Source organism: Schistocerca americana, chromosome 2 (assembly GCF_021461395.2).
Source record: "Schistocerca americana isolate TAMUIC-IGC-003095 chromosome 2, iqSchAmer2.1, whole genome shotgun sequence".
Taxonomy (NCBI): domain Eukaryota; kingdom Metazoa; phylum Arthropoda; class Insecta; order Orthoptera; family Acrididae; genus Schistocerca; species Schistocerca americana.
Window position 1 is genome coordinate 505,647,765 of NC_060120.1, and position 144,179 is coordinate 505,791,943.

Below are 144,179 nucleotides of genomic sequence, written 5' to 3' on the forward strand. Positions count from 1 at the left end.
TACAGTAGCGCACATCGCTGATAATGTTACAGTACATATTCAAAAATTGTGTTTGTATTTAATTCACAATTATGAAAATATTATAGATGTCGATATTGTGTATTTGAATGTCCAAATTTGTGACTTGAATGAAATTTTGCCACCCATATAAAATAGCGGGAGAACTTAAATGAGGAGGTAAATTAAAGTTAAGCAGAATACTGATACAGTTGCAACTGAATTCGGAAGGATGGAAATTGATATGCCCCTACGACCATCATAATTTAGATGTCCAATATTTTGTCTACATCGGTTAAGGCAATTCAGCGATGGCTCCTTTAAACATGTCACCACCAATTTGTGACCACTGTCTCACGTTATACTCCGTCATGAATGACGTCGTCGACGGAAAAGCTGACCGCTCGTCTTCCCTTTTTTCCCCGTCCCTGAGTTGACACAACGTCAAATCATACTAGTCTGAGTCGTAGAGATTCACATACCATCCGCCAGTGCATCCTGCTTTGTCTTTTACGTGTTTATTTCCACACTGCAGTTATTTGTATGTCTGGTTTGTTGGTTGTAAGGGGGAATAGAAAACAGTTAAGCCAACTGTCGGCCTGGCAGATTGCTGACCAGTTCTCGTTAGCTGGCGTTATAGATTTTTGGGTTATACGACGCGCTGTACTTCTGGAAAGGATACGACAATAAACATGTTTACTACTTTTTGAAGAACTTTATTCAGCACAGACAGTGTCTCTATTAACTGATCTGAAATACTTGCTTTGTTTTGTCATAATCTGAGTTTTTATTTGCTGACCTGAGATTTCCTCAGTAGGAACTTTGTTTATTGGTTGCAACATGTACAAATGGATCTGATACCGCACTCAATAAATCAGTTAAGTTACTTCTGAGTCTAGGGAACGTTGCAATGCGTAGCAGCACAATTCATGGTGTTTGTCTTCAGCACAATCATGCTTTTACTGTCTGTAGAGCTTGTCCCAGAAATCCATTCTTTCCTTGTGCAGGTCTTTCTCGACACTCAGTCCATCCTTTGTGATGTTCAAGTAGTAGCGATTGTCTTTCTTGAATGGAGTCCATGTCACAGGTAGCATGGGATCATCAGGATCTGGTGTTGGATTCCTGTAAAATTATAATCATAAATGTTACAACACAGAGACAAACAATATGCATTTGAATAAAGCAAGATGGCGTGACATTAACGAATTCGTAAACAGAAAGGGTAGATATCTGGCAAGAAAAGGTGGTGACCTTCATTATTTGACCAGAAAACTGTTTACGGGTATACTAGGTTCAATCCTAAAAGTCTCCGCTGCGTCACTTGCAAAGAGAGCCGATGAGCTTCATGGTTATCCGCCATTTTGACGGATGCGTTAACCTCTCTGGTGCCCTCTCTGTAACTATTCTCTGAGTTTGAGGACACGGGTTGGATGGCGACTGCTAATTCCTATGCAGCGCATATGTCCCTCATCTAAGTAGGAATGGGTTCCTGACACCACACATTCAAATCAGCGGCAATCTATTGGTATCCAATGCGGACGTGACGTCATGTCTATTCGCAAATTACTAGTCTGACAGTTTATAAGTGGAAACATTGTCTGCGGTGTTGAAAATCCGTTCTAGATGTTGTTGACCTACGAAACAAGAATTCTCGTATTACTTCCGAAATGCTATGAGCCACGCGTCTTGTATCGATTATCATCCCACGTTTAGTCTGAGATACCTAGCGATGTGCTTTTATGGTCACTACCCATTTGTCTGGAACAGATCACTGACATAGCATGTCTACACTCGCACCATACACTGGATCCAACTCCCACAATTGGTTGTCATACGCAGCACATCTTCTATCTGGTCCACCTATCCCGTGACTTCTGTCCACACAGTTTAAAAGGAATGGAAATGAAGCGTCATAGCGACGTGCAGTTTGGAGTTCAGTATCCGCCACAACCTCCAGAATAAGGGCTCTGTTTCTCACTGAGGAAACCTCGTCCAGTTTCGCTCTGAGCACAATGGGACTTAACTTCTGAGGTCATCAGTCCCCTAGAACTTAGAACTACTCAAACCTAACTAGCCTAAGGACACCACACACATCCATGCCCGAGACAGGATTCGAACCTGCGACCGTAGCCTGGAACCGCTGGGCCACACCAGCCGGCTTCGTTCAGTTTCCGAGATATTGTATTTTGAGTCAAGGGTAGTACAAGTTAGATCTTAATAATTTCTGATCCAAAGGGGCAACAATGCAGCGTCAAATTTTTCATGAAAAAGGGGAAAGTTTTACGGTAACATTGGAACATTTACAACAATTTTTTCGAAATTATACCAAAGGTTTAAGAAATTATTTCCTGATTCAAAATTGAGTATGGATCAGTTAAAGTTGCTTCTCAAATCGGAAGGCTTTCGAGTAATTACGCTCACATAAAATATACGCTTCGCGCTAGCCATGATTTAATTGTCAGTGGAATTGAAATATATTACTTCGATTCATTAGAATTTGCCCGTAACGGGGAAAATGCAAGATACATTTGTTAACAGTAAAGATTCTTTCTTGTTTGGTAAAGCAAAAGTTAAGTCGCCTGGCATTTATGGGTGTGGGACCGAGAAGCTCAGGTTCAGCCGCCTGACTGGAAAGGTTTTTCCTATTCTCCGCGGCTGCTGATACATTTTGTTCGCGAACTGTGAGAACTGTGTATGTAAGTGTGTCTTTTAGGCGTTGATGACTGCAGTGGTGTGAATGTGTAGTGCACTGTCGTGTTCGTGATGATGGGAGGAGCTAGTAGGTGGAACCTGGTGCCAGCACAAAGTCTACTCCTCTCGAATGGTACCAAATGGCCTGCCAAGTTTAACGCCCCCATCCGACGTACAGATCACCAACAGTGTTGCGTGCCCTCACTTCACAATACACTGTGGAGAAGTTTGGAGTTTAATACAGGACACTGGCGATCAGGAAAACCACGCCACCACCACGTTTGTCCCAACAGCGCGGTGCGTATCAGGATGGTGCTGGCCACGCCCGGCGGGGCGCAACTGCAACCATCCGACGACAACCGGTGTATCCGCCTCGGCACGGCCTTTGACATATTGTATGGTGATTGAAGAGTAGAGGCAACATTTCCTGTTGTCTCTCTCTTTGTGTGTGTGACTGTGTGTGTGTGTGTGTGTGCGTGTGTGTTTGTTCAGTATTAGTAAGGACACTTGTCCTTACGTATGTCTGTTAGCAAAACAACAATAAAAAAATACAAAATTATTGTCAATATTTCCACTCGAAACATTGTGGCGTCTAATATTACAGGAAGGCAGAAAGGCTCTAATGCACATCTCAGGCAGGCAGTACGACAGTTCAGCTGGAAAATGGCACACTCACGTTTTGGATCGGTACCACGCTGGGTATCGGACACTTCTCATCACTATCGAGACTAATATGAAGGCTGAACAGAACCGGGTAAGGCTCCTCCAACATATTACGTAGTTATGCAAAGTGGCAAAGTGTTCGTCTTAGCCGGCCGCGGTGGTCTAGCGGTTCTAGGCGCTCAGTCCGGAGCCGCGCGACTGCTACGGTCGCAGGTTCGAATCCTGCCTCGGGCATGGATGTGTGTGATGTCCTTAGGTTAGTTAGGTTTAGGTAGTTCTAAGTTCTAGGGAACTGATGACCACAGATGTTAAGTCCCACAGTGCTCAGAGCCATTTTTTTTTTGTTCGTCTTTGAAGAAAATAAGTCACCGCCAAGAAGTTGAAATCATCACAAGGAAATGCAGTCAGGCACCAGTAGCCAGGCGAGACACAAGCAGCAACAGAGAAGTAACCGATTTCGTGACTTTTACTTCCTAGCCAGGAGTGAATTTTATAAAATCATCTGTGTGCTCTAATAGTTTAGTTTATTGAGTTTCTGCGTGTTTATTGAATATCTAATAGCCACAGTTCTCGCGTTTTTGTTTGTGTCGGAAAGTAAACCGATTTTGTGACATACTACCAGATCCTAATTAGACGCGAATTACTTAATTTCACCTGTGTGCTTAGGTAGTTAGGTTTTTGAATCTCTGCATATTAATCTAAGCTATTAGACACAGTTCCTGCCTTTTCTTCAGGGCCTATAGTACAGTAGCACGTGCCGATAGTCCGTTTATCTGCATAGTTTAGTTTTCCTTTAGTATGGACAGTATCTGCGATTGTTGTGTGCTGATGCGAGCCGGGTTGGTGACACTTTGTTCTAAGCTTCAGGCTGTGATGACTTCGGTTACACAGCTTGAAGCTGCAGTGGATGTGCGCCACTACTGTGGACCGGCCGTGGGGATCCAACGGACGTCCAGGACGTCCTAATTCCCCGATCGGTCCACACCGGTGGCCAGTCCAGTTACTGCTCGCACAGAGGTTGAGTCCTGTGGTCGAGTGGGAGGTCGCCACGGGGCTTAGCAGGTGGCGAAAGACTTGCCGGGCGGCCGCACGTAAGGTCTCCCGGGTTTGTCTGACAAACAGGTTCCAGGTGCTGTCTGTGCTTGGCACTGCTACTGAGCCAGATTCTGTCGCCTGTCCCAGAGGAAACCTATCAGCATGCTAGATCCGGACCAAAACAGAGTGTGGGATTATTGATAGTTGGGAGCTCCAGCGTTAGGCACGTTATGGGGCCCCTTAGGGACTTGACTGACAAGAAGGAAAAGGAAACCAATGTGCACTCCGTGTGTATACCGCGTGGAGTCATTCCAGATGTGGAAAGGGTCCTTCCGAATGCCATGAAGAGCATAGGGTGCAGCCAACTGCAGGTGGTTACTCACGTCGGTACCAATGATGTGTGTCACTTTGGATCAGAAGAGATCCTCTCTGGTTTCGAGCGACTAACAGAAGTGGTAAAATCTGCCAGTCTTGCTTGCATGATGAAATCAGAGCTGACCACTTGCAGCATAGTCGACAGGACTGACTACGGACCTCTAGTACAAAGCCGAGTGGAGGGTCTGAATCACAGGTTCTGACGGTTTTGCGACCATTTAGGCTGCAGATTCCTCGACTTGTGTCAAAGGGTGGTTGAGTTTCGGGTTCCGCTGAATAGGTCAGATGTTCACCATACGCAGGAGGAGGCTATACGGGTATCAGGGGCTGAGTGGCGTGGACTGGGTGTTTTTTAGGTTAGATTAGCTTCAGTCACAAAGGCTGCAGGCCGAACACAGGAAGAACGTAGACACAGGAACCATCGGTATAACATTTGCAAATTGTCGTAGCAGTGTTGGGAAAGTACCAGAGCTCAAAGCGCAAGTAGAAAACAATGATGCTCAAATCGTTATAGGCACTGAAAGCTGAATAAAGCCGGAGATAAAATCAGCCAAAATTTTTGCGAAGAACCTAACAGCGATCGGAATGGATAGGCTAAACACGGTTGGTGCTGGCGTATTTGTTGCTGTTAGAAGTAGTTCATATTGTCGCGAAAATGAAGTAGATAGTTCCTGTGAGTTAGTATGGGCAGAGGTCATTGTTAGCAACGAGAATATAATAATTCGATCCTTTTACCGACCTCTCAATTCGGATTATACAGTTGTTGAAAGGTTCAAAGAATACTTGAATTTGATTTCAAACACGTACCAGACTCACACGTTTATAGTTGGTAGTGACTTTAATTTACTCTCGATATGTTGGCGAAAATACATGTTTAAGTCCGAAGGTATGCTTAAAACATCATCCGAAATTGTGCTAAACTAATTCTCCGAATATTATTTCGAGCAGAAAGTTCATGAGCCCACGAGAATAGTAAACGATTGTGAAAACACACTTGACCTTTTAGCAAAAAATAATATTGAATTAATAACGAGCATCAAAACGGATTTACGGATTAATGAACACAGGGTTGTCGTAGCGAGACTGAATAGTGTAACCCCCAAATCCTCCAAAAATAATCGAAAAAGAAACCTATTCAAAAAGCCGATAAAAATTCACTTGACGCATTCCTGAGAGACAATCTCCACTGATTCCAAATTAATAATATAAGTGTAGACCAGATGAGGCTTGAATTCAAAGAAATAGTATTGGTAGCAATTGAGAGATTTATACCAAATAAATTAACAAAAGACGGAGCTGTTCCTCCTTGGTACACAAAACGGATCAGAACACTGTTCCAGAGACTAAGAAATAAACATTACAAACAGACGCAAAATCCCCAAGACTGGCGATCTTTTACAGAAACTCGAAATTAAACGCGGACTTCAATGCGAGATACTTATAAGAGTTTCCACAACGAAAATTTGTCTCGAAACGTGGCAGAAAATCCAAAGAGATTCTGGTCATATGCGAAGTATGTTTGCGGCAAGAAACAATCAATGCCTTGTCTGCGTGATAGCAATGGAGATCCTGTCGAAGACAGTGCTGCCAAAGTAGAGTGACTAAACACAGCCTACCGAAATGCCTTCATAAAATAAGATGAAGTACATATTCCAGAATTCGAATTGAGAACAGCTGCCAACATGTGTAACGTAGAAGCGAATGTCCTCGGTGTGGTGAAGCAACTTACATCACATAATAAAGGAAAGTCTTCTGATCTAGACCGCATACCAATTAGGTTCCTTTCAAAGTATGCAGATGCATTAGCTCCATACTTAAAAATCATATACAATCGTTCGCTCGACGAAAGATCCGTACCCAAAGATACTGGAAAGTTGCACAGGTCACACCAGTATTGAAGGAAGGTAGTAGGAATTATCCACTTAATTACAGGCCCATTTCATTAAAGTCGATATGCAGCACGATTTTCTAACATACACTCCTGGAAATGGAAAAAAGAACACATTGACACCGGTGTGTCAGACCCACCATACTTGCTCCGGACACTGCGAGAGGGCTGTACAAGCAATGATCACACGCACGGCACAGCGGACACACCAGGAACCGCGTCGTTGGCCGTCGAATGGCGCTAGCTGCGCAGCATTTGTGCACCGCCGCCGTCAGTGTCAGCCAGTTTGCCGTGGCATACGGAGCTCCATCGCAGTCTTTAACACTGGTAGCATGCCGCGACAGCGTGGACGTGAACCGTATGTGCAGTTGACGGACTTTGAGCGAGGGCGTATAGTGGGCATGCGGGAGGCCGGGTGGACGTACCGCCGAATTGCTCAACACATGGGGCGTGAGGTCTCCACAGTACATCGATGTTGTCGCCAGTGGTCAGCGGAAGGTGCACGTGCCCGTCGACCTGGGACCGGACCGCAGCGACGCACGGATGCACGCCAAGACCGTAGGATCCTACGCAGTGCCGTAGGGGACCGCACCGCCACTTCCCAGCAAATTAGGGACACTGTTGCTCCTGGGGTATCGGCGAGGACCATTCGCAACCGTCTCCATGAAGCTGGGCTACGGTCCCGCACACCGTTAGGCCGTCTTCCGCTCACGCCCCAACATCGTGCAGCCCGCCTCCAGTGGTGTCGCGACAGGCATGAATGGAGGGACGAATGCAGACGTGTCGTCTTCAGCGATGAGAGTCGCTTCTGCCTTGGTGCCAATGATGGTCGTATGCGTGTTTGGCGCCGTGCAGGTGAGCGCCACAATCAGGACTGCATACGACCGAGGCACACAGGGCCAACACCCGGCATCATGGTGTGGGGAGCGATCTCCTACACTGGCCGTATACCACTGGTGATCGTCGAGGGGACACTGAATAGTGCACGGTACATCCAAACCGTCATCGAACCCATCGTTCTACCATTCCCAGACCGGCAAGGGAACTTGCTGTTCCAACAGGACAATGCACGTCCGCATGTATCCCGTGCCACCCAACGTGCTCTAGAAGGTGTAAGTCAACTACCCTGGCCAGCAAGATCTCCGGATCTGTCCCCCATTGAGCATGTTTGGGACTGGATGAAGCGTCGTCTCACGCGGTCTGCACGTCCAGCACGAACGCTGGTCCAACTGAGGCGCCAGGTGGAAATGGCATGGCAAGCCGTTCCACAGGACTACATCCAGCATCCCTACGATCGTCTCCATGGGAGAATAGCAGCCTGCATTGCTGCGAAAGGTGGATATACATTGTACTAGTGCCGACATTGTGCATGCTCTGTTGCCTGTGTCTATGTGCCTGTGGTTCTGTCAGTGTGATCATGTGATGTATCTGACCCCAGGAATGTGTCAATAAAGTTTCCCCTTCCTGGGACAATGAATTCACGGTGTTCTTATTTCAATTTTCAGGAGTGTATATTGTCTTCGAACATTATGAATTACCACAAAGATATTGGTCTAGCCGGCCGGAGTGGCCTAGAGGTTCTACGCGCTACAGTCTGGAACCGTGCGACCACTACGGTCGCAGGTTCGAATCCTGCCTCGAGCACGGATATGGATATATGTGATGTCTTTAGGTTAGTTAGGTTTAAGTTGTTCTACGTTCTAGGGGACTGATGACCTCAGATGTTAAGTCTCATAGTGCTCAGAGCCATTTGAACCATTTGAAAGCGGTCTATTGACACACAGTCAACATGAAATTAGGATGCATCGTTTTTGTGAAACAAAACTAGCTCTTAATTCGCATGAAGTTTTGAATGCTATTGACAAGGGATTTCAGACCGATTACGTGTACAGGGTGGTCCATTGATAGAGACCGGGGTAAATATCTCACGAAATAAGCGTCAAACGAAAAAGCTACAACGAACGAAACTCGTCTGGCTTGAAGGGGGAGACCGGATGGCGCTATTGTTGGCCCGCTAGATCGCGCTGCCATAGATCAAACAGATATTAACAGTTTTTTTTAATAGGAAACACCATTTTTCATTACTTATTCGTGTAGTACGTAAAGAAATATGACTGTTTTAGTTGGACCACTTTTTTCGCTTTGTGATAGATGGCGCTGTAATAGTCATAAACGTATAAGGACTCGGTATCACGTAACATTTCGCCAGTGCGGACAGTATTTGCTTCGTGATACATTACACGTTTTAAACTGGACAGTTTATCAATTGCAGAAAAGGTCGGTATCGTGTTGATGTATGGCTATTGTGATCAAAATGCCCAACGGGCGTGTCCTATGTATGCTGCTCGGTATCCTGGACGACATCAGCCAAGTGTCTGGACCATTCGCCGGATAGTTACGTTATTTCAGGAAACAAGAAGTGTTCAGCCACATGTGAAACGTCAACCACGGCCTGCAACAAATGATGATGCCGAAGTAGAAAGAAGGATCCTTTATTGTATGATTATATGATAGCGGAACAAACACTGGTAGCAGTTACTTCTGTAAAATATCTGGGAGTATGCGTGCGGAACGATTTGAAGTGGAATGATCATATAAAATTAATTGTTGGTAAGGCCGGTACCAGGTTGAGATTCATTGGGAGAGTGCTTAGAAAATGTAGTTCATCAACAAAGGAGGTGGCTTACAAAACACTCGTTCGACCTATACTTGAGTATTGCTCATCAGTGTGGGACCCGTACCAGATCGGTCTGACGGAGGAGATAGAGAAGATCCAAAGAAGAGCGGCACGTTTCGTAACAGGGTTATTTGGTAACCGTGATAGCGTTACGGAGATGTTTAACAAACAAGTGGCAGACTCTGCAAGAGAGGCGCTCTGTATCGCGGTGTAGCTTGCTCGCCAGGTTTCGAGAGGGTGCGTTTCTGGATGAGGTATCGAATATATTGCTTCCCCCTACTTATACCTCCCAAGGAGATCACGAATGTAAAATTAGAGAGATTAGGGCGTGCACGGAGGCTTTCAAACAGTCGTTCTTCAGCCGAACCATACGCGACTGGAACAGGAAAGGGGGGTAATGACAGTGGCACGTAAAGTGCCCTCCGCCACACACCGTTGGGTGGCTTGCGGAGTATAAATGTAGATGTAGATGTAGATGTAGTAGGTGTTTTAGCTGCTGTCGCGGCTAATCGGCACATCAGTAGCAGACAAATTACGCGAGAATCGGTATTCTCAAAAACGTCGGTGTTGAGAATGCTACAACAACATCGATTGCACACCTAGCATATTTCTATGCAACAGGAATTGCATGGCGACGACTTTGAACGTCGTGTACGGTTCTGTCACTGGGCACAAGAGAAAGAGATTTTTTGCACGCGTTCTATTTAGCGACGAAGCGTCATTCACCAACAGCGGTAACGTAAACCGGCAAAATATGCACTATTGGGCAACGGAAAATCCACGATGGCTGCGACAAGTGGAACATCAGCGACGTTGGCGGGTTACTGTCTTGTGCGGCACTATGGGAGGGAGGATAATTTTCCCCCATTGTATCGATGGTAATCTAAATGGTGCAATGTATGCTGATTTCCTACGTAATGTACTACCGATATTACTACAAGATGTTTCACTGCATGACAGAATGGCGATGTACTTCCAACATGATGGATGTCCGGCACATTGCTCGCGTGCGGTTGAAGCGGTATTGAATAGCATATTTCATGACAAGTGGATTGGTCGTCGAAGCACCATATCATTGACCGCACGTTCACTGGATCTGACGTCCCCCTTTCTGTGGGGAAAGATGAAGGATATTTGCTATCGTGATCCACCGACAACGCCTGACAACATGCGTCATCGCATTGTCAATGCGTGTGCGAACATTACGGAAGGCGAACTACTCGCTGTCGAGAGGAATGTCGTTACACGTACTGCCAAATGCATTTGGTTGACGGACATCATTTTGAGCATTTATTGCATTAATGTGGTATTTACAGGTAATCACGCTGTAACAGCATGCGTTCTCAGAAATGATAAGTTCACAAAGGTACATGTACCACATTGGAACAATCGAAATAAAATGACAAACGTATCTAAGTTACGTATTTTAATTTAATAAACATACCTGTTCATCTAAAATTGTGAGCCATATGTTTGTGACTATTGAAGAGCCATCTATCACAAAGCGAAAAAAGTGGTCCAACTAAAACATTCATATTTCTTTACGTACTACACGAATGTGTAATAAAAAATGGGTGTTCCTATTTAAAAAAACGCAGTTGATATCCGTTTGACCTATGGCAGTACCATCTAACGGGTCAACCACAGCGCCATTTGGTTTTCCCCCTTCACGCTAGGCAAGTTTCGTTCCTTGTAGTTTTTTAGTTTGACACTTATTTCGTGAGATATTTGACCCGGTCACGATCAATGGACCACCCTGTATATGGATTTCCTGAAGGCTTTTGACACTGTACGACACAAGCGCCATGTAGCGAAATTGTATGCTTATGGTATATCGTCTGAGTTATGTGACTGGATTTTTGATTTCCTGTCAGAGAAAAAAATGACTCTGAGTGCTATGGGAATTAACATCTGAGGTTAACAGTTCCTAGAATCTTGAACTACTTAAACCTAACTAACCAAAGGACATACACACATCCATGCCCGAGGCAGCGGCCGGACCTGTCAGAGAGGTCACATTTCGTAGTAATTGCCGGTAAGTCACTGAGTGAAACAGAAGTGATTTCTGGCGTTCCCCAAGGTAGTGTTAGATCTATAGGCCCTTTGCTGTTCCTTATCTATATAAACGATATCGGAGACAATCTGAGCAGTGGTCTTAGGATGTTTGCAAATGACGCAGTCGTGTATCGACTAATAAAGTAACCAGAAGATCAAAACAAATTGCAAAACGATTTAGAAAGATATCTGAATGGAGCGAAGATTGGCAATAGACCCTAAATAATGGAAAGTTTTAGGTCATCCACATGAGTGCTAAAAGGGGAATTTGTTATACTTTGGTTGCACCATAAATCAGTCAAATACATAGGAATTACAACTACGAACAACTTAAATTGGAAGGAATAAACAGAAAATGTTGTGGGGAAGGCTAACAAAAGACTGTATTTTATTGGCAGGACACTTAGGAAATTAACAGATCTACTAAGGAGACTGCCTACACTACGCTTATCCGTCCTCTTTTAGAATACTGCTGTGTGATGTGGAATCCTTACGAGATATGACTGACGGAGTACATCGAAAACGTTCAAAAAAGAACAGGATGTTTTGTATTATCGCGAAAAATGGGAGAGAGTGTCACTGAAATGATACATGATTTGGACTGGACAATATTAAAAGAATGGCGTTTTTCCTTGCGACAGAATCATCTCAAGGAAATTCTAATCACCAACTTTCTCCTCCGAATGCTAAAACATTTTGTTGACACCAAACTACATAGAGAGAAACGATCACCACGATAAAATAAGAGAAATCAGAGCTCACGCGGAATGATATATGTGTTCGTTCTTTCCGCGCGCTATACGAGAATTGAATAATAGAGAGTTGTGTAGGTGGTTCGATGAAACAAGCACTTAATTGTGTTTTGCAGAGTATCCATGGGAGACGTAGATGTAGACGTAGACTGAGTTACACCCAACTGTGATTGCTTTTTGGAACAGGTAAAATGTGCAGTGCTTCCTCGCAGAAAATGTACAAGAAAAGGGAGCCATCAGCGACTGGCACAGACTGGAGCAAATGCGTCGTGACTGTTCAGTGGACGACATGCAGCGAGTGATCTCAGCACGTTTGTATTGCTCTATAGTGTATACAGTCCTTTTTGTAACACGATATCTCGACTGCGTACCTTGCCGTAACTCTTAGGTGATAGCTGTAGAATGGGCGTCTTCGCTATAACTATTTATACCCTTTTTATACTTCTATCGCTCCTGGTCCCTTCCCTCACAACGTGGTCGCACTTCGCGTCGGATGGAATGGTAGAGGACGCGATAGACTTATGACGGGCTCAAACTCTGGTCCATCAATGCTTGCACCGCCACAGTTGACGCGAAAGCTGATCAAGGCCAAGGTTGGGTTTTCAGTTCGCTGAGGGTTGGGTCCCACTTTACGCCGAGAGTGAAGCCACTGTCTTAGTGTCTCATTTCCTAACCTAATTCATTCAGCATTGCATTCGGCTACATTCCATTATCATTGTTTTACTTCTCTTGATGTACATCTTATAATCTCTTTTGAAGACGCTAACCACTATGATCAGCTACTATTCCAAGCCCTTCACTGTCGCTGACAGAACTGCATTGTCATCGACAAACCTCAAAACGTTAATTTCTTGCTCTGAATAAATCCTTCTGCACATTTCTCCTTTCTTTCCTCTACTGATTGCTCAGTGCACGGATTAAGTAACATCGAGAATAGGCTACAATACTGTCCCACTCTCTAATCAACAGCGGTTTCCCTTTCACATCCATCAAATCATAACCGCATTCTGGTTTTTGTTAAAGTTTTGAACGATCTGTCGTTCCCAGTGTTTTAGTCCTGTTACCTTCAGTACTTCAGAGCCCATTCCAGAACATATTGTCAAAAAGTTTCTCTTCGTCTATAAATGGTATGAAGGTAGGTTTCCCTAGTTGACATTATCTTCTAGGATGAATGGCCCTACATTTCTCCCGAACACAAACAGATGTTCCCTGAGGTTGGCTTCTACCAGTTTTTCAATTTTATATAATTGAATTGTGTCAGTATTTTGAACCATGCCTTATGAGACTGATAGTTCAGCAATAGTCGTACCTTCCTGCACCTGCTTTCTTTGGATTCGCAATTTTAACATAATTTTTGAAGTGTGAGAGTATTTCCTCTGTTTCATCTAGCTTGGATACCGGGTGGAGTAGTTTTACCATGGCAGACTTTCCGAAGGGCATCAGTGGTTCTGAGGGAAGTTCGTCTGCTGCAGAAGCTTTGTTTCGAGTTAGGGCTTGTAGCACTCTGTCAGATTCCTCTTGCAGTATCACATTTCCCATCCCATACCACTTTCCTCTTCCCTGTCTATAATGTTGGCTCCAAGTTCCTTTCTCTTGCATGGTATCTCTATATGTTATTTCCACCTTTCAGCGTAGCATGATTTTTCCTCTGGTTTCGTGAGATTCTCGTTTCTCTAAGGCTTCTCTAATTTCCCTTTAGGGGCATCTGTCTTTCTACTATAGACTTACACTTGTCCTCCAACCATTCCTGCCTAACCATTTCACTCCTATAGCAATCCGCTGTTTTTGGAACGTATGTGTTCTCTTTTGGCTGCTTATTTTGCTGCATTTTCGTCTTTTCTTCTTTCATCAGTTCGGTACTCACTGTTGTATCCAAGGGATTATGCTAGTTCTTGTACGTTTACTTATTTTCCTGCCTTCACTATCTCATCTCTGAAAGCTACGCATTCATCTTCTGCTGTCTTCCTTCCCCTTGTTTCAGTCATTCGTTGCCTACTGTTCCCTTTGACTCTCAGAACAATCTCTGGTTCCTTAGAGTTATCCAGGTCCCATCTCCTTAATTTGGTACTTTTTGGTACTTTTTTCGACCTTAATCTTCAGTTCATCATAATCCTCTTTTTCCTTGCCTTATGCCGTACCGTCAGGGGTTTGGTATATAGATCTAGGTTTGACGATGGTAGTAGAGGGGAAGTTCGGATTCACTTTCACAACTTCGGTTGTCCGTCGCACCCTTGGCGTTAGTTACGGTGGCGACCGCTCTCTGACGTATATGTGTACTCAGGCTTCTCATTGCCGTTGGCGTGGTAGTCTGTTGAGCGGACTGGCTGGCCGTCCACGACCTTTTTTGGGCTGGTCACTTATATGGTCCCGTTTACCCGGTGTGGTTCTGCTTGACTCAAAGTAACTTGTTATGCCTCACCGGCATGGCAACTCACATGCTACTTGATAAATTTGTAGGATATTTTGCATAACTGGCACGATATTCTCGTATTCAATCAAGCGCCTTAAGGTGGGATTCACATCCGGAAACCTGGGCCACGTGTACCACTTTACCGAAATAAAGGATTTTTCAAATAAAAGCGGAGTGAATTTGTGCATCGTATTTTTCATGATGAATAAATCCGCTCCACTTGTATCTGACAGCAGTCGTGGACATCCCACAGCGGGTGTAACGTTATAATATTTAGCGGGCAAGTCTAGGTGTGATTGAATACAGTAATGTTTGTCAAACCAGGAACTTGGGTGTTCAGGCCTTTGTACATGGCTGCTGTCAACCTGCAAGACGGGAGTGTCCGTATCGTCTTCATCATGAAGATGTAGAAGAATGGACACCACCTTGTCACCGATAGTGTTAAAATAAATAACCTGGCTCAAGTTCACGAAATTAACTCTCACTAGCATCACAGAATCATCCCCAACCTAAACGCAGCCCTCCACCCACTGCGGAATAAACACTCCGTCGAGCTTTCTGTGCATTCATCACCTTAAATCATCTGAAATGGGGCCAAATCTCAACTCTTTGGACCACTCAGCACGCTTCCAGCTGGCTATCATGCAGTGCCGCTGGAAGCACTGGTCATTTGCGAGGAACCTGAATCCAAGTTTTCCCACGCAGTCTCTTTCGCAATGATCGTTCGAAAACTGGTTGATTTGGGGCTGCGTTCACTGATAGCAGCAATTCCTTTCGGGTTTCAAACCGAGAATCAGTAGTAAGACGTAACACATGTCTCCGGTCTAGGTTCGTTAGGATTTTTATACACCCACTGCTCTTACGGCATGTTACATGGCTATACTTAGTTCGAAGGTGATTTGATAAGTCTGATAAAAAAGTTTGTTTCGTAAACATTTTTCCTTACTTCTCGACATAGTTTCTTTCGAGGGGTATACGGTTGTTACAGCGATGCTCCAGCTTTTCCATCCAACAGGAAAAATACGTTCTGTCAAACTCTGAAAATAATAGTTGACTGCAAAAATACTCGTTGACTGCAACTATCACTTCCTGATGTGATGAAAATACACTCCTGGAAATTGAAATAAGAACACCGTGAATTCATTGTCCCAGGAAGGGGAAACTTTATTGACACATTCCTGGGGTCAGATACATCACATGACCACACTGACAGAACCACAGGCACATAGACACAGGCAACAGAGCATGCACAATGTCGGCACTAGTACAGTGTATAACCACCTTTCGCAGCAATGCAGGCTGCTATTCTCCCATGGAGACGATCGTAGAGATGCTGGATGTAGTCCTGTGGAACGGCTTGCCATGCCATTTCCACCTGGCGCCTCAGTTGGACCAGCGTTCGTGAGACGACGCTTTATCCAGTCCCAAACATGCTCAATGGGGGACAGATCCGGAGATCTTGTTGGCCAGGGTAGTTGACTTACACCTTCTAGGGCACGTTGGGTGGCACGGGATACATGCGGACGTGCATTGTCCTGTTGGAACAGCAAGTTCCCTTGCCGGTCTAGGAATGGTAGAACGATGGGTTCGATGACGGTTTGGATGTACCGTGCACTATTCAGTGTCCCCTCGACGATCACCAGTGGTGTACGGCCAGTGTAGGAGATCGCTGCCCACACCATGATGCCGGGTGTTGGCCCTGTGTACCTCGGTCGTATGCAGTCCTGATTGTGGCGCTCACCTGCACGGCGCCAAACACGCATACGACCATCATTGGCACCAAGGCAGAAGCGACTCTCATCGCTGAAGACGACACGTCTCCATTCGTCCCTCCATTCACGCCTGTCGCGACACCACTGGAGGCGGGCTGCACGATGTTGGGGCGTGAGCGGAAGACGGCCTAACGGTGTGCGGGACCGTAGCCCAGCTTCATGGAGACGGTTGCGAATGGTCCTCGCCGATACCCCAGGAGCAACAGTGTCCCTAATTTGCTGGGAAGTGGCGGTGCGGTCCCCTACGGCACTGCGTAGGATCCTACGGTCTTGGCGTGCATCCGTGCGTCGCTGCGGTCCGGTCCCAGGTCGACGGGCACGTGCACCTTCCGCCGACCACTGGCGACAACATCGATGTACTGTGGAGACCTCACGCCCCACGTGTTGAGCAATTCGGCGGTACGTCCACCCGGCCTCCCGCATGCCCACTATACGCCCTCGCTCAAAGTCCGTCAACTGCACATACGGTTCACGTCCACGCTGTCGCGGCATGCTACCAGTGTTAAAGACTGCGATGGAGCTCCGTATGCCACGGCAAACTGGCTGACACTGACGGCGGCGGTGCACAAATGCTGCGCAGCTAGCGCCATTCGACGGCCAACACCGCGGTTCCTGGTGTGTCCGCTGTGCCGTGCGTGTGATCATTGCTTGTACAGCCCTCTCGCAGTGTCCGGAGCAAGTATGGTGGGTCTGACACACCGGTGTCAATGTGTTCTTTTTTTCCATTTCCAGGAGTGTATGTTCCCAATAAGCCAAAGTTTCAAGATAGGGAACGAGAAGAAGTTGCTTGGCGCTCTAGTGAATAGGGTGGATGAGGAACCAATTTAATGCCCATTTCAGGCACTTCCGCCACTATTATCACTGATGTATAGGATGGTGATTTATCCTGGAAAAAGAGCAAATTTTTGTGTGCCCATCTAGGTCTTCTTTGAGGCAAAGCAAGTTTCAGTAGATCAAAAAATGAAGAACAGAGTTTAGAAAGGTTTCTGTATATTTCCATGTATTCTAGAGAATTATTCCCTGGAAATCCAAACAACTAAAAGAAACCAGTGGTAGACACCTAAACACTCTACTAGCAGACAAAAAATGATCCTTGCTTTCTTCAGTGAACTTCTTTGACTCCTGTTTGGAAACTGGCGAGTAATTATGGAGGTTCTAGGCGCTCAGTCCGGAGCCGCACGACTGCTACGGTCGCAGGTTCGAATCCTGCCTCGGGCATGGATGTGTGTGATGTCCTTAGGTTAGTTAGGTTTAAGTAGTTCTGTTCTAGGGGCTGATGACCATAGATGTTAAGTCCTATAGTGCTCAGAGCCATTTGAAGTAATGATGGATCTATGTATCATCAGCAGTTACAAACTGACGCAAAAAGTCTTGTGGACTGTGATTAAACATCGCCAGATATTCTGCTGAATTGTTGTGTGAGATGCGCTTTTGATCGATTGTTAGCAATCGCGGCACCCCACCACGCACACATCTTCTTCATTGCCAATCCTCTTTGCAGGATATTATGCATTCTCTCAGTACCGATGCCTACAGCCTCAGCAATCACACGGATTTTTATTCGGCGATCTTGCGTTATCTTATCGTTGACTTTGTCAACCGTTTACATTTCGGTGATCACAACTGGAGAGAAGGACCGTGCTTCGTGTTCAGTGCTTTTCCGACCACTTTTAAATTTGTTGATTGAAAAGTAAATGGTCTTTAGTGATGTTGCAGACTCTGAAATTCATCCAGTTCTTTTGTAGTTGTACAGCAGATCACACCCTCAAACGAAAATGTTTAACAACAGCACGAAATTTGGTTTTTTCCATTTTCAATCGCAGGCGACCCACTGACCAATAAGAAACAACTATGCTCTGAATGCTGTTGAAATTCTTTATACGATCCTTGGAATAATTAAGTTTACAACCCCGGAGGCGCAACGAAAGTGATCCATTATTTCATGGAAATTTAGCAGACTTGTCCTACCTAGCTATTACGATAGACGGTGCAAGGTGGTACACCAACAAATCGGCCAACTTTATTCGCTGTATAGTCATGGAAAGTCTAGGCTATATGGCCTCTGTAAGTTAGTCACATCATCACGTCGACCGATCTCACTGCTCTGATCCCATACAACTGACTAGCACGTACACCGCGATACACTGCCCTGACTTACACCTGTACTGGATGGTCACATGACCGAACATAAACAATTCTGCTCCAAAAAGTACCAGCGTGTACTGTTAAGGGGATTACAAGTGTTTTGTACGACGAGTTTACGTACCTTTGTTATTACGTATTTCAGTTCTTATGTTGACAAGTGTGTTTTTATTTTATTTCAGAACTAAATACTTTGTCATTGTGTAAGTCGAGTTGATGAAGAATAGCCACATCTACAGTATAGAACGACAGAGATATATTATCGCAAGTTATAGTATTATTCAGCTACAGTACTTACCCCTTAGCGGCGAAGTTCGTCCACATACGGGTCATACGCGCTATTACTTTTCCTTCCACCGTTTCTGGTCCTTTGGGTACGTCTTTATACATTTCTCCCGAGAACAAGTAGCCGACGTCATCGCCATGAGAGGCTCCTATAAATATAATCAATTATCACTGCAGGGTCTGTTAGATAATATACTATTTATTTTCTTTAAAAGTGGTTCAACATAAAATCATACAATTACGTCTGTAACTTTTTATAAAGATGATCAAAAAGTTTCCCTTTAGGGCACTCCTGCAGCGTGTATGCATCATAGCGCCACTTCATTTCGGATATATAAGCACTGGAAAATATGCGGGAGATTACTTTGACATTCGTGACTTTGCGACGTGTGAGAGATAAATGTGAAAACGTGAATTATGATGACATTCTAGAATGAAATTTCCTCTCTGCAGCGGATTGTGCGCTGAAATGAAAATTCCTGGCAGATTAAAACTGTGTTCCGGATCGAGACTCGAACTCGGGAGTTTTGCCTTTCGCGGGCAAGTGCTCTACCAACTGAGCTACCCAAGTACGACTCACGAACCGTCCTCACAGCTATAATTTCGACATTATTAACAAGTGCGTCCTAACGGGATCAACGGGCTATTATTCTTTTCTTGGCTGCCGGGGGACAAACACCGTTAGGTATGCACTGGAGAATGAAGAATGGAGGCAGCATGGCTGTCGAGAACCAACGTTATGGAATGGTGCTCCATGTTCAGTGCTGGACGCGATTTGACATAAGATGTCGGTCGATCTGGAAGCCAGCCTTCTCCAATACACTCGACACTCGAGCGCCCGTCTTTCAGTCTTGATACCCCATCACATGATCATAAAGCCTTCGGTCCCTTATAAGGGGCCTTGAATGCCTGTCGGAGGCGGACGTGCAGCAGGCAGTTATGGACTTCTTAGCGCAGGAGGACACGTTGTTTTACCAAACGGATATCTTGAACCTGGTGCATCGGTTGGAAAATTGGATCATGGTCATGGCAAATTTTCCTGTTCAGCATACCGATTCTGGAGTGCACGGCATTCTATCGGGAACCTTCTGATCGCCTCTTATACTTCGATCAAGTATGGGACTTCGATATTCTGTAATTTGTGCTAGAAAAATGTTAGGAGATTTTCATGTCCAGAATTATTTGTTTACCTGCAATGTCTTCTTTAGTTAAGATCTTCTTGGACATGTTGAGATCGGTGACGACGTCGAAGTGATAGAAATACACCGGCTGTGCTCCGGCGACTGCAGACTGCACCCGTGCCGCCACAAGGGCAGGGTAATAGAAGACGATGTCACCGCGCAGCTGTAACAAGAGAAAGGTCTTAAGACTTAGATTCATCAACCTCATTCGTAAGCTCTAGTACAGCTGCCAGAATTTTGGAGGATTATATGTTCATTCTGTAGTCCTGGCTAAAAACGATACTTTATTCATTATCAACATATTCGAAAGGAAGTGTGGCATTCTTTCATTTAGGCTAAACCAAAGAAAACAGTGGCGCGGAAGAGGGTCGTGAGGCGTTACTACGCAGTGGTGGCAGTGAAAGTGCCGAGCCCCCACGTATCGTGTCCCACGCAATGAAACGTTCTTTGAATTTTAGTGAAACGTTGAAACACTATTTTGTGTGCTATGAAACACAAAAACATCGTCACATAAGAAATACAGAAATATCTTTTTAGAGACTTTCGACAGAGGTCTCCGTGATCGGAGGTATACGCACCAATAATCGTACAAAAAATAAATTAGGAGCTAGTGTTCGTTGAATATAAAGAATATGATTGATATAAACAATTCATAAGCTGCAATCTGCTTGTTATTTATGTTACAGAGGAAGAGAGAGAACGTACTCTCATTGCCAGTTGCACTACTTACCCTGGCCACGAAGAGCCGATGTGTAGAGAAATGGCAACTGAGGTACTGATTAACGCTGAAGTGAATTTCAGGTTGCCTGATGGCGTAGATAATTTCTTGATGAACACCTCAGTAGGCAGGTAAGAGTAAGAAAAATGGACATCCCTAAAAAGGAGATACCAGACGTTGGACAGGAAGCTATGGAACTAGAAGGTAACTGTGAAGAAGCCATGGATAACCGAAGAATTGCTTTCATTGTGTAAAAATATTCATGAAAACGAAGTAAAACTGCAATACAAGTCACTTAGGAAGGAAATTAATTGGCTGCATCAAAAGTGTAAAAAATGGAAAGTTATCTGGTCGCCGGAAGGACAGATTCAGGTTATAGAAGAGTCAAAGCAGTCATCGGTGAAATTAAAGGCCTGGTCGTCAACTTTAAGAGATATTAGGAATCCAGTTGTGAAACACACAGGCGACACAGGGCAGGTGGAAACAGTACACTGAGACGCTCTGCGAGGGGAGGAAGTGTCTGATGACAAAAGAAGAAGTTGGCGTCGATAAGGAGGTCGTATTTGATCCCTCAGAAGCGTTTAATAGAGCTTAAGAAGATTTGCGAACAAATAAGGCAGAAGGAATAGAAAATCTGCCTTTGGAATTCTTAAGTCATTGCTGGAAGTGCCATCTAAATGACTTTTGAGAAAAATATTGTCCACGCCATCCGGAAGACAGCATGGGGAGAGTGCGAGAACTATAGCACAATCGGTTCAACAACTCATGCATCCTGGATACTGACTCTCTCTCTCTCTCTCTCTCTCTCTCTCTCTCTCTATATATATATATATATATATATATATATATATATATATATATATATATATAAGCCAGGTTTTCGGAAAGGTCAATGTCCTATACATATCTGACATTGCGTTTGAATACGACTTTAAAACAATCAAAACACGTTCATAATATCTGTCGACATAAAATATCGCTTGACAATGTAAATGCTCATATATATATATATATATATATATATATATATATATATATATATATATATATATACCTGATGATGGTGTATTGAAGCACCGAAACTGGTAGCCATATAATAAATGACGTCACAAGGACGGCTGTAGGTGTTGCATCTCATTTCATAATTGTCAAAGCTCTCTAGTACCTTTACCTTCCTTAAAACAAGGCTTTTCCTCATACATCGGATCCATCCATAGTTTCCTTTTTCATTCATATATATGTAAAATAAAACCAAGGATCTGTTATACGAGTAAAAGTCCGGTTTTAGGAAAGGTCGAGGTCCTAGATACACCTGACATTGCGTTTGTATACGACCTTAAAACAATCAAAACACGTTCATAATATCTGTCGATATGAAATGTCGCTTGACAACGTAAAATTATGCAGGACGGTCTAAATTCTGAGGATCTGTTGTATGAGGAACAGCCTGGTTTTAGGAAAGGTAAAGGTACTAGAAATATCTGACGTTTATGAAATAAAATGCATCACCTACAGCCGTCCTTGCGATGCCATATCCCTGAGAATTTAGACCGTCGCGCATCATTTCACATTCTCAAGCGACATTGTGCGTCGACAGATATTATGAACGTGTTTTGATTGTTTTAAAGTCGTATTCAATTGCAGTGTCAGATACGTATAGGACCTTTTGACCTTCCTAAAACCGGGATTTATATATATATATACCTTCCTTCCTCCCAAATCATCACCGTCTACCTTCCTTCCTCCCAAATCATCACCGTCTAGATCTTTCATACAATTAAGTTCAGGTAATATCTGGATTAGACTATCATCATACCATAATTTTTTATAATGAGCTACTTGCCCCTACTGTCCTATATTATTACCACATACTTACGATCCTTTCTTTGTCTGTTGAGTGATTTCATCACTTTATAGGTGGTAGTTGTTATGCCATGTAGATCGTGCTCAATATTACTAATAAAGCGCTCCCATAATTCTGAGTGTGGTTTCAGAGTTGTGTATTTTGCGTTATATCGTAACAATACTTCGAGAATGTGCTACATTTAATCACGCAAAAATTAGTAATAATTTATTTAGGAAGAAAAATATTCACAAATTTACCTGTTCATCAAGAGGATATAGATCTATTATAAATTCTATAATAATAAATGAGGGATCTCCTGGACATATTGTAGCCACTAAAGTTTGTCGAGGAAAGGGTATTGAATTGGATCACTTCTTATTGGCGTCAACAATTTACATCTGTGCAAAGTGAAGGAAACCAGAGAAACCATTTGAGGATCGACTTGAAGCTCAAGCTTTTATTGTGTACTATTTATAAGATAGCAGCATAGGGGATCCCCACCGAATTACTTTATAATTTTCCATGGCATCCATGATAATATAAGTTGGAATTTACTGGAAGTAACAATAGAAGGACGATATTGCAGGGCAGAGTGGAACATGCAAAGCATATTTTGGGTTTAGTACTTCAGGAAAGATGAAGAGACAGGACATACAGAAAAGCTTCAAAATCAGTAGGAGGTTGTTTAATTAAAAGGAAATTACGAGGTCACTTCAAAAAGCAAGTTGCATTTTGCTAAAGGAGATCAAGTAACTTTCACAGAGATACATCACAACATTGTCTCAAAGTAGCTGTAACCGACGGTCGGAACCTTCTCACGGAGCCATTCGAGAAACGCTGTGTTAACGTCCTCATCGTTTGAAAATTGCGTCCGTTGCGAATCAGCAACTCGATTTGACTACCTGGTCGTTAACGTATTTGGTCGATCTCGATGGCCAACCTTGGCGATAAGCGTCATCCATGTCTTTGCGGACTTCGTCAGATTGTTGGCGCCATTTCTTTATGCCTGTGCGTGACACTATATTTGGTCCATATACCGCCAGAATTGTACGGCGAATCGGTGTTCAATTCCGACGTTATGCTGCGCATAGTTCACACTTACAACTGCTGCACCCATACTGTGATGCACTTGTTATCCATACTACAGTAGTACTGTGGCTTCTTGCAGCAAACTCAAAGCTTGTACTCACTCCTAACACTGTGCCATTCTTGTTGCTAAAGGTATTAGTTTGGAATGACATGTGTAACTTCTCTCATAAAGAAAGACAAACGTAACATATTTAAAACTGTAACCATATTTATTCGGCGAAGGAACTGTGCATTTGGAATGTAGAGAAGTCTTTAGTTACAAAGTCTCTGAGCGGAAGTAAAGAACAAACAATAAAATAGATATAATTGATGACGATCTTCCAATAAATATGAAGAGCTTTTCACAAAACGCGTTCTTCGGTGCTTCTCTGTTCCCTATACACTGTTGCATGCTCATTGACTTCATCCAGATGACAAACCAAGGTGAAAGTCTATCAGACATCCTTGAGCCAAGCTATGGTTGTATATTATAGAAGTTACATAATGAATTTGTAAGGTGAAATGTTAAAATTTCATTACAGATCTTTTTAAGAATCTGTGAAACTTAAATGATGATTAGATACGCTATTATTTTAAATGTTCCAAAATTAAAAAAAAAAAGACGTCAGAAGTGGTAACTCATTCATTTCATTTGTACTAGCTAAACACCTAATGTTGTATTTCTGTATTTGTGTTATCGCAAATATAACGGGGGGCCTCAGTAGTAATGGCGCTTTCAACAAACACTTACTTTCTGTTTTTTTTTTTTTTTCTCAGAAACCGCAGAAATTTTTCAGAGTGTGGCTGTGTACAAAAATAAGTTGATCCTTACACAGAAGAACACAGCAATCAGCCATGTTAAGCAATGCTAATTGTTTACACAAGTAGCGCCGTTAACAGTTGTGAATCGACAATTTGTCTGCAGGTAGCAGTTAACTTTATTTTAAAATTGCTGTTGTTAGTAGCTGCAAGAAACAGGCAACTAACATAAACATAAAAAAATGTAACGAAGGTAAACATATGTGTTATAAACCGGTAACGGTGATATTTATGTAAATACGAGTATATTTCGTGGTTCCAGAATGAGATAGCGTGGTTTTTGTTACCTTCTTTCGAAGAATCAGCTTGTAACAACTTTCTTATTGTCGCTTAGATCATCAGTTTCCTGGTTTGATACTTTGAACGTTCTCAATGAAGTGTATGTTTTCTAATTTGCCTCATTATTTTTTCGCTTATGCGGTGAGCAGCATAATTCTGTGGCTTCAGAATACGTTCTCAATCTGTAGGGTACAAATTAGCCATGTACAAACACAGAGAAATTGTTTTTTCATTCTCCTGGTAGATGTCATATTTGGTGTATAAAACGTGTTCGCTTCCACTGTTTCATTATGTTAAGCTCCGAGGCCACATTACAGTTTTGTGTTATTTCTTTCAAAAACATTTTGCTACAAACAAAATGTTGCTTATTTTCTCAAAAATTCCCTGCGAGATATTGAGTGTGTTTGGCTGCAGGAAAATTATACATACATTTATACACAGAGCTGTCTAAGGAAAGAAGAAATTAATTATACTAACTACGTTGGACTTACATCAGCATACATTTCGATGGTTGAATCTTCCAGAGGTTGATTTTCAAAGTAGAACCTCTTAATGTCTCGAGCAACGATGATGCGTTCCTCCCTCTTAACAGGAATGTCAGTTGGCAACAGCCTCTGGAAGTTTGTGTTGAGCTCCCGCATAGTTCCCTTGTTCTCCGTCAGTTCTGGTGGAAGCAGTTAAACATTCTCATGCAGTGGACTTTACAAATGACAGCAATGAAGTAATCTTTCACAGAGGGAGACAGGAAATGTATTTGGGAAAGGTTCGGAGTGATGGGACGATTACAGCTTGATTACATCGGTCACAGATAGAGCTCCGAAATCATGTATTTAATAGTAAGATATATTCAAGAGCAAACGTAGACTAGGATAACAACTCAGTGATAAAACAGTCAATGAAGCTGGACTACTAACATACTGGGAGACAATTATTGAACTATGTGAAAGAAAACGTATGTTAGTTACAACCTACTGAGTGCACACACTTTATTCAACATGTAAACGTCACTACAGATATTCGGATTTAGGTTATGACATGTTCGATATGCCTGCCATCATTGGCGATGATGAAGCGCAGGCGAATAGTGAAATTCTGCGTGACCTGCTGATATATCGGAACATCGATGCTGTCCATGACTTTCTGAGTGGCTATTTTCAGCTCAGAAATTGTTTTTGTGTTATTGCTGTACACCTTTTCTTTAATAGAGCCTCAGAGAAAGGAGTCGCATGTGTTCAGGTCCGGAGATTATGGCGGCCAATCGAAGGCAATGCCAGTAGCCTCTAGGTGCCCCAGAGCCAGAATGCGGTACCAAAATGCTTCTCCAAGACATAAAGCACTCTCCTGCTTCGGTGGAGTCGAGCTCCGTCTTGCACGGACCTCATCTTGTCGAAATCTGGATTACTTTGGTTAATGGGAATAATACCATATTCCAAAACCTTCACGTACAATTCGGTTCTGACCGTGCCATCATGGAAGATCGCACCGATTGTTGCGTGATTAGACATTGCACACCATACAGTCAACCGTTGAGAGTGAAGAGACTTCTCGATAGTGAAATGAGCATTCACAGTCCCCCAAACGCACCAATTTTGCTTACTGAGGAACCCATCCAAATGACAGCAAGAAGTCGCGTGCGCGTGAGCACACTAATTCCCATCATGCCTTGCTTCCGCGGCCACGCAGTTTGAGTGCCCTGACGCAAGCTGTTAAAAGGTTTTTATGTTAGATACATCAATACTTGTCACCCTATAGGTACAAGAAAGGTAATTGCTAAGAACTGCTTCAACTTGTCAACAACAGAAGGTTCAAATGGCTCTGGTTCAAATGGCTCTGAGCGCTATGGGACTTAACATCTGTGGTTATCAGTCCCCTAGAACTTAAAACTACTTAAACCTAACTAACCTAAGGACATCACACACATCCATGCCCGAGGCAGGATTCGAACCTGCGACCGTAGCAGTCGCGCGGTTCCGGACCGAGCGCCTTAACCGCGAGACCACTGCGGCCGGCTAACAGAAGGAAGTAAAAAGATTACTTTGTGAAAGAGACGTACATATAAAAATAATCGACTTAGGAATGAAATAAATATGGTGTGCGGGATAGCCCAGGTGAAATTACTGTGGAAAAATGTGATGAAATCGAAAAAAAAAGAAGTGGTTTTCGGTCGATCTGACTTAGAATAAGAAAAAGTCAAAACAATTTTCTTTGAAATTAAATGGAGGACGGCAACATAGTGAGTGCCACTGGAATTCCACTGTTAAAAGCAGAGGTGAGAGCAAATAGGTTCAATGAGAACATTGAAGTCCCCTGCAAGAGGGAGCACTTGTTTGGTTACGTGACTGAAGAATAAATGTGAGTCTAAATGGAAGACATCCTTGGGGGAGGGGGGGGGCAGGGTTCAGTATTAGAGATTAACAGAGCTTTAACTGAATTGCGATCAGGTAAGGATGTCTTCCTTCCGAATGTCAACGGGGATAAGTGGCAACCAAACTACGATTCAAATTGATGTATAGAATTTACGAATGCGCTGATATACCATGGACATTTGGAATAATGTCGTCTATGCAAACCCGAATATAGGCAGGGCAGAACAGTATGTGATTTATCGTACGTCAGCTTACTGCCTTATGAATCCAAGTTCGTGACAAGAATAACACACAGTATGAAAAAGAAATTGTAAGAGCTGTTAAATGAATATAGTTTTGGCTTTCAGAAAGGTAAAGCCACCAGAGACGCCTTTCTGACTTTGCTCTTGATAATGGAAAAAAGGCTCAAGAAAACTCAAGACCCGTTCATATAAATTGTCGATCTATAGAAAAAATATAAGACCGTGCAATATATTCGAAATTATGAGAAAAATAGGTTTAAGCTATAAGGAAGGGCTAGCAATGTAGAATACGTACAAGAAACAAGAGGGAAGACTAAGAACGAAGTGCTCCGCATTTAAAGGTTGTAAGACAGGATTGCAGTCTTTCTCTCCTAAAGTTCAATATATTTACAGAACAAGCAATGATGGAAATAACAGGAAGGTTGAAGAGTGGCGTTAAAACTCAGTTTGAATGGATATAAATGATTCAGCATCAACTTTGCTATCCTCCGGATGACCAAGCACAATTAGAAAATATTTTGAATGGACTGAACAGCTTAATCACTACAGACTACTGATTACGAGTAAACCTAAGAAAGACGAAAGCCAATAGAAGGTTTTTAGTATCAAACATACATCTTAATTTGAATAAGGACATTCTGAGAATGTAGTAAGTATTTGCAGTACAGAATTGTATTGTAGTGAACATCAGAGAAGAAATCTGTAGCATTTCAGATGTGGTGCAATGGAAGAACGTTCAAAATTAGGTGGGCTGTTAAAGAATGAGAAGTTTTTTCTGTGAAAAGGCGAAGGTAGGCGAAGGGAAGGATGATAACACATGTTTTGAGACACCGGCTAAATAACTTCCAAGCTAATAGTGGGATCTGTATAGAGCATAAACTTCAGAGAAGGACATACTGGATTAGAGCTAATAAACAATAGGGTGTAAGTGTTACTGTGAGATGAAGACACCGTCACAGGAGAGCAATTAGTGGTGGTCCGTGCCAATCAGATCAGAAGAAGGATTTTTCAAAGAATTAAAACACTGACCCAGTAATAACATAGTTATTTCTGATTCGGCTTCATTATTGTTAAAATCAGCTATAATTTTCTTACAATGCACTTGTGTTACATGTTGGTAGCATTTCATATTGTCTCTAAACCGAACACTACAATGTACGAAAACTAAACAAGGGATTATCACATCTAAGCAGTTAGCTAAAGACTCTACAGAAGTAAATTAACTGTGAGTGTAACATGAATTAGCAGGATTACGTCACTCTGGTGTATATTATTCACTACTGCTTTCATTGCCTATGGTCCACTTCCATGTGCTTTAAGCAATAAGATTGACTATAAACGATACAAGTAAGAGAGATCGGAAACGGATTTCACTAAAAAGATTTGTGATCCTTAGTTACGCTGATATTCGGAATCTACGTGGGTAGAAGAGTAATTAAGTGCCAGAAGAAACTTCCGTCCACTTGCTGACTAGGTAAGGCATTTTCCCAGATGCAACTGGTGGAAAGGTAAAAGTAGTTCAGTCAGTGACTCGAAAATGTGTAGCGCTCACTGTCATCAGCATCTCAAACATTTCGGGGAAACAATGGACAAACCAGTATTGTGTTTGTAGATCTTATTTCAGTTCGCAAATTGTTTTGTTGTTTTATCTCAGTATAAGTTAATAAAGAGTATCCACTAGTGAGTTCTGGTTCTCCTAGTGGAAAATGGTCAATGCTTTGGTAGGGAATATATATCTCTGAAAATTCAACTTTCTGCAGGAAGAATGTACCACCCGTCGCTAAGAAAATCTTTCCTGAAACAAATACGCAATATATGGACTTTTTTTTAACACTTCATTAAAAATGTCATCATTGAAATTGGTAGACATCAACGTGGACCTAATGCGACGAGAAAAAGGTGAATGTTGAGAGAGCTCCCTCATGAATGAAAATGTAAAGTGTGTGAGACAGCTCACTTAATGGTGCACAGCTGAGGAGTAAAAAATATTTCAAAGAGATTTTGAACATATGACTAACCTATCAATCGTAATGATTGTATTTTTTAAACAAAATTATTTTACGATCGAGTAAACAAAATGACGTGATAAAACTATTGACCTTTTGGCAGAGTGACCCTTCAGGCTGCTGATTCATAAGGAAGGAAGTTTTATGAGAGAATAACTGGGTGGCACTCAGAGCAGAGATTTATTGAAATAGAGACCGGCCGCTAAGGGCTGTGGGCTGTAAAATTTTAGTGTAACCAGGAGGCTGTTAACGAAGAGTAATAAGTAGTTCAGTTCCTACTTATGTTCTTGGAAACTCCTAAAAAATCTCCAACTCCAGTAGCATTACTCGTTGCCGACATGATTGCAAAATGTGTTGTTCGTGGTATAAAATTGAAAAGACACGTCTTTTTTCCGAAGAGATAAGAGGACTGTATCATCCTGGAATATTGGAAACTACTCTAAGCGGTGTTGTTAAAACCAGAAAACCGATCAGTGTTGGTGAATTTACCATATAGCAAAAATTAATTTTAAAACATACTTCTCATATTCAGCTACACAGAAAGATAATATATCGAGAAGGTACTGTACCAGTGACTGGCATAAAACCAGCTTCTCTGAGTACATTGTACGCAAATATTCATTGTGAACGCACTCAATTTTACAGTGGATAGTAGTTGTCACAGAAGATAATTCACGTAGTAAGAAAACTAACATCAGAGTTTACTAGTTGTTTCACTAACAGTTACTTGAAATTTACTTTTTAAATTTGAGTACAAACAAGCTTATACCCGTACACTGCATCAAACCACTAACACTATGTGTACGCATAAATTATTTATTAAATATGATCAGAAGCATTACGAGATTCTTCGCAGACGTTGCTGTTGTCTGCAGTAAGGTAAGTAAATGCAGGAAAACTTGGACAAAATTTACACTTGATGTACCGAATGGTAATCCTCATCAAATGTGTATGTACGCAAAGTAAACCCTATGACGAAGTGAAAGAAATCGATAGCATTTGATTGAGAGGTTAAGAGTGAACGACTTGAACACCTCATATAGTGTAAGTATTTAGACGCAGTTATAGGAAGTGTTGACATTTGAAGGGGTACATTACATACCAGTTTGAGAAAAACATTTTAATGAAAGGCGATATGTTTTTTCCAAAAAAAGATCTGCTGTTAGAAATAATCGCGCAAAGTCTGTATTACGGAGGTGACTGAAGATCCAGATTTAGTGGAATTATTCTGCAAAAAAGCAACTGATGTGTAAATTTAATTCCTCTAAATACGCCAAGACTACCAATTGTACTGCTCCAGCATTCTTTATCAATAGGAATGACAACAGGCTGTAATCTTTATATGAGGAAAGGTTGTACAAGCGAGAAGCTGTTCTGCGTACGGCATCACGGAGGACGTAACCTTGTGCCGAGACTCTGAGAATAGCAAACGTTACGGATGGCATCCGTCATCGTCATACGAGACCTGCACGTGTATGAGTGTATGTTGTGAAGCCAGATACTCAACCTCACGATCTCTGGTTCCCAAAGCCGGTAATTTGGACAGCAACTGTTACATTTCTGATGCGTTAAAGTCAGTGGTTGTGCTCTATCTTCAAGGTCTCCGTAACGTCACATTTGAACATGATAACGCAAGAGGGAATGTCAACCATCCTCTAGCTCGATAAAATGATGTTCGACTGTTGCCTTGCCAGCACTTTCTTGAGATCTCTCACTCACTGAAAACATTTCGTCTTGGGCTGCCGAGACATCGTTAAGCCACAATCGACAATCACTACAATTGATCGACTGTAGAATAGAGAGGAAAAAATATAGAACGACATAGGCACCTATTTGTACTAAGTTTTGCGTCCTTTATGTCCACAGATCACGTACCAGTTTAATCTTATCCTCCTGCCACACTGTGTCTGTAAAATAAGTAAAATACTTCTTTTCTTTCCCGTGCTGCTAAGTATAATGAGCAGCAGTGTAAAACATAATTACGACAAACGGAAACGTTTCGGCGATCCTTGTTAGGGGTTGTTACCACCTGTACATTTTTCCATGCACTTGTTGGCAATCACTGTTAAAACGAATTTCGAAAAATTACGAAATTTGCATGGTAAAAGAAGTCAATAATACCTTCCATAACTGGATGGAAGTGAAACATGGACCATAAATAGTTTGGACAAGAAGAGAATAGAGGCTTTCGAAATGTGGAGCTACAGAATAATGCTGAAGATTAGATGGGTAGATCACATAACTAATGAGGAAATACTGAACAGAATTGGGGAGAAGAGAACTTTGTGGCACAACTTGACTAGAAGAAGGGATCGGTTGGTACGACATATTCTGAGGTATCAAGGGATCACCAATTTAGTATTGGAGGGCAGCGTGGTGGGTAAAAATCATAGAGGAAGACCAAGAGATGAGTACATTAAGCAGATTTAGAAGGATGTAGTTTGCAGTAGGTACTGAGAGATTAAGCAGCTTGCACAGGATAGGGTAGCATGGAGAGCTGCATCAAACCAGTCTCTGGACAGAAGCCCACAACAGTAACAACGTAATGAATATTAGACATTAGGGAGAATACTGACAATGTCTACGGTATCAGTAAGAAGATTCAAATACCAAAGACTGATTTATATACAAATGAAAGGTTCAGTTTTCGAATAGTATAAAGATAAATCTACAGTGCTTTTTCCTTCCGGAACATGTCGTTCTTCACCTCCTAAATTAGAGTCTATGTGTTCAGGAGGTATGTCGGAGGCGCCGTTTATACCTACCTCCAATGAACATTATTCCTTCACGAGAACAGACACCTAAGATGGTGGGCACTTTGTTGAACATGCCACTCTTCAAGATTTCTATAGGACTCCGTGTGATGATTGCGTCCTTCACGCTGTCCGGTTCTATGGTTGGCGCAAAAGGTACCAGCGACTGCATTCTCTGCTTTTCCTGATCGACAGAGACAGTCCACAGTATTGCAGAACACAAACTTGTATTGTTTCATTCGTAATAACGCCTCGTGAACGTTGCACACGTTTACCCCACCTCTTTGGTCAGGCAGTTTAGTGCATTCTCGACGAGCTTCTGCGCTGGTTGGCCTCTCATGAAGGCCAGTAGTTCCTCTGAACTGTCTCCCGTGAAGCCGAGGGACTGTGCCAGGCGAAACGTCCTGTCCTTAACAGGAGCCGACACCAGCTCCAAAGACGCCACGCCGCTTTGACAGATAACCTTGTGGAACAAACCTGCAGAAAGAGCATAAGTGAAACAAAAAATCACGTTACTGTGCAACTATTCATTAAAGTATGTTTAAAGTTCGAGTGACATTCTCGTGAAAGTTATATCAGGATCAGTTGACTGTATGAAAGGGACTCCTGAGGCTGTTCATTTACCGTCGCTTGCAAGTAAGCCATGAAATATAGCAGTGCACGCAGCTGAGTCGGTAGGGCGTTTGCTAGTGAAATACAATGGTTTCTGGTTCGAGTCCCAGTCAGTCACGTAGTTGTAATCGGTCCGGTTGTTTCGGACACACCCCGTTACAGAATGGACATTTATTCTCCAAGATAAGTTCTGTTAGTCACTTTGAATACGAAAGATAACAATGTAGCAGATTTAAAGTTTTGATACCTGACATGGAGAGTTTTAGTAGAGAGTACTGCTGTACTCGTGGGAGAGCTCTTACACGTAGACAATTCTGTGAGCTGAATACAAGATCACCTCAGCCTCCAAACCTGCAGTTCCAAGCGTGACAAAATTGACCTGCACTTATGAGTTGTGGCACATGTTCCAACGAGTCCTTTTCAGAGTATGCACACATTAAGAATGACTCGACGCGTATCGTCAAGTTTGCCAACGGATGGCTCCAGCTATATCTGCCATCGTCTTTGATTCATACAAGACTCAAAATTGCTTTGAGTTGACTTCATTGCCACTTTTAGCTGTAGGAAGTTATTCGCAGTCAGACTGAATATAGCGTGTTTACCGAGTACGGATGACCCAGACTATCTGTACCACGATTACTAATGACTTTATACCGCAGTGGTACAGGAAGCGTAGATAAGCGTCAGATAGTTAGTAAAACTCCTTGAAGAATCCATATGCCATCGCATATGAAGATAAGCACTCATGTGCATATTATGAATCGGCTGTACGTGAGATGATTTCAGATTTTGGCTGCTGGGAATAACATGAAAAATCTGTTAAGTTTCATGAAGGTTCTTGTTTTAAAATCAAATTCTTGCAGAGAGAGTTAAAAGAAGACAGCTTCTGTGATATATAAAGGCAACTGATTTGGATGAAGATGCTTTCTGTATGTACCAAATGGAGCGTGTACGACCTCAATTATTGCTGTGTCCTAATTAACGTCTGGGGAATGAGACATACACCGGTATAGGTAACTTCAGAAGAAACCGTTTAATTTAAAAGTTCCTCGATGTTTAATAAACACGAGTGAAAATGGGAAAGAACTGCTGCATTAGGATACTGAGACAGACTTATTGTTGTAGGAATTGACAGGCATATCGGATGTTTGCTTTCTTCACTGTCGAGAGATGTACGGCGACCCCAGGTCTGGGTTGCTTGCTGAACCTGTTCAGCAAGCAACAGGTTCATTCTAAAAATATAGCTGCGTTTCGGAAAATTGATTGATAGAAACATGATAACCTCTGTATCATCTGACTTTCTACCATACGTACACGTGTTATGTCCTCCCAGAGAACTCATCACTCTATTGTGAGTAGTTGCTTGGCACACAGGGGGCATCTGCCCCTGTAGTACTCCTCCCTTTTAAACGCTGCATATCTATTCTTCCACTATTCTTTCTCCCATCGCTTGGGGACCATGTCTTGCTCAAAATCGGGAACCGAAACTTATGAAAATATCAGAAGGCTTAGCTGAGTTTCATTTTTGTCTCTCTCACCTTTCTTGTTCCTACTTTTCCTGTTCTTCCTCCGCTTCGGTGTATGAGGTCTCCCTTTTTGTCATCCTTCCTCCTTGTGCGTACATGAAGGTCGACTCACACGTTTGACGCGTAAAACCCGACAAGGTAATGCGTAACTCCCAGCAGCCGAGTTGAGTGGTAGGACACGTCAGTTTTCTGCCATTGCCTAAATAACCATTTACATAATAAATTACTCAACAGACACTTCTGAACTCGGCTTTTCCTGTAAAATTATTGTCGTAATCTCTGTAATCTTGCCAGTCAACTTATCATACAATTTAATACTTTGATAGATGGCGCTTTTTGAGTCTTATTGTTGTTTCATAAACGTGATTTCAGTCTAGATCTTCATCCATGAGCTATTTTTTTATGGCCGGCCGGAGTGGCCGAGCGGTTCTAGGCGCTACAGTCTGGAACCGCGCGACAGCTACGGTCGCAGGTTCGAATCCTGCCTCGGGCATGGATGTGTATGATGTCTTTAGGTTAGTTAGGTTTAAGTAGTTCTAAGTTCTAGGGGACTGATGACCTCAGAAGTTAAGTCCCTTAGTGCTCAGAGCCATTTGAACCATTTTTTTTATTTTTTATATGCATTACGGATTGGTAAATATACTCACATGGTAGGGCCTATGTCTAAAAATCCCAATCTTTTAAGCATATCTTTATGATGAACGCAATTAGTATTTTTCATGTTTTATGCTCCTTCCTGTTTTTCGAGAAGTGTCTACATGTTTTGGGCATTTGTCATCCATGATGAAGTTACGTTGCCACGAACTCGGTGTGCATACGAGTATTACTTACTTGAAAGACACTGACTTTACTGATGACAATATAATCAGGACTTTACATGTTAATGAAATTGTTTTTGCATATATTTCCACGTACACCTAACTTCAACTGACAATCAATATTCATTCCTAGCAAATTTGTTACCCAGTTTATAATGGTGTCATTTTCTCTCTAGAAACTGATATCCATGATAATCTTTTGTTTTGTTGAAAGTCACTTTACTACTCATTACCCTTCAGTAAAATTCCTTGAGACGTTTATCTGCTTTATCGGCATGGAGTTTCCTTATTTTTCAATGACTGTATTGTTGCTGTCATATTCAAAGACATGTTTTCCTCCGTGATAAACTACTGGGAAAGTTACTGGTCTTGAGATAAGCTCACTTATTGGTTACAAACTTTCCACGGATGATAGGTACTCTCCCTGTAAGATTGTGTGGGAAATAATTATTCTATAACTCCTGCCGGGAGACAGCATATACAAGCCTAGCACTATTTGCTGCAGAAAAGGGTAACACGGCAAGAAGACAGCGTTTGATTTACAGTCAGTAACTCATTAGTTGTGAGCTGAAAAACAGTTTATGAGGTACTTGGAGCTATTGAGTTCTGAGTCTCGTTCGGACTGGACTCGTAGATGTAGGAGGTCCGCCATGGGCCTTTTTGGGTATAGGTCATACTTGTAAGTATGGAAAATTATTTTATTTCTATACGGAAAGTTTCCATGTAGCTTTCAGCAGGTGAGTGTTATAGCTTACAAAAGAATGACGAAGTAGTGGAGTTTAGCGTCCCATCGACAATGAGGTCATTAGAGACGTAACACAAGTTCATGTTAGGGAAAGTTGTGGAAGGAAATCCCGTTTCGCGCTTTCAAAGGAATCACCCCACATATCCCTTAAACGACTTACGGAAAAGATGTAAAGCATCTGGATGGTCGGATGATGATCTGAACTGTTGTCCTCCCGAATACGCGTCTGATATGCTAACCTCACCGCCACACCGTTCGGTGTTCAAAAAATAAATAAATAAATAAATAAAAATTAAAAAAATGGCTCTGAGCCTATGGGACTTAACATCTGAGGGCATCAGTCCCCTAGAACTTAGAACTACTTAAACCTAACTAACCTAAGGACATCACACACATCCATGCCCGAGGCAGGATTTGAACCTGCGACCGCAGCGGTCGCGCGGTTCCAGACTGAAGCGCTTAGAACCGCTCGGCCACCCCGGCCGGCCGTTCATTGTTGCAGCTAGGTGAGTCCTCACGTAATGGGTAGGCAGTACCTATATTAAATTGCGGAGATATTAACTGGAGCTAGTTTTGTCTAAAGAGACGCAACTAGGCAAAAAGAATAAACTTTCTTTCCGTGGAAATGTGAAGTATTCTGATTTTCCTGTTTTGTCTTCGTGGAGATTTCTGTGGAAGTTAGGTACATCTTCGATGTGGTACCTTGACTTTCAGCGATTCACGTTTTCATATCAAGTGATCAGCCCACTTTCTCTTAAGGGAGCTAGATTCCTGCTACGATTATGTCACTAGTTGTAAGAGTGGCAAGATATTCATACTTGTCTCAGGGCTCAAACAGAGCTGGCAATCTTTATAAGACAATATTACAGATTTCAGAATTGAGCTCTATGTGTAGAAATTGATTTTTGTAGCTAATCAGTGGTGAAATATGTTGGGTGATTGAATAATCGGGCCTTGTAACATTCACCAATACAGCCTTATGTATGATTACATGATGATAGCATCCTCTTGCGTAAAATATTCCAAAGGTAAATTCGTCCCATATTCCGATCTCCGGGCGGGGATTACTAAGAGGGACATCGTTATCAGGAGAAAGAAAATGGCGTTCTACGGATATCACATCCCTTAATCGGGCAGGTAGGTTAGAAAATTTAAAAATGGAAATGGATAGGTTAAAGTTAGATATAGTGGGAATTAGTGAAGTTCGGCGGCAGGAGGAGCAAGACTGCTGGTCAGCTGAATACAGGGTTACAAGTACAAAATGCAATAGGGGTAATGCAGCAGTAGTTATAACAATGAATAAAAAATAGAGGACCGGATAAGTTACTACTAACAGTAAAGTGACACTAATTTAGCTAAGACAGACACGAAGCCCACACCTATCGCAGTGATACAAGTTTGGGTGCCAATTGGTGAAGAGATTGGAGAAATGTATGATGCAATAAAAGAAATTACTGAGATAGTTTAGGGATACGAAAATTTAATAGTAATGACGGACAGGAGTTCGATAGTTGGAAGAGGAAGAGAAGGAGAATTAGTAGGTGAATAAGGACGGGGAGCAAAGAATGAAAGAGGAAGCCGCCTGGTAGAATTTTGCACAGAGCATAACTTTATCACCGCTAACACTTGGTTTAAGAATCTTTAAATAAGATTGTATGTGTCGAAGAGGCCTGGAGACAATCGAAGATTTCAGGTAGATTATACAAGGGCATACATGGATTTAGGAACCGGGTATTAAATTGTAAGACATTTCCAGGGGCAGATGTGGACTCCGACCACAATCCGGAGTAGCTACAACAATGAACTGTAGATGAAAACTGAAGACAGTACGAAAAGGTAAGAATTTAAGGAAAGGGGACCTAGATAAACTGAAAGAACCAGAGGCTGCAGAGAGTTTCCGAAGGAGCGTTTGGGAACAATTGACAAGAACGGGAGAAAGAAATACAGTAGAAGAAGAATGGGTAGCTTTGTGGGATGAAGTAGTGAAGGTAGCAGAGGATCAAGTAGATATAACGACGAGCGCTAGTAAAAATCCTTGGGTAATAAAAATGGCTCTGAGCACTATGCGACTTAACTTCTGAGGTCATCAGTCGCCTAGAACTTAGAATTAAACCTAACTAACCTAAGAACATCACACATATCCATGCCCGAGACAGGATTCGAACCTGCGACCGGAGCGGTCGCTGGGCTCCAGACTGTAGCGCCTAGAACCGCACAGTCACTGCGGCCGGCCCTTCTTTGGTAACAGATATTGAATTTAATTGCTGAAAGGAGAAAATATAAAAATGCAGTAAATGAAACAGGCGAAAAGAAATACAAACGTCGAAAAAATAACAGCGATAGGAAGTGCAAAATGGCTACACAAGGATGGTTAGAGGAGAAACGTAAGGATGTAGAAGCATATATCACTAGGGGTAAGATAGATATAGCCTACAGGAAAATAAAAGAGGTTGGGAGGAAAAAGAACCACCTGTATGAATCTCAAGAGCTCAGATGGAAAACTAGTCCTAAGCAAAGAAGGGAAAGCAGTAAGGTGGAAGGAGGATGTAGAGGCTCTATACAAGAGCGTCACAACTCAGAGAAATGTTATAGGAAGTGGAAGAGGACGTAGATGATCATTAAATGGGGGATACGTTATTGCTTGAAGAATTTGACAGAGCTTTGAAAGACCTGTCAAAAAAAGGCACCTTGAATGGAGAAATTAGAACTACTGACACTTGGGAGAGACAGCAATGATAAAACTCTGCCAACTGACGAGCAAGATGTGTGTCACAGGCGAAATACCCTAGGTCTTCAAGCAGAAAATAATAATTCAAATCCCAATGAAAGCAGATGTCGACAGGTCTGAAAATTACCTATCAGTTTAATAATTCATGGCTGCAAAATTCTAACACGAATTCTTTACAGACAAATGGAAAAGCTGGTAGAAGCTGACCACGTGGAAGATCAGTTTGGATTCCGTAGAAATGTTGGAACGCGCGAAGATATACTAAGGAAAGGCAAATCTACGTATCTAGCATTTGTAGACTTAGAGAAAGCTTTGGACAATGCTGACTGGAATACTCTCAAATTCCAGTTGCGACAGGGTAAAATGGAGGGAACGAATGGCTATTTACAGTTTCTACAGAAACCAGATGCCTGTTATAAGAGTCGACGGGCTTGAGAGGGAAGTAGGGATGAGAAGGGAGTAAGATATGGTTGTAGCCTGTTCTCAATGTTATTCAATCTGTATATTGAGCAAGCAGTAAAGGAAAAAGAGAATAAATGGAGCAGGAATAAAAATCCACGGAGGAGAAATAAAAACTTTGCGGTTTGCCGAAGACATTGTAATTCGGTCAGAGACAGCAAATGACCTGGAAGAGCTGTTGAACGGAATGGACAGTATCTTGAAAGCAGGATATAAAATGAACACCAACAAAAACAAAACGAGGATAACGGAATGTAGTCGAATTAAATCATATGATGCTGAAGGAATTAGATTAGGAAAAGAGACACTTAAAGTAGTAGATAAGTTTTGCTGCTTGGGAAGAAAAAGCCGATGAGTTCGATGTGGAGAGGATATAAAATGTTGACTGGAAATAGCAAGGAAAGCGTTTCTGAAGAAGACAAATTAGTTAACATCGAGTATAGATTTAAGTGCCAGGAAGTCTTTTCTGACAGTGTTTGTATGGAGTGTAGTCATGTATGGATATGAAACATGGACGATAAATAGTTTATACAAGAAGAGAATAGAAGTTTTCGAAATGTGGTGCTGTAGAAGAATGCTGAAGATTACATTGGTAGATCACGTAACTAATGAGGAAGTACTGAATAGAACTGGGGAGAAGAGGAATTTGTTTCAGAACCTGACTAAAAGAGGGAATTGGTTGGTAGGACACATCAAGGGATCACCATTTTGGTACTGTAGGGAAGCGCGGGGGGTAAATATCGTAGAGTGAGACCAAGACATGAGTACAGTGATTGAGTGATTGCAGTAGTTACTCTGAGATGAAGAAGTCAGCTTAGGATAGAATAGCCTGGAGAACTGTATCAAACGAGTCTCTGAAATGAAGACCACAACAAACGAAAATATGTGGTACGGGCTATCTCGCCGGCAATAAATGTTTGGTGCGATCCTGAGTTTGACAGTAAAGCTTAACCTGGTTGGCCGTACTGAGATTCGAACCACCACCCAACAGAGTAGCAGTCCAGTGTCTTACTACTGCACCGCCACGCACGTTGCTAAGCACCTGAGTCTTCGCAGTGCACCATATGACGAGGGAATATGTATTAAGCAAATTTCCAAGAACCCAAATATCAAAAAATGACCATTTATGTTAGGAAAGCATAAAGCTATAGCGACGAACCTTTAGCTGCAGGAGAGATTTGTAACAAATGACAGCACATCCCGCCAGCGCTCTCGCCAAATATTGTGACGTTCTGTGGGTCTCCGCCAAAGTTGGCTATGTTACTCTTGACCCATTTTAGGGCCATCACTTGATCTTTGAGACCAGCATTCCCTGGGATGACCTCATCTCCAGTTGATAAGAAACCTGCAAGACGAACAGGTGACATAGGTGTCCATAGCTAAGACAACAGTCGTACTAAACCTTATGGGACGTGCATAGTTGAACGCAGTGGCCTCACCTAGTACTCCCACGCGGTAATTGAGCGTCACCAGCACAACATCGTGTTCCAGCAGGTGTTCAGGTCCGTAAAAATAGGTGTTTCCAGAGCCCAACTGAAACCCACCTCCATGAATCCACACCATCACTGGGATCAGCTTGGTATTGGCTCCTGTCGGAAGCTGAAAGACAAAAAAATGCGAAATACGTCAACTGAAGAGAGTGTGACACATTTAATACGTAAAACGCAACTCTGCATTCTAAAAACGAGTGAAAATAACTATTGGAAATAATTGAAAAAGTCTGCTTGGTTGCTTAAAAAGACTCGCTGCTCCTCTTTGATTATGTTTGTTAAATGTCACGACATGTTTCAGGTTACACACACCATCTAATGAACTATCTCAGAAAAAGATATAATATGTTACTCTACAAATTTCACGGAAACGTAGATTTCTTATAAAAGTCAGTTCTAAATTAACAATAGTCAAGAACAATGTGCTTCTTGGTACAGATACTCTCCCTTATTTCACAATAATACGAAACAATCTGCCCTCCTTAGAACTTTTTCGTTGTGTTCCGACAATCCTATCAGATGTGGATAGCACACTACACAGCGGTACTCCATAACAGGGCGAACGAGCGAAGTGTAAGCAGTTCTTTAATAGATGTGTTACAGTTTGATTTCGTAAATGTTCTACGTTGTTTGCTTTCCCCCATTATTGAATATATTGCAATGTCCCAAGTCTAACGGTCTTTATTTAATAATGAATTATTGGTGTTTGTTAATGGATATACAATGCGTAATGTTTTTCTTACGGAAATTTACTGCATAATCTGTTGTTGAGCAAATGGTGTGCTTAATCAGTTTTACTCTAATCCAAAGAAAAATTAAAGAACTTCATCTGGAAAACCAGTATGTAATGCCTATAATGAAATCAATCGTTCTGAAATTTACTCAGTCTCGTGAGCACCGAGTTCTGTGACCCTACTCAATAAAATGATAAAATTTCCTATGCAAATAAAGTATGAATTACATTTTTCTTGGCTTCTGAGTTGCAACGAATGTAATCTCGATATTCTGTTCTCTCTACAGTACGCATACAATACATTCAATCTTAGCTCAGAGAAGTGCTATGCCGGCCGTAAAATAGCTTCATATAAATAATGCAAGTAGATTAGTTAATAAATAATGAATAACCTTGCAAGTGAACAGTGATGATTTTGGATATTGGTTCAGTGCTGTCCAGTGCAGCCCGCAGTGAAGCTGTTACAAACATTAGTACTTTTCTGGTCCTAGCACATTAAATTTTTTCTGACTCTGACTGAAAAATAATTTCTTTTAAAAAATATTCATTGGATTTATGTCATCACGACATGGAAGAGTAAGGGGTACTATGCTAACACCAAATGATTCAGTTAGAAACTTGTATTCAAAATAAAGTTTCTCCTTCACAAAAACTGGTATAAAACATTTTGTGCTAACTTCAAAATCAGTGAACTTCTCAACTGTTCTACAGTTTCCCTTACTGACGTAGTTAACGATGCTTGGATTATTACATGACAAAAGGTCTGACATCGTTTGACAAAATAGATCCCTAAATTTAACTTCCTTGTACCAGGTTTACAAAATACAGAAAAACATTACAATTCGGGTATACCTAATCAACCTACACATTAAATCTGATGGAAGGTACTTGGTTCTTACATTCAAGGATCAGTAGTGTAAAATTAGTAAAAGCCACATTGTGTTGCTGCATACTTAAAACTAAATATACAATATTTCATTACATTACAAAACTGTATTATGCTGCGTCCATAGGCCAATAGCTAAATTCTTACACCTAGCTCATAGCTTAAAGTGTTACATCCTACCTTTAACACAGTGCAACAGCAACTACTACTGCACTCGGCGCGCCCCTACTTACAATCGATTCAGCCCTCAGGCAACATCTTTGGTTTTGTGGTGTCAAAGATACAATCACTTCTACATGTGATAACCATTTCATGTTATTTCTCATGAAATATATTATATAATCTGGTTCCACATGCAAGTGGACCCATCACATAACCTTCCAGTTGCGTTTGTTAAATTTACCATACGGTTTGGATGTGAAAGGGACACCAAATTTAGGGAACCGTACCGACATCCCCCACAAAATAATCCAATAAATATTCCGAAAATCTAAATAAGGTACAGTCGAGAAGAGGTTTGAGCTACGCTCTTCCCGACGTGAGACCACAGAATTAACCAGAGTGCTAACGTGGCAACCCGAGATAGAGCAGTGCTTCAGTGAGATGAGAGAGTAAAGCCTCTCTAGGCATATTTCTTCAGTAGTGTTAACATCTCTTCTTAGCGCCGCGTACGTAGTCAAATTTAAATTTGCTCTCTGCGGGCCTTGAATGGCTCGGCAACGAACATTCCTGTGATGTTCGAATACAATATTAATGACATAACCCGACTCAGCGACGTTGATCAAGTCTCATGGCATAATGTTTCGAAACGACGTGAAATGGGACGAGCACGTAAGGTCAGTTACATGGAAAGCGAATGCAGACTTCGTGGAGTTCTGGCGAAGTGTAGCGCACTTACACAGTGGATACGTCATAGAGAATTGCTTTGAGATCCTGAGTGTTCAAAAAAGGTTCAAATGGCTCTGAGCACTATTGAACTTAACATCTGAGGTCATCAAGAACTACTTAAACCTAATGAACCTAAGGACATCACACACATCCATGCCTGAGGCAGAATCCGAACCTGCGACCGTAGCGGTCGCGTGGTTCCAGACAGAAGCACCTAGAACTGCTCGGCCACTCCGGGCCGGCAATCCTGAGTGTTGATCGAGTTTTTTGAATCACCAGCAGGCCAGATCAAAGGAACACGTCTCCATCCGGGTATTTGTTACCAATCGTTACGATCAGTTTATGTAAAGAAAGCAACTTAGCGCCTTTAGTTGACATTTCCTACTCAGCTGTTATAGGTATTAAGATTTGCATGTACTTCATGTACCAGAACACTTGGAACCCCAGACATTTTATAGCTATTAATACCAGTTTTTATGTGTGTAGGAAGGCTACTTGGAGCCTGTGGTTTATATCTGATGTACGGTTATTTTAGTTATTAAGATGTGCATGTGTTCCAAAGAGAAGGCCACCTGGAGCCATTCAATTCTTGATTTTACTGTTAGGTTTTCTTAATTAACTGAGAAACAGCATTCTAATTTTCATAACATGTTATGAGGAGTTTGTGTAAGAACTTACTTCAAATGGCTGTCAGAGCCATTAACTTTAAAATTGCACTACAATTTAATTAGCTATGTACTCATGCATTCTCTATAATGGATACTTGTAGCCAACCTATTAACTTCTGTTAATATGTATACCTCACATAATAGGCACATGCCACCATAGGATGAGTATTTCTTATTACCTTCTTAAATATTTTGTTAGGATGTTTACTATGTAAAATGAGCTTGTAGCCATTTTGCTATTGTTCTAATATGCTATATGCATTATGATAGGTATATGGCCACTGCAGATTATGAAGAATTATCCATTAAGAAGCCTGGAGATACTGACAGGTTTCAGATAGCTTACATAAAGGTAAGACAGAGATTTAGGAACCATGTCTTAAATTGTAAGACATTTCCAGGGGCAGATGTGGACTTTGACCACAATCTATTGATTATGAACTGTAGATTAAAACTGAAGAAACTCCAAAAACGTGGGAATTTAAGGAGATGGGAACAGGATAAACTGACTAAACCGGAGGTTGTACAGAGTTTCAGGGAGAGCATAAGGGAACAATTGACAGGAATGGGAGAAGAAATACAGCAGAAGAAGAATGGGTAGCTTTGAGAGATGAAGTAGTGAAGGCAGCAGAGGATCTAGTAGGTAAAAAGACGAGGACTAGTAGAAATCCTTGGGTAACAGAAGAAGTATTGAATTTAATTGATGATGGGAGAAAATATAAAAATACGGTAAACGAAGCAGGCAAAAAGGAATACAAACGTCTCAAAAATGAGATTGAAAGGAAGTGCAAAATGGCTAGGCATGGATGGTCAGAGAACAAATGTAAGGATATAGAGGCTTTTCTCACTAGGGGTAAGATAGACACTGCCTACAGGAAAATTAAAGAGACCTTTGGAGAAAAGAGAACGACTTATATGAATATCAAGAGCTCAGATGGGAACCCAATTATAAGCAAAGAAGAGAAAGCAGAAAGGTGGAAGGAGTATATAGAGGGTCTATACAAGGGCAGTGTACTTGAGGACAATATTATGGAAATTGAAGAGGATGTAGATGAAGGTGAAATGGGAGATACGATACATGCTTGAAGAGTTTGACAGAGCACTGAAAAACGTAATTCGAAACAACACCCCGGAAGTAGAGAACATTCCATTAGAACTACTGACGGCCTTGGGAGAGCCAATCCTGACAAAACTCTTACCATCTGGTAAGCAAGATGTATGAGACAGGCGAAATAACCTCAGACTTCAAGAAGAATATAATAATTCCAATCTCAGATAAAGATTTGAAAATTACCGAACAATCAGTTTAATAAGTCACGGATGCAAAATACTAACGCGAATTCTTTACAGATGAATGGAAAAACTGGTAGACGCCGACCTCTGGAAAGATCAGTTTGGGTTCCGTAGAAATATTGGATCACGTGAGGCAATACTGACCCTACGACTTATCTTAGAAGCTAGATTAAGGAAAGGCAAACCTACATTACTAGCATTTGTAGACTTAGAGAAAGCTTTTGACAATGTTGACTGGAATACTCTCTTTCAAATTCTGAAGTTGGCAGGGGTAAAATACAGGGAGCGAAAGGCTATTTACAAACCAGATGGCAGTTATAAGAATCAAGGGGCACAAAAGGGAAGCAGTGGTTGGGAAGGGAGTGAGACAGGGTTGTAGCCGCCCCCCCCCCATTGTTATTCAATCTGTATATTGATTCAGCATTGAAGGAAAGAAAAGAAAAATTCGGAGTAGGTATTAAAATCGATGGAGAAGAAATAAAATGTATGCACGGAATGGACAGTGTCATGAAAGGAGGCTATAAGATGAACATCAACAAAAGCAAAACGAGGATAATGGAATATAGTCGAATTATGTCGGGTAATGCTGAGGGAATTAGATTAGGAAATGAGACACTTAGAGTAGTAAAGGAGTTTTGCTATCGGGTGATGCTGAGGGAATTAGATTAGGAAATGAGACACTTAAAGTAGTAAAGGAGTTTTGCTATCTGAGGAACAAAATAACTGAACATGGTCAAAGTAGAGAGGATATCAAATGTAGACTAGCAATGGCCAGGAAAGCGTTTCTGAAGAAGAGAAATTTGTTAACATCGAGTATAGGTTTAAGTGTCAGGAAGTCGTTTCTGAAAGTATTTGTATGGAGTGTAGCCATGTATGGAAGTGAAACATGGACGATAAATAGTTTGGACAAGAAGAGAATAGAAGCTTTCGAAAAGTGGTGCTACAGAAGAATGCTGAAGATTAAATAGGTAGATCATATAACTAATGAGGAGGTATTGAATAGGATTACGGAGAAGAGAAGTTTGTTGCACAACTTGAGTAGAAGAAGGGATCTGTTGGTAGGACATGTTCTGAGGCATCAAGGGATCACCAATATAGTATTGGAGGGCAGCGTGGAGGGTAAAAATCGTAGAGGGAGACCAAGAGATGAATACACTAAACAGATTCAGAATGATGCAGGTTGCAGTAGGTACTGGGAGATGGAGTAGCTTACACAGGATAGAGTAGCATGGAGAGCTGCATCAAACCAGTCTCAGGACTGAAGATCACAATAACAACATCCATTACCAATCATATTGTCTTGCCTTGTTTGCTTCAATCGTTATGTCTTGTTTGTTTAGCATGTATGCTAGTACTGATATACTCACAGACAGACTGATGCCACATTTCCTGAGAATTGTCGTACTTTAAGGCAGACTGCTGCCACACTTCTCATTATACTGTATAGAATTGACATGTCATAATATACTTCACTGCAGCTTAGTTTAGTCCATAGTTTTATTAGGATATTATGTCTTTACTGTTCTCTGTTACAACGTTTACTAGAAGTTGGCATGTTGCAACACTAGTGTATGCTGATTTAGAACTTACATAGACATTTTGCTACATTTAATAGGATATGTTCCACTACCTTACCTGTATCACTGCTTCCTTCCTTACATAAATGCTGATCTTAGTAGCTATAAAATATTACACACAGCATATTTGTGGCTCAAAGTGGCCAAGTTTTATAAAGAAATAATTGCTGACCTTAATAAGTAAAAAGTGACAAAAGTAAGGCTCACCATAGCCCTGTTCTTATATGAAATAAATGCTGATCGCAATTGCTAATGTAACAGAAAACATCTGTCTGGCTCAAGGCGGACTAGTTTACATAGCTGAAAAATCATTTGCTTTAAAAATATTCATTGGACTTAAATAAATGCGATGTGGATGAGGATGAGGTTCTGATAAGGGGATATGCAAATACCGAATGGTTCAGGAAGAAACTTGACTTCAAAATCAAGTTTCTCCTTCACAAAATCTAATATGAAACATTTTACATTAACTTCAAAATCAGTGAACTTCTCAACTGTTTTACAATTCTCACTTACTGACGCAGTTAACAATACTTGGATCGTTACATGACAAAAGGTCTGACATCGTTTGACAAAATAGATTCCAAAATTTAACTTCCATGTATCAGATTTACAAAATACACAAAACATTACAATTCGGGTATACCTAAGCAACGTAAACATTAAATCTGATGGAAGATACTTGAGTGTTACATTCAAGGGTCAGTAGTGTAAAATCAGCAAAAACCACATTCCATTGCAGCATTCTTAAAACTAAATATTCAAAATTTCACTAACCTACAAAACCGTATGATGCTGCGTCCATAGGCCACCAGCTAAATTCTCACAGCTAGCCACTAGCTTAAAGTCTTACATCTTACCTTTAACAGAGTGCTGCAGCAACAATTACTGCGCTCCGCGCGGCCCTGCTTACAATCGATTTTGCAACTCAGGCAACATCTTTGGTTCTGTGGTGTCAAATATACAATCTCTTCTTCATGTGATAACTATTTCATGTCATTTTTTATGAACTATATTACAAAATTCCACTCCACGTACAAGTGGACCCCTCACGATGTGATCGTTTCAGTTAAAACAATAACCCCCAAGTATTTAGTTGGGTTTACAGCCTTTAGTGTTGTGTGATTTATCGTGTAACTGAAATTTAGCGAATTCCTTCTATTGGTCATGTTGATTACTTCATGCTTCTCATTATTTAGAGACAATTGCTAGTTTTTTCACCATAAAGATATCTTCTCTCAATCATTTTGCAATTAATTTTAATCATCTGATGATGTTATATGATGGTAAACGACAGTAGCATCTGCAAACAATCTAAGAGGGCTGCTCAGATTGTCTCCTAAATTGTTAATGTCAGAATGTCTGCTAAATAATTTTTGTAGATCAGGAACAGTGGGCCTATAACATTTCCTTGGGGAAAGCTAGATACTGCTTCTGTTTTACTCGATGACGTTCCGTCAGTTATTACGAATTGTGACAATTCTGACAGGAAATAATGAATCAAATCACACAACTGAGACGATACTCCACAGTGGCCTAATCTGATTAAAAGTCACTCGTGAGTAACGGTGTCAAAAGCCTTCTGGAAACATAAAAATATGGAATCAGTTTGACATCCCCTGTCGATAGCACATTACTTTGCGAGAATAAAGAGCTAGTTATGCTTCAAAGGTGAGATGATTGCCAAAAAGAAAGATGTTCTTCAAAAAATCATTTTCTTGTAGATGATTCATATTGATACAAAATATTATTGCAAGTCGACCTTACCAATAATTACATTCACGGTGGTTGCATGCCTCTACAAGGATTTTCAGTCTGACTTAGAGACTGCGTAAGTTTTACTTGTTGTTGTTGTTGTGGTGGTGGTCTTGAATCCTGAGACTGGTTTGATGCAGCTCTCCATGCTACTCTATCCTGTGCAAGCTTCTTCATCTCCCAGTACCTACTGCAGCCTACATCATTCGGAATCTGCTTAGTATATTCATCTCTTGGTCTCCCTCCACGATTTTTACCCTCCACGCTGCCCTCCAGTACTTAATTGGTGGTCCCTTGATGCCTCAGAACATGTCCTACCAACCGATCCCTTCTTCTAGTCAAGTTGTGCCACAAAATCCTCTTCTCCCCAATTCTATTCAATACCTCCTCGTTAGTTTTGTGATCTACCCGTCTAATCTTCAGCATTCTTCTGTAGCACCACATATCGAAAGATTCTTATTCTCTTCCTGTCTAAACTATTTATCGTCCATGTTTCACTTCCATACATGGCTACACTCCATACTAATACTTTCAGAAACGACTTCCTGACACTTAAATCAATACTGGATGTAAACGAATTTCTCTTCTTCAGAAATGCTTTCCTTGCCATTGCCAGTCTACATATTATATCCTCTCTACTTCGATCATCATCAGTTATTTTGCTCCCCAAATAGCAAAACTCGTTTACTACTTTAAGTGTCTCGTTTCCTAATCTAAATCCCTCAGCATCACCCGAGTTACTTCGAGTACATTCCATTATCCTCGTTTTGCTTTTGTTGATGTTCATCTTATACCCTCCGTTCATGACACTGTCCATTCAGTTCAACTGCTCTTCCAAGTCCTTTGCTGTCTCTCACAGAATTACAATGTCATCGGCGAACCTCAAAGTTTCTATATCTTCTAAATGGATTTTAATACCTACTCCGAACTTTTCTTTTGTTTCCTTTACTGCTTGCTCAATATACAGAATGAATAGCATCGGGAGAAGCTACAACCCCGTCTCACTCCCTTCCCAATCACTGCTTCCCTTTCATGTCCCTCGACTCTAATAACTGCCATTTTTTCTGTAAAAATTCTAAATAGCCTTTCGCTCCCTGTATTTTATCCATGCCAACTTCAGAATTTGAAGGAGAGTATTCCAGTCAACATTGTCAAAAGCTTTCTCTAAGTCTACAAATCCTAGAAAAGTGGGTTTTCCTTTCCCTAATCTTTCTTCTAAGATACGTCGTAGGGTCAGTATTGCCTCACGTGTTCCTACATTTCTACGGAATCCAAACTGATCTTCCCCGAGTTCGGCTTCTACCAAATTTTCCATTCGTCTGTAAAGAATTCGCGTTGGTATTTTGCAGCTGTGTCTTATTAAGCTGATAGTTCGTTAATTTTCACATCTGTCAACATCTGCTTTCTTCGCGATTGGAATTATTATATCTTCTTGAAGCCTGAGGGTATTTCGCCTGTCTCATACACCTTGCTCACGAGGTGGTAGAGTTTTGTCAGGACTGGCTCTCCCAAGGCCGTCAGTAGTTCTAATGGAATGTTCTCTACTCCCGGGCCTTGTTTCGACTTAGGTCTTTCAGTGCTGTGTCAAACTCTTCACGCAGTATCATATCTTCCATTTTATCTTCATCTACATCCTCTTCTATAACATTGCCCTCAAGTACATCGCCCTAGTATAGACCCTCTGTATACTCCTTCCATCTTTCTGATTTCCATTCTTTGCTTAGAACTGGGTTCCCATCTGAGCTCTTGATATTCGTATAAGTCGTTCTCTTTTCTCCAAAGGTCTCTTTAATTTTCCTGTAGGCAGTATCTGTCTTACCCCTAGTGAGATGAGCCTCTACATCCTTACATTTGTCCTCTAGCCATACCTGCTTAGCCATTTTGCACTTCCTGTCGATCTCATTTTTGAGACGTTTGTATTCCTTTTTGCCTGCTTCGTTTACCGCTTTTTTATATTTTCTCCTTTCATCTATTAAAATCAATACTTCTTCTGTTACCCAAGGATTTCTACTAGCCCTCGTCCTTTTACCTACTAGATTGCTGCCTTCACTGCTTCATCCCTCAAAGCTACCCAATCTTCTTCTACTGTACTTCTTTCACCCTTTCTTGTCACTTATTCCCTTATGCTCTCCCTGAAACTCTGTATAACCTCTGGTATAGTCAGTACCATCTCCTTAAATTCCCACCATTTTTCAGTTTCTTCAGTTTTAATCTACAGCCCACAACCAATAGATTGTGGTCAGAGTCCACATCTGTCCCTGGATATGTCTTACAATTTAAAATCTGGTTCCAAAATCTCTGTCTCACCATTATATAATCTATCTAATACCTTCTAGTATCTCCAGGATTTTTCCATGTATACAACTTTCTTTCATGATTCTTGAACCACATGTTAACTATGATTAAGTTATGCTCTGTGCAAAATTCTACCAGGCGTCTTCCTCTTTCATTTCTTAGCCCCAATCCATATTCACCTACTACGTTTCCTTCTCTCCCTTTTCCTACTCTCGAATTCCAGTCACCCATGACTATTAAAGTTTCTTCTCCCTTCACTACCTGAATAATTTCTTTTATCTCATCATACAGTTCAACAATTTCTTCATCATCTGCAGAGCTAGTTGGCAAATAAACTTGTACTACTGTAGTAGGCGTGGGCTTCGTGTCTATCTTGGCCACAATAATGCGTTCACTAAGCTGTTGGTAGTAGCTTACCCGCACTCCTATTTTTCTATTCATTATTAAACCTACTCCTGCATTACCCCTATTTGATTTTGTATTTATAACCCTGTATTCACGTGACTAAAAGTCTTGTTCCTCCTGCAATGAACTTCACTAATTCCCACTATACCTAACTTTAACCTATCCATTTCCCTTTTTAAATTTTCTAACCTACCTGCCCGATTAAGTGATCTGACATTCAACGCTCCGATCCGTAGAACGCCAGTTTTCTTTCTCCTGATAACGACGTCCTCTTGAGTAGTCCCCGCCCGGAGATCCGAATGGGGGACTATTTTACCTCCGGAATATTTTACCCAAGAGGACGCCATCATCGTTTAATCATACAGTAAAGCTGCACTCCCTTGCGAGAAATTACGGCCGTAGTTTCCCCTTGCTTTCAGCCATTCGCAGTACCACAACAGCAAAGCCGTTTTGGTTAGTGTTACAGGGCCAGATCAGTCAATCATCCAGACTGTTGCCCCTGCAACTACTGAATAGGCTGCTGCCCCTCTTCAGGAACCACATGTTTGTCTCGCCTCTCAACAGATACCCCTCCATTGTGGTTGCACCTACGGTACGGCTATCTGTATCATTGAGGCACGCAAGCCTCCCCACCAACGTCAAGGTCCATGGTTCATGGGGGGGAGGAAGTTTTACTTATCTTTGCAAAATTAATGCAGCTGTAAGCCTTGCACGCAATGAGGAGCGAGAGATTGAAGAACTGAGGAACAATTAGGATCAGGTATCCGCTGATAACCATTTCATGTCATTTTTCATGAAATATATTATATAATCTGGTTCCACATACAAGTGGACCCATCACATAACCTTCCAATGGTGTTTGTTAAATTTACCATACGGTTTGGATGTGAAATGGACACCAAATGGAGAGAAAATTATTTACATCTGTATTTACAATTTGACTAATAAGTATTATATAATCATCACAATATAATCCTAAAGACAGTATAAATGTTCGTGCTGTTGAGCAAACTGGTGCTCTGGTGCATAAGCAGCAAATTTAAAGTCTGGTCGTTTCATATACAAAATATTCTATCTTCATTTTGCTAGTTGATGCATAACATTAGTGTAACTAAGAATAAAGTATATCCCTAGATGTCAAGAAAATAATGGAAATATGGTAAATGCTTAACAACTTGACCAGAAGAAGGGATCGCTTGGTAAGACATGTTCTGAGGCATCAAGGGATCACCAATTTAGTACTGGAGGGCAGCGTAGAGGGTAAAAATCGTAGAGGGAGACCAAGAGATGAATACACTAAGCAGATTCCGAATGATGTAGGCTGCAGTAGGTACTGGGAGATGAAGCAGCTTGTATAGGATAGAGTAGCATGGAGAGCTGCATCAAACCAGTCTCAGGACTGAAGACCAGAACAACAACATCATCCGCTGCGTATCAGTGCTAGTTCCGATAGCCGTCTATAGTTACAGATACTGATAGATCCTATAACGCGGGCCTTTAGAGTTCTCATGAGTGCTACTTTACATAAGCAACCTTCGATGATTAATGGCGGTTACAGCAAAAACTAAAACTATCGCTTTAGCGAGAATCTCGCTCACTATTTTCAGGGACCATTATGTGGAAGCTGGGCAACGCTGATGATTACCGTGATTACTTTGCAATGATGTACTCAGAGACTCATCTGGACAGGCTATTAGCGAAAATTACTGTTTAGTGACAGTACCAGATTATACCTTGGCACCAGTGGTAGCCATCTTACAGCTTGATGACGACCGGCAGAAAGGTATCACCGATGTATAGCGCAACTGCATAAAGGAACAGCTCGGGAATACTGGACTATACATCTGTTGTAAGCCGCCACGGTGTTTGTAACATACAGCATGTGCATGTGTGGTTGCTTAATGTTGTCAGCGCATTAGAATTCTCACCCTTACAAATGTTCAAGGTGACCCTGCGCCGTGCGTAGCGGCCACGCGCCCTGAGGCGCCATGTCACGAATTGAGCGGCCCCTCCCGCCGGAGGTTCGAGTCGTTTCTCGGGTATGAGTGTGTGTGTTGTTCTAAGTTACTTTAAGTAGTGTGTAAGTCTAGAGACCGATGGCCTCAGCAGTTTGGTCGCTTAGGAATTCACACACATGACCCTGCTACTGACAGCTATACCTAGGGATTTCCATGAAAAGAGCTATCATGACATCACCAATCACTGCTATTAGAAGAAATCACAATGTAAATACAGTAAATTATTTTATTTAGAGTACAAGAAAATTATAAGGCGCACTATGTCACACTCTGCCCTACATACACTACTGGCCATTAAAATTGCTACACCAAGAAGTAATGAAGATGATAAACGAGTACTCATTGGTCAAATATATTATACTAGAACTGCCATGTGATTACATTTTCACGCAATTTGGGAGCAGTACCCAGTACCCAGAACAACCACCTCTGGCCATAATAACGGCATTGATACGCCTTGGCATTGAGTCAAACACAGATTGGACGGCGTGTACATGTACAGCTACCCATGCAGCTTCAACCCGATACCACAGTTCCTCAAGAGTAATGCCTGGCGTATTGTGACGAGACAGTTGCTAGGCCACTATTGACCAGACGTATTCAACTGGGGAGAGATCTGGAGAATGTGATGGCCAGTGCAGCAGTCGAACATTTTCTGTATCCAGAAAGGCCCGTACAGGACCTACAACATGCGGTCGTGCATTATCCTGCTGAAATGTAGGGTTTCACAGGGATTGAATGAAGGGCACAGCCACGGGTCGTAACACATCTGAATTGTAACGTCCACTTTTCAAAGTGGCGTCAATGGGAACAAGAGGTGGCCAAGACGTGTAACCAATGGCACCCCAAACCATCACGCCGGGTGGTACGCCAGTATGGCGATGGCGAGCACATGCTTCCAATGTGCGTTCACCGCGATGTCGCTAAACACGGATGCGACCATCATGATGCTGTAAACAGAACCTTGATTCATCCAAAAAAAATGACGTTTTGCCTATCGTGCACCCAGGTTCGTCGTTGAGTACACCATCGCAGCCGCTCCTATCTGTGATGCAGCGTCAAGGGTAACCGCAGCCACGGTCTCCGAGCTGATAGTCCATGCTGCTGTAAACGTCATCGAACTGTTCGTGTAGATGGTTGTTGTGTTGCAAACGTCCCCATCTGTTGACTCAGTTATCGAGACGTGGCTGCACGATCCATTACAGCCTTGCGGATAAGATGCCTGTCATCTCAACTGCTAGTGATACGAGGCCGTTGGGATCCAGCACGGCGTTCCGTATTACCCTCCTGAACCCACCGATTCCATATTCTGCTAACAGTCATTGGATCTCGACCAGCGCGAGCAGAAATATCGCGATACGATAAAGCGCAATCGCGATAGGCTACAATCCGACCTTTATCAAAGTCGGAAACGTGATGGTACGCATTTCTCATCTTTACACGAGGCATCACAACAACGTTTCACCAGGCAACGCCAGTCAACTGCTGTTTGTGTATCAGAAATCGGTTGGAATCTTTACTCATGTCAACACGTCGTAGTTGTCGCCATCGGCACCAACCTTGTGTGAATACTCTGAAAAGCTAATCATTTGCATATCACAGCATCTTCTTCCTGTCGGTTAAATTTCCCGTCTGTAGCAAGTCATCTTCGTGGTGTAGCAATTTTAATGGCCAGTAGTGTACTAACAATTTCTGTAGTACTTCAAGTCTGGGTGTTAATTACAGCTGAGTTCTGACACAAAGGGCAATGTGGGCAACATGTTCCTCAGATGCCGCTGTCGGCTAAAGAGGGGGCGGGAAGAGGCTTGTTGTCTTCTGCTAGGGCGGAAATTTACTACTCTGAGAGAGAGCACAGCAAAGAGGCGGCTTTTTAGGATGCTGGAGGGTACCCCTCTCGTGGACAGAGCATGAGAGAGGTCCCTCTTTGGGGGACAGAAAACATTTCACAATAGCGTACCTGGACAAGGAGTGTCAGGGGTGGAGCAATGCCAACGAACGTAGACGCCACATGTCCAGGAGGGAGCGGGCTATGGTTGGAGGGACCAGCCGAGGAAACAATCCTGTTGGGATCAGTCGAAGACAGCTCACTCCGGAGATCGATCTACAGACTTCGCTGGCAATAGCCACAGTGGAGAATCTGGGATTGGAGACGATTTTAAGTCATTCCTTTGTGGCAAAGTTGTTATTCTGTTTATTTAGATGTCAGTTTTTGGTGTGGCAAGTTGATAAAAAAATGTATTCCTTTGCCATCTTTTACAAGAGACTGAATACTATTTTGTGGTCAGCATGAAAGCGATGGAGATGATACTGACCGCAATTTCCATGAGTACACTGTTCTTGTACTCGCAGAAAGACTTACTCAGTGGTAATCAGGAACTATGATTATAAATAAGTGTTTTGATTTCTAACTGATTCACATATACAGTAAAAGTTCACATGCACAAGCATGTATAATAATAATAATAATAATAATAATAATGTCTCTATCTTAAACAGCACTATGAGCAGTTCAGAGGCCACTTCTACAGTAAGTTCTAATTGAAATGGTCTCTCGCCCTGACTTATAAGGATCAAAGTTAAATGCTCGCCACAGAAAATAGCCTCATTGCCTGCCACGCGGTATTGTTAACATTGCGGGTGGCACACAAACAGTTACTTCGGCGAAATCTAAGCGATCCAGGACGGTACACAGTACTACCTATTAGTATCGAAAAACATGCGCTTGGCAGCAAATCGGCTGTGACGTTATCCGAGGCAGCACGTAAGCCAGTGTTTCACGCGGAGAGGTTGATAGCTGGGTGCGAAGTTAATGTGTATTGCATCTCCGGCCGTATTTGTAAATGGGCGCAGTGAATGACCGAACGGAACATTTGCCGTCATCCGCTCTTTGGCGAGGTAGCAGCATCTAAGAAACCGGTTTCTCGGACACATTATTTAATTACTCGGCCATGAATTACTAATAGTAATCTACAAATGAATGGAGTTTAGTTTGTTTTAATTACAGAAAAAGTTTTAACTCGACTGCATTTAAACTTCGCCGGCTAGAATGTTTAGAACGGAAACGGCAGTAGAACACAACCTCTGAACTACATCTTTAAGAGACCTTGTATTGATTGTTCCTCTGAACTACATCTTCAAGAGACCTTGTATTGATTGTTATTTACATTAAAGTCTTGAAACTTGTTCTAGCTTTACTATTTAATGTATTTAATGAAGTGTTCAATCAGAACTTTCTCTCATTAATATAAATGATGTTTAATCTATTATGAATATGGACGTTCTTATTCCAGATTTAGTTTCAGTAAATTACTTGAAAACTATTAGAGGTAGCTTAATGGAGATCAGATAGTTATTGTTTTTATATCAAACTAAAGCTTCGTACGAATTTTCACGTTTTTGAGTCATACTTAGCACCTAAAATTTTTCTTGTAAACACCGACTTAGACCAAAATATTGTTCCGATCAAGTTGAGACTCGCGACAGTTAGTTAACTGTGACATTCTGAACAATTTTTGACTTTAGCGTCACATGTTTTTTACCGAAAACATTATATTTAGTGAAGCATAATCGTCTGATGATCCTGAGATTTAACAGTTTTAACATTTGTATACTGAAGCATAAGTTGACAATGTTTGTAAAGGCTGCTTTAATTTTTAGTTTCAGTTTCACTCTTAGATTATGACGGAATACTCGTATGCTACGCATAGGTGTGTTACGATGACGTGGCACTAGTATCAGTGAACTGGGGTAAGTCCCGGTACACTCACTCGCCTCTGTAACTCTCAAATGATACAGCGCTTGTTTCGCCACATATTCCTTAGCCCTCTGTGAAGTCTGGCACATTGAAGTGCTTCTTTACGGGAGAATACTTGAGTCGAATCACTGTCCCTGGCTTGTGGGCAAAAAAGATCTTGTGTTCTGGCTTGTACTGAAGTGACTTCAGCCCTAGGAGTTTCCAAATGGTGTGCTGCGTCCACAGTGTAGGCAGAGAAATTCAGGTACGCACAGTAGCCAATCCCCAGCGGGATTACAGGTGATATGTGCACTCCGATTCGGCGGATAGAGAAGCACTCACAGTAAATGCATTATATTCCAATTGTTTGTTCACTGAGAATTTTCTGAAAGTGCCGCCCCCTCTTTAGCCGACAGCGGCATCTGAGGAACATGTTGCCCACATTGCCCTTTGTGTCAGAACTCAGCTGTAATTAACACCCAGACTTGAAGTACTACAGAAATTGTTAGTACACTACTGGCCACTAAAATTGCTACACCACGAAGATGACGTGCTACAGACGCGAAATTTAACCGACAGGAAGAAGATGCTGTGATATGCAAATGATTAGTTTTTCAGAGCATTCACACAAGGATGGTGCCGGAGTCGCTACCTACAACGTACTGACATGGGGTAAGTTTCCAACCGATTTCTCATACACAAACAGCAGTTGACCGGCGCTGCCTGGTAAAACGTTGTTGTGATGCCTCGTGTAAGGAGGAAAAATGCATACCATCACGTTTCCGACTTTGATAATGGTCGGATTGTAGCCTATTGCGATTACAGTTTATCGTAACGCGACATTGTTGCTCGCGTTGGTCGAGATACTATGACTGTAAGCAGAATAAGGAATCGGTGGGTTCTGAAGGGTAATATGGAACGCCGTGCTGGATCCCAACGGCCTCGTATCACTAGCAGTCGAGATGACAGACATCTTATCCGCGTGGCTGTAACGGATCGTGCAACCACGTCTTGATCCCTGAGTCAACAGATGGGGACGTTTGCAAGACAACAACCGCCTGCGCGAACAGTTCCACGACGTTTGCAGCAGCATGGACTATCAGTTCGGAGACCATGGCTGCGGTTACCCTTGACGCTGCATCACAGACAGTAGCGCCTGCGATGGTGTACTCAACGACGAACCTGGGTGCACGAATGGCAAAACGTCATTTTTTCGCATGAATCCAGGGTCTGTTTACAGCATCGTGATGGTCGCATCCATGTTTAGCGACATCGCGGTGAACGCACATTGGAAGCGTGTATTCGTCATCGCCATACTGGCGTATCACTCGGCGTGATGGTATGGGGTGCCATTGGTTACCCTTCATTCGGTCCCTGCGAAACCCTACATTTCAGCAGGATAACGCACGACCGCACATTGCAGGTACTGTACGGGCCTTCCTGGATACAGAAAATGTTCGACTGCTGCCCTGGCCAGCACATTCACCAGATCTCTCCGCAATTCAAAATGTCTGGTCAATGGTGGCCGAGAAACTGGCTAGTCACAATACGCCAGTCACTACTCTTGATGAACTGTGGCATCGTGTTGAAGCTGCATGGGCAGCTGTACCTGTACACGCCATCCAAGCTGTGTTTGACTCAATGCCCAGGTGTATCAAGGCCGTTATTACGTCCAGAGGTGGATATTCTGGGTGCTGATTTCACCGGATCTATGTACCCAAATTGGGTGAAAATGTAATCACATGACAGTTCTAGTACAATGTATTTGTCCAATGAATACTTGTTTATCATCTGCATTTCTTCTTGGTGTAGCAATTTTAATGGCCAGTAGTGTATGTAGTGATAGCCGGCACCTGTCAATGAAGGGAGTAATAATCAGATAGTACATTGTAAACATTGATCTAGTACAAATATGAATATAAATCAAAGGTGTTCATGTGCTTGGTTACCAGAACGAGATAACGTCAAATTTCTGGTGTTGATCTGTAACCAAAGGCTAAGACAAGAGGAGAGGATCAAAATCGACATTAAATTTTCTTAAGAGATTTTTAATGAATCGCAGTCTGTCATCTGTTGTTGTTGTTGTGGTCTTCAGTCCTGAGACTGGCTTGATGCTGCTCTCCATGCTACCCTATCCTACGCAAGCTTCTTCATCTCCCAGTACTTACTGCAACCCATATTCTTCTGAATCTGCTTAGTGAGTTTATCTCTTGGTCCCCCCTCCCCCCCCCCCCCTATGATTTTTACGCTCCACGCTGCCCTCCAATGCTAAAATTGTTATCCCTTGATGCCTCAGAAAAAAATGGTTCAAATGGCTCTGAGCACGATGGGACTCAACTGCTGAGGTCATTAGTCCCCTAGAACTTAGAACTAGTTAAACCTAACTAACCTAAGGACATCACACACATCCATGCCCGAGGCAGGATTCGAACCTGTGACCGTAGCGGTCTCGCGGTTCCAGACTGCAGCGCCAGAACCGCGCGGCCACTTCGGCCGGCTGATGCCTCAGAACATGTCCTACTATAGCCGGTCCCTTCTTTTGTCAAGTTGTGCCACATACTCCTCCCCAATTCAATTCAATACCTCCTCGTTAGTTTTGTGATCTACCCATCGAATCTTCAGCATTCTTCTGTAGCACCACATTTCGAAAGCTTCCATTGTCATCTTGTCCAAACTATTTGTCGTCCATGTTTCACTTCCATACATGGCTACACTCCATACAAATACTTTCAGAAACGACTTCCTGACACTTAAATCTATACTCGATGATAACAAATTTCTCCTCTTCAGAAACGCTTTCCTTGCCATTGCCAGTCTACATTTTATATCTTCTCTACTTCGACCATGATCAGTTATTTTGCTCCCCAAATAGCAAAACTCGTTTACTACTTTAAGTGCCTCATTTCCTAATCTAATTCCCTCAGCGTCACCCGACTTAATTCGACTACATTCCATTATCCACGTTTTGCTTTTGTTGATGTTCATCTTATATCCTCCATTCAAGACACTGTCCATTCCGTTCAACTGCTCTTCCACGTCCTTTGCTGTCTCTGATAGAATTACAATGTCATCGGCGAACCTCAAAGTTTTTATTTCTTCTCCATGGATTTTAATACCTACTCCGAATTTTGCTTTTGTTTCCTCGGGGAGGGGCTACAACACTGTCTCACTCCCTTCCCAACCACTGCTTCCCTTTCATGCCCCTCGATTCTTATAACTGCAATATGGTTTCTGTACAAATTGTAAATAGCCTTTCGCTTTCTCTGAGTCTACAAATGCTAGAAACGTAGGTTTGCCGTTTCTTAATCTAGCTTTTAAAATAAGTCGTAAGGTCAGTTTTGCCTTCTACGGAATCCAAACTGATCTTCCCCGACGTCGGCTTCTACTAGTTTTTCCATTAGTCTGTAAAGAATTCGCGTTAGTATTTTGCAGCTGTGTCTTATTAAACTGATAGTTCGGTAATTTTCACACCTGTCAACACCTGCTTTCTTTGGGATTGGAGTTATTATATTCTTCTTGAAGTCTGAGGGTATTTCGCCTATCTCATACACCTAGCTCACGAGATGGTAGAGTTTTGTCACGACTGGCCCTCCCAAGGCCATCAGTAGTTCTAATGGAATGTTCTCTACTCCCATGGCCTTGTTTCGACTCAGGTCTTTCAGTGCTCCATCAAAATCTTCACGCAGTATCGTTACTCCCATTTCATCTTCATCTACATCCTCTTCCATTTTCATAATATTATCCTGAAGTACATCGCCCTTGTACAGACCCTCTATATGCTCCTTCAACCTTTTTGCTTTCCCTTCTTTGGTTAGAACTGGGTTCCCATCTGAGGTATTGATATTCATACAAGTGGTTGTCTTTTCTCCAAAGGTCTCTCTAATTTTCCTGTAGGCAGTATCTATCTTACGCCTAGTGAGATAAGTCTCTACATCCTTACATTTGTCCTCTAGCCATCCCTGCTTAGCCATTTTGCACTTCCTGTCGATCTCATTTTTGAGACGTTTGTATACCTTTTTGCCTGCTTCATTTACCACATTCCTATATTTTCTCCTTTCGTCAATTAAGTTCAATATTTCTTCTGTTACCCAAGGAGTTCTACTAGCCCTTGTCTTCTTACCTCTTTGATCCTCTGCTGCCTTCACTGCTGTTGGTAGTAGCTTACCCGCACTCTTATGTTTCTATTCATTATTAAACCTACTCCTGCATTACCCCTATTTGATTTTGTATTTATAACCCTGTATTCACGTGACTAAAAGTCTTGTTCCTCCTGCCACCGAACTTCACTAATTCCCACTATATCTAACTTTAACCTATCCATTTCCCTTTCTAAATTTTCTAATCTACCTGCTCGGTTAAGGGATCTGACATTCCACGATCCGATCCGTAGAACACCAGTTTTCGTTTTCCTAATAACGACGTCCTCTTGAGTAGCCCCCGCCCGGAGATCCGAATGGGGGACTAATTTACCCCCGGAATGTTTTACCCAAGAGGACGCCATCATCATTTATCCATACAGTAAAGCTGCATGCCCTCGGGAAAAATTACGGGCGTAGTTTCCTCTTGCTTTCATCCGTTCGCAGTACCAGCACAGCAAGGCCGTTTTGGTTAATGTTGCAAGGCCAGGTCAGTCAATCATCCAGACTGTTGCCCCTGCAACAACTGAAAAGGCAGCTGCCCCTCTTCTGTTATCTACTCTCTCTTATTGGGTCAGTTTTCATTAGGTTGGTATGAACGGTTATTACCAGATATTTTTCGACATCCTTATTCCACTTATGCGGGCTGCAACTCTATGCCACTAGAGGTTTCTGAATGTAGCGTGTGGGATGGCAGTGTGTAATGTAAATATGTCACTGTGTGGGAATTGTACTTAGGCTAAAATAAAAAGTAAAAACAAGTTGAAACAATTTTTAAGCCTGTCTCCTCTTTGCAGGCAGCCATACCGAACATACACATCTCATTTCAGTGTAATTCTGATGGCACCACATTCTAGTCTTATTGTTATTGCATGTTTTTTATTTAACACAGTTTTGTTTTTAAATATGATTACAGATTCTTGTATTGGGGAGGAAAATGTACTAAGTCTGTGCAGCTATGTTGGCTGCTGTACCAGAGAGTGCAGTGGTTATCGTATCTGCCTACTCAGCAGCAGGATTAAGTTCAATTCCTCGATCTGATACAAATTTTAATTCATTGCATTGGTCTGTATTAAGTTTCTTAATTTGTTGTTATCATGTCAGTATTTCCGTGTACACTGATGTTTTACTCCTATTCATCTTTCTCCCTGCCCTCTCCTCTCCCTATTTTTAGTTGCACGTACTGTATTGTTTTGGCATATTTTCTGAGCAATGTTCGTTTTTGTAGATTTCTACATTTTACTTCTGTTACTGTGGTTCATCACATGTATGACCATTCTTTCACGTCTACCGTTCTGATGTGTTCAGTGCTATGATATCATCTCTGTAGGATAGCAAATTTATCCCTCTTCATTGATGTTTCCCCCATCCCTTTTTGCCTCTCCTCTATCCCTACTTTTAATTACCTATACTGTATTGTTTTAGCAATATTATGTGAGCAACGTCAGTTCTGATACGTTTTTACATTTTATTTGTGTGGTTATGATTCATCATACGTTTAGCATTCTGTTACATCTTTCTTGTACTTTACGTAACATTTTACTTGCATGTTCATCCAGTGCGCTATATCACCACTAGCACCACTTGTTGGACCCTTCGTCAACTTAGGAGTTATGGCTTGTGCAGTCAGCTATGCTATGGAACACGTCATATTCACGCGACACCAAACTTCCAGGGTGAAGTTCTTCTCCCTGATTTGGTGTCTGTTTTCCACGCACTCTTCGTTGTATTTTCTTCGTTGTCTTTTAGCTACATTTACTGTGCTACTGCTGATTTTGTAACATTTTCCAGATATCCTGAAAATGAGTGCATTCTAAACGCCCCAATAACGCAGTTTCGTTACATCTAGTGACAATTGTACACAAATCAAAAAAAAGTTTTTCGTCACTTCGGTTCCGAGAATTCCGGAACCTATACAGAAAATTGGAAAAGAGATAAACATAAACATCACTTCCACCCTTTTGACTGCTCATGAAAACCACACTTTGCACGTTGTACCACCACACAGCGAGACCTTCAGAGGTGGTGCTCGAGGTTGCTGTACACACAGGTTCCTCTAATACCCAGTAGCATGTCCTCTCGCATTGATGCATGCCTGGTTTCGTCGTAGCATACTATCCACTAGTTCATCAAGGCACTTTTGGGCTAGACTGTCCCACTCCTCAACGGCTATTCGGTGTATATCCCTCGGAGTGCTTGGTGGGTCACGTCGCACATAAACAGCCTTTTCAGCCTACCTCATGCACGATCCATAGTGTTCATGTCTGGAGAACATGCTGGCCACTCTAGTCGAGCGATGTCGTTACACTGATGGAAGTCGTTCACAAGAAGTTCATGATGGGGGCGCGAATTGTCGTCCATGAAGACGAATGTCTCGCCAATATGCTGCCGATGTAGCTGCACTATCGCTCATAGGATGGCATTCACGTATTGTACAGCGACGTACGTCAGACTTACATAATGCCACCCCAAAACAGCAGGGAACCTCCACCTTGCTGCACTCGCTGGCGTTCAGCCTGACCGTGTTGCCTCCAGACACGTCTCCGACGATTGTCTGGTTGAAGGAATATGCGACACTCATCGGAGAAGAGCACGTGACGCCAACTCTAAGCGGTCCATTCGGCATGTTGTTGGACCCATCCGTACCGCGGTGCATGGTGCTGTGTTTGCATAGGTGGACGTCGCCATGGACGTCGGGAGTGAAGTTGCCCATCATGAGGCTGTGGCAGCACGACAAGCGTTAATCAACATGGTGGCGTTGCTGCCAGGGTTCCTCCAAGCCAAAATCCATAGGTAGGGGTCATCCACTGCAGTAGTAGCATTTGCGCGGCCTGAGTGAGGCATGTCATCGACAGTTTCTGTCTCTCTGTATCTCCACCATGTCCGAACAACATCGCTTTTGTTCATTCGGAGACGCCTGAACACTTGCCTTGTTGAGAGCCCTCCCTGGCACAAAGTAACACCGCGGAAGCGATCGAACCGCGGTATTGAACATCTAGGCATGGTTGAACTACAGACAACACGAGCCGCATACCTCCTTCCTGGTGGAATGACTGGAACTGATCGGCTGTCGGTCCTCCTCCGTCTAACAGGCGCTGCTCATGCATGGTTGCTTACATCTTTGGGAGGGTCTGTGACATCTCTGAACAGTCAAAGCGACTGTGTCTGTGATACAACATCCACAGTCAACGTCTATCTTCAGGAGTTCTGGGAACCGGGTGATTTTACCCTGCGTCTACATAATCGCTGTTCAACATTTAAAATTTGATAAAACTGGCGAATACCTCTTGCGTGATTATATGTCACATCTGGAATTAAGGAACCCCTTCGAGAATATCTCTTTGATAGTGATGAATCGGTGCAAGTAGAGTAGAGGTTGTGGTTTCGTGAAACGAAATCGAAAGTTATACAATGACGCTATCAACATATTGATCTATCGTTGGGAGAAATCTTTGCCGCCACGGTGACTGTGTTGAGGAATAAGTATGCACACATGAAGAGTAAAGATGTAGAAAATTGATATAAAGTTGGTTTTATTTAAAACGCTTTAAGAGTTTCCTCAATAGGGAGAAGTCTTCCGAAGTAAGAGTGATTTCAGGTGTGCCGCAGGGGAGTGTCATGGGACCGTTGCTATTCACAATATACATAAATGACCTTGTGGATGACATCGGAAGTTCACTGAGGCTTTTTGTAGATGATGCTGTGGTGTATCGAGAGGTTGTAACAATGGAAAATTGTACTGAAATGCAGGAGGGTCTGCAGGGAATGGCAATTGAATCTCAATGTAGACAAGTGCAATGTGCTGCGAATACATAGAAATATAGATCCCTTATCATTTAGCTACAAAATAGCAGGTCAGCAACTGGAAGCAGTTAATTCCATAAATTATCTGGGAGTACGCATTAGGAGTGATTTAAAATGGAATGATCATATAAAGTTGATCGTCCGTAAAGCAGATGCCAGACTGAGATTCATTGGAAGAATCCTAAGGAAATGCAATCCGAAAACAAAGGAATCTGGTTACAGTACGCTTGTTCGTCCACTGCCTGAAAACTGCTCAGCGGTGTGGGATCCGTACCAGATAGGGTTGACAGAAGAGATAGAGAAGATCCAACGGAGAGCAGCGCGCTTCTTTAAAAGATCATTTAGTAATCGCGAAAGCGTTACGGAGATGATAGATAAACTCCAGTGGAAGACTCTGCAGGAGAGACGCTCAGTAGCTCGGTATGGGCTTTTGTTAAAGTTTCGAGAACGTACCTTCACCGAGGAGTCAAGCAGTATATTGCTCCCTCCTACGTATATCTCGCGAAGAGACCATGAGGATAAAATCAGAGAGATTAGAGCCCACACAGAAGCATACCGACAGTCCTTCTTTCCACGAACAATACGAGACTGGAATAGAAGGGAGAACCGATAGAGGTACTCAGGGTACCCTCCGCCACACACAGTCAGGTGGCTTGCGGAGTATGGATGTAGATGTAAAATGTTCAGAGTCAATTTTTTTCATTACACTCTCGTAGTTTTCCATTTAGTATTTTGCTTTATTCATTGTATATATTATAAACGTCATTAAATTCAAATATTACAAGCCAATTATCTGAAGAAAAATGTCTAAATGCATATTTATGTGTTTCAGCTTTAAGAGAACATGCTTCGATATTGAACAGTCGGAGAGTAGGGTCGGTGACGATGGGACTATGTTGGCTAACGTGACAGCATCACTGGTGCATTGGGTGCGTATGAAAGGGCATGAATACAACATCAACATGTGAACCGTATCAATGTCAAAAGCAGAATGACAATTATTAGTTTTGAGTATATTGCCAACTACGATCAGTGCTTTTATTCTTGGATCAACTAGGAGAGTTTATGCGTGTCTACTGGACCCAAATCGATGGATCGCTGGTGGAAAAATACATTTGCACGGTATTGGATTTGAACATTATGAGGACTATGACTTGATGTGAATGACTGTGTCACATCGTTCAATGGACAGAAGCTCCTTCCCAAGGGCCACGGTGTAGGGCATTCTATAAATAAGTACATACTCTACTGTCAATATTTCAGTACCGCGTCTGTCTAACCGCGCACACTCAGGAACCGCAATACCTCGAGGTCAAGCTCCCGATGACAACTGCGACAATAAGGGAGTCTCTACCTGAATCGGATTTGAAGGTATTATTTTCAATTCAGAATCGGCGGCACACTATCAACTCTATTGGTATTATATACACTGTACAAAATGGGCTAGTTTTACGAATTGCCTCCTGTTGCTGTGTCGAAGTATGAAATTAGGCTCAAGGGGGACATAACTTTCCTCTGTAGTGGTGCTTTCCCGTAATGCGTCACTCTCGGGTTCAGCAACGCTTTAAACAGCAGGTGTCGACACGTGCGAAAATAAGGCCATCGCTGAAAGGTTGGTGTGAGGTAAAAGATGTAGATATTTTTTCAACACCGTGCCTAGCACTCTGTGCGAATTTGATTCCATTTGAATATTCGTTGATCTCACTATGCAAAGTATTGCAAGTAAATTAGCAATTTCCAACGGGTTCAAAAGCAGAAGAATGCTGTTCTAGAGACGTGCCAGCAGCTCGTTTACAAAGTAGCATGAAGTATCATGACGACACACACTGCTTTATTGAACAGCACATTTGGTTAAGTAAGTCTTTTAGAATTACTTTACTGGTGAAAAGTTATTGGCTACCTCTATGCTAATAAAGAAAGGAGATACTGATCTACCTGAGTACATCACATTTCATTAATTTTGTCAAAATGAACTGAAAGCAAATACTGGGTGATATGTTATATCATATGTGAACTGTTATAGCTAAGAATGCAGGGACAAGCATAAGAAATTTTAATGAATAATAAAAATTATGTGACCTTACCTTAGGTGTGTACACATTTAGATACAGGCAGTCCTCATCTCCTTTGTACTGATTAGTGAAAAATGAGTCGATTTGAGGTGCCACGTTAGGTTCTATTGTGGCATTTCGTATCCCACTCCATTTTTCTGGTGGTTCTGGAGACTAGAAGATAAGAAGACGTAAAATTTTTGTACCATCAATTCGTAATTTTAATCGCACAAATTATTATTTTTGCTATACACATTCTTGTCGTAACTGTTGGTGGCGCGATTCGATGCGAATAACAGCAAGTTACTTGTTTCAGGCTGAAAACGTATGAGAACTTCCTTGTTTTAGTAAATGATCTGCGTTACGGGGCCAAACCATTAATTTACAATCATCGGTTTACTACCATCCCTAAAATACGTAGGAGTAAATACAAGCGTATCAAAAGATGATTCCCATTTTCTAATTAGTGAGTGGTAATGTACTGTAAATTGTGACAACTGTCGATTCTTCCAAGGATTTTCATATTATAACCAAATTTAATCAACACTTGTATGAGATTTTGTGAACACTAGATGTGAACCAACAATATGCTTTTCATTAAGGCAGACGTATTTTGAATTTGCAATGGAGAGAGGCAAGTAGAGTTGTCGTCTATAGTGTTTCTGCACTTTTTTTTAAATTCTGGAACATTCAGGGATGATATACAGCGAGCAAAAGATTGTTTGTAAGTCGTACAAAAAGTATACTGCATTCCTTAGAACCCAAGAACAAAAAAGATACACAGGAATTTAGAAGAGAGAGAAACAGAATAATAGCCTATACTTCGTGTCATTCAATTTGAACACCCGGCAAGGAAACCAAGGATAAATTTGGACAGTCGTTCAGTTTAGGATGAAGAAATAAAAAGCCTCTACCGATGACAAGGTAACTCATTAACAGAATATATATATATATATATATATATATATATATATATATATATATATATATATATATATATATATATATAGTACTTGATAGCAGTCGATAGTATCTTGAGTACAGGTAGTAAAGTAAACATAAATAGAAGATAATCTCGGGTAATGGGGTGCCGTTGAATTATGTCCGGTGTTGCTAAGGATATTATACTAGGAAATGAGTAGCTGAACGTAGTGGAAGGGTCTACAACACCGACAGAAGAATATCCCAATACATAAACATAATTAATATAGAGTAATGATATTTTGGGAATACACTTATCTATGTAACATTTAAGTCACTCCCATTGCAAGAGCACAAGTTAACGCGAGCACGAGATAAGGCAACGCAAATGCGAAATGCTGGTACGTTAATAACCCCCAGATTGTTGAATGCAAACATGCAAATGTGCATGCATTGTATTGTAAATGTGCCGCTTATTAGTTTGTGGGATGGAGTTGTACTTGGTAGATCAGTACAGGAGCGGCTTTGCTGTTTGTGGATGACTTGAGTTGTCCTCCGATGATGTTCGATATGGTGATTGAGCAGACCAAGACAACAAGTCGACACAATGTACAGTATGTTGGGTTGCAACAGCGATATGTGGACGAGCTTTATCCTGTCGGAAAAGAGACCCTGGAATGCTGTTCGTGAGTGTGAGCAGAACAGGTCGAATCATCGCACTGACGTACAACTTTGCGTGGGATAGCCGTGAGTGTGCTCCTGCTGTCATGCGAAATCGCACCGCAGACCATAACTCCAGGTTTCAGGCCTTCAACTGGCCCCCTCCTATACTGGCATCGAGGCAGAACTAGGTCTGCATGTCCTTCATGCTCCTTCCATCATGGGTCCTTTGGTGGCACCCTGACAAGCATGGACAGAAGGTTAGGACATACGAGACATCAAGGAATGTCCGTGGTACTAGAGAGAGCTGTAGAGGGCAGAATTCTAGAAGATAAAAATTGGAATAAATTTCCGGAATAACTGAGGACGGTGGGTGTACTTTCTTTCTCAGGTGGCACGGGAGAGGACGTGTTGGAAGATCACATAAATTCAGAGGACTGGTCACTTAAAAGTGAAATACACTAATTAGCTTTGTCAGACTACTTGATCATAGTAGATGAAGTTGTTAAGGGACCTCACCTTGAACCTGAGGGCGCCGACAGGCGGCAGTGCATACGGGATGGCCTGGAATGCGGTGTAGGGCCGGCCAGAGGGCGTCTTGGCCTTGCGGCCCCTGAGCGTGCCCTGCGGGATGGTCACCGTCACCGCGCCTCCCACTCGTGCCATGTCTGCCGGCCGTCTGACCCGGTGGTCAGCCAGCCGCGCATGGTGTGTTTGAGATAGCGGGACACCGCTCCGTTATCAGTGAGATATCAGTTCCTCGAAGGTTTCCACTGAAACTGAATGGTATGCACGCCACTCGCTTGCTCTCATAGTACCCTTCCAATTCAGCTTCCCTAAATCCGACGCTGTAGATCATTTTGTGACATTAATCCAAATACCGAATGACGCGTTCATTGATGAATTAAAATAGTGAGTTTCCCCAAATAAAAGGCCTTGTTCATGTGCGTTATAAGTATGTGATACGCCACTGGCCATCAAACGTGCAAGATTAACCAACACCAGTTTGGCTTAAACTGTACTATATGGCTGGATGGGCGGCCGGAGTGGCCCAGCCGTTCTAGGCGCTACAGTCTGGAACCGCGCTGCCGCTACGGTCGCAGGCTCGAATCCTGCCTCGGGTATGGATGTGTGTGATGTCCTTAGGTTAGTTAGGTTAAGTAGTTCTGTGTTCTAGGGGACTGATGACGTCAGAAGTTAAGTCCCATAGTGCTCAGAGCTATTTGAACCACATTTTATGGCTGGATGTGCTAGTGCTGAGCATTTCAACGCGACACTACGGAGCAGGTAGGAATGATTCCATCTAGATTAAAAACTGTAAATATTACACAGCGCGTTTCACGTTCAGGAATCGCAGTTCAATGCTTTTTTTATGTGAAGGTAGTGTTGTGTAAGATGGAGAGATGCCTGCAACCATTTATCGGATTAGACACCCGCACAATCGTGTGCCATCAACAATTCATACAGAATTGATGGATGCAGGAAGACCACACTCCACGCTATGCATTATCTTAGCCACTCCATGCGACTAGCGCCAGAGACGCCAGATATACCGTTCGCTCTGCCTTGCAGTATCGTAAAGCCACGGCACATATGGAGATGGACGAAAATATGGAAACACCAAAAGCACAACACATTTCCAAGCCTAATACAGTGTAGGAAATTGTTTGGTACTCAAAACAGATGCTAATGGAATCTTTTACCATTTCTCTTGCAAAATAGTGGCATTTAAGGTAGAATTATGGAGGCTGATAGTGATCACGTACGCTTCTCTCTAACACACAAAGGCTCAATAATAGTGAGAACTGGTGGTAGAGAAGGTAAGACAGGTTATCGTCGCGCACACGAAAACAGTTCTGGAAGATGCGAAATGTGTGAACAGTCCCAGGTGATGCGAGCTGTGTAGTCACATCATCTTCGACAGTAATGCGACCTTGCAGAGTAATGACGGGGCTCGTGGCTGGCTACATCACCACCGAATCTTCGCCTCTTTCACTGTCGGGATGTAATCTCGTCCGCAAGTTGTAAGCCCTGTGGTACAAGACTTGCCCGACAAAATTCTCCATTGCCCGCATCTCGTGGTCGTGCGGTAGCGTTCTCGCTTCCCACGCCCGGGTTCCCGGGTTCGATTCCCGGCGGGGTCAGGGATTTTCTCTGCCTCGTGATGGCTGGGTGTTGTGTGCTGTCCTTAGGTTAGTTAGGTTTAAGTAGTTCTAAGTTCTAGGGGACTGATGACCATAGATGTTAAGTCCCATAGTGCTCAGAGCCATTTTTGAAAATTCTCCATAGTCCAGGCCTGATGCCTTGGGGTCCACGTTTTCTGTTACAGGCATCTGCATCACTAGTGAGTGATTTTCGAATGCCTCCTTGCCCTGCCACACTATGATTGTAACAGAGGTTGAAAATACTGCATGCCCATCACCAGACGTTAAAACTATTTTCTCTGACACTCCTTGCTACGCGCTCGCTGGTGATACACCGCGTCCTGTACCCACCCATCGCAGCGCTCAGGGTCACAGCACAAAGTCATACTATCTGATGATGGACATGAAAGAGGCCGAAACCGGTCGTGTTTTAACTACTGAAAAATAAAATTAACCTTACATTTTAATTGGTATTTTCGACCTCTGCTATAATTTTCAATTGCGGATGTTCCTCCGGCAGGATTGTTTGGTCTGTGCTTCCTTTTTTTCTGGAATATCACGTTCGCCACAATCGCTTGCACATATTTTTATTAATTACCAGTTTCGACAGATCTGTCCTGTCATCAAAACATATTAACGCAAGTTCATGATCTTCAAAAGTTTGCACGTAACGTAGTCATATTGCGCCGTTTTACAAGAAAAAGTAGCAAGGAACATCAGCATGTCAGATATATGTTGTTGTTGTTGTGGTCTTCAGTCCTGAGACTGGTTTCATGCAGCTCTCTATGCTACTCTATCCTGTGCAATCTTCTTCACTTCCAAGAACCTACTGCAACCTACATCCTCCTGAATCTGCTTAGTATATTGATCTCTTGGTCTCCCTCTACGATTTTTACCCTCCACGCTGCCCTCAAATGCTAAATTTGTGATCCCTTGATGCCTCAGAACATGTCCTACCAACCGGTCCCTTCTTCTAGTCAAGTTGTGCCACAAACTCCTCCCCAGTCCTGTTCAATACCTCCTCATTAGTTATGTGATCTACCCATCTAATCTTCAGCATTCTTCTGTAGCACCACATTTCGGAAACTTCTACTCTATTACTGTCCAAACTATTTATCGTCCATGTTTTACTTCCATGTTTCCACTCCATGTCAGACATAAACTACCACAAACAAAAAACATACATCATGCTGTGATGATGTGCTAGCGCACCAGAAGGGCACCATTTTCATTATAGAATGACGTAAGATCGCTATATGACCTGTAATTTTGTAAAGATCATGAACTTATGTAAATGTGCCACAAGACCCGATGACGACAGCACAGCTCTATGGAAACCGGTAATCAATGACATAGATCTGCAAGCTCTCTTGGTGAACCTGATATTTCGAATTAATATAACAATTCTGATTCAGTTCTGCAGCTGTAGTCTTTATATTTCCTCACGACGATCTTCAGTGTCCGTCTATCGCCATCAATCAAGACACACTTTACACTTTCGTCAGTGTTCTGACTAAGCGAACGATGTCTTTCTGCTTTCCCTGCATGCAGTATAAACCTCCAACACGGTGCCTGTACAAACACCATGCACTCCGGCTCACTCGGCTATGGTAGCACCCGCCATAGAAGCCGCAGCAATATCCCCACTATGAAAGTCATTTAGGTCCGACATAATGCACTGAGTGTTCTGCCCACGACTGACACCTGCCACATACTGAGGGCACTGTATAGGTGCCGTTCGTGATCAACTACAATAGTGCAATCTGAGGGCTTGGTTTGCATCTGCATTTATGTTTAAGCAAGTATTTCTCGGAGTCTCCCATGTTTTTGTCCAACCACTGTACCTTGATCCTGTAAATCAACGTGTTTGGAGGAAGGCAAGTATCAACGTGGGCACGATAACGGCATTGCTGCAGCACGGTCTATCAGAACGGTGGCTATTATCGCGAATTCCGTTGACTTGGCAACAGAGAGGCTCATTAATTGTGGTGCACCGTACAATAGCTCGCAAAGGAATGGAAGCCAATGTTTCCCCTGTTACCACGGCCAGCACTTTCTCCAGATTTCTCGCGGAAAAAGATTTTGTTATTGTAATGGGTAGCAGAGAGACTAGCGCGTCACCACTCGCCAGGCATCATAACTGATTAGAAGAACTGAAGCAGCGTGAAGAGACGTATCTGTCGTATCTGGCATCCAGGCTCGAATTATAGCCCAGCCGGGTGACAGCGTAAGATGCTTTAATGTCCAAATGGTTCAAATGGCTCTGAGCACTATGGGACTTTATTTCTGAGGTCATCAGTCCCATATAACTTAGAACAACTTAAACCCAACTAACCTAAGGACATCACACACATCCATGCCTGAGGCAGGATTGGAACCTGCGACCGTATCGGTCGCGCGGCTCCAGACTGTAACGCTTAGAACCACTCGGCCACCCCGGCCGGCTTTAATGTCCAAGCGATGTAGGTCGCCGCTTGTGGCGCCAAGCTGGGAGGGGCGGCAGGCGCAACCAAGTGCCAGATACGTGTACGTAGTGTATCACAATTAGTAGCGAGAGCTTGTAACAACAATTTTTGACCTATTTTGTATCCGTATCGATATTTCTATGTCAGTTTGTAGGATTGCTTACGTATAATGCTGTATCTGTCATGGAAATTCTTTGACAATGTATACACGTTTTAGTTATGTGAATTTTTGAGCGATATTGGTTAAATTGCGCTTCTGAATTTAAATAACTAATGAAATGGTTGTTATGTAATGTACTATAAATGACTTGATCCTCGATTAGGGAACGTAGGGTTAAATGTAAAAGATGTGGGGAAGCCCCGCAGCTACGGCAGTAGCCTGGCGGAGTGGAAAAGGTGTGGTTGGCGCGCAAATGGCAACTCGTCCTCTGTGACGAGTAGGGAGCCTGGGCTGAGTAGTGCTCACCTCACTAGCAGCAGTGGATGACAGTGACTCAAATTCCTGGAGTTTTGAGGCTAGAACAGCTTAAGGGTGGTATTTATAGGACTCGGATGCTGAATTTGGTGATAGCATTATCATGGCATGATTTTTGGCCCTATACAAATATTATTTCGACGCCAAGAAGATCAGTAACAGGGCGAGGCCAACAGTACTGCCATGACTGCATCGCCGCCAGGTTAACAGCCACAGCAGTGCCACCAGCCTTCCACCCAATTATTTTGTATTTGACACTGTGTAAATGGGTCAGTTATTTGTGAAATTTGCTTTATTTTAATGATAACCATAGTGGTGCTAAAAACTCTATCTTACACCCGTTATTATCCCAAATCACAAACCTGGATAGGATTACTGTCCTAGTGAATTTAATTTCAAGGGTTCTAATTTATTATGAGAAAGTGGCTGAACTTGAATTTAACGTAGTGTTGTCATTTGCACAGACAATTATAACTTTGAATTGGTGAAAAGATTACTTGTGAGAGCACATTTGTTATTTAAAGAGTTATAGTTGGTTGTGCCTTACTGAACTAATAATTAATAAGAATACTTACCTTTTCTCATGCATACTGGTGCGATTTCGTTAATGAGCATGGTTCTTCAAACCATGATCGTTTAAGGGTCCTCATGTAACAGCAATGGAAAGGCTCTTTCATAGACAGCGTAGTTAGGTTTGCATTCTGTTTAGTTGCTTCAAACCGAGTTTAAGAAAGAACTGATCATTGTGTTATATTTTCTTATGCAAGTTCATTAATGCACTGGAATAGAGACTCTGTATTAGGCAATGAAAGTATAGATTTTGAGCATTAGTAGACGCTCTGATTTATATTCAGTATTGCTACTAGTTTCATGTGTGTCGATATTTGATTTTATAAACCATTGCACCCAGTACATTTAAGGTATGAGTTGTTGAGAGGCATATGTTGCTGTTTACTCTCTCGTTGGCCATTGGTTTGTCTGACTTACTAGTTAGTAACACATTTATCTGTAACGTTATGTTACTGTGTTGTCGTGTGAACAGGTATAAGGAGACAGTTTAGAGTGTGTGTCAAGGAAGGATAGGTTAGCCCTCGTACTGTCTTCTGCTTTATCATTTTGTTTGACACAAGAATGCCTAATTAGGCTGGCGACCTGTTTTAATATGTAATGTTACAACTTGCTTTTGTGCTGGGAGAACGTCTGTCCCTGACCCACCGTTTACTCTTGTTTATACTCTGCTGGAGTATTTCGGGAACGATTTCCGTTTTGATTTTCCTACTTCCATGAGGTTACCTCACAGTCACAACTACTTAACATCGATTCCCGCTCAAGGTGGTCTGTGGCACCGTTACAAGCTGTACGATGGAAAAGGGGGGCGGTGGAGGAGGTAGGAGTTCCCGAGTAATAACTCATTCTCGAAACATCCCCCAGGCTGTGGCTAAGCCATGTTTCTGCAATATCCTTTCTTCCAGGAGTACTAGTCCTGCAAATTTCGCAGAAGAACTTCTGTGAAGTTTTAAAAATAGATGAGGTACTGTCGTAAGTATTGCTGTGAGGACAGGTCGCGAGTCGTGCCAGGTTCAGTAGGTAGAGTACTTGCCCGTCAAGGGCAGATTATGTCCCGCGTTCGAGTTTCTGTATGGCACACAGTTTGTACCTTCGAGGAGCATTCATATCAGCGCACACTCCGCTGTAGAGTGAATTATTCTTTCTGGAAATTGTAAGTCGTTTGCATTTTCGTACCGGCCCTGGTTAGAGCTATTATCGCTGCTAGAGATTCCCATCTACATTCTAAATTTTCTCCATGCATAGACCCAAATCACCTGCACGTTTAATCGTATATTCGTTTTGTTACACTGTGTATGCAGAATAACAAAAATTACGTCGTATGCTACCATAAACGTTACTACAATTTTAATGGCCAGTGGTCCATTAACGTTGTGCATAAGTCTTACAATTTACTTCAGGAATGTGTGTGCAGACGATCATTTTTGTAAATGCCATCTACCGCAGAGAGTGTCTCAAATTATGGGATACAGATTCCACCATTTATGAAAAACATTGTTTCACCATCTTTGTGCCATCATCAGCGGATTTACTTTATTGAAAAACTGTAAAGTGAACATATTTTAGGTAGTAGCTGACAAAACGAGGCCTAAAGACAGTTTCTGTTTATTTTTGTTCTTACCTCGATTTTACGTTAAAAGGTTTTGCAAGATCATCTGTATGGTGTCCTGCACTGATTGCTTGTCATCTGGAAACCAAACTATGTGAGTGTGAATTTTATCAGCGAGTTAACAAATCCCTTGACTTTTTAAAAATAGTGGTTTTACTGTGGCAAAAAGTTTTGAGTGCATATTTTTGGTCATTACTAACGTTTTGTTGTGACTGATCTTACTTCTTTCTCGTTCTGTACACAATATTAAATGTACTTTGTATAATTTTGTTTTAACAAACGTCTTTTCACTTCATAATACGTGGTGGAAACGGTGTTGTTGCGTGTACAATCCACGTCGGTCTTCACTTGTTCCCAAATAAGTTTTATTAATTTTAGCTGCAAAAAAAAAAAAAAAAAAAAAAAAAAGAAAAGAAAATGGCTCCGAGCACTATGGGACTTAACATCTGAGGTCATCAGTCCCCTAGAACTTAGAACTACTTAAACCTAACTAACCTAAGGACATCACACACATCCATGCTCGAGGCAGGATTTGAACCTGCGGTCGCAGCGGTCGCGCGGTTCCAGACTGAAGCGCCTAGAACCGCTAGGCCACTAGTGGCCGGCAATTTTAGCTGCAGATACGGAAAAAAATACAAGAGGTGCAAGCTCAAAATGTTAATACAAGATCTCAATTCGGTTTTGTCAAGCAATATAAAACTCCGCAACTATCTTGCTCTTCGCCCCTGTTGGTGGTTTTTGTTAAAAGTAAGATACTCGGCTCTGAGGACTTTCCTTGTGATGAAGTATTTTACTGTTTGGAAGTCGACGTCTTCAAAAGAAGGAAAGACCACAAAAACAACTATGATTCAAATAAAAGAACACGTAGTTGAAGTATAGATCCAGTTTTATACATTAAATAAGCTTGAAAACATTGTTCCCAGAAGTTTAACTCGGACGTTCGACAAAGATGTTTGAAACGTCAAACATGATGTATCAGCTTCACGGAGCACAATCACCGACACTTCCGAGTATGATTACTAATGATTTTATGACGCTGATAACAATTTATCCTGTGGTTTCACCAGAAACTGGGAATAAGAAATGAGAGACTAGCTGAACCACGCTCTGTGAGGTACTTGGTCGTGGCAGGACGCTCACTCTTCACGCGTTGAACTGCATGATGTTGATATTCATTCACGTAGGGATTTATCGCATGCAACAACGCAAGAACATCAAAGCCAGAGTTCGTCGCAGAAAGACAAAAAAGTACCTGTATATGCGCCCACCTAAGGATTTAGAATCCCGGGAAAATGAATATTTCTTTCTCGGCAATGTTACAGATTAGTTCAGACACTTGTTTATCACTAAATAGTGTCGTATCTGTAAGTTAATAGGGGAATCACCCGAGAAGATGAAGGTCCTCCGATGAGCTAAAGTCTAGTGAATACGGGCTGTGGGAAATGTTCCTTGCTGTAGTGTATTAGACACTTGGCTGGCCAACTCAGACAATCAGTATCTCCATAAAGAGGCCCTCGCTTGAAAAATTGTGCCGGCGAAGCATGAATGCTGGACGATCAGAAAACCTTTCCAGTGGGCTGTGAATGGAACAGTATTGCGACACGGCAGCCAGCAATGCATCCTTGTGTGTGAACATCGCTGGTCACATCTCTTCATCGTCGCAACTCGCCACAAAGGAGTTGGCAGCAACGCATCGTAAATTTGGAACACGCTGCAGTAACTTCGGGCCAATAGCTCGCTTGGAAATGATCGTCCCACAATCGGTTTGCTAAAACTAATTGGGGGAGAGAGTTTGATTGTTAATTCGCCAACCTGCTATCAAGTTTCACTTTTTGTCGCTGTATCTTGCCATATATCTGATGATTCAGTTGCTGCGAAGTAATTAGGTATAGCGTCGGGATTGACTAAGACCCATGATTAACTGATCGGCGCTGTCATGGCAAAACAAGATTCGTCTTTAACAGTAATGACCGGCTGTCTCTTTTCTTCTCGGGCAGGTAACGGTCGGACATATCTGGGAAGAGCTATGATTTCGTTCAGAGTCACAGCGATTGAAGTGCTATTCACCATTACAGCAATGTATCTAAATAGAACTGTGCTACGTTTATACTTATATCCTGTAGGTTTACATTCCGCTCATGAAAAGTGCGTCACGCGAAAATGCGCAGTTTTTCACTGCATATGTACCTCGATAAAACTCTTAGCGTTGCTGAAACCTCATATAACTGTCAGGCTGTGGCATCTAGAGATATGAAGGCAACGCCGATGGGGATTTTTTATTCCTCCACCGTAATCAGCCTCTCAGTAAGGACTTTCTCTGCATGGGATGAGATGAGCATGAAAGTCAGAGGCAGTCGCGCCAATATTTGCCATACTTAAAAGTATTATCTGTAAACAGTCTGCACAGCTGCAGTGTACTTAAAGAACTAATTCTCCAGTTATAAACTATTATCAGTAAATAGCATCGTCATGATATTAACATTATCATTATTATTAGTTTGTTAGTATGGTCGCTCCAAACCGTCAGTCCAATTTTAGAATATTTCCTTTCCCTCAGTTCTAATGCTTCAGCGGCTGCTTCCATTATAATTTCTTTGATAGTACTCCATCCTACATTTATGTTGTTCTTTACTGGTTTCGCTTTACATGTCTCATTTAGTCCCTTCTGATATGACAGTTTAATACTATATTCTTGTATTTTTATAAATACGACGTTTACCAGGCGCTGTGCATGGACAATCGCGTTGGCACGGCTATCCTTCCTAAGGAAGGCATCGTGATCCATGAAGTGACTTACTTTCTATCAGCGTTGCAGCCTGCAGTTACGTATTGGGATGTCAGGATCTTGAATGTGTAGTCCGCCTTAGTACAGATAGGAGGAGAGTCCGTTCAATGTTTTATGTGGAGGATGATGCTGTTATCATATCACGTGGGGACGATGTCAATTGTGTCCTGTCACCACAGGATCAAAGGCTGCATTTCAGCACATACCGGAAGCTTCCACTTAGAAGTATTCATAGTGCCAGACAAAGATACACATACATTATTGGACATTAGGAAAGGAGCCTTGACTGGATCTCCGTCTTCTAGGGACCTTGAAAGGAGTCTACAGGGGCATACATGTATGTGGCACCCGAATACGATAATACAATAAATGGAAAATAAAATTAAACTAGTGTATGATTTATTATGTATGTCGCTGATAAGTTTTATAATGGGGATGGATGACTGTGCACGACCGCAGAACCAAAGATATTGCTTCTTGTCTGATATTTTAGTGTTGGAATAAGAGAGCACTGGGCGTACAGTTGTAGGTAGCTGTTCATGAGCAAAAGATGATGGCGTAAGAAGTTTTTGTGGTGTTATTTGTGAAGCCTCCAAGTGTTAGATTAATGTAGGTATGTCAGTATTGTTGAACACTGAGCCTTGGTATAAATTGCTGTTTTGAAGAGCGCGCTGCAGCGCGTAGTGTGAAGCAGTCGCCTTTCGTTTCTGCCGGTGGCGCCGCTGTGGCAATCGGTGGGAAAGGGGAAAGGTAGCCTGTTCACGTGCATTTAAGGCGCACTGTGAGCTCCCCGGTCACACCTACAAATCCTTAATCTGTCCCATTCTCTGTTATGCCAGTCCTGCCTGGATATCTGCCCCCCTCCCCCCCAAAATTCTAAAAGTCCCTCCAGATCCTTGAGCGTCATGCACTCCGCCTCGCCTTCCATATACGCCTCCCGTCTCCCACGTGGATCCTCTATGATCTCATTCCTTTCCCGCATCTGCTCCTATTCCTCGAACATATCCGCATCCTCTACACCTCCCGCCGCCTTGAACCCCGCACCCCCTGGTTGCTCCTCTCCTCTCCCATCCCTGCCCCCTGCCATGTCTTCACTGTTGTGTCCCCCCTACCCTCCATCTCTACACCCTACATCTCCTTTCCCAAGGTGGCTTCCATCAACTCCCCCTCCCGGATGATGCCCTCTCTCCCTCCATTTATCCCTCCTATCCTCACTCCCCCTCTGTCCTTTTCCTGGGCTCCCTCTCCCCCCCTTCCATCCACTTTCTTCCCCACCTCCCCTCTCTTTGCCCCCTTCTCTCCCCCGAGTCGTTTCTCTCCTCTGCCTCCTCTCATTCCCTCTCGCATCTGCCCTTCTCCCCCTTTATTGGTCCTCTCCCTCCTTGGTTCCCCCCCCCCTTATCGTTTTTTTCCTTCCTCCCTCCTTGTTCTTCCCCCTCCTCCCGGTCCCCCCCCTCCCATCTGCCTTTGGCTCGGGAGTGTCATCTTTGTGCCGCCACTTTCGTGCAGAGTTCTACAGTGAGTGTTCTACAGTGAGTGTTTTACAGTGAGTGTTCCGTGTTGTGCTTTTAGGGAAGTGTTGCGAACGGCCATCATACTGTCGCTGGGTGTGCCTTTTATCTCTTGTGAACAGAAACCAGACTGTCGCCGTGTTTTTTTTAATTGTGTGTGTACTATGTTACTTGTCTGATTCCTGTGTCTTTTATTAACGTTGCCAACCCCTTTTGCTTTCTGTTTCTTTTCTTCTTCCGTTTTTTTAAATAAAAATCTGTAGGCTTTAGAGCAGCGTACTAAGCTGCTGCCAGCCCGCCCCCTTTGGGGGGAGTTGAAAATCAATAAAGGAAAAAAAAAAACTCGCCAGTCTGTCAGTCTGAGTGAGTTAGTCAGATGGAGTCAGTCTGGGCAGTCTCTCGTCCCCAGCTAACTAGTCCGTCTCTCGTCCGAATTTGTGAGGCAGTTAGTGTCTGTCGGTCATTCGGAGTGCCAGTATGTCTATTGTTCGGATCAACCTGTAAAGCCGGTTGGATCGATCGGTTGGTCGGTCAAGCACTGAGACACAAGATGATTTTTCCGTCTTGAGCGTCGGTGCAAGTGAGGTCGCTACGTGAACCCAGTGGGCCGCTCCGTATATCAAAGGAAGGTGGCTTCGCGGTCGACACGAGAGCAACAGGAGTCAATCCACAACATCAGTCTGGCCGGTGTGAGCTCCGACGCCGTGGTGTAACTGGTTCTCCGAGCGCTTCTGGGCCCCTTCAGTTACCATCTTGTGGAGCTTCGCTCGATCCTTTACTGGTGCAGGGATGTCGTTTTGCCAGTGGGCGTGTTTCCTTGGCATGGTTGGGTCCGAGCCAGTATTTCCGCCGTCGTGTGTCTGGAAGTGAGTGGGAGTCGCACCAGCAGTGCGGTCGCGACGGAGCAGCAGTCGCGGACGGAGCAGCGGGCAGTCGGTCGGCTGGTGCGGACCAGGAAAAAGACGGGAGATCTGCGCACCTTCCTGTGTCCGTTGAAGCGGCTGGCAGCGGACGGTTCGGGAGAGCGTTTTGGGGGTGCAGCGCCAGGTCTCCGCCAGAAATCGCTGTTTATTAGAAGTTTAGTGATTGGGGATATGTTGTTTCATTTACTTGTTAAATTGTACTTGTTTTCTTGGTGAGGTCACCAGCCGCTTTGTTTGGGGTCGTCCCACCATTCATCTTCGTTTGCACAACCGCGGGAAGGTGGTTATTTATGAATTGGGTGGTCCGTTTTTTTTTGTTTTTTTTTTTCCTTGTGGAGTTGGGGTGGGTTAGAGCAACCTGCGATTCGGGTTGTTCGGTAATCACCCTATCAATCTGTCGTACGTTAATAGCTGCCTCTGTCATGTTTGTCGTATTCGGTGTACTAACGAATTTATTGCTTGAAGCGTAACGGCCTAGCTTCTGAAATATGTTTTATCTTGTGTATCATGTTGAGAGGCGGTATATGTGTACTGTAGAGCATGTTTGGCCAACCTTGTATAATTTTATGTAAGATTGAATTTCATGGGATTTTATTTAAATGGTCATTTTAGTATATAAAGTTGCCACCCTTCCACCGTAAGACTTTTCTTAGAAGTTAAAATCAAGTTGCACCTTTGGTGGCAAGTTAATCTTTTAATTTTAGTGTTTTGTGCCATCTCCATCCCTCCTATGGGGTGCATAGTTGTGTGCTTGTGCGAATTGTTAAAACTTTTACTTTAAGGTAATCTGGTGTGTTGCAGATTTGCACCTGTGTAGTCTTTCAGAGGTTGTTGTGAGCGGTTGTGACAACGGCCGTGTCAAAAGGGAGCGGTCAATTCCTCTGTCCGAAAGCCCATACACTCAAAAATTTGTTTCTTTCTGCCTCCGAATAAGTGGTATCTTGATATTTAGAGGGTGCTTTCTGCTTATAATTTTAAATCTGTTTCTTAAAAAAAAGATGTTGGGAATAAAATTCCCATTTGTTAAAGGCAATTTAATTTTGACTTCACCACTTACTCCCTGGCAACTACTTCCACGTTCAAATAATGTGATTAAACGTGTTACTGTTCTTGATGAATCGCTAGTAAATAAAGTAAATTCTTAAAAAAGTTTGGAAAGTAAATTCACGGTTCGAACATGGAAACCGATGACGTCTCACAAAGAAGCTTAAGATGTCAAATAATTATTATTTTAGTTTTGCCAGCGTGTTAGTATAGATGAGTTGGCTGATTATTTGTAACTGTGGAGTTACCTCAAAATGTATGTAAACTAATTAAAAAGGCTAGTTAGATATTTAGCTTTTGTAATGCTTCTAAGATTTGTTAACGGAGCTACATGTAATTTGATGATTTGCATTTATGCTGGTTTACTGAGGGTAGATAATACTTGCTGTATAAATCTCATTGTTCGTGAATCAATTAGTAAGTATGATGTACTTTTCTGACCAAATTTAATAGTAAAATGTTTTGAAAAGACATACTTAACTTGCCATATAATTTTAATAAAAATGATCAGTGTTAATAAATTAGCAAAATCAGCACCGCCTCCCTGTCAAGGTCACGTGTTTTTCAAAAAAGTTAGTTTCTTCATAAATGTTTTCATTTATCACCTAATAGAATTACAAGTACATTTTAAAGTATTACCGCCATCATTGCACACTGCCTACCCTGTAGCTAGTATATTTTATTTTATTTTTTATGAACGACCATAATATATTGCGTTACTACTTTTCTGCTTTACAGGCAATACAATTTAATTTATTTGTTATGCGCACAGGGATCAAAGTTATCGCTATTGGACAGGGTCAAGGATTCAGTGTCTACGGTGCTGAATATGTTTTGCGGTATTAGTATTTGTTTATTTGTAACGTTCTTTAATAAGGAATGTTATTAATTCCTTAGATTATGTTGAATGAATGTCTACATAACAAATAAATGACTTTCTTTAAATAATTTTTTGAATGATTTTGTAAATGTGAACTGAATACAAAATTCGAATTATCGTGTAGCGTGTTGTAAGTGCAACTGTTGTTATTGTTAGCGAAAACCTTATAAGAACAGTTTGGGCAATGCAACTCCCAATACTAATAAAGAAATACAGTCCCTGATAAATACATTCAGCCCCTTAAGCACTGAATGATCTGGCCCTGTTCAATACTGGTAACTTTGGTCCCTGTGCACATACCCAATAAATTAAATTGTCTTACCTCTAAAGCAGCAACAGAGTAATGCTATATATTCTGGTCTCTCATTAAAAAAAAAATAGCTACAGGGTCAGCGGAGTTCAATGCTGGCGGTAATGCTTTGAAATGTACATGAAATTCTTTTACCTGATAAATGAAAACATTTATGAAAAATCCAGCTTCTTCTAAAAATATGTGGCCCCTGGAGAGGGGGGGGGGGGGGGGGGGTACTGAGTGTGGTGAACGACTAACGCAGATTTTTTTTTTTTTTTTGAGCAAAATTATATTGAAAGTGAAGTTTGCCTTTTCAAAACATTTGACTATAAAATTTGGTGAGAAAAATACATCATACTTCCTATTTGATTCACGAACAACGAGAATTTTACAGCAAGTATTATCTAACCTTATTAAACCAGCATAAATGCAAATCATCAGATTACATGTATCTCAGTTAACAAATCTTACAAGGATTACAAAAGTGAAATATCTAACTAGCCTTTTTATCAAATCAGTTTATGGACATTCTGGGGTAACTCAACAGTTACAAATTATCAGCCAACTCATCTATACTAACACGCTAGAAAAACAAAAATCATAACTATTTAACATCTTTAGCTTGGTTGTGAGAAGACTTTGGCTTCGGTGTTCAACAATATTGACATACCTACATTAAACCAACACTTGGTGGATTCACAAAGCACAACACAAAAACTTACTTCAACCTCTTTCCCTCACAAACAGGTACTTACAACTGTGCACCCAGCATTCTCTTGCTTCAACACTACAATCTCAGACCGGAAGCAGTATCTTTGGCTACGCGGTCGTGCACAGTCAGCGATCCGCATTATAAAAAATGACAGGTACATACAATGTTTATAATATCATATACTAGTTTAATTTCAGTTTACATTAATATTATTATCGTATTCGGGTACCACATACTAGTGTGCCCCCCCAAAGACTGGTTTCAACCTATGACGGATGTGGTTGATGCTGAGATATGGCCGATGGCCGTTGCTGATCCTGATGTCTATCTCTGCACCATCTCCCTTCTTAGACAGATGGTGTGGCGACACAGGAGCTCGTGGAAGATGGAACTTTTTGTAGACTTCAGTTAAGTCAGCGCTGATCTGCTGACTCAGAAGCTGCCGTGCGCCTGTGACGTTTATTCCTAGATGATGTGCAGCTATTCCATAATCTGACTGCAAGCCGTCTCCCCTCAATTACTTGGTCGGTGGTGTAGCGTTCAATCCACAGCGCTCTCCTCGATTTGGGCCAGTGTGTCCCAGTATTTGGCAAACACAAATATATGTATCCCTAGCGACTCCGTTCCATACATACGATAGCCTCTCCACTGTCCCCGCTGCCATTTACCTGATAAAATGAGGACCATCTGCCACAAAGGTGTGGAGGTTGACGACAATGATGTTGATCCCCATTCAGCACACGACCCAAACTGGAGTCACTGCAACCTCACTTCTCTGACGCTTTATCTGCGAACTAACATGTTTGCAGTGACATGGATCAAAAGTTTGACAATGTTGTATCTTTACTGGGGTGCTGATCAGCACTGTCTTGATTTCTGGATCTTCCTATTGGAACGATTGAATCGTCACCGAAGCCACCCACTCTACTGCCAACACCTACGTGGGTAGAGTCTTCTTGGATCCTCCCCACAGTTGTGATATGCCAGATAGGAGAAAGTAACCGTTTGTGCGAGCCCATTCTCTGGAATGAAGAAGTGACAGATGCGCCCAGCTCCAATGGCGGGTTGGAAGACTCCGCTGACGTCTTGTTGGTAATAGCCGCGGATGTAGTGTCTAATGTTGCTTTATGTTGTACAGCGCCGCCTTTACGCTGTTCGGATACTTTCTCTACTCTTAAATGGCACAATTTTATGAATAAAGATTGTTTCTTTAAACTGCCCTCCCCTTGTGCGGAAACAAAAAGATTCGGATGTAGTACTTCTGGGAAAGTAAGTGGGAGGTATCGTGACCAGGGCAGGTTTTGACTAATGCCCACCCTGTCTCGACAAGCCGGAAGCCGACCTTTCTACTTCCTCCTGTATTAAGGGGAAGAAAAAAGAAACCGTGGTATAGGGGAAGAAAAGGCTTCCATCACAACCGGTCGCGCTAAGCACGAGATCCGAGTACAAGTTCCGGCCCGGCACAAATTTTCTCCTGTTACCATCAGTTCATTTTGATGCACAAATGCAACTAACGTCACTGAAACCTTTGAATCTTGATTGTTTGTCCCCTGCAAAATACTTAGTTTCGAAGGAACAGAAAATGTCCTCGTGACTAAAACGATGTAATGACGACCATTTCAAACAAACAGGTTTCGGCATCAACAACAGCTACCAGCATTACAGCGCATAAAGGGGCAACCGAGATTGGCGACATGTTGCCTCACATATTATGTTACTCTGAAGTTATTATTCTTCTGCCTAAAGTGGTTACATACTGGTTTGAGGATACTCACACTACGAAATTGTTGAGGTAGTTGACAGTAACTTCACTCAAAGGGTAGGATATTATGTATTATTTCCTGACTGCTCTTTAACCACGCAACTTATTGTAACTGTTGTACTTTTGTAGTTCTACGGCCAAGTAAGACCATTTCGAGTTGCATAGACTCATTTCTTACTTCAAATTTGGCTATTTTATGTATGAATTTGCGAGTAGCTTTTTTTTAAAAGTCGTCCTTTTTTTAAAAGTCGTAAAAACACGCAGCAATCCCTCTGTTACAGTATGTGGAGTGTGTGCAATGAGCTATACATTTGAGCTGCAGTTGTCTACGTGCGAAATTCTGAACTGATACATGCAGTATATTAAAGTCTCATAAACGAATAAATATTTAGTATCTTGCTGGGCACGTCATCCAATACGAATGTACATTATCAGAAAGTTCAAACTTTATTTCCATTTTCATTCACTTGAATCTCTGATACCACTTTTACAAAATTACTGTCATTAATGATAGTCTTTTTCGTTTCAGTGCAGATGACGCCTGCTTGAGTGGTTGTTATCCTTCTCTTCCTCCGAACAATGGTCGAAATTAATTTTATTTTATTTTTAATTTTCCGAATTTCTGTTGTGAAGAGCATAATCAGAAATCTTTTTCTTAGATTTTCTTCACAAATTAGATTCCCTTTTACGAGATGAGAGATTTTGGGTAGTTGCTATCCCCTGTTTGCTTGGCTTTTATTTGTCACCAGAGATGATAATTTTCTTCAAGAATTTCCAGCATACTGGTTAATAACATGACAGCAAGTTGTGTTAAGCAGTTTGATGTAGGAAACAACCAAAGTTGCGAACTTCAGTTCCTTCTATTTAACTGATCACCAGTTTGGAGTATCAGAGCCCATTCTCAAATATTCGACACAGAAAGAAATTATAGCAGCAGTCAAACCATGTTAATATCTTGCGTACTCGTGTGTAGCAAGTTCTTCAGTGACCACGAATATGAGAAACACAAGTTGTAAATTTTTAATGCCAGTGGTCACTGAAAAACTATAGACACAAGTATGTACAATATTCGCTTTAATTAATCAACGTAAGGAAATACAAAATCTTTTTCCGTTTGAATGACTTGACATAGTGGTATGAAACCCAAAACTGGTCAGCAAATAAATAAAGAGAAATGAATTTTGCATCTTTGGCTATTTCCTACATGACAATAAATTTTCTTCGTTTTTTTTTTTCTTATATTGGACCATTTCTGGTTACAAAATCTTATTTTTCAACGTAATATTCGTTCACTTTTATAGCCTTGCGCCATTTTAATGTGAGAGTTTGTATGCTGTGATGGTGCCACTCTATTGCTTTACGTCTCGGGCAAGTTTTTCTCTATCACTGCTGCAGTGCTTCCCTGTGGTATCCTCCATTGGGCCAAATGATTTGAAGTCAGGTCCGAGATCCGGGCTGTAAGCCGGATGAGGAAGAACCGTCTACTGGCATTTCGATATCTCATCTCGGGTGCGTCCTTAGTGTAAAGAAGGAAACCCACGTGAATGCGCACGTGGAATAGTGCTGTTCTTACCATCCTGTGTTCTTGGCGAGACGCATGTTTCGAGCAGCCGATCGGCATATCCGGATACAACCATCGATGTCATCTAACAAGAAATGTGATTCGCCCGACCATGTGTAAGCCCAATCATTTCGTCAACTGACGATGACGACGGATCAGCGTGGGAACACGTAGCGGCCTCTTATGCTTTACGGTACGGGCAACACTGAAATCTCCATGTTCTATGAAGAAATGTGGACTTAGGACACCTTGTTTCACAATCCTTCATCCACTTTGCAGAGAAGTTAACGGCAGTAGAGCGCGGCTGTAGGATACCTTGTCACCTACTCGTGGGTTCACAATCGTGCGACCATTTTCCATACGTACACATGCCAGTAGATGTGGCCAACTGGTGAGATTCTCTGTTTGCGAGATGCTTGTACCACGGTGTCAGGAGGTAACAGTCTGGCCACGTCAGAGACATTTAGTTTTGTTTCTCTAAATAGGCGAAGGGAACCAAAGGGGAAGAGGCCGGTGAGAAATCATGTTCCGAGCAGCACAGAGCATTGCGGTATTGCCAAGGCGAAAATTTAATGTTTTTGTGGCCCAGGATTTGAATCTGAATGTGTCGCGTCTGTATAACGGTTGCCGAAATTGTCAACTAATGGCATTCCATTATACCTATTTGAAAACTCTTGATACCCGAAGTGTTCTAAGGAAATTTGGGTCCCCACATCCAACCATACGTCATGGAGCCGTCGCGATCAATTATATTCATAACAGAGGTTGAAATTACCGCTACAGTTGTAAGGTTCATTTATTTAGAAGGCGACCGGTTTGGATCTCTTATGCGCCCTTCTTCACGTGTTGTAATTTGGTGCTCTGACCCCGCAGCGCCACCGTGGATGATTACAAGACGCGGTGTGCTACCAGCGAGCGCGGAGCAGCGATATTTTAACCTCTGATATAATGCTCAATTGCGAATGTTGCTCCGACGGGATTGTTTGATTATATTAATGTAACTGAGTGTCGCCTGGTCTGTCGGACATGCACAAATGCCATTGGAATCCGTAAGAGGCAGGAGGTGTAAAGAACGACGGGCGCTGCAATGCAGCGGGCGATGAGGTGAGAATTTGCATTGGACGACAGGCGTGTCCGGCTGGCTGAGACGATAAAGGCGGCCGTTCTAGAGAATCGGAGCTTACGGGTTCGAAATCTTGTCTGGCAAAAATTCTCAACTTTCGCCACTGCAATACCGCAGTGCCCTGTGCGGCTGGAAGTCATTATTTCTGACCCTTTCCCTTTCTTTCCCTTCCCCTATACAGAATCGTCGCGGAACACAGTAGGAGCTACAACGCATCCACGCCACAACAGATGTTCAACTCGTTGGGGATTGTAGCGGTTGTCATGCAGGATACACATAATCGAACTTTGGCTTACATCAAGTTGGTAGGCCACTTGCCTGGAGCTTCTACTGGGGTTCATCTCCATATCCCGTGGAATCCGGTACACCATATCTTGTGTACGCACAGTCTGCCGCCTCCCTGCACGTTATTGTATCAGAGAGGAGCTATGATCACAAAAATGCCAAATAAGGGCCTGAAATGATGTGTGATGTGGCTGGTGTCTGTGAGAGTACTTGTTTTGGAGCAGTCGTTGTTAATCTCGACCTTTTCCATATGCTTGTCCGTACACGAACATCATTTCAGCCTAATGTCCACATGAAACAGGACCAATCTGATGCTTACAGTACACTGAATCAATCATACAGCCTTCAGCATGCAAGGAACATACGGCACGTGGTCAGAGGAACTTTCGTTCGTCAGGTCCATCTACCGTGGCAATGAAGTTTTTCCAGACGCATGTTCACAGGACCTTCTTTACTCTATTTATCAGGAATCCACCCCTGCAATCAGTTGGTTTCATTAATATATACCCTGTACAGAAAAGTACTCATTGTGTCTTACAACTTTGTTTGCGAACATTTGCAATATTTTAGCCTACCTGTCATAGGTATCCCAATAATGTAAAGGAACCACGTTTTAAAAATGAAACATTTCTCGCAGGCAGTGACGACACATCACTGAGGACATTAAAGGAAAACCATAGCTGACTGAAAAATATTTGTTTGTCTCGACCGCTTTTTAATATCTTCTTGCCCGTAGGTCATCTGATACGGACTACTGAAATAGTCACTACTACAGCTCTCAATACTGATAGCACAGTTACCGTGAAATGACGTGATTACATGTACTATATAGTATAAAGGGTGTAAAAAACTGCCGGCCGGGGTGGCCGAGCGGTTCTAGGCGCTACAGTCTGGAACGGCGCGACCGCTACGGTTGCAGGTTCGAATCCTGCCTCGGGCATGGGTGTGTGTGATGTCCTTAGGTTAGTTAGGTTTAAGGAGTTCTAAGTTCCAGGGGACTGATGACCGCAGTAGTTAAGTCCCGTAGTGCGCAGAGCCATTTGAACCATTTTCAAAAAACTACGTTTAGAATGTTAAAAGTCGATAAATGAAACACCTACTGTACTTGAAAGAATTGTCCCTGACACGCTGGTTCCACATTAGGCGTCCACGAAAGTTTCAACGCTTGTGGTTTTCAAAGACAGTGTTCAAACTGCCATGTGATGAACATTATTTTAGAAATGCTGCTGACAGCCTATGGATTTATTTTTCTGTGGAGGAATGAAGTATCTGGTGACATCGATAGACACTCCAGAAGAGCTGGTTGCCCATTTGGCTAAAGTTGCCGCCATTATTCGTGAAATACAAGTTGTAATCGAGTTACACAATTACTAGCATGCAGATGCCAGTTGTGCGTTAATGTAAAGGGACAACATTCTCAACAGCATCACTAAAACAACATTCAACGCACTGCAGCTTGAACATCGTCCTTGAACACCACTATCATCATTACCTTCATGAGTCCCGAGCGGGGAAATGGCACACCAGCGACCTTTTTGTTACATAGTAAAATGTTTCATCTTATCTGCAATAAATACTATAAATTTTGTGTATGTGGTATGTTTACACCCTACACGTGCCATCGGTCGCCCATTACAGAATAAGAAAGTAGTTGTTGTGTAGTTCTTACGCACTGATTATACTTACAGTTTCAGTGGTACGTAACTGGAAGTTATTATATTTCTGAGTATATGAAAAATTGCTTAGAATTTATTGAAGCTTGGAGACTCTATGAACAATGGAACATCACTTCTTTCATTAGCCTCAAAATTAAGTTCATGAATTACCATAAAAGATAGGCCACATTCTCATAAATGTAACACACTATTGGCCATAAAAATTGCTACACCAGGAAGATAACGTGCTACAGACGCGAAATTTAACCGACAGTTAAAAGATGCTGTGATATGCTAATGATCAGTTTTTCAGGGTATTCACACAAGGTTGGCGCCGGTGGCGACACCTACAACGTGCTGACATGAGGAAAGTTTCCAATCGATTTCTCACACACAAACAGCAGTTGACCGGCGTTGCCTGGTGAAACGTCGTGCTGATGCCTCGTGTAAGGAGGAGCAATGCGTACCATCACGTTTCCGACTTTGATAAAGGTCGGATTGTAACCTATCCCGATTGCACTTATCGTATCGCGACCTTTCTGCTCGCGTTGGTCGAGATCCATCGACGTTTAGCAGAATATGGATACGGTGGATCAGGAGGGTAATACGGAATGCCGTGCTGGATCCCAACGGTCTCATATCACTAGCAGTCGAGATGACAGGCATCTTATCCGCATGGCTGTAACGGATAGTGCAGCCACGTCTCGATCCCTGAGTCAGCAGATGGGTACGTAGGCAAGGCAACAACAATCTGCACGAACAGTTCGACGACGTTTTCAGTAGCGTGGACTATCAGCTGGGAGACCATGGCGGCGGTTATCCTTGACCCTACATCACAGACAGGAGCGCCTCCGATGGTGTACTCAACGACGAACCTGGGTGCAGGAATGGTAAAACGTCACAGTTCTTCGGATGAATCCGGATTCTGTTTAGAGCATTATGATGGTCGCATCCGTGTTTGGCGACATCGCGCTGAACGCACGTTGGAAGCGTGTATTCGTCATCGCCATACTGGCCCATTACCAGGCGTGATGGCATGGGGTGACATTGGTTACACGTGCTGGTCACCGCTTCTTCGCATTGACGGCACCTCCAACAGTGGACGTTACATTTCTGATGTGTTACGACCTGTGGCTCTACCCTTCATTCGATCCCTGCTAAACCCTACATTTCAGCAGGATAATGCACGGCCGCATGTTGCAGGTCCTGTACGGGCCTTTCTGGATACAGAAAGTGTTCGACTGCTGCCCTGGCCGGCACATTCTCCAGATCTCTCACCAATTGAAAACGTCTGGTCAATGGTTGCCGAGAAACTGGGTCCTCACAATACGCCAGTCACTACTCTTGATGAACTGTGGTATCGTGTTGAAGCTGCATGGACAGGTGTACCTGTACATGCCATCCAAGCTCTGTTTGACTCAATGCCCAGGCGTATCAAGGCCGTTATTACGGCCAGAGGTGGTTGTTCTGGGTACTGATGTCTCAGGATCTATGCACCGAAATTGCGTGAAAATGTAATCACATGTCAGCCTAGTGTAATATATTTGTCCAGTGAATACCCGTTTATCATCTGCATTTCTTCTTGGTGTAGTAATTTTAATGACCAGTAGTGTACTTAGTCTTAACTTTGTGATTTAATTATAATGTGCATTTTCAATACTTTTTTCAATGAAAAATTTTCTTAGTAGCTTTAGCATCTGCTGTATAAGGCAAGAAATTCAGTCCCGTAAATACATAATAGGGCGGTATTTTTCTCTCTAACGAATGACCTGCATCTTGTGGGAGAATGTCACAAATAAATTAGGGGTCTAAGTGTATTAAATCTGTTTTCTGTTTTCCTCTACTAAAGTAGATCGGTCGACCGATTGTTTCTAAAAAGTAGTTGTTCACAAGTGACAAAGAGCGAGGAAAGGAGTACACTAGATTGTGTAAGATGTCACTTCGTAATTCCACTGGCCTGGGTGTGTCAAGTAATGGATTAGGATGATTTCGTCACATCCTTTAAAATTTTTGCTTTTTATCTTTGATCTTTCTCATTCGTAAAGCTTTTATTGCTTATTTTCTCTCTATTCTAGTCCTTAAAACGGAGAAGAGTGCGTTTTGTGCCTGTGGTTGTTTTTATATTGTGGAGAAGGCTACAGTCTATATTAGCAACGGAGTCTTAGCTTTTGCTGTGTCAGAATGCCAAATATTCTTCCGGCAATCTTAATTGCATCGTCTATGGTCTGCGGCGCCGTTTCTGTGACGCTCTCACGCGGCACGGTTCAGTGTCGGCACGTGAGCGCTCCGGGTAGGGGAGGCGCGTTCGGCCAGGGTGGTGTCACAGGGAGTGCAATTCCTGCAGGACTCCGACAGTTCTGTGATAAGAGTTCCAGAGGCGGCTTCGTTGAACCAGCAGGTCCTCCCCATTCGGACGTCGCATAGGCTATTGGATTCCTGCGGTTGTAGAACAAACTGGATAATGAGGTCTTGCAGTGACTTCGCTGATAAACGGAGTGAGAAGCGAAATTGATTCGTGGATGTTGTTTTAGACTTCTTGTCTTTTACTTTGGTTTTCACCAGTGTAGGTTGCTACTGTCCTTAATACATCGTTGAACTGGAATACGAGTCGGTCCTTTATTTCGTGGTTTATTCTCGCTAAGGTTCAGGCATCATGTCTGTAAGGCTCTATTTGAAGATGTCATGCTGAGGAGGTTTCCACATCGGACAGTTACATTGGGCAGTTACTTATGTAACTGTTAATTAAGTTTGCTGTTGAACCGTGAATTTACTTTCAAAACTTTTTCTTAAGATTTTACTTTATTTACTAGCGATTTATCAAGAACATTAACACATTTAATCACACTATGTGAGCGTGGAAGTAGTTGCCAGGGAGTAACTGATGAAATCAAAATGAAATTGCTTTTAACAAATGGGAATTTTATTCCTAAAAGCTTTTTTTAAAGAAACATATTTAAAATTATAAGCAGAAAGCACCCTCTAATTATCAAGTTACAATTTATTCAGAGACAGAAAGAAACAAATTTTTGAGTGTATGAGCTTTCGGGCTGAGAACCTTGCCACTCCCTTTTGACACGGCCGTAGTCGCGACCCCACACAACAACCTCTGAAAGACTACACAGGTGCAAATCTGCAACACATCAGATTACCTTAAGGTAAAAGTTTTAACAATCCACACAAGCACACAAACTATCCACCCCGTTGGAGGGATGGAAATGGTACAAAACACTAAAATTAAAAGATTAACTTGCCACCGACGGTGCAACTTGATTTTAACTTCTAACAAAAGTCTTACAATGGAAGGGTGCAAACTTTATATACTAAAATGGCCATTTAAATAAAAGCCCATGAAATGCAATCTTACATAAAATTATACAAGGTTGGCCAAACATGCTCTACAGTACACATATACCGCCTCCCAAGATGACAGGCAAGATAAAAACATATTTCGGGAATTAGGCCGCTACACTTCAAGCAAGAAATTCGTTAACACACCGAATCCTACAAACATGACTAAGGCAGCTATTAACGTACGGCAGATTCATAGGGAGATCACCAAACAACCCGAACCTCAGTTTGCTCTAACCCGTCCCTACTCCACAAGGGAAAACCGGGCCACAGGTGGGCAAACGGAGAAGAATGGTGGGACGACCCAAAAACAAAGAGGCTGGTGACCTCACCAAGTAACAAGATTATAACAAGTAAATGAAACAACATATCACCAATCACTTAACTTCTAATAAACTGCGATTTCTGGCGAAGACCTGGTGCAGCACCCCCAAAACGCTCTCCCGAACCGTCCGCTGCCAACCGCTTTAACGGGAGCAGGAAGGCGTGCCGATGTCCCATCTCACGGCGTCGCACCGGCTAGAGCGATGTGGTAGGTTGACTCCTGTTGCTCTCGTGTCGGCCGCGAAGCCACTACCCCTCGCTATACAGCGTGGGCCACTGGACTCACGTGGCGACCTCACATGCGCCGACGCTCAAGGCGCGACCGACCAACCGATCGATCCAACCACCAATGACCGTTGCCTGAGCAACTCGAGCAGACGGGCGCCTAACGCGCAGACTCAGATGCAGGATCTAAGCTCCCGACCGGGCGACCACTCGTTGAGTTCTTTCACTGCGCCACAAATTCGGACGAGAGACCAGCCGGTGAGCTCTTAGCGCCCCTTAAATGCATGTGAACAGGTAAGAGGGAGACACCAAAGCTGCGATTGCCACAGCGGCGCCACCGCCAGAAACGTATGGCGACTCCTTCACAACGCGCTGCGGCGCGCTCTTCAAAACAGCAATTTTTATCACGGCTCAGCTGTGTTTCCCTATTCCTCCCTGCTTCATAGCAACATAGTCTTGTTGTGAACGGAAGGATTGCTAATGAAGTTCTGTGCACAAAAATTAATGTTCTGAATAAATCTTTGCCCTCCTCACACAGCGGTATAACTGTGGTTAAGTGTGAAATTCTCGCCAACCACGAGCGTCATAGATAACGCTGTGTATCGCTTATTGCTACACGACGTCGCTAGTATTGATCGTCTACCTGAGCATTGATCACGTTATTTCTCCATGCTCTGGAACAGTTTTTATAGTCGCTACTGTGATAGTCACTTTAGTTCGGTTTGTACTGGTCAGTTGTTGATGTGAATTGTTTATAGTACTTCATTTGGTGAACGATGAGTTATTTAATCTATTGCTTTCATGTTTGAAGACTCGAGTCAGTATCCGTGTAAGCAGGTGCAATTTAACACATCTGTAAGCAGAACATTGTGCTGGATGAGGTCATCCTGCGGGTATGTCCAAATGTTGGTTTACAATGAGGTGAAAAAAGTTATGACATACGATATGCACATATACAGATGGCGGTAGCATCGCGTACACAAGGTATAAAAGGGCAGTGTTTCGTGTAGTATAAGTTACAAGCATGTTAGCCATTCTTAAATACACAGAGTGGGCTCTGTAGTTCTAGGCTAAGGTTACTTATCAGTGTAAGATTCAAATTGTGAGAAGGGCTCGCTCCTTATTACTGACTGAGACGTTGAATATTACAGTCTCTTCGCTTTAGACTAGTGATCTTACTAATTATTAATACCTGCCCGACCGGTTAGCCGTGCGGTCTAACGCACGGCTTTCCGGATTGGGAAGGAGCGCCTGGTCCCCGGCACGAATCCACCCGGCGGACTTCTGTGAAGGTCCGATGTGCTGACCAGTCAGTGGATGGTTTTTAGGCGGTTTTCCATCTGCCTCGGTGAATGCGGGCTGGTTCCCCCTGTTCCGCCTGAGCTACACTATGTCGGCGATTGCTGCCCAAACAAGTTCTCAATGTACGCGTATGCCACCATTACTCTACCAAGTAAACGTAGATGTTACAGTCGTCTGGTGTGAGGCGTTCCCTGGGAGGGTCCACCGGGAGCCGAACCGCACAATAACCCTGAAAGAGTGGTTCGCTGTGGGGCGGCGGAAGGGTGAAGTGGACTGAGGTAGACGTCGTGGGGTTGTGGGCCACTACGGCTGCGGCAGGGACGAAGCCTGTCCGTCGTTTCTAGGCCCCCAGTTAACATACAATACACCAAAATACAATTATTAATACCAACTGCCACTCCCAGAAACGTATAACTGACTTCATATGATGCAGTTACACCTTCGCTGCTAGGAAGATGATGTACGAGAAGTTCCAACGTATATTCCACTGTTCTTACGAAATGTGAATAAAGTAAGTTCAACTCAAACGTGTCAGTGGAATAAACGCAGCCCTTCACTCCTTAACCATGTACTCGTTCCAATGTATACCAGTTAAGTACGGAGCATTACACGGGTATGTATTTATTCCTGTCTCCTGTTAGTCCATTTTCTCCTCTATCTCTATCTCTGGCATTCTCCTCCTCTTCTCCCATATCGCTGTCCTTCTCCTCTTCCCCCATCTCTCTGTTCCTCTTCTCCTCTCCTCTTTCTTCGACCTCCTCTTCCCTCCTCTTTCTGAACCTGTCCTCCTACCTCTCTCTCCTATCTTCTCCCCCCCCTCCCTCTCCCACTCTTGACCCTCTCCTCCTCCTCCCCCCTCTCAATTCCTCCCCCTCACTCTCTACCCTCTCACCCTCCTCTCTATATCGACTTCTTCCACCCCCATACCCCCCATATTTGTCAATCACCGCCTTCCCCCTACCATTCCATTTTCTCTGTCCCATGTTTTCTCTCCAAGTTCTCAACCTCACCCTTTAGTGTTTCTGCCTGGGTAGAAGTTAATGTGTGTACCAAGTTTGTAAATTTTGTGGTAAGTCCCTAACGGACCAAACTGCTCAGGTCATCGGTCTCAAGGCTTACACGCTACTTAATATAACTTTAACTTGCTCTAAGGACAACACACACACCCATGCTCGCAGGAGAACTCGAACCTCCGACGGGGGGATAGCCAGTGGCAGGGATCCCAGACCCAAGTTTGGTTGCGAACGATTCAGCGTTCTAGGAGAAGTTTTCAACCTCATCTTTGCCAGAATACGAACTTGTCACAGATGTAACAAATATTTTTCCTGTATCTCTAGCAAAATTCGCTTGGCTGTTTAGTTTTTACACGGCACAATCTTTATGATGTCATGTTTCTTGAACAATGTGTCGTACAATGACATAATTTCCAGGTACATTGAATTATATATATGTATGATGTCTGTAAAATGTGTTGGGAACGGAGTTAGTAGCAAAGACGTAATAACTTAAAACGTCATGCGTGGTCCGTCAGTTTCCCACGAATCTTAGTGTTTATGATGTCATGTCTCCTAAGTATCATTCGTACAGTGATATAATTTTGCAAGTACATTCAGTGATAGGTATGAATACTGTCTGAAACATGTGCCGCGGACACAGTTAGTAATAAAGAAGTAACTAATTAGTGCATGGACAGCGAAAATGTAGTAAGCGATAAACTTTTCTCCTTTCATCATATTGTGAGGTTTGTCAGCGAGACAGTTTCTTAGGGGTTTGAAGTTGTGTGTAAGGTTTCTTGTAAGGCACTAACTGCTCTCATTCTCAAATACTGTATGAATAAAGTCTGGGTATTCGGGTATCATGACTAATCTGCCTCGTCACCCACAGCGTTTTAATAGCTATGTAGATGTAATCCCCACAGGAATTCTTTCCTGGCAGTAATGGTGTAAGTAGGCTGTTTAGGTTTTTGTATTGGTAACGCCACGTAGCGCTATGTATGGAAATCACTGGCTGTACTGTGTGCAGTCTGTGGCTGGTGGCATTTTGTAATATTCGCTTATTGTAATGTTGGGCTGTTGGCTGTTAACAGCGCGTAGCGTTGCGCAGTTAGAGGTGGATGTGGGGAAGTGAGATGGCGGATTTTTGAGAGCGGATGATCTGGACGTGTGGCCAACAGAAACAGTGCATTTACAAGAATGGATGTCATGAACTATATATATTATGACTTTTGAACACTATTAAGGTAAATACATTGTTTGTTCTCTGTCAAAATCTTTCATTTGCTAACTATGCCTATCAGTAGTTAGTGCCTTCAGTAGTTTGAATCTTTTATTTAGCTGGCTGTATTGCAGTAGTTTGAGAAACGAAGATTTTTGTGAGGTAAGTGATTTGTGAAAGGTATAGTTCATTGTCAGTCAGGGCAATTCTTTTGTACGGATTATTAAAAGTCAGATTGCGTTGCGCTAAAAATATTGTGTGTCAGTTTAAGCACAGCCACGTATAATGTTTCTAAGGGGACAACTGATTTTTGTTGAAATCGGGCCAGTGATTTAGAAAATGTGAAACATACGTGCATACATTTTTATATATACACAGAATATTTACGAACTCCTGAAATGCTTCTTAACTTCAATGTTAGTCATGTTTTCTCGACTAATTCCTCGCCCCGTAGTCATTTAACAAAATAAATTGACATGTGAGATGTAATACCCCTCAAAAATCAAATCCCTGAATGTCTAAATTTGTGACTTCAATGAAATTTTGCCACCCAAGTAAAACAGGGGGAAGAAAATTAGTGAGAAGGTAAATTAAAGTTAAGCAGAATACTAATACAATTGCAACTGAATTCGGAAGGACAGAAATTGATAACCCCCTCTGGCCATCATAATTTAGATACCCAACACTTTCTCTATACCGCTTAAGACAATTCGGGGATGGCACCTTTAAAAATGTCACGACCGATTTCCTACCTCAATCTCAGCTTTTACTTCGTCCCTAACCACGTCGACGACGGAACGCTGACCACCCGTCTTCCTCTTTTTCTCCGTCTTTGAGTTGCCACAACGTCAAATCATACTAGTCTGAGTCGTGGAGTTTCACATACCATCCACCTGCGTATATTGTTTTGTCTTGTATGTGTGTATTTCCAGACTGCAGTTATATGCATGCCTGATTTGTTGGGTGTACAGGGGAACAGAAAACAGTTAAACAATCTCATGGACCGCAGATGACTCATCAGTTCTCGTTAGCTGGCGTTATAGAACACGAAGAGCCGGATACAGTCAGCTGCTGGACTATCTGACGACTTCGCTATTTCCGTGGGAACTCATCAGAAATCTGCTCTCATACCGCTCCTATTTATCACTGTCATGGATACAGTCACAAGAAACCTGTAGAAAACGTCTCCCTGGACGTTGTTGTAGGCTGATGATGCACTACTAGTCACTGAGGATAAGAATGATCTACAACTTCAAGTCTGGAATGACCGCCTTGCAGACGTAGGACTACCGCTTATTGTGTTAAAACGTATTACCTTTCCACAGATTTAAATGACTCACAATCAACGGTGTTGGCCTCCCAGCAGCAAGGACTTTTAAGTACCTGGGCTCGAAAATTGCTGGCGATGTAAATCTCAGTGCAGCAGTCTCCAAACGCCTTAGCAGCGCGTGGCTCAAATGGCGTTCCGTTCTTGGAGTACTATGCGACAAGAAAATTCCAAACAGGCTCATATCAAAAGTAAACCGATCGGTAATCAGTTCAGTTGCACTGTATGGGGCTGAATGCTGGCCTTCAACAAAGAAATTAGAGCAAAGGCTTACTGTTATGGAGACTAAAATGTTTAGGTGGACATAAGGATTAACATTGCATGACCATGTTACGAATAATGAAGTTCGCAGACTATGTGGTGTTGCACCAATAGTAGATAAAATGAGATAAAGAAGCCTACGTTGGTCCGGGCATGGCAGAGCATACGAGACAACTGTGGCAAAGACTAGTTTCAATCTAAATGTAAATGGGAAACGACCAGCAGGGCGACTAAAGCACCGATTGCTTGACGCACTGCATGAAGACCTGAAGATCTCAGGCCTTCACCCAGATCAAGCACTAGATCGCAAGAAGTAGCGACAACGAGCCAAAACAGCGGAACCCTCCAGCACGCGAGACAAACGCTAAGGAAGAACAAAAAGGAAAGGATATGAAAGTCAACACGTTTACTAATATTTGAAGGACTTCATTCAGCACACACAATGTCTTCATTACATGATCTGAAATACTTGTTTTCTTTTGTCGTATACTGAGTTTTTAGTTACAGTCTTGGGATTTTCTCAGTAGGAACTCAATTTATTGATTGCAACATGCACAAATGGATGTCATAACGCACTACATAAATCAGTTAAGTCACTTTTGGGTCTACGGAAGAACATTGCAATGCATAGTAGCACAATTCATGGAACTTGTCCTGAGCACAGTCATGATTTTACTGTCTGTAGAGCTTGTCCCAGAAATCCATCCTTTCCCTGTAGAGGTCCCTCTCGACACTCAGTCCATCCTTTGTGATGTTCAAGTAGCACCGATTGTCTTTCTTGAATGGAGTCCATGTCACAGACAAAATGGGATCTTCAGAATCTGGTGTGTGATTCCTGTAAAATGATAATCATAAAGTTACAACACACAGATAAACAGTATTCATTCAAATAGAGCAAGATGGCGTGACATTAATGATTTCGCAAACTGAAAGGGTAGATATTTGGCCAAGAAAGGTGGTGACGTTCATTATTTGATCAGAAAACTGTTTACCGATGTTCTAGGTTCAATCCTACAAGTCTCAGTTGTGTCACTTGCAAAGAGAGCCGAGAAGCTTGATGGTTATCCGTCTTTCTGATGGATACGTTAACCTCTGTGGTGGCCTATCTGTAGCTACTCTTTGAATTTAGGCTTCGAGATTATTCGAGAAATACGCTTGAGTAGCCAAATCAAATGGGAGGGCAAAGGAACACGAGTTGGTTGGTGGCTGGTAGTGCCTTTGCATTGCATATGTCCCTCTACAGTCGAATTAGGAGTGGATTCCTGACACTTCGCTTTCCAATCAGCGGCAACCTATCGGAGACCATGTATGGCTCTGCGGAGGTGACGTGATGTCCATTCACTAAATACTAGTGTAACAATTTAGTGTAGAAATATTGTCTGCGGTATTGAAAATCCGTTCTACATGCTGTTGACCTACGAAATTCGAATTCTTGTGTTGCCTCCGAAATACTATGGCCCATGCGTCTTATGTCGATTATCATCCCATGTGAGGTAACTCGCGACGTGCGTTTATGATCACTACACATTTGTCTGCAGTAGATAGCTCAGATACCGTGTCTACACTCGCACCATACGCTGCATCCAACTCCCACGGTTGGTCGTCATACACAGCACATTCTCGATCTGGACCACCTATCAGGTGACTTCTGTCCACGCAGCTTAAAAGGAATAGAAATGAAGCGTCCTAGCGACGTGCATTTGGGATCACCAGTGTCCGTCACAACCTCCAGACTAAGGGCACTGTTTCAGAATGAGGAAACCTTGTTCAGTTCCCGAAAATGGTTCAGATGGCTCTGAGCACTATGTGACTTAACTTCTGAGGTCATCAGTCCCCTAGAACTTAAAACTACTTAAACCTAACTAACCTAACGACACATCCATGCCCGATGCAGGACTCGAACCTGCGACAGTAGCGGTCGCGCGGTCCCAGACTGAAGGGCCTAGAACCGCTCGGCCACACCGGCCGACTCAGTTTCCGAAATATTGTATTTTGAGTGAAGTGTAGAACAAGTTAGTGATGATCTTAATAATTTCTGATTCAAGGGCGCAACAATGCAGTGTCAAATTTTACATGAAAATGGGAAAAGTTTTACGGCAGCAATTTTTCGGAAATTATACCAAAGTTTAAATGAATTATTTCCTGATTCTAAAAGGAGCGTGGGTCAGTTAAATTTGCTTCTCTACTGAAGATTTTCAAGTAATTATGTTCATATTAAATATCCGCCTCGCGCAAGCCATACATCAAATGTCAGAAGACTTGCAGAATATTACTTCGTATCTTGAGAATTTGCTCGTTACGAGGAAAATATAAGATACATTTGTTTACAGTAAGGTTTATTTATTGTTTGGTGAAGCAAAAGTTAAGTCGTCTGGCCTGAATGAGTGTGGGACCGAGAAGGGCAGGTACAGCCGCCTGACGGAAAACGTTTTTCCTATTCTCCACGCCTGCAGATACATTTCGTTCGCGAACCGTGAGAACTGTGTATGTAAGTGCGTCTTTTAAGCGTTTATGACAGTAGTGGTGTGTATGTGTAGTGCACCGTCGTGTTCCTGATGATGGGAGAAGCTAGACGGCGAAACCATGCCATAGCACAAAGCCTTTTCCTCTCAAAGAGCAGCAAAGGGGCCGCCAATCTTAATGGTTCCATCCGTCGTACGGATCAACAACAGTGTCGCATGCCCTCATTTCACGACACGCTGTGGGGAGGTTTGGAATTTAATACAGGACACTGGTGATCAGGAAATCTACGCCACCACCCCTCTCGTTCCCTGTGCCGTGAAGGCAAAGGGAAAAATATCAACAGCACGCGGCGCACAAGGACGGTCGCCCATTCAAGTGGTGGCCCCACGGTGCGCAACTGCGGCTATCCGACAACAACCGTTGTATCCACCTCGGTGCGGCCTTGACGTTTTGTTTGATGTTTGAAGAGTAGAGGCAACATTCCCTGCTTTGGCTGTCTCTCTCTCTCGCGCGCGCGCGCGCGCGCGCGCGCGCGCGCGCGCGTGTGTGTGTGTGTGTGTGTGTGTGTGTGTGTGTGTGTGTGTGCGTATGTTCAGTATTTGTAAGTACACTTGTCTTTAAAGTATATCTGTTAGTAATACAACAATCATAAAATATAAAATTATTGTCAATGTGTCCACTCGAAACATTGTGGAGTTCAATATTACAGGTAGGCAGACAGGCTTTAAGGCACATATCAGGCATTCAGTACGACAGTTCATCTGGGACATGGCGCACTCACGTTTTGGATCGGTAACACTTTGGGTTTCGAACGCTTCTCATCAATATCGAGATTAATATGAAGGCTGAGTAGAACCGAACAGGGCTCATACAATCTATTATATAGTTCTGCAGAGTGGCAAAGGATTAGTGTTTGAAGAAAAGAAATCACGATCAGACCGCGTGCACCGCCAGGAGTTTGAAATCATCGCAATGAAATGCAATGAGTTACGAGCTGCCTTACAACCAATTGTGATTGCTTTTAGGACCAGGTAAAATGTACAGAGCGTCCTTGCCGAAACTCACCTCACAGGAAAGTTGTACAAGACCGGAGAAACACCAAAGACTGGTAAATACTTGAGCAACTGCATCGTGTTCCTTTCTCTTGTTTCAATCATTCGTTGCCTAATGCTCCCTTAGACTCTCAGAACAATCTCTGTTTCCTTTGACTTATTCAGGTCCTATCTCCTCATTTTCGTACTTTTCGTATTTTTTATATTTTTTTTAATTTTGATCTTCAGTTCATCATAACCTCCGTTTTCCTGGCCTTATGCCGTATCTTCAAAGGCTCTGCATATTATAATAGGTATGATGATGTTAGTAGAGAGAATGGTCGGACTCACTTCCACAACTGCGGTTGTCCCTCGCGCCCTTGGCGTTAGTTCTGGTAGCGGCCGCTCTCTGACGTATAAATGTACTCAGGCGTCTCACTGCGGTTGGCGCAGTAGTGTTTTGAGCGATCTGGTTAGCCGTCCACGATATGCCGTGGGCTGGGCACTTATATGGTCCCGTTTACTCGGTGTGGTTCTGGTTGACTCAAAGAACCTTCTTATGCCTCACCGGCGCGGGAAGTCGCATGTTACTTGAGAAATTTGTAGGATATTTTACATGACTGGTACGATATTCTCGTACTCAATCATGCCCCTGAAGATAGGACTTACATCCGGAAAACAGCGTCATGTGTACGATTTTATCGAAATAAAGAACTTGTCAAATACAAAGTGGAGCGGATATGTGCATCATATTTTTCATGATGAATAAATCCGCTCCACTTGTATTTGATAACGGTCGCGTATCCCCCCAAAGGATGTGATATTGTATTATTTAGCGTGTAAATCGAGCTGTGATTGAATACAGTAGCGTTAGTCAAAACAGGAACTTGAGTGTGCAGGCCTTTGGACAGACTACAAGACGGAAGTGTCCGTATCGTCCTCATCATGAAGATGTAGAAGAATGGATAACACTTGGTCACCGAAAACGTTAAAATAACTATCCTGGATCATGTTCACGAAATCAACCCTCAATAGCATCCCAGAACCACCTGAAACCTAAACGCAACCCTCCGCACACTGCAAAATAAACACTTCGTCGGCCTTTCTGTGCTTTCATCGCCTTAAATCAACTGAAATGGGGCCAAATCTTAACAGTTCGGACCACTCATGACGCCTCCAGCTGGCTACTGTGCAGTATCGCTGAGAGCACTGGTAATGTGCGAGGCACCCGACTCCAAGTTTCCATTTCATGCAGTATCGTTTGCAATGATTATTCAAAAACTGGCTGATATGCGTCTGAAATAACTGACAGCAGCAATTCCTGTCGGGTTTCAAACCTACAGCCATTAGTAAGGCGTAACACATGTCTCCGGTCTAAACAGGATATTGCTGCGCATGTTTATACATCCACTGCTCTTACGGCGTGTTACATGCCTGCGCGTATTCGCGGGTGATTTGATAAGCCTGGTAAAAAAGTTAGTTTCGTAAACAACTCATCTTACTTCTTGACAGAGTTACCTTTCAGGGATGTACACTTTTCCAGCGATGCTCCAGCTCTTTCATTCCATAAGAAAAATATGTTCTGTCAGACTCTGAAAGCCGCGAGGGATTAGCCGTGCGGTCTAGGGCGCTACAGTCATGGACCATGCGGCTGGTCCCGGCGGACGTTCGAGTCTTCCCTCGGGCATGGGTGTGTGTGTTTGTCCTTAGGATAATTTAGGTTAAGTAGTGTGTAAGCTTAGGGACTGATGACCTTAGCAGTTAAGTCCCATAAGATATCACACACATTTGAACAGACTCCGAAAATACTAGTTGATTGCAAAGTATACTCGTAGACTGCAACTATCTCCTCCTGATTATATGAAAATATGTTCCCAACAAGCCAAAGTTTCAAGATATTGAACGGGAAGAAGTTACTTGGCGCCCTAGTGACGAGGAACCAATTCGAAGCCCATTTCAGGCGCTTCCGCCATTGTTATCACTTCTGTGTAGGATGGTGCATTATCCTGGCAACAGAGCAAATTTTTGTGTGGCAAATGTGGTCTGCTTTCAGCCAAAGCATGTTTCAAGAGATCCAACAATGAATAATAGAATCCAGACGTGTGTCTGCCTATTTACATGTATTCTACAGATTTATTCCATGGAAATCCAAAGACACCTAAACACCTTGCGAGCTGACAAAAAATTACCCTGGCTTTCTTCGGTTAACTTGTTTTGACTGCCATTTCGACTCTGGTACGTAACGATGGATCTATGTTTCATCAGCAGTTACGAACTGACGCAAAAAGTCTTGCGGATTGCGGTTGAACGCCGCCAGACATTGTGTTCAAATGCTGTACGAGATACGCTTTTGATCGATTGTGAGGAATCACGGCACTCCATCATGCACACATCTTCTTCATAGCCAATCATCCTTGTAGGATATTATGCACTCACTCAGTTACGATGCGTACAGTATCAGTAATCACACGGATTTTTATTCGGCGATCTTGCGTTACCATACCGTTGATTTTGTCAACGGTTTCGATTGTGGCGACTACAATTGGAGAGCAAGACCGTGTTCAGTGCTGTCAGACCACTTTGAAAATGATTAATTCAAAAGCAAATGGTCTTCAGTAACGGTGCAGACTCTGAACTTTATCCAGTTCAGTTTTCATTTGCACGGCAGATCACCCCCTCAAATGAAAATGTTTTCTCCTATTTAAATCGTAGTCGATACACTGACCAATTCAAACGGCTGTCTACAATCAACAATACACTGAACACTGTTGAAATTCTTATACGACCATTGGAATAATGAAGCTTATACCACGAAGGCGGAGCAAAAGTGTTCAATCATTTCACGGAAATTTGGCGGCCTTATCAAACAAACCTCGTACGGTAGACAGTCCAAGGTGGTACACCAACGAATTGGGCAACTTTATTCACGGTATGGTCATGGAACGTCCAGGCGCGATAGCTTCTTTCTGCCATTCAGTCACTTCTTCACGTCATCCAGTCTCGCTGCTCTGATCCCCTACAACTGACTGGCACGTACACAGCACTTGACTGCCATGGCTTACACATGTATTGGATGGTCACATGACCGAACAGAAACAATTCTGCGCCATCAACAGCGCTCCAAGTGTACTTTTACGGGAGTTACAAGTATTTTGTCCGACGAGTTTACATAACTTTGTTTTTGCATATTTCTTCTCTGCTGTCGACGGGTGTTTGTTTATTTTATCTCGAAACTAAATGCCGTCATTGTGTAAGGCGATTTGATGAAGACCAGCCACATCTACAGTACAGAACGACAGACATGTATTATCGTAAGGTGTAGTATTATTCAGCTACCGTACTTACCCCTTAGTGGCGAAGTTCGTCCACATGCGGGTCATACGCGCTATTACTTTTCCTTCCACCGTTTCTGGTCCCTTGGGTATGTCTTTAAACAATTGGCCGTAGAACAAATAGGCGACGTCATCGCCATGTGAGGCCCCTATAAATTTAAGCGATAACCACTGCAGGGTCTGTTACATGGTATATTATATATTTCCTTTAAAAGTTAAAAGTGATTCAACATGAAATCATACAATTATACATGTAAATTTTATAAGGGGTAATCAGAAAGTTTCCCTTTATGGCGTTGCTGAAGGGTATACGCACCGTAACACGACTTCATTTCGGATATATAAGCACTGGCAAACGTGCGGGAGATTGGTGACTTTGCAACGTGCGAGAGGTAAATGCGTGTACGTGAACTATGACAACTGAGCCGTGGTAAAAATTGCTGTTTCGAAGAGCGCGCCGCAGCGCCTAGTGTGAAGCTTGATAGTCTGTCCCTCGTCCGAGTTTGTGAGGCAGTTATTGTCTGTCTGTCGTCCGGAGTGCTAGTATGTCTTTCGTTCGGATCAATCTTTAAAGCCGGATAAATGACACTCCACCAGTAAGAGAACTCATTTATGGCGGTGGCGCCGCTGTGGCAATCGCAGCTTTGGTGTCTCTCTCTCTGGTAAGAAAGGGGAAAGGTTGCCCGTCCACGTGCATTTAAGGGGCGCTATGCGCTTGCCAGTCGGTCAGTCTTGGGTGAAGTCTGGGTCAGTCTCTCGTCCCCAGCTTGCTAGTCTGTCCCTCGTCCGAGTTTGTGAGGCAGTTAATGTCTGTCTGTCGTCCGGAGTGCTAGTATGTCTTTCGTTCGGATCAATCTTTAAAGCCGGATAAATGACACTCCACCAGTAAGAGAACTCAGCAAGTGGTCGCCCGGTCGGGGCTTATTTTCTGCATCTGAGTCTGCACGTTAGGCCGCCAGGCTGCTGAAGTTGCTCAGGGAATGGTCATTGGCGGTCAGATCGATCAGTTGGTCGGCCGCGCACTGAGATACAAGATGACTTGTCCGCCTTGAGCGTCGGCGCTTGTGAGGTCGCCACGTGAGTCCAGTGGGCCGCGCCGCATAGCAAGGGGTAGTAGCTTCGCGGTCGACACGATAGCAACACGAGTCAACCCACGACATCGGTCTGGCCGGTGCGAGCTGCGACACCGTTAGACGGGAGATCGGTGCGCCTTCCTGCGTCCGTTGAAGCGGCTGGCAGCGGACGGTTCGGGAGAGCGATTTCGGGATGCTGCGCCAGGTCTTCTCCAGAAATTGCACTTTATTAGAAGTTAAGTGATTGGTGATATGTTGTTTCATTTACTTGTTAAATTCTACTTGTTTTCTTGGCCAGTCTCTCGTCCCCAGCTTACTCGTCTGTCTCTCGTCCGCATTTATTAGGCAGTTAGTGTGTCTGTCGTTCGGAATTTCCTCTGTCATGTTTGTCTGATTTGGTGTGTTAACCAGTAATGAACCGTAGTTCTCAAGAAAGTTCTTTGAAAATAAATTACGGTTCAACAACATTACTAATAAAGACGTCCTAACGGGGCCGACGTGCTGTTATTCTTTTCTTCGCTGAAGAGGGACAAACACCGGTAGGAATGCACTGGAGAATGAAGAATGGAGGCAGCATGTCTGCCGAAAACCTCCGTTATGGAATGGTGCTCCATGTCTGTGCTGGAGCCAATTCGACACAAGATATCGGTCGATCGCGGAAGCCAGCCTCCTCCGTTACACCCGACACTCCTGATATCTCCCCTCGTGTCCCTTAAAGAAGACCTTGAATGCCTGTCGGACGAGGATGTGCAGCAGGCGCTTTCGGACTTCTTCGTGCAGGAGGACTCGTTGTTTTACCAAACAGATATCCTTAACCTGGTGCGTCAGTTGAACGATTGCTTCAGGTCCTGTCGATTTTGCCTATGGCGCCATACCGATTCTGGACTGTACGGCATTCGAACGGAGATTTTCTGATCGCCTCTTATATTTCGATTGATTATGGGACTTTGTTTTTCCGTTATTTCTGCTAGAAAAGTAGCGGAAGATTTTCATGTCAAGGATTATGTATTTACCAGCAATGTCTTCTTTGGTTAAGATCTTCTTGGCCACGTTAAGATTGGTGACGGCGTCGAAGTGATAGAAATACACCGGCTGTGTTCCGGCGACTGCAGATTGCACTCGGGCAGTCACAAGGGAGGGGTACACGAAGAAGAGGTCGCCGCGCAGCTGGCGAAGAGAAAGGTCTTCAGACTTATATTCATCAACGGCATTCACAAGCACTAAAGTAGTTGCCAGAATTTTGCAACACAATAGGTTCATTCTGTAGACCTGACTAAAAACGATACTTTATTTATTACCAACATGTTGTTGTTGTGGTCTTCAGTCCTGAGACTAGTTTGATGCTGGTCTCCATGCTACTCTATCCTGTGCAAGCTTCTTCATCTCCCAGTACCTACTGCAACCTACATCCGTCTGAATCTGCTCAGTGTATTCATCTCTTGGCCTCCCTCTACGATTTTTACCCTCCACACTGCCCTCCAATTCTAAACTGGTGATCTCTTAAAGCCTTAGAATATGTCCTAACAACCGCTCCCTTCTTCTAGTCAAGTTGCGCCACAAACTTCTCTTCTCCCCAATCCTATTCAATACCTCCTCATTATTTATATGATCTACCCATCTAATCTTCAACATTCTTCTCAAGCACCACATTTCGAAAGCTTCTATTCTCTTCTTGTCCAAACTAGTTATCGTCAATGTTTCACTTCCATACATGGCTACACTTCATACAAATACTTTCAGAAACGACTTCGTGACACTTAAATCTATACTCGAAGTTGACAAATTTCTCATCTTCAGAAACACTTTCCTTGCCATTGCCAGTCTACATTTTATATCCTCTCCACTTCGACCTTCATCAGCTATTTTGCTCCCTAAATAACAAAACTCCTTTACTACTTATGTGTCTCATTTCCTAATCTGATTTCCTCAGCATCACCCGACTTAATTCCATTACATTCCATTATCCTCGTTTTGCTTTTGTTGATGTTCATCTTATGTCCTCCTTTCAAGACACTGTCCATTCCGTTCAACTGCTCTTCCAAGACCTTTGCTGTCTCTGACAGAATTACAATGTCATCGGCGAATCTCAATGTTTTTATTTCTTCTCCATAGATATAAATACCTACTCCGAATATTTGTTTCGTTACCTTCACTGCTTGCTCAATATACAAATTGAATAATATCAGGGAGAGTCTACAACACTGTCTCACTCCCTTCCCAACCACTGCTTCTCTTTTATGTCCCCCGACTCTTATAACAGCCATCTGGTTTCTGTACAAATTGTAAATAGCCTTTCTCTCCCTGCATTTTACCCCTGCCACCTTCAGAATTCGAAAGAGAGTATTCCAGTCAACATTGTCAAAAGCTTTCTTTAAATCTACAAATTCTAGACAACGTAGGTTTGCCTTTCCTTCCTTAATCCAGCTTCTAAGATAAGTCGTGGGGTCAGTATTGCCTCACGTGTTCCTATATTTCTACGGAATCCAAACTGATCTTCCCCGAGGTCGGCTTCTACCAGTTTTTCCATTCGTCTGTAAAGGATTCGCGTTAGTATTACGCATCCGTGACTTATTAAACTGATTTCTTTGAGATTGGAATTATTATATTTTTCTTGAAGTCTGAGGGTATTTCGCCTGTCTCATACATCTTGCTCACCAGATGGTAGAGTTTTGTCAGGACTGGCTCTCCCAAATGGCTCTGAGCACTATGAGACTTAACATCTCAGGTCATCAGTCTCCTAGAACTTAAAACTACTTAAACCTAACTAACCTAAGGACATCACACACATCCATGCCGGAGGCAGGATTCGAACCTGCGACCGTAGCGGTCCCGCGGTTCCAGACTGAAGCGCCTAGAACCGCTTAGCCACCATCGGCCGGCGGCTCTCCCAAGGCCGTCAGTAGTTCTAATGGAATGTTGTTTACTCCCGGGGCCTTGTTACGACTTAGGTCTTTCAGTGCTCTGTCAAACTCTTCACGCAGTATCGTATCTCCCATTTCATCTTCATCTACATCCTCTTCCATTTCCATAATATTGTCCTCGAGTACATCACCCTTGTATTGACCCTCTATATACTCCTTCCACCTTACTGGTGGAGGTGGTGGTTGTTGAGATGTTCAAGGTGGACTAAACACCTTTCTGCTTTCCCTTCTTTGCTTAGAACTGGGTTTCCATCTGAGCTCTTGATATTCATACAAGTGGTCCTCTTTTCTCCAAAGGTCTCTTTAATGTTCGTGTAGGCAGTACCTGTCTTACCCCTAGTGAGATAAGCCTCTACATCCATACATTTGTCCTCTGGCCATCCCTGCTTAGCTATTTTGCACTTTGTGTCGATCTCATTTTTGAGACGTTTGTATTCCTTTTTGCTTGCTTCATTTACTGCATTTTTATATTTTCTCCTTTCATCAATTAAATTCTATATCTCTTCTGTTACCCAGTGATTCCTATTAGCCCTCATCTGTTTACCTACTTGATCCTCTTCTGCCTTCACTACTTTAACTCTCAAAGCTACCCATTCTTCTTCTACTGTATTTCTTTCCCCCATTACTGTCAATTGTATCCTTATGCTCCCCCTGAAGCTGTACAACCTCTGGTTTAGTCAGTTTATCCAGGTCCCATCTCCTTAAATTCCCACCATTTTGCAGTATCTTCAGTTTTAATCTAAAGTTCATAGCCTGTAGATTGTGGTCAGAGTCCACATCTACCCCTGGAAATGTCTTACAATTTAAAACCTAGTTGCTAAATCTCTGTCTTACCATCATATAATCTATCTGAAACCTGTCAGTATCTCCAGGCATTTTCCATGTATACAACCTTCTTTTATGATTCTTGAACCAATTGTTAGCTCTGATTAAGTTGTACTCTGTGCAGTATTCTACCAGGCGGCTTCCTCTTTCATTTCTTAGCCCCAATCCATATTCACCTACGCCGTTTCCTTCTCTCCCTTTTTCTACTACCGAATTCCAGTCACCATGACTGTTAAATTTTCGTCTCCCTTCACTGTCTGTATAATTTCTTTTATTTCGTCATACATTTCTTCAATTTCTTCGTCATCTGCAGAGCTAGTTGGCATATTATCAACATATTCGAAAGGAAGTGTGGCGTTCTTTAATTTAGGTACACCAAAGAAGACAGTGTTGCGGAAGAGGGTCGTGACATGTTACTACGGTGTGCAGACAGTGAATGTGTCGAATTCCTACGTATTGTGTCCCAAGCAATGAAACGGCCTTTCTAGTTTGCTAACACGTTGAGGCACTAGTTTGTGTGCTACGTAACACACAAAACATCGTCTCGTTAGAAATGTTTTACAGGAAATTCTTTTTAGAGACTTTCAACGGAGGTCTCCGTGATCGGAGGACTACGCACCAATAGTCGTACAGAAAACAAACCAGGAAGTTGTGTTTGTTGAACATAGAGAATTTGATTGATGTTAACAATTAATAAGCTGTAATCTGTTTATTACTTACGTTACGGAGGAAAAGAGAAGGCATCCTCTGTGTCAGTTGTACTACTTAGCCTATAAAAGGAAATGTTATGCCAGTAAAGAAGAATGTGCCGCATTTAAAGTGAATAGCAAAGAAGAACCAATGTGTAGAAAAGTGGCACACTGAAGTACTGAGGAAAACTGAAGTGGGTTTGAAGTTGCCTGATGGCGCAGATAATCTCCTAATGAACACCACATTCGGCAAGTAAGTTGAAGAAAAATGAACATTCGTAAAAGGAAAATGCCAGAGGTTGAACACACAGCTATGGAACTAGAAGGTAACTGCGAAGAAACCTTGGGTAACTGAAAAAATACTTCAATTAATCGACTACAGCAGAAGTATAAAAATATTAGTGAGTATGAAGTAGAACTGCATTACAAGTCACTTAGGAACGAAATTAGTTGGCTACAGCAGAAGTGTAAGAAAATCGAAAGGTAAATGGTTGTCGTAAGCACAGATTCAGCGTACAGAAGAGTCAAGGCAGTCTTCGGTGAAATTAAAGGCCAGGTCGTCAACATTAAGAGGTATTAGAAATCCAGGTATTAAACGCAAGAGGTGACACAGGGCAGGTGAAAATAGTACATTGAAGGGCTCTACGAGGGGGAGAAAGTATCTGATGACAAAATAAGAAGTGACGACCGACAAGGAAGTCGTAGGTGACCTACGAATAGCGTTTAATAGAGCTTTAGAAGACTTGTGAACAAATAAGGCGGAAGGAATAGAAAATCTACCTTTGCAGTTTCTAAAGTTATTGCGGGAAGTGCCAATCAAATGACTACTGCGATTGATTTGTAGAATCCCTGGGTCTGAAGACATACCACGAGACTTTCGGAAAAATACTGTCCACGCTATCCAGAAGATAGCGCGGAGAGAGTACGAGAACTATCGTACAATCGGTTTAGCAAATTATGCATCCCAGATGCTGGCTCTACATGCAGGGTGAAGTGATTCGCTCACTCGGGCTTCGCAGCGCGTCTCCTCCATGCCAGCAATATAAAAAGGTGTCTCTCACAAAATTTCGTCAGGCGAGTATATCTGTCAGAAAAAGGAGGTTAAAAAGTGGCAATCTGCCAACACTGTAACTTCACATATGGGAACTACCTCTGTCAGCATATTTTATTTGTGCTATATGACTGGTGCAGTGGATAGAGTTTTGGGTTAGCATACAGGAGGTCGAGCGTTTCATCCTTTGTTGGGACACATTTTTTTTTTATTTGCCAATTTCATCTGTCATTCCATACTGTAATATACACTGTTACTTAGGTCACAAGTGTCCTAAATTTACATGTTGTAAAGCTGAACATAACAAGTACGTGGTTAGACAAATTAGAAATAGACAGCTGAAACAAATGACCAGTCATAGCACAGAATAACTACAAAAACAATATCAGTTTCGAGATGCTAAAGATGATAGCTCAGTACAATAACACAATATCTACTTGTCATTTATACTACATGTAATATGAGCGCACAGATGTCGCACATTAGCAACCAGTGACAATAAATATGTTCATATTAATGACCGCATGACCTTCACAACAGAATATGTCGTCCTCAGAACAACAGACGCTCAAAGCGTTCTCCCTGCACGTCCAAACATTGCGCAACCCGCCCAATCATGCAGCTCTGAACCCTCCGCAGCAAAGCTGCGTCCACAGTAACAAGAGCAACATAAATACGCGCTACCAATTTTTCCATACTCGTCGGCGGAATAGAGTACACGTGCCCTTCAGTTGTCGCCACACGAAGAAATCCAGGGTATTTAGGTCAGGGGAACACGGTGGCTATACAACTGGAGTTCCACGTCCGAGCCAATTCCCTGGAAATGTTCTGTCCAAATACTGTCGCACATTAATTCCAGAGTGTGGAGGCACACCATCATGTTGGAACCATATCTTCTGCCGAACATGTTGTAGAACATCTACCAGTGCATCAAACAGATAGTCTGAGAGGAATCCATGATACCTTTTTGCAGTCAACCGGTAAGGCAACATGCAGGGGGCCAAAAACCTGTCACCCAATATTCCGGCCCACGCGTTGATACCAAAGTGAACTTGATATCCATGATCACAGGTTACGTGCGGATTACCCTCACACCAATGGTGGGTACTGTGCATATTGAACATACCCTCACAAGTGAATACTGCGTCACCCGACCACATTACGGTGTTCACTAAGCCATCGTTGACTTCCTGTTGTTGGAACTATTCACAGAATAGCATCTGCTGATGGCGATCTGCCGGATGCAGGTGTTGCGTGAAAGCATAACGATAGGGGTGCAGCTCACGCTCGTGCAGCTCGTTAACGACTGTGCACTGCCTGACACCCAGCTGCCTTGTTGCGCTACGTATACTTCGCTGAGGTTCTTGGTTTATGACTTCTAGAACAGCTTCATCAGTATCTAGAGTATGGCGAGTTCGTGGACGACCTGTGTCACGCTTTGGAGAGAACCTGATTGCCAAAGGCGTGGTTCCAGACGACGAAACAAATTTTTATTTGGATGGCGTCGAAGAGAATATCTAGCAGCATATTCACGAGAGGCAACACCATCCCGGTTATCAGATGCACCAAGGACCAGAAACATATCCACATATTCATCGTTTGTATATGCCATACGTCTGCCACACTGGTTTAGAGGTTTACAGTGAGAACATTCGATACGTGTACGGGTGTACATTGTAGTCTATTATGGGCGTGTTACTCCGCTCGCAACTAGTCCCTATCTGGTGGACAGCGCATACAGTATAAACACGCCGTCAGTCCTGCGCGCCGGCCATTGTGGCCGAGCGGTTCTAGGCGCTTCAGTCCGGAACCGCGTGACCGCTACGGTCGCAGGTTCGAATCCTGCCTCTGGCATGGATGTGTGTGATGTCCTTAGGTTAGTTAGGTTTAAGTAGTTCTAAGTTCTAGGGGACTGATGACCTCAGAAGTTAAGTCCCATAGTGCTCAGAGCCATTTGAACCAGTCCTGCGCGCTGTTCCACCTAAGGGACATTACCCCTCTGATAGATATTGTAATGCATTATTCATCCCGTCACCGCTAATTGCGAAATGTTTTGTTTCGAATTACACTGTTTTCACTTGTAGAGTATTCTCCTTGATTCTCATTCTGTTTTTAATCTCTGTTTACGTTGTATGACATAGTGCTCAGAGCCATTTGAACCAGTCCTGCGCGCTGTTCCACCTAAGGGACATTACCCCTCTGATAGATATTGTAATGCATTATTCATCCCGTCACCGCTAATTGCGAAATGTTTTGTTTCGAATTACACTGTTTTCACTTGTAGAGTATTCTCCTTGATTCTCATTCTGTTTTTAATCTCTGTTTACGTTGTATGACATAGTCCTCAGAGCCATTTGAACCAGTCCTGCGCGCTGTTCCACCTAAGGGACATTACCCCTCTGATAGATATTGTAATGCATTATTCATCCCGTCACCGCTAATTGCGAATGTTTTGTTTCGAATTATACTGTTTTCACTTGTAGAGTATTTTCCATGATTCTCATTCTGTTTTTAATCTCTGTTTACGTTGCATGACTGATAAGTTGATAATGCCATAGTTACTGCTTTATGCATACATGTGTGAAGATGGCACACTGAAGCGCCGAAACTGGTAGCTACCATACAAATAAAATCATAATGACGGCTGTAGGGGTTTCATTTTATCACATGTGACAACATTTTCATCAACTACCTGTAACCGATGGTCGTAATCTTCTGTCAATCATTTTGTTTGTCGAAGGCAGAAATCCACTCCTTCGTCTCACGGAGCCAGTGGAGAAACGCTGGTTAACGTCCTCATCGTTTGAAAATTGGCCAATTTTGCGAATTACATACTCGATAAGACTACCTGGTCGTTACCGTCTTTGGTCGATGTCGATGGTCTGCCATCCCAGTAAGCGTCATCCACCTCTTTGTGGACTTGGCCAAATTCTTAGCACCAGCTCATTATGACTGTACGTGAAATTACATTTGGTCCAGATTCCGACAGAATTCTACGGTGAATATGTGTTCAATTTAGACGTTCTGCCAGCATACTTCAAATTTCCAACTGCCTCGCCTTTTCACTCCCACGATATGGTTCTCCTGTTATCCGTACTACAACAGTACTGTGTCTACAGCAAACCCAGAGCACTCCTAACAATGTATCAATCTTGATACTAATGGTGTTAGCGTGGGACGACATGCGTCACTTTCTGTCAGAATTGGCCAATTTTCAAACGATGAGGACGTTAACCAGCGTTTCTCCACTGGCTCCGTGAGACGAAGGAGTGGATTTCTGCCTTCGACAAACAAAATGATTGACAGAAGATTACGACCATCGGTTACAGGTAGTTGATGAAAATGTTGTCACATGTGATAAAATGAAACCCCTACAGCCGTCATTATGATTTTATTTGTATGGTAGCTACCAGTTTCGGCGCTTCAGTGTGCCATCTTCACACATGTATGCATAAAGCAGTAACTATGGCATTATCAACTTATCAGTCATGCAACGTAAACAGAGATTAAAAACAGAATGAGAATCATGGAAAATACTCTACAAGTGAAAACAGTATAATTCGAAACAAAACATTCGCAATTAGCGGTGACGGGATGAATAATGCATTACAATATCTATCAGAGGGGTAATGTCCCTTAGGTGGAACAGCGCGCAGGACTGGTTCAAATATATTTGTGCTTCGTTCCGCTCATCGTCTCCGCAACGAAAGACTTCCCTATATTCCAAATGTACAGCTGATTCACAAAATAAATATGGTTATATTTTCAAATGTAGTACATTTGTTTTTACGACGGAAATTCTGACAGAAAGTGACGCATGTCGTCCCACGCTAACACCATTAGTATCAAGATTGATACATTGTTAGGAGTGCTCTGGGTTTGCTGTAGACACAGTACTGTTGTAGTACGGATAACAGGAGAACCATATCGTGGGAGTGAAAAGGCGAGGCAGTTGGAAATTTGAAGTATGCTGGCAGAACGTCTAAATTGAACACATATTCACCGTAGTCTTTCGTTGCGGAGACGATGAGCGGAACGAAGCACAAATTATAAAACGAACATGATCGACGCCTAACCTCCAATGGAAATGGGAGTGCTATTTTTTCATAAAACGACTCTTTCTATGCTGTAGAACAGCATTGGTACTCTTCTGCATGTTCATTGACTTCATCCAAGAGCCAAACCAAAAGAAAGTCTTTCAAATATGCGTTAGTAGATGGTCTATGGCCTTTGAGCCAAGTTATCGTCATATGTTATTGGAGTTAAATTATGAATTTGTAAGGTGAAATATTAATATTTCTGTATAGCTCTTTTTAAGGATCTGTGAAATTTAAATGATGAACATTTATTAGATACGCTATTGTTTTAAATATTCCACAACTAAAAAAAATTAGAAATGGTTTACGTTCATTTCAATTGTACTACCTAAAAACCTAATGTTGTATTTCTCTCGTTTTGTTATAGATACTATAACATAGCGTCTCAGTAGTAATGGAACTTCTAACAAAAACTTACACTCTGCTTTTTTCTCAAAAACTGCTGGCATTTTTCAGTGTGTGGCTGTGTACAAAATATAAGCTGATTCAAAATGGTTCAAATGGCTCTGAGCGCTATGGGACTCAACTACTGAGGTCATTAGTCCCCTAGAACTTAGAACTAGTTAAACCTAACTAACCTAAGGACATCACAAACATCCATGCCCGAGGCAGGATTCGAACCTGCGACCGTAACGGTCTTGCGGTTCCAGACTGCAGCGCCTTTAACCGCACGGCCACTTCGGCCGGCTAAGCTGATTCCTACACAGAAGAAAACAGCAACCATCCAAGTTAACAAAGGTATTTATTTACACAAGTAGCACCGTTAACAGTTTCGAACCAACAGTCTGGCTTCAGGTGGCAGTTAAAGTTTATATTAAAACTGTTTTCGTATATATTAGTTGTTGGGAAAAAGCAGACAACTAACATAAACAACAACAATGGTAACTTATCTGTTCGAAACCGGTAGCGGAGCTGTTTGTGTAAATACGAGTAAATAACAAGTTGTTGTTTTCTTCCTTATAAGAATCATTTATAAGAATTCTTTTTGGCACTTAGAACATTCTTAATTAAGTGTATATTTTCTAAATTGTCTTATTACTTTTTCGGTGATGCGGTGAGCAGCATAATTCCATGGCCTCAGAATACGTTCTCAATATTTTGGGTACAAATCAGCTGTGTACAAACAGAGAGAACCTGTTTTTTCACTCTCCTGCTAGATGTCATATTTGGCATATAAAACGTTTTCGCTTCCACTCTTATGGTCCCGGAGCACATTAGAGTTGTGTGATTTCATTCAAAAACATTTTGTTAGAAGAAAATGTTGCCAATTATCTCAAAATTTCACTGCAAAATATCGAGTGTGTTAGGTTGTAGTAAAATAATACATAAATTTATACATACAGCAGTCTAAGAAGAGAACAAAAGAAATCAACTATATTAATTAGCTTGAGACTTACGTCACCATACATTTCGACGGTTGAATCTTCCACAGGTTGATTTTCAAAGTAGAACCTCTTGATGTCTCGAGCAACGGTGATGCGTTCCTCCCTCTTATCGGGAATGTCGGCTGGCAACAGCCTCTGGAAGTTTGTATTGAGCTGCCGCATAGTTCCCTTGTTCTCCGTCAGTTCTGGTGAAATAAATTAGAAATTCTCAAGCAGTGGACTTTACAAATGACAAAAATCAAGTACTCTTTCACAAAGGGAGACAGAAAATGTACGTGGGAAAGGTTCAGAGAGATGGGAAGATCAAAGCTTGATTTCATCGTTCACAGATAGAGTTCCGAAATCATATATTTAATAGTAAAATATATTCAAGAATTATTGAACTATGTGAAAAGAAAACGTAAATTAGTTACAACCTACGGAGTGCACACACTTTATTCAACATGTGAACGTCACTACAGATATTCGGATTTAGGTTATGACATGTTCGATATGCCTGCCATCAATGGCGATGATGTGGCGCAGACGAACAGCGAAGTTCTGCGTGACCTGCTGAAGCATCGGAACATCGATCCTGTCCATGACTTTCTGAATGGCTATTTTTAGCCCAGCAATGACTTTGTGGCTATTTATATACACCTTGTCATCAATAGACGCCCAGAAAAAGGAGTCGCACGTGTTCAGATCCGCAGAATATGGTGGCCAGTCGAAACCTATCCATGCCAGTGGCCTCTGGGTACCCCAGAGCCAGAATGCGGTACCCAAAGTGCTCCTCCAGGACAGCAAACACTCTCCTGCTTCGATGGGGTCGAACTCTGTCTTGAATGAACCACATGTCGTCGAAACCAGAGTCACTTTCGATAATGGGTATGAAATCATGTTCCAAAACGTTCACGTACCGTTCTATAGTCACCGTGCCATCAAGGAATATCGCACCAATTATTCCATGAATAGACATTGCACGCCTCATAAACACCAGTTGAAGGCGAAGAGACTTCTCAATCGTGAAATGAGTGTCATCAATCTCCCAAATGTGCCAATTTTTCTTATTGAGATATCCATCCAAATGACAACAACAAGGCGCGTGCACGTGCGTATATTAATTTCCATAATGTCCCTTGGCCATCCGTGCAATTTGAATGTCCTAACGCAAAACCGTTCAGAATTTATGAAAATTTTATTTTATATAGTTCCATAATTGGCACCTTATAAGTACAAGCAAAGTAATTGCGAAGAACTACTTCAACCAGTCAACAAAAGAAGAAAGTAAAAAAAATATTTAGGGAAAGACAGGAATATAGCAAAAGCAACTTAAGATTTAAATAAATGGGATGTGCAGGGAGGCCAAGGTGAAATAGCTGCGGAAAAATGTGATGAAATCGAAAAAGAAGTGATCGTCGGAAGAAGTGACCTACTTGTTGAATATGGAAAAGTCAAAATAATCCTCAGTGAAAATAAAGTAACGGCGGGAACATTATGAGTGCAAAGGGAATTCCACTGTTAAAAACAGAAGTGAGAGCGGATAGCTTGAAAAAGTACATTGAGGCTTCTGCAAGAGCGAGCACTTGTTTGGCTACCCAACTGAAGAAGGAATGTGAGTCGAGATGGAAGACGTAGTAGGGCGACTCAAAATTCGAGTATAACAGAGCTTTAACTGACTTGCGATCGTGTAATGTAGAAAGAATAGATATATTTCCTTCTGAATTTGTAATATCAAGAGTGATAAGTGGCAACCAAACGACTTTTCAAATTGATGTAGATAATTTATGGTCCTCTTAACATACCATGAACTTCCGGAAAAATTTCGTCCATACAATTCTGAATATAGGAAGAACACACAGTGCCAGGGCTATCTATCATCAGCTTACTTTCTTATGCAACCAAGTTCGTGACAAGAATATTATACAGAATGAAAAAGAAACTCTGAGAGCTGTTAAATGACAATGAGTCTGGATTTAAGGACGGTAAAGCCACCAGAGAGGCTTTTCTGACGATGCTCTTAATTATGGAACCAAGGCTTAAGAAAACTCAAGACTCGTTCATAGAATTTGTCGATCTAGAGAAACAATGTAAAACCATGCAAGATATTCGAAATTCTGAGAAAAATAGGTGTAATCTATAATGAAAGACGAGAAATATAGAATATGTACAAGAACCAAGGGGGATCAATTAGATTGGAAGACTAAGAATGAAATGCTCGGCTTAAAGAGGCTTTAAGACAGAAGTGCGGTCTTTCGTTCCTAACATTCAATATCTTTAAAAGAAAGGTTCAAGAGTGAGATTAAAACTCAGGTTGAACGAGTATCAGCGATAAGGTCCGCTGTTAACATTGCTATCCTCAGGAAGGCGAAGAAGTATTAAATGATATTTTGAATGGACTGACCAGTTTAATGACTACAGATTACAGATTGTGAGTAAACGAAATCCAATAGAAGTTTTTATTATCAAGCGTACGTCTTAATTTGACGAAGAACTTTCTGAGAATGTAGAAGATGTTTGGAGCACAGCATTGTATTGTACTGAACACCAGAGAAGAGAATCTATGGGTTTAATAAGGGGTGCAGTGGAAGTATGTTGAAAGGTAGATGAGCTGTTAAGGAGTGAGAAGTTTCTTCGCTGAAAAGGCGACGGTAGGGGAAGGAAAAGGATGATAGAACATGTATTAAGAAACCAGGTAATACTTACTAGCCAGTAGTGGAATCTGTATAGAGCATAACCTTCAGAGAAGGACAGACTGGATTTGAACTAACAAACAGTGATACTGTGAGATGAAGACATTGTCTCAGGAGAAGAATTAGTGGTGGTCCGTGCCAATCCGGTCCGAATAAGGATTGTTCAAAAAATTAAAAAACAGACCCAGTAATGACATAGTTATTTCTGATCAGGTGTCTTCATCATCATCATCATCATCATCATCATCATTTAAGACTGATTATGCCTTTCAGCGTTCAGTCTGGAGCGTAGCCCCTTTATAAAATTCCTCCATGATCCCCTATTCAGTGCTAACATTGGTGCCTCTTCTGATGTTAAACCTATTACTTCAAAATCATTCTTAACCGAATCCAGGTACCTTCTCCTTGGTCTGCCCCGACTCCTCCTACCCTCTACTGCTGAACCCATGAGTCTCTTGGGTAACCTTGCTTCTCCCATGCGTGTAACATGACCCCACCATCTTAACCTGTTCGCCCTGACTGCTACATCTATAGAGTTCATTCCCACTTTTTCTTTGATTTCCTCATTGTGGACACCCTCCTGCCATTGTTCCCATCTACTAGTACCTGCAATCATCCTAGCTACTTTCATATCCGTGACCTCAACCTTGTTGATAAGGTAACCTGAATCCACCCAGCTTTCGCTCCCATACAACAAAGTTGGTCGAAAGAATGAACGGTGCACAGATAACTTAGTCTTCGTACTGACTTCCTTCTTGCAGAAGAGAATAGATCGTAGCTGAGCGCTCACTGCATTAGCTTTGCTACACCTCGCTTCCAGTTCTTTCACTATGTTGCCATCCTGTGAGAATATGCATCCTAAGTACTTGAAACCGTCCACCTGTTCTAACTTTGTTCCTCAGGTGCCATTACTGCCAAAATCAGCTGTAATTTTCCTATATGCAGGTGTCGTCTTTGGGAATAAAGTTACTGGTTTTGAATTTATACATACTCATTTTGCTTTGCTTGGTCTTGATGCATTTTCGTATGACCAGTACCCTGTTAGAAGTGCGTGAATCTGTTTCCGATTTATTGGTGCAGTTCGTTTTTATAGCAGATGCACTTGTATTGGATGTCTGTGGCTTTTTATTCCGTCTCAAAACGGACATCACAACGTATGAAATCAGCACAAGGGATTATAGCATCGAAAGAGTTGTTGGGGAGCCTATAGAAGTAAATTAAGTTTTCTTGTATCACGAAATAGCAGGAATGCGTGACTCTGGTGTATGTCATTCATTACTGCTTTCATTGCCAATGGACCAGCTCCAGGCAGTTTAAGTAGAAAGATTTACTACAAAGGATATAAGCAAGTTATATCGAAAACGGATTTCACTAAAAGCATTTGTGATCCTGAGTTACACTGATATTCCGAATCTACATGAGAAGAAGAATAATTCAGTGCCAGAAGAAACTTCCTTCCACTTGCTGACAAGGCAAGGCAATTTCCCTGCTGCAACTGGAGAGGAGGAAAAGGTAGTTCAGTCAGTGACTTGCAAATGTTCGCCTCTCACTGTTAGCAGCTTCTCAAGCTTTTCGGGAAAACAAACAGTATTTTGTTTGTAGATCATATTTCAGTTCGGAATTTGTGTTTGTTGGTTTATCTCCATAAAATAAGCATGTATACATTCTTAACTGAAACTAAGCAGAAGTTACTAAAGAGTATCCATTAGGAGGTTTGTGTGCTGAAACAAATATAAATACATGAACGTGTTATAACATATCATCGAAAATGTCAGCATTGAAATTGACAAACATCGACATGGTACCTAATGCGCCAAATATGAATGTTGAGAGCTCCCTCATGAATGAAAATGCAAAGTGCGTGAGACAGCTCGGTTACTGGTACACTACTGAACAAACAACTAGCCTATCAGATCGTAATAAACTGATTAAACAAAGTTCTTTTACTTAAGCGAAAATGACACGACATGATAAAACTGCCGACTTTAAGGCAACTATCGAAGTCAGTTGTCGTCAGAGTGACCCTTCAGGCTGCCTGATTCAGAACGTAGCAAGTTTTAGAAAAGAATAACAGGGTGACACTCAGAGCAGAAACTCATTGAAATGGACACCGGCCACTAAAACTTACACTCTTATAGTCTGTAAAAATTTATTGTAGGTGGGAGGCAGTTAACAAACAGTAATATATATTTCTTACTTATTTGCTTGAAATACACTCCTGGAAATGGAAAAAAGAACACATTGACACCGGTGTGTCAGACCCACCATACTTGCTCCGGACACTGCGAGAGGGCTGTACAAGCAATGATCACACGCACGGCACAGCGGACACACCAGGAACCGCGGTGTTGGCCGTCGAATGGCGCTAGCTGCGCAGCATTTGTGCACTGCCGCCGTCAGTGGCAGCCAGTTTGCCGTGGCATACGGAGCTCCATCGCAGTCTTTAACACTGGTAGCATGCTGCGACAGCGTGGACGTGAACCGTATGTGCAGTTGACGGACTTTGAGCGAGGGCGTATAGTGGGCATGCGGGAGGCCGGGTGGACGTACCGCCGAATTGCTCAACACGTGGGGCGTGAGGTCTCCACAGTACATCGATGTTGTCGCCAATGGTCGGCGGAAGGTGCACGTGCCCGTCGACCTGGGACCGGACCGCACCGACGCACGGATGCACGCCAAGACCGTAGGATCCTACGCAGTGCCGTAGGGGACCGCACCGCCACTTCCCAGCAAATTAGGGACACTGTTGCTCCTGGGGTATCGGCGAGGACCATTCGCAACCGTCTCCATGAAGCTGGGCTACGGTCCCGCACACCGTTCGGCCGTCTTCCGCTCACGCCCCAACATCGTGCAGCCCGCCTCCAGTGGTGTCGCGACAGGCGTGAATGGAGGGACGAATGGAGACGTGTCGTCTTCAGCGATGAGAGTCGCTTCTGCCTTGGTGCCAATGATGGTCGTATGCGTGTTTGGCGCCGTGCAGGTGAGCGCCACAATCAGGACTGCATACGACCGAGGCACACAGGGCCAACACCCGGCATCATGGTGTGGGGAGCGATCTCCTACACTGGCCGTACACCACTGGTGATCGTCGAGGGGACACTGAATAGTGCACGGTACATCCAAACCGTCATCGAACCCATCGTTCTACCATTCCTAGACCGGCAAGGGAACTTGCTGTTCCAACAGGACAATGCACGTTCGCATGTATCCCGTGCCACCCATCGTGCTCTAGAAGGTGTAAGTCAACTACCCTGGCCAGCAAGATCTCCGGATCTGTCCCCCATTGAGCATGTTTGGGACTGGATGAAGCGTCGTCTCACGCGGTCTGCACGTCCAGCACGAACGCTGGTCCAACTGAGGCGCCAGGTGGAAATGGCATGGCAAGCCGTTCCACAGGACTACATCCAGCATCTCTACGATCGTCTCCATGGGAGAATAGCAGCCTGCATTGCTGCGAAAGGTGAATATACACTGTACTAGTGCCGACATTGTGCATGCTCTGTTGCCTGTGTCTATGTGCCTGTGGTTCTGTCAGTGTGATCATGTGATGTATCTGACCCCAGGAATGTGTCAGTAAAGTTTCCCCTTCCTGGGACAATGAATTCACGGTGTTCTTATTTCAATTTCCAGGAGTGTAATAACAGAGACAAAAAAATCTCCAGCTCCAGTAACATTACTTGTGATTGACCTGATTGCAGAATGTGCTAGTTTGTGGTATAAAATTCAAAAGACACGTTCTTTTTCCGAAGAGATAAGAGGAGTGTATCATCCTGGAATATAGGAATATTTATCTCTAAAATACACTAAGTGGTGTTCTTAAAACCAGAAAATACTTCAGAATTGGTGAATTTGCCATACAGCAAACATTAATTTTGAAAAATACTTGTCATATTTACATACGTAGGAAGATAGTAAATCCAGAAGATGCAGTACCAGTGACTGGTATAGCATCAGTTTATCTAAGTAAACTGTATGCAGATATTCATTGTGAATACACTGGATTTTACAGTGGATAGTAGTAGTAGTGAAGGTAATGCATGAAGTATGAAAACTGGCATCAGAGTTTACTTGTTTCACAAATACACTCCTGGAAATTGAAATAAGAACACCGTGAATTCATTGTCCCAGGAAGGGGAAACTTTATTGACACATTCCTCGGGTCAGATACATCACATGATCACACTGACAGAACCACAGGCACATAGACACAGGCAACAGAGCATGCACAATGTCGGCACTAGTACAGTGTATATCCACCTTTCGCAGCAATGCAGGCTGCTATTCTCCCATGGAGACGATCGTAGAGATGCTGGATGTAGTCCTGTGGAACGGCTTGCCATGCCATTTCCACCTGGCACCTCAGTTGGACCAGCGTTCGTGCTGGACGTGCAGCCCACGTGAGACGACGCTTCATCCAGTCCCAAACATGCTCAATGGGGGACAGATCCCCGCCGATACCCCAGGAGCAACAGTGTCCCTAATTTGCTGGGAAGTGGCGGTGCGGTCCCCTACGGCACTGCGTAGGATCCTACGGTCTTGGCGTGCATCCGTGCGTCGCTGCGGTCCGGTCCCAGGTCGACGGGCACTTGCACCTTCCGCCGACCACTGGTGACAACATCGATGTACTGTGGAGACCTCACGCCCCACGTGTTGAGCAATTCGGCGGTACGTCCACCCGGCCTCCCGCATGCCCACTATACGCCCTCGCTCAAAGTCCGTCAACTGCACATACGGTTCACGTCCACGCTGTCGCGGCATGCTACCAGTGTTAAAGACTGCGATGGAGCTCCGTATGCCACGGCAAACTGGCTGACACTGACGGCGGCGGTGCACAAATGCTGCGCAGCTAGCGCCATTCGACGGCCAACACCGCGGTTCCTGGTGTGTCCGCTGTGCCGTGCGTGTGATCATTGCTTGTACAGCCCTCTCGCAGTGTCCGGAGCAAGTATGGTGGGTCTGACACACCGGTGTCAATGTGTTCTTTTTTCCATTTCCAGGAGTGTAGTTACGTGAAATGTAATTTTTAAAATTGAGTAGAAACAAACTTTTAACCTACTGTGTACGCATAAATGATTTATCAAATATGATCAACAGCAGTACGAGATTCTTCGAAGACGTTGCTATTGTCTGCAGCAAGGCAAGTATATGCAGGAAAATTTAGACAAAATTTACACTTGGTGTACCGATTGGCAGTTCTCTTCAAATGTGAATTAATGTAAAGTAAGCCCCATAACAAAGAGACAGAAATCGATAGCAGTTGATTACGAGATTAGTGGTGAACGGCTTGAGCACCTTACATAATGTAAGTATTTAAAAGCAGTTACAAGAAGTGTTAACATTTGAATGGTGTATTTCTTACTAGTCTGAGAAAAACCTTTTAATGAAAAGTGATGCATTTTTCCAGGAAAAGATCAGTTGTTAGAAATAATCGCGTGAAATCAGTATTAGCGACGTGAGTTTAAGAGTCAGATTTAGTTGAACTATCCTATGAAAATGCAACTGATATTTAAATGGAATCACACGAAGAATTCTAGGGCTTGCAATTCCATTGTTTCGGTGTTTCTTACGAAGTAAGCATGACAACAGACTGTATTCTGTATATGAGGAAAGATTGTACAGGTGAACCGCAGTTCTGCGTACAGTTCTACGGAAGACGTGACCTGAGGCTCCGAGAATAACGCACGTTCCAGATGGAATCCGTCCTCTTCATGCGAGACCGGGCAGGAGTATGGAAGAATGGTGTGCTCTGGATAAACAAGCCGGTAACCTCTGGTTATCAAAGCCGTTAGTTTCGACAGCAGCTGCTACATTTATGGAGCATTAGAGCCAGTGGTTGTCCACTAACGCCAAGTCATCCGTGATGTCACATTTCAACACGAAAACGCAGGATGGCATGTTAACCCTAATGTCGTAATCTAGCTCGATATAAAGGTGTCTGTCTCGCCTTACCAACACTTTCTTGAGATTTCTCCACGTGAAAACATCTGGCTGTGTATTGCTGGGAGATAGATTTACCGCAATGGACACTCACTACGATTGATCGACTATGGCATAGGGTTGATAAAGCATGGAACGACGTAAGGGTGTCATCCAAACTCAGTTCGACTCGGTATGTAGTCGGGTTAGAGCCATTGCTGCTGCCAGAGATGGTACCTATGTGTACCAAGTTTTGCGTCCCTTACATCATGGGACCACGTACAGATTTAATCAAGTTCTTCCTGCCATACTGTATATGCAAAATAAGTAAGATTTCTTTATTTATTATTCCTCGTTCTGTTAAATACAATGACCAGCCATGTACAATATATTGACGGCAAACATCACCTATCCAGCGATCCTTGTTAATGATTGAAAGGATCTGCACATCTTTCCATTCACTTCCCAACCTTCGTTGATGCAATGACTTTAGACAAATTACGTAAATTTGTGTAAGGAAAATAGTAGTTCCTCCCTCAGATACAGCTCTGCAATCGTCTGTTGACAGAGCTCTCACTCATCTTCTTTTTGCACTTATCAACTACAAGTATCTTCCCACATTTCGTGTAATAACAATAGTTAGTCGAGCGGCGACAGATTTGTTGTACTAGATCGATGTCTAAGGCACCTTGTTGGATCCGTATGGTACGGAAGATAATTGTAGGAAACTACTGTAAGTGCAGTGTAACAGGCATTTTATTCTTGTACAACGTTCTGAATAGGTAGGATTACGGGTTCCTTCCCTTCCCCAAATAACAGAGAGACGTAGGCTGCTTTAGGTGACTATGACTAGAACGAAAAATGATTCACAATCATTTAGTGGAAGCACATTTTACGGGCTTTTGTAAGTCATGTAACGAAAATTAGACATGACAGAGAAAACGACCACTGTCAACAGTATCAATAAGAAGAGTCGAATACCAACGACTGATTTGTATACAAACGTAAGGTTCAGTTTGTCCTTCCGGAACATGTCATTTTTCAGATCATAAATTAGAGTCTATGTATTCAGGAGTTATGTCGGAGGCGCCGTGTATACCTACCTCGGATGAACAGTTCCTTCGCGAGATCAGACACCCAAGATAGTGGGCACTTTGTTGAACTTGCTACTCTTCAAGATTTCCATAGGACTCCGTGTGATGATTGCGTCCTTCACGCTGTTCGGTTCTGTGGTTCCTCTGAACTGTCACCCGTGAAGCCGAGGGACTGTGCAAGGCGAAACGTCCTGTCCGTAATAGGAGCCGACACCAACTCCAAAGACGCCACGCCACTTTGACAGATAACCTTGTGGAACAAACCTGCAAAAAGCGAACATATGAAACAAAAGATCACGTTACTGAACAACTTTTCATTAACGCATAACTCATGAAGTGTGGTCTCTCAGACCGCGTGGAAATTATCGAACGCTTTCCTAGGCCAGTTCTAGGGGAATGCTTCCATGCTCCCACAACCATCCTTATATCGCCAACCCCATGATGTATTATATCAGTTGCGTTACCTGCTTCTTTGTTTGTTGTTGACATGCGTTTCTGACGCGTGTTGTGATCTCCTGGACCGCGCCTCGTGAATTACGTACCTGTTTTCTTGAGTTTAATACAACACGTGTTAGTAGGAATGTGTCAGTTACAACGATCGTAAGCTTCGATAAGTGTTAATCGTTAGATATATGAAGATGTCAGTGATATAGATCAAGAAACAGAACAAAAAGGCGATTTCACAATAGGCAGTTGTCACACTTCTGCTACCGAACAGCACGATGATACAGAGGCAGATCTTCAGGACAGTTGTGATGCGGATGTCGGTATCTCTCCAATAAAGTACTTAAGGCGTTGGTCAAAACCAAAAGTGCTCTGAGTGATGATAAAGAAAAATTTAAATCCCAGAATTGAATGTCAATTTTGCAGACTTTCTTTTTGTACCTATAGAGTGCTGTTTTTTCTGCTAATTTAAACCCTGGAATTTAGTTTTATGTGGATATTTACTTGATACAGAGCTACTGCAATGTTTCAGATAGTGAAATTCGGTTCTCTAACAGTTCCTTTATGTGCGCTATTAAAAAAATAAAAAATTGAAGAAAACACAAGAAATGCATTACTTGGTGTGGTAAAAAGCAAAATACTGCAGACATTATTTAGTGCAATAATGTCAAAAAGGAATAATTAAACGACGCTTAAATTATTGCAGATATAGGTATTACATAACCTAAATTAATAATTTGAAATCATTTATGCCGTTATTCTTACATTAAACATAAGGGTCTTATAGACTCCCATCTCATAGAACACGATACGGAAAAGTCATCTATTGAGTTAAGAGTTAACGTATGTCCGACTAAAATTCCCTTGAATGTAATATTAAGAACAGTAGATTGAAAGAGACTCATGATGCTGTTCATTTACTATCGCTTGAAAGTAACAGCATGAAGTATACTGGCGGACATAGATATGCTGGTAGGGCATTTGCCAGTGAAAGACAAGTGTTTCTGATTCGAGTCCCAGTCAGGCACATGGTTTTAATCTGACAAGTCATGTCGGTCACTGCCTGTTACAGAATGAACATTTGCTCTCCAAGATATGTTCTGTTAGTCACTTTGAGCATGAAAGACAACAATCCAGCAGATTTAATGTACGGGTTCCTGCCATGGAGAGTCTTGATAGAGAGTACTACTGTAGTCATGGGAGATTTCTTAGACGTGGACAAGTTTACGAGTTGAGTATCTGATGATCTCAGACTCTAGACCTGGAGCTCTAACAGTGACAAAATTGACCTGGACGTACGAGTATCCCCACATTAAAAATGGCTCGACGCGTACATCTGCCGTCGTCTTTGTTTCATTGTTGTTGTTGTGGTCTTCAGTGCTGAGACTGGTTTGATGCAGCTCCCCATGCTGCTCTATCCTGTGCAAGCTCCTTCATCTCCTAGTACCTACTGCAACCTACATCCTTCTGAATCTGCTTAGTGTATTCATTTCTTGGTTTCCCTCTACGATTTTTACCCTCCACGCTGCCCTCCAATACTAAATTGGTGATGACTTGATGCCTCAGAACATGTCCTACCAACCAATCCCTTCTTCTAGTCAAGTTGTACCACAAACTTCTCATCTCCCCAAACCTATTCAATACCTCCTCATTAGTTACGTGATCTACCCAACTAATCTTCAACATTCTTCTGTAGCACCACATTTCCAAAGCTTCTATTCTCTTCTTGTCCAAACTATTTATCGTCCATGTTTTATTTCCATACATGGCTACACTCCATACAAATACTTTCAGGAACGACTTCCTGACACTTAAATCTATACTCGATGTTAACAAATTTCTCTTCTTCAGATACGGTTTCTTTGCCATTGCCAGTCTACATTTACGTGCTCTCTGCTTCGACCATCATCAGTTATTTTGCTCCCCAAATAGCAAAACTCCTTTACTACTTTAAGTGTCTCATTTCCTAATCTAATTCCCTCAGCATCACCCGACTTAATTCGACTACATTCCATTACCCTCATTTTGTTTTTGTTGATGTTCATCTTATATCCTCCTTTCAAGACACTGTCCATTCCGTTCGACTGCTCTTCCAAGTCCTTTGCTGTCTCTGACAGAATTACATTGTCGTCGGCGAACCTCAAAGTTTTTATTTCTTCTCCATGGATTTTAATACCCACTCTAAATTTTTCTTTTGTTTCCTTTACTGCTTGCTCAATATACAGATTGAATAACATCAGGGAGAGGCTACAAACCTGCCTCACTCCCTTCCTAACCACTGCTTCCCTTTCATGCCCTTCGACTCTCATAACAGCCATCTGTTTTCTGTACAAATTGGAAATAGCCTTTCGCTCCTTGTATTTTACCCCTGCGACCTTTAGAATTTGAAAGAGAGTATTCCAGTCAACATTGTCAAAACTTTCTCTAAGTCTACAAAGGCTAGAAACGTAGGTTTGCCTTTCGTTAATCTTTCTTCTAAGATAGGTCAGTATTGCCTCACGTGTTCCAACATTTCTACGGAATCCAAACTGAGGTCGGCTTCTACCAGTTTTTCCATTCGTCTGTAAAGAATTCGCGTTGGTATTTTGCAGCTGTGACTTATTTACCTGATAGTTCTGTAATTGTCACATCTGTCAACACCTGCTTTCTTTGGGATTGGAATTATTATATTCTTCTTTGTTTCATACAAGACACAAAATTATTGGGAGAATATTGTTTTGAGTTCACTTGATTACGGCTTTTAGCTGTAGGAAATAAGTCACAGTCAGATTGAATATAGCGTGTTTACCGAGTACGGATGACCCAGTCTAGCTGTACCACCACTACTTATGACTGTACACCACAGTGGTACAGGAAGCGTAGATAACCGCCAGACAGCTCATAAAACTTCTTGAACGATCCATATCTCACCGGAGATGAAAATAAGTACTTACGCCTAGATTATGAATCGGCTGTAGGTGAGATGTTTTCAAATTATAGCTGCTGGGAAATAACATGAAACTTTAAAAGTAAACGTTTTATTTAAAAGTTCCTCGATATTTAATGAATGCAAGGGAAAATGGCAAACAATTGCATTAGGGCACTGAGACAGCTTCCTCTCGTAGGAATTGAGAGTCCTAACAGGTGTTTGCTTTCTTCACTGTCTTGGAATTGCACTTTTGGTGTCCTGTCATTCTCGTAACACACGCGAAACGCACCAATTGGCGTCAGAATCTTTTCTTATGCGGAACAGTTAAAAATTATTACCATACGTTACCGACAAATTGAAAACGTAGTGCTATAGAGAGGGGTCTTGAATCGGTTAACATTGGGTTCCCCACTGATAAATATTTTTCACATTGTGGGGTTGGGTTCCCCACTGATAAATATTTTTCACATTGTGGGGTAGGATTTCTGTCTTCTACTGTGATTTACGACACAGTACTAACTCTGTAAGATTTCACAACATTGGCGTTTGATCATCTTTCAGCACTGCGTGAGTAAGTGCGACATGAACTCTTGGATGTACTATCAGCTGATGCGTTCTGTGCCGGCAGTGTACCAGAGCGTATGAAACTTTCTGATTAAAAAACAAGTAGGACAAATTATTTTCATTTCCGTCAATGATCACAAAACCCATGGTCCTGAGAGTGTCCATTCCGTTCAGCAATAACCACCTTTACGTCTCGGTGCTGATGCGCTGCTTAAGTTTGCAGAGCATTTTGATATGTCACAAACCAGACATGGCACTACGTTTACAAGCTTTGATATGGTCGTGGATAGTGATCCAGGAAGTGTAGAATAAAATATTTCTATATCTGTCAATGATTACAAAACATCTGGTCCCGATATACCGGTTTCGGCCAGAGCAATGTCTGACTTACGATTGTAAACTGACGCAGCAAATCATCACCGATATCTTAAGAGGGTCATTTCTCACCGAAACCGATAGTCTCAGGTCCAAACGTTTTGTGATCATCGACGGAAACATACGAGATTTATTCTATACTTCAGAGTAGTACTTGCAACCTATGTCCTCCATTATTTGCTGGATGAATTCCAATCTCTGCGCTCCTCTACAGTTTTAGCTCTCTACAGCTCCCTCTGCTATCATGAAAATCATTCTCTGGTGTCTTAACAGATGGCCTATCATCCTGTCCCTTCTACTTGTCAGCGGTTTCCATATGCTCGTTACCTCTCCGATTCTGCGCAGAACCTCATAATTCCTCATTAGTCCACTCAATTTTCAACATTCTTCTGTAACACCATATCTGAAACGCTTCGATTCTCAACCGGTTTTCCCACAGTCCATATTTCATCACCGTACAATTCTGAGCTCTAAACGACATTCTCAGAAAATTCTTCCTCAAATTAAGTCCTATGGTTGATACTAGTAGACTACTCTTGGCCAGAAATGTCCTTTTTTCCAGTGCTAGTCTGCTTTTGATGTCCTCCTTGCTCCACCCGTCACAGGTTATTTTGCTGCCTAAGTAGCTGAATTCCTTAACTAGATCTACTTCGTGACCATCTAATTCTGATGTTAAGTTTTCCGCCGTTCACATTGATGGTTGGAGTGCTGACAAGCGAGTTTCAGATTATCTGCGTATCCAGTAAAGCTAGCAACTGCTGGGCTATGCATGAGGATCGTATCCACCTATACCGCATCAAAACAGCCTGAAGATGACGTAATGAAGCGTCGAAACGGGTAGCGACAAAATAAAATAAAATCATAAGGACGGCTGTAGGATAGTAAATGGCCGTCGTCCCAGTGACGTCCTGCTAAAAAGGATGGACATACCAAAACACTTGATTCTTGATCGTCCACATTTATTATTCCATCTTGGCTGTTGTACATGTTGTATGTTATCTGCCTATCAGCATAGCTTACTGCTGTTATTCTCAGAATTTCTAACATCTTGCAACATTTTACATTGTCGAATGCTTTTCCCAGGTCAACAAATCCTTTGAACGTGTCTTGATTTTCCTTTGATCTTGCTTCCATTATCAACCACAAATACAAATATTTCAAGAAAACAAAAGCAAAACAAACAAATAAAAATAAAAAAAGAAAGAACAGCGCTCCTGCGTCAGAATTGCCTCTCTGGTGCTTGTTCACCTTTCCTAAAGCCAAACTGATCGTCATCTAACATATCATATATTTTATTTCCATTCTTCTGTATATTATTCTTGTCAGTAACTTGAATGCATGAGCTGTTAAGCTGTTGCGCCATAATTCTCGTACTTGTAAGCTCTTGGAGACTTCGGAATTGTGTAGATGACATTTTTCCGAAAGTGAGATGGTATGTCGGCATAATTCCTACACACCAGCGTGAATAGTCGTTTTGTTGCCACTTCCGCCAATGATTTTAGGAATTCTACCGCAATATTATCTATCCCTTCTACCTTATTGGATCTTAAGCACGCCAAAGCTCTCTCAATGTTTGAGTCTAACATTGCAGTAGAAATCTCTTCTAAATTGATTCCTGTTTCTTCTTCTATCGTATCAGACAAATCATTCCCATCATAGAGACCTTCAGTGTACTCTTTCCACCTATCCGCTCTCCATTTGACAGTGGAATTCCAGTTACACTCTCTTAATGTTACCACAATTGCTTTTAATTTCACCAATGTTCGTTTTGACTTTCCTAAATGCCGAGTCAGTCCCACTGACAATACTTTCTTTATCGATTTCTTCTCATTTTTCATGCAGCCATTTCGTCTTAGCTTCTCTGCACTTGCTATTTATTTTATTCCTCAGCGACTTGTGTTTCTGTATTCCTAAATTTCCCTGAACGTTTCTGACATTCCTTCTTTCGTAGATCAACTGAAGTATTTCTTCTATTACCCACGGTTTCTTCGCTGCTACATTCTCCGTACATTTGTTTTCATTTCCTTCCTCTTTGGTTTCCCTTTTCAGAGATGTCCATTCCTTATTCCTTTTCAACTGCATTGCCTACTGAGCTATTCCCTATTGCTGTATATATTAACCCAGGAGAACTACAAGAGTAAGTAGTCAGTCCTCAGTATTTCTGTATTCCACTTCTTTGTGTGTTGATTCTCTCTGACTAATCTCTTAAACTTCATGGCAAATTGAAACTGTGTGTCGGACCGAGACTCGAACTCAGGACCTTTCCCTTTCGTGGGCAAGTGCTCTACCTTCTGAGCTACCCAAGCACGACTCACGCCCCATCCTCACTGCTTTACTTCTGCCAGTATCTCGTCTCCTACCTCCAAAACTTTACAGAAGCTCTCCTGTGAGCCTCGCAGAGCTGTGAGGACGGAGTGTGAGTCGTGCTTGGGTAGCTCAGATGGTAGAGCACTTACGCGCGAAAGGCAAAGGTCCCGAGTTCGAGTCTCGGTCCGGCACACAGTTTTAATCTACCAGGAAGTTTCATATCAGCGCACACTACACTGCAGAGTGAAAATCTCATTCTGGTAATCGCTTAACCTTCAGTTTACAATTCGTCACTAAGTAATTGTGATCTGAATCTGTGTCTCCTCCAGGGCACGTCTTACAATCCAGTATCTGATTTCGGTGTCTCTGTCTGATGTATAATATAATCTAACTGAAATCTCCCGGTATCACCCGGCCTTTTCCAACTATACCTCCTCCTCTTCTGGTTGTTGAGCAGAGTATTCGCTATTACTACAAGAAATTAATTGCAGAGCTCTGTTAGTCTTTCCCATTACTTGTCCCAAGCCCATATTCTTCTATAGCCTTTTCTTCTGTTCCTTCCGCTACTACCACATTCCAGTCCCCCATATTACATTTTCATCTCCGTTTATTCACTGTATTTCCCTTTCAATATCTTCATTTACTTTCTTTATCCCTTCATCGTCAGCTGGTTGGCTGTCGATTCTGTTAACAACAGATTTATCGCTGAAATGTTCACAGTAACACACTCTGCACCGTACGATCCTATTCATAACGAATTCTACTCCCGTTATATCATTTTCTCCTGCTGTTGATAGTATCCTGAGCTCATCTGACCAGAAATCCTTGTCTTTCTTCTATGTTACTTCACCGACTCCTACTATATCTCGATTGAGCCTTTTCTTGCCCCTTTTCATATTTTCTACCTTACCTAACACGTTCAAGATTCTGACAGTCCACACCGCAGCTCGTAGAACGTTATCCTTTCGTCGTTTACCCAATCTTTTTATTATGCTCACCTTCCTCTTGACAGTCCCCTCCCGGAGATCCGAATGGCGGACTATTCAAGAATCTTTTGCCAATGGAGAGGTCCTCATCACACTTCTTCAGTTACAGCCCACATGTCCTGTGGATACAGATTATGTGCCTTTAATGCAGTGGTTTCCCTTGCCTTCTGAATCCTCTTGCCGTTGATCATTTATGATTCTTCCACCTTTAGGGGCAGTTTCCTAGCCCGAGGACAAGAGAGTACCCTCAACCTCTGTCCGCTCCTCCGCCCTCTTTCACAAGAGCGTTGGCAGAATGAGGGTGACCATGAGGTCATGCCGGAAGTCTTCGGTCACCAATGCTGGTTATTAATCAAAATTTAAACATTGGCGAGTTTTGAACTGAGGACGGAGGATGTTTTGATTTCCAACCAAAGACACTACCCCTTTTTTTGTTCTTGTCAGGATGTTTTGGTACTACCATGACACTTCCGTAGACCGTAGTGAAATCATCATGTAATATAAGCTACAATTGGGAGAAAAAATTAATAATGACAAGAGAATAATAAATGAATGGAGAAAGGAGAAAACTGAGAACATAGCAGAAAAACCAAGCTCTCATGATATGTATCAACAATTGTTATTACAGAGTTTTTTATATTTTAGTAATTTTTAAATTTTTTTGTTTGTATTTTATATATATATATATATATATATATATATATATATATATATATATATATATTAATTTTTTATTTCGAATTCTAAATAGAAAATTACTACTTCATCTATACACTTTTACAATAGAACTGGAGCGCCGCTGAGTCAAAACGCAAAACAAATCAAATAGGGAAGCTAGAAGAGAACAAGCTGAAGCAAATCGGATGGAAACATACATAATAAAGAGAAACACCTGTCATCAGAAAAATGAAATTAACCACCACCTTGTCGACGGAAAACAAGATTCAACATGTTGGCGAAGAAGTTTCGCTATCGAGGCAACCACAGTTATATCCAATAGGCCGTAATCGTGTACTTCATGAAGTTCATGTGATCTTTGTAACACCTCCGATTTATGTATCCCGCTCGATCGGGATCTGAATAGCAGCCCAAATAAGTATTAATTAATGTGACCGTGTACCTAATGGGGCTGGCAATCGGAATGGACTGCTGCGGAGATGTTACATTCCATTTTGTCCTTCTCAAATGCTGTAATAATGTTATGTCTGGTAACAAGAAGAACAACAACACAGCTTCACTAATCAAGAACTTATATTCATCTCAAAAAACACCAAAAAGAAGGATACAGCCACTGCCTTCGTCATACATATATAATAACGGCTAATCTCAGCACAGGCTTCTTCGTCATTCATAATCGTCACACGCTAATACAATCCAACACTGCAATCCAACACTGCAATTCAACACTGCAATCCAAATGATGCGAAACCAAAAATATCGGCATAGAATATCACTGATCACTCTCGCTGTTATACTTCTTCACTTCCCCGTATTATTCTAACACAAAGGGGTTAAACTGCGGCGATGGCCACTCCCTTTGTCGGTAAAGCCTTGCATTACAGCAACAGGCCTCCGCACGGCTCGGCCCGCGACCTGGGAACTGACTCAACTCACACTCGCTCTCGCAACCCGACACTATAGATTGTTTGCCCTATCGACCTGTGCCGAGTGCAAACTTATAGTAAGGGCCCACGGACCCCTTACAACCCCGCCCTCGAAAACTTCTTTGGAGCCACTGGCGTAAAAGAATCTGCAAGGGAATTAGACATTGCTACATCTGAACAAAACACATAGTGTAAATAATTAATGAAATTACAATTCACCAAATAATCGCTCGACTCCCGTAGTGGGCTGCCTCCACAATAATATTCTACAAAAGGTTATTACACCTCATAAACATGGCATTGTCCAAATTAAAATTTTTTAATATCAAACAGCAATAGTCCTCTATAGTCCAATACTGAATGAAACACACAACATATAATCAAAAATAATTACTAGAACACATGACATATGAATTATTATACTACAAACTAGTTGTTACAGGTTTTATACCCATTCTCAGGTAATCGTCGATATGAAATATGCAATTCTAATTATAATACATCAGAAAACACAATGTAAATAAATATTTTCCTTTTTCAAATGTACTTTTAACAACTAAATGTTCTAAACATGTCCTACTCAACTACATCAAGGAGCTTGAACATTCTCATTTCAGACCTTTGCCCTAATCGAGTTCCCCTTCCTCATCTGGGTTATCCCTGTTCTCATGTAAGTAGTACCTTTTTATGTTTTCCACATGTTCCTTACCATGCACTCTCTTTGTCCGTGCATATTCCAACTCCACAGTATTAGGATGACCAATTTTTATAATCCTGTACGGTCCCTTATAAATGTGGTTGAATTTATGTATTTCAGAGTATATTTTCTTTGATTTTGCATGAACCTTTACTAGTACAATATCTCCCACTCGGTAAGTTATCGGTTTCACTAGCTTGTCATGTCTTTCCTGTCTTTTTTTCCTAGCCTTCTCCTTCATACTTAATTCCACTAGCTCCAATTTCCTTTCCCAAGTCAATGAACTTCCTGGTGGGTAGACTAGCAACCCACGAAAAATACTGTCGGGTTCTTGATTGAGCAATACTTCACATGGCGCAAACTCTGTAGAATCATGTGGGAGGTGATTCCTGACCCGCTCAAATTCTTCCAGATATTCTTTCCATGAACCATGCTTCCTATGACAGTACGTTCGGCATAAACGGTTCAATTCCTTCATTGTTCGTTCTGCAGGGTTAGAAGCTGGCCTATACCTAGAAATGGCAATTTGCTCTATTTTGTGCTCATTTAGCATCTCTGTCCACTCCCTTCACCTAAATTGTGACCCATTATCACTCAAAATTCGCTTAGGAATACACACCTTTTGAAAATAATCTTTCTCAAAATGGTTAATGATGGCTCTACTAGTGGCTTTCTTCAATGGGTAAAGTTTTATGTACTTGGAAACCAGTTCTTCCACTACTAAGAATTGTGTGTAATTCCCTCGTGAGGCCAGAAGTGGCCCAAAGAGATCCACTGCAACTATGTCCTTAATTGCTGTTGGTACAATTGGATGCATATATCCTTTGTGCTGTACTGTAGTCGTTATAGATTTTTGACAGGTGTCACATGTACTCAGAATCTTACGTATACGCCTTCCCATGTTGTTGAATGCACAATCTAACTTCAAACTTTTCCAGACACTTTTTCGGTCCATAATGCGCATTACTATAGTGCGTATACCAAATTAATTTATCTACCACATGCTCAGGCACACAGAGTTTCCAGTTCCCCTCACTCTCCTTCTTTCTTTTGTAAAGTATCCCATTATGAATATAATAAAATGTGCGAATTCTTTCCTCTCCTGCACACCTGTATTTGTTTTTAATTGTCTTTAATTTTTCGTCCTCGTTCTGTTCCCTGTGCACATTCTATAGGAACTTCCTTATGAATTCTTCATACTGTACTCCCTTCATCAGGTTAATTCTAACTCCTTCTCCTTCTGGGCTGTCCACCAACATTCCTCTCGAGACAGCTGGTAATCTTGACAAGGCATCAGGTATTATATGTGTTGCTCCTGGTTCATAAATTATCTCGAAGTCATAGTCCTGTATTGCCAGGGCCCATCGCGTTAGTCTGCTATGCCTCAACTTGCTTGTGGTCAGAAATGTAAGGGCCTTATGGTCAGTCACGACTTTCACATGCCTCCCGGCCAAATAATACCGGAAACGCTTAAATCCCCACACAATTGCCAATGCCTCCTTTTCAGTAATCGAATATTTCCTCTCCCAAGCATTTAAACTTCTGCTACTGAACGCTATCGTTCTTACACTCTCACCATTTCCGCTCCTCTCCATTTGGTACAAATGTATTCCTAGTCCATAGTCAGAGCTGTCTGCTCCTAAATAAAAATCCTTGGAAAAATCTGGGTGGTACAATATGTCTGCACTAAATAGTGCTTCCTTGATATTCTCAAACTCGGTTTGGCACTCTGCACTCCAATGCCACGGCATCCTCGCCTTGGTCAGTTCTCTCAAACTCGGGGCATTAAGTACAGATCCTTTGACCAATTTTCTACATAACTCACAAACCCCAAAGAATGCTCGCAACTGCTTCTTACAATGGGGGGTCGGAAAATTTCTAATAGCCTCCATTTTACTAGGATCAGGATAGATACCCTCCTCGGATATTATATGGCCCAGGAATTTTATCTTTGATTTGCCAAATTCCGACTTGTCCAGGTTTACAGTTACCCCTGCGGTTTCAAAAGCTGCCAAGATTGCATCCAATCTATTCCAATGTCCTTCCCATGATTCGCTTGCTATCAAGAGGTCATCCACGTAGACGGTGACCCTTTTAAGTAACTCCTCTCCTAGTATCTTATCCATCGCTCTTATGAATTCAGACTGTGACACGTTAAGCCCAAATGGCAACACTCTAAATTGATAGCACCTTCCTCCATAAGTAAATGCTGTATACTGGCGGGACTCTGTGGCCAATGGTATTTGCCAGTAACCAGCAATTAAGTCGATACTACTAAGCACCTTTGCTCCTCGGAATTTTTGAATCAGTTCTTCTATAGTCTCAGGTTTGTCCCGCTCCGGCTCGATGATTTTGTTCACTGTTCGTGCATCCAAAACTATCCTCACCTTTCCATCCTTCTTATCAACAACAAATAGGTTTTTTTATATTGACTGTTGGCTCTTTCTATAACACCAAGGTCCATCATTCTCTGTATCTCTTCATCTACTGCTCTTTGTTTCGCCTGGGGAATGGAATACTGTTTTATATTGAACAGTTTATGGTTCTTTATTTTTAGTTTACACTCCACCCCTTTCATGATACCTGGCCGTTGAGAAAATACCTTACAACACCTGTATAATACTGTGGTTAATTTCCTCATAGTCCCCTCATCTAGGTGTGTCATTTCCTCCAACTTTTTACTGATCTTATCCTCTTTATGTCTATCCTCTCGTGCTAATCCCTCAAGGTATATCAACACTTCTTCTTCTAGTTCCTCTTCCCCGTATCCCATGGTGGGTTCCCCTTCATGACACAAATTTATCCTTCTGAATTCTTCCTCTTCTTCGATTGCACTCCCCTCAGCAAACTTTAATCTCTTCTCTTCTCCCTTTCTTCCTTTGATCTTGATAGTACCTTCATCAAAACTCACTACTGCATCAACTTCATTCAACCAATCTATCCCTAAAATAATTGATGTGTTCAATCCAGCCACCACCAAAAATGTTGCTTCGTATTTTTCTCCCTCGTTCTCGAAGGTAATCAACTCTTGTTCTTTAATAGGTTTACTCCTTGCACCCAACGCATTCACAATTCTCACTCCACTCACCGGGAAACTAGGCAAGCTAATATTTGATTTTAGTACCTGTTCATATAACCTCTTGAATACTGCACATGCTTCACTTCCTGTATCGACTAATGCCTCGATATTTAGTTCACATAGCTTGATCCCTATCAAGGGTAGCATGGGTTCTTTGGGAATCCTACTTCTTTCCTCCAGTAGATCTTCTCTCAGATCTCCAACATTGTCGTGTCTTAGTAGGTTTACTCTGGTCCTTGTAGCTCTCACTCCTGACTGGACCTCATCTGGAGTGTCATTCAGTTTTCCGGTCTCTCCGCTTCTTCTATATGCACTGTGTCATTCATTCGCCTATCCCATCCTCTCTCATGATCTCTTGGTTCTTCATCTCCAATCATTTCTCCATTGCCGTTCACCACCATGGTTCCTGTACCTATGGCCACCCCCTCTTCCTGTATAATTAGACGAATTACCACAACGATTCCTTGGGTCATTACTTCCCCTCAGTTTTGATCATTAGCTTGATTGTGTTCCTGTGATCGAACAGATTCCAACTGTTCCAGTATTTCCATCAAGATCTCCCTATCTTTAATTAGGCTCCCGGATACAGTTTCTTGCATTCTCTGGCTCATTCTTCTTTTTATCGCTGATATCATTACGTCGTCACTCAGGGGTTGTTCCAAGGTCTCGTTCAATTCCCACAAATGTTCGGCAAACTCTCTCAACGTTCCTCTCCAAGTACTAAGTGACTTGCGGTGGAGTAGGTCCTCAATTGCTGCACAGTGATGACTTTTGGACCAGTATTTCTTCAAGAATTCCTCTTCAAACTGATCATAACTAGTAGTCCCTTCCTTCTTCCTGACTCCCCAAGTGAAGGCCTCACCTTCCATTCTACACTCCTGGAAATGGAAAAAAGAACACATTGACACCGGTGTGTCAGACCCACCATACTTGCTCCGGACACTGCGAGAGGGCTGTACAAGCAATGATCACACGCACGGCACAGCGGACACACCAGGAACCGCGGTGTTGGCCGTCGAATGGCGCTAGCTGCGCAGCATTTGTGCACCGCCGCCGTCAGTGTCAGCCAGTTTGCCGTGGCATACGGAGCTCCATCGCAGTCTTTAACACTGGTAGCATGCCGCGACAGCGTGGACGTGAACCGTACGTGCAGTTGACGGACTTTGAGCGAGGGCGTATAGTGGGCATGCGGGAGGCCGGGTGGACGTACCGCCGAATTGCTCAACACGTGGGGCGTGAGGTCTCCACAGTACATCGATGTTGTCGCCAGTGGTCGGCGGAAGGTGCACGTGCCCGTCGACCTGGGACCTTACCGCAGCAACGCACGGATGCACGCCAAGACCGTAGGATCCTACGCAGTGCCGTAGGGGACCGCACCGCCACTTCCCAGCAAATTAGGGACACTGTTGCTCCTGGGGTATCGGCGAGGACCATTCGCAACCGTCTCCATGAAGCTGGGCTACGGTCTCGCACACCATTAGGCCGTCTTCCGCTCACGCCCCAACATCGTGCAGCCCGCCTCCAGTGGTGTCGCGACAGGCATGAATGGAGGGACGAATGGAGACGTGTCGTCTTCAGCGATGAGAGTCGCTTCTGCCTTGGTGCCGATGATGGTCGTATGCGTGTTTGGCGCCGTGCAGGTGAGCGCCACAATCAGGACTGCATACGACCGAGGCACACAGGGCCAACACCCGGCATCATGGTGTGGGGAGCGATCTCCTACACTGGCCGTACACCACTGGTGATCGTCGAGGGGACACTGAATAGTGCACGGTACATCCAAACCGTCATCGAACCCATCGTTCTACCATTCCTAGACCGGCAAGGGAACTTGCTGTTCCAACAGGACAATGCACGTCCGCATGTATCCCGTGCCACTCAACGTGCTCTAGAAGGTGTAAGTCAACTACCCTGGCCAGCAAGATCTCCGGATCTGTCCCCCATTGAGCATGTTTGGGACTGGATGAAGCGTCGTCTCACGCGGTCTGCACGTCCAGCACGAACGCTGGTCCAACTGAGGCGCCAGGTGGAAATGGCATGGCAAGCCGTTCCACAGGACTACATCCAGCATCTCTACGATCGTCTCCGTGGGAGAATAGCAGCCTGCATTGCTGCGAAAGGTGGATATACACTGTACTAGTGCCGACATTGTGCATGCTCTGTTGCCTGTGTCTATGTGCCTGTGGTTCTGTCAGTGTGATCATTTGATGTATCTGACCCCAGGAATGTGTCAATAAAGTTTCCCCTTCCTGAGACAATGAATTCACGGTGTTCTTATTTCAATTTCCAGGAGTGTATCTATTGCAAATTGAATGTTGTCTGAGTCTTTAAGATGTGCTGGGAAAACTCCTTTTAACCATTTCATAAATATCATTGGGTGCAACCCTCCTTTCGGTCTAAATTTCTGCCCTGTATTATTTTGGACGTACACTGCTCATCAAGGTAACGATCTTACCTTCCCCAACGGTTAAAGTGGCATTGCTAATTCGTTTATCAATTTCTTCTGTCTTGCTCTCTAATTGCTGCACTCCCTGTTGTAATTGCCTGACCTCCATTGCAACCCTCTTGTTATCCTCTTCTCGTTGCACGGCTATAGCATTTCTCAGATTGACAGCCAGTTGGTTTTGCCTATCACCTATCCCCTTAACTGCATCATTGCATTGTTTCTGCATCTGCGTCACCTTGGCGATCCTTTCTCCCAATTCAGCTTTAGTTTCTTCAACATTGTCTTCTTTCTTTTTTGTCAACTTTCCTTTCATCTTCTCCATGTCTCCCTGGACTTGGTCTACGCTCTTCCGTAGCTTCCTCTCTCTCTCGTCAATGTCCATCTTCAGTCGTTCTTGTAACTCCTGCATTTCCTTCTTCAGATTACACTCCATCTTCATCTGCGATGTTTTGATCTCTTGTGCTATAGTTTCTTGTAAATCTTCCTTTAATGATTTTCGGAATATTTCTTCACTTTCTCTAGCTTCTTGTAAACCTTTCTCTAATGATGCGTTATTTTCTTGTAAACCTTCCTTTAATGATTCTCTGAGATCTTTCTCTAATGATTCTCAGAATATTCTTCCCTCTTCTCTAGTTTCTTGTAAACCCTTCTCTAATGATTCTTGGGATATTCTTCCCTCATCTTTAGTTTCTTGTACATCTTCCTTTAGTGATTCTCTCGTTTCTTGCAAACCCATCTCTAATGATTCTTGGAGTATTTCTCCCCTTTCTCTAGTTGCCTTAACGTCCTTTAGCAAGTCTGCCAACACCGACCACATATCGGCACCCTCTGAAACTGACTTGTTTCTCGTCATTTGTCCCGGCGTCTCAGGATAACTAGTTGAATGTGCTAATGGGCAATCTAATGACAATCCATAACCACTGATTCCTGAATCATCTCTGTCTTCCTGTCCTATCCCTTTCCTTTCAACTACTGCCTCACAAACTTGCTTATCTTCAGTAGACATGTTTCGTTTATTTTTAATGCACAGGCAAATAATACAGAATAACCTCTAGCAACCCAAAACACTCCTAATTACCGCAAAACTAATCAAACAGTACCTGCAGTATCTTCAGTTAATCCCAAAACTGATACAATACGTATGAATACCGAACGTAACAACTCTCAAAACCTAATAATTTCAAATATCACTTCTCACATACACA

At 42.6% G+C, this 144,179-nt stretch overlaps 2 protein-coding genes across 2 annotated transcripts in view; both read right to left on the bottom strand.

Moving 5' to 3' along the window:
- Positions 1-697: 697 nt before the first annotated feature.
- On the bottom strand, positions 698-68,887 carry LOC124594129 (juvenile hormone esterase-like). The gene is made up of 10 exons (XM_047132486.1): positions 68,741-68,887; positions 66,674-66,814; positions 40,348-40,507; positions 40,068-40,253; positions 32,301-32,497; positions 32,033-32,204; positions 25,145-25,317; positions 19,933-20,086; positions 18,756-18,891; positions 698-1,119 (listed from the first exon to the last, which is right to left on the bottom strand). The coding sequence occupies exons 1-10, from the start codon at positions 68,885-68,887 to the stop codon at positions 957-959; spliced, it is 1,629 nt and encodes a 542-aa protein (XP_046988442.1). The 3' UTR covers positions 698-956.
- A 30,800-nt stretch (positions 68,888-99,687) lies between these two features.
- Positions 99,688-144,179, bottom strand: part of LOC124594130 (bile salt-activated lipase-like) — a 59,920-nt gene continuing 15,428 nt past the window's right edge. Inside the window, 7 exon segments of the mRNA XM_047132487.1 lie at positions 99,688-99,850; positions 105,855-105,990; positions 107,928-108,081; positions 117,895-118,067; positions 121,445-121,506; positions 127,574-127,713; positions 143,078-143,514. Coding sequence (XP_046988443.1) covers positions 99,688-99,850; positions 105,855-105,990; positions 107,928-108,081; positions 117,895-118,067; positions 121,445-121,506; positions 127,574-127,713; positions 143,078-143,514 — 1,265 coding nt within the window.

Coding starts and splice junctions, on each gene's coding strand:
- LOC124594129 (XM_047132486.1), bottom strand. CDS start 68,887: ATGGCACGAGTGGGAGGCGCGGTGACGGTGACCATCCCGCAGGGCACG. Junction 32,498..40,067: donor AATCTCTCCTGCAGCTAAAG/GTTCGTCGCTAT, acceptor CTCTTTCTGCAG/GTTTGTTCCACAAGGTTATC. Junction 20,087..25,144: donor CCATCGAAATGTATGCTGAT/GTAAGTCCAACG, acceptor CTCTTGTTACAG/CTGCGCGGTGACATCGTCTT.